Below are 144,179 nucleotides of genomic sequence, written 5' to 3' on the forward strand. Positions count from 1 at the left end.
TGCCCTTTCTTCTATTGTTCCTCTGTGTTCAAGGACCATTCCAATCTATCATTGATATTGACCCCCGATTACTTGTAGCAGTGGACCACCTCCTTGAATAGTGACCGGACATAGAGGCTCTTGGGTGCGGTCAAAGTCAATAAGCAGTTCCTTACTTTTGCTGATGTTAACATACAGACAATTCTCTTTGCACCAAGAAACAAACATCTCCCCCTGACCCCTCTCCTTTGTCTCATCCCCTTTATCAAAACGCCCCCATGAGTGCAGAATCGTCTGAGAATTTCTACAGGTGACCTGACCTGTTGTTATAGTTATACTTGGAGGTGTACAGAGTGAAGTTAAAGGAGACAGGCCTGTGTCTTGTGGTGCTCCAGTGTTGCTCACAAAGTCCTTGAGTCTCACAAACTGTGGTCTGCTGGTCAGATAGTCCATCATCCAGGACCCCACAGGCTCATCCCACCTGCGTATGTCCCTGTTTACCCCTTAACAGGGAGGTCTGGATGGTACTGAAGGCACAGGAGAAATAAAAAAAACAGAATCCTTGCAGTGCTGCCAGCTTTGTCCAGCCTTGTGGAGCAGACAGATCACTGCATCTTTTACTCCAGTCTTTGTCCCATAGGCAAACTGTAGTGGGTCCAGGTGGTCTACCACAAGAGAATTCATATAGTCCAGGAGCAGGAAGAGATGGAAGAAGGTGAGCTGCTGTGGCGACCCCTAACAGGAGCAGCCGAAAGAAGAAGAAGTTCCACTGCAGATACAAAGAGAAACCTCAGAAGAGCGAACTACAGTACTCACCTCAGAGCGGATCAACAACGGCACACATCTCAGCGAGAGTACGAGTGAACTGAAGAGTGTGCATCGCGCCTCAGGGCTAATCGAGAGAGGAATGCTTCTCACGGAGAACGCGAGACAACTGAAGAGCGTGCATTGCGATAGCAAAACTAAAAATATGGCATATCAAAGGAAGGATAGGAAAGGAAGGAATTCCAAAGGATAGGAAAGCTATCAATATAAATTCTTCTCAATACAAATTACATTTTTTTTTAAATTTTTTATTGATTTTTAAAGTTTGTCCTGTTTCACTACTACGCAGGTGGAGCCGCGGGGAACAGCTAGTTAATAATATAAGTCAATACAAAGTAATAACTAAAATAAAAATGAAAAAGTTATTAAAAGTATCATGTAAGCTAGCTGTAAATGAAAAAAGCATTCAAATTAAGGATGTTTCATTCTAAATATTATGATGGTCAGCACACATGTGTGGGAGTCACAGCTGGGATAGGGCAAGGTTCTTTACCTAGATGGGAGGCCAGCCCTTCAGCGGCACAAGAAACAGGGCAAAGATCATCCTGCCTCATCCAGGAGACAGGCAGAAGTTGCCAGTCCAGCAATGGGTAGTGTTTGGACCAAGGAACAGTACCCGACTGGAGGGCAGGGGTAGTAGAAGGTCAGGAGGAGATAACCTGGCAAGATTACATGCTCCCCAGACACACTAGGTGGCAGCCTCCCTCAAGGCATGCTGGGAACTGTAGTCTCTTAGGACAGCCTTGTCTGGTTTTGTGGGTGCCGCCAGAGGGTGCTGAGGGATCCTTCATCCCTACTTTGTTTCTTTTACTTTAATTAGCTGCCAAACGATAATGAGATACAAAATGAACTATAACAGGACCAGCAAACTGTGTTGATCGTACAATATCTGAGAATAAAGAAAGATGAAGGTCTCAGGCATGTGTATGTACTCAGGTCCCCAAACAGAACTCTTAGAAAAGAGAAAATCAACAGTTTCGGAAATGTCTGCTATTGCACAATGAGAGCAGCAACAAGCCATGGAATTAAAGAGCGAGTTTAATTAACAACAAGAATCAGCGCCTCATTAAGCAACTGGTTGGAGTGAAATTGGTTGGAGTTTGAGTGCCCTGACTTAGTTGGTCTTCTTTTGGCTCCCTCACTTCACATTTCATTTCTGTTTAAGGAAAGAAAAGAAGCAATTCAGAGGAACAATGAAAAAATTCAGGGGAACGAGTCTTAAAAACAAAAACAAGTCAATTAAAATGAATTCAAAACAAGTTAATTAGCAGCAAAACAGGTCACTAAATAAGAAAAGGCTTAGAATGAAAACCTGCAGCCAGTGCTGCCCTCCAGGACAGGAGTTGGGGATCCCTGCTTTTGGGTCATGTACCTCAAACCATCACAAAAACACAAGATAATAACGATGTTCTTCCCGCTTTACTCCATCCCTTGGTGATAAATCATTAAGAAAAAAATGTAGAAATTAAACCATCTTCATATTTGACATGATTTCACTTCATTCTCCAGCCTCCTTGCTTATACTTTTTCGGGTGTTGCTTCATGCCACCTAAACATGTTTTTATTTTGTCATTATGGGTTATTGAGTGTAGATTAATGGGTAAAAATGACAAATGTATCTATTTAAAATGAAATCTACAGCACAATAAAGTGTGCAGAAAGTGAAGGAGTCTGAAAACTTTCTGAATCCACTGTGAGATTTTAAAATAATTTTTATAATCGATAGAAAGTAGTTTGAGGTGGCTGTATTTTTATGTGTGAAAGGCGCTATATAAAGTTATTAGTAGTATTATTATTATTCCATCTGTGAGTCTATTAATCCCCGCTTGTTCCCCGAGCTCGGCTCTATTCAATGGCAAAGCTGATCATCTCAGCCAATCCTGATCGTTCTTTTGTATTCGGGAGGTGTGGCGAAAAAAAAAAAACTTGCAGCCCTCTGCGCATGCGTGTTCCGCCACCATCTTGGTTCCCGGCTTTCTCTGTCTCCTGCAGAGAACACGTTGCGCAGGAGTAGAGAAGGGAGAAGAAAAAGCCACGGACGTACAGTTATCACGCCGGGGGAACCAAAAGCAGAAGACAACACCAGGGTGAGTGTGATCTCGAATGCGCGTGTGACGGTGGCGTGTTTCTTTGGTTTAACGTATGAGCCGCGGCCCAAACTCAACCGGCTCGGCCCATGTGAAACGCTGTTCCAGCTGCTAGGCGGCCTCGATGGTGCAGGCCGGACCCTTACGTCAGCAGGCGCTCCGTTATGATCAGTCGGAACGAGAATCGGTGCGGCGTGTTGGGCGGTGACTACGTAAGTTAATGACGGTTTTAATCCAGACGAGTTCGAGCTGGCGTCATTTTTTCACGGAGGCGTTGGACGTCCAGTGCGACGAAACGACGCGGTTTCAGTAGAGTAAACCATCGACAGAGTAGCTGAGGAATTAATGGAGTTTAGATATTTGACTCAATGGGATGCCGACGTCACGTTTTAAGTTAATGCTTGCCCGATTCGCCCATCAGGCTCGTGCGTGGTGCCAATGTGTGACGCGTGTCAGTGTCTCGTCACCAACGAGTGGCAGCAGGAGTCAGCGGCCCAAATCAAAGACGGCAGCGTTTTGGTCGCCATCTGCAAGTCCAGTTATAGTGTGACAAGCGATAATAATCATTTAGCAGTTGTTTGTGACAGCATGACTCCTGTATACAATAAACTCCCGGCTTGTATTGACGGACCCACCCAAATTTCGTACTCGTTTGCAGGGAACGTGGTGGCCGTACCATCTTTACCCTTTTTTTTTTTTTTTGCTGAAATACCCTCAGAAAACAATTATAACATGAACCTTTTTTTTTTTACTTCTCACTTAACAAATGTGTTCCAAGAATTTTGAATGCTGTCTCAGTGTTTGTTTGGGGTTTTCCTTCCAAATTGGCACCATGTGAATGAGTGTGAATGTCTGCATATGTACCTGTGAGGAACTGAGCTGCCATCCTGGGTCGATTGCAGTTTTGTAACTCCTGCTGCCCAGACAGTAGATAGCACTTTATTTGTTACTAAGGGGACATTTGTTTTTGTACAGAAGCGCAATAAATACTGTAAATATCCACAAATCACCTTTAAGTATACTCTGGAATGGCCTATCTTAAACTAAAGAGCAGTCACAATGAGAGTAAAGAATTATATAGGCATATAGTAGTAGTATAGTACAGAGTGAGCCAAAAAGAAGTGCCAAATTTCAAACTTTTATTCTACAAAAATACTACGAGATAAAATACATTTCATTATGACACAAGAAAGGGTATACAAAATAGATTTTTTTTTCTCCACTGTGTTTTAAAAATGATGCCTTCAAGGTGGTGGCCATCATTAGCGATACACTCTTTGAGATGATTTCTGAACGCTTGCATGACTTGTTTGGCCATTTCAAGGGAAATAGCAGTGATTTCGAGGCAAATGGCATCCTTGAGGGCTTTTGAGGTCGTTGTGTGTATACGTTTGACTTGAGATAAGAAATGGCATGGAGCGAGATCAGGCGAATGTGAAGGCCACCCGACATCGCCGCACAGGGAGATCAGCTTCCCCAGAAACATCTCCTGCAAAACTTGCATGGATCTTCACGCCGAATGAGCTGTTGCTCCATCCTGTTGAAACCAGGCATCCACCACATCCATTTCATCCAGTTCTCTAGCATTTCAATGTAATGAAAAAAAGGCTCTATTGTAGGCACGGAGCTGGACAGTTTGACATCTGTGGCAGAGCGACGGGCGCTGAGCAGACTCCTGTCAATCATGGAGAACCCACTGCATCCACTGAACAGGATCATCTCCAGACAGAGGAGCAGCTTCAGCGACAGACTGCTGTCACCGTCCTGCTCCACTGACAGACTGAGGAAATCGTTCCTCCCCCACACTATGCGACTCTTCAATTTCACGGGTCAGGGGGTAAACATTAACATTATACAAAGTTATTGTCTGTTATACCTGCATTTTTATCTATCTATTCTGAAGTGACGGTGACTGTTGCTCCCCCCACCTCAAAAAAGTATGGGCCTACAATGCCAAATTCTGCAATGGCGCACCAAACTGTAACGTGTGCTTACTGTTCAGGGGTCTCTGATGAAGGTCATGAAGGGTTGGTTTCAGCCCAATGGCGAAAGTTTTGCTTATTTATGCAACCATTCAAATGGAAATGTGCCTCGTTGCTGCACATGACGATGGCATCTCAATGGACGGTTTGCGCACAACTCTCTACGGCTCTCCCGGTCTCTCTGTGAGTTCCTGCACTGCCATCATTTTGTATGAACGGAAATTAAGGTCCTCATGCAGAATCCTCCTCAAAGACGTGTTGGAAATGCGTAAGGTAGAAGTGCGCTGAACGTATAGGAGAATGCAAAATTGATGCTCTTACAGCTTGGATGTTTTCAGGCGTTCGTACGGTCTGAGGACGGCCTGGAGATTTTCTGTTTCAATGTTGTACCTGTCTGTCTAAATTTAGCCACCCACTGAAGAATTGTTACTTACCAAGTTCTGTATTTTGGAAACAATTTAGAAATTACAAAACTAAGTTTGGTAAAAAAAAAAATATATATATATAAAAGTCAATGTGTGTGTGTGTGTTCCAGCATCACGTCCGAATGGCTGGAGCGATTTTCCTGAAACTTGGCACACATGTTCCCAGCAGGAAAACCTGTAAACTCCAGGCAGGGAATATCAGCGATGTGACTCCCTTAAGACAGCAGCGCTAACGCTCCACCACTGTGTCACCCCCATGTGTGTAATTATTAACAGTATTCATTATTTAAATGAAATTTCTGAATTATCTGTAAAATGTAACATACATACTTTAATGCATTTCATCATGAAAGTGATATCAAGTATAAATCTAAGGATTCTAAATCCATATTACTAACTGAGGGTTGTAAACCGGATATGGACGCTGGGCGCAGGGCGCATCGAGGCGCACGCGCACTGCAACGACCAGCCACAGACAACACAGAAACGAGAAGGTTGTAGATCGGATGTCACAAAATGACTTTCTAAAAAGATGAGTTTTTAGGTTTCGCTTAAAGGCCTCAGCCGACTGTGGGGCTCTCAGGTAATCAGGGAGGGCATTCCACAGCCTCGGTGCCACAGATGAAAACGCCCTGTCACCCATGCTGCTGAGCTTAGTTCTGGGGACTTGAAGAGTGTTAGTGTGTACAGAGCGGAGGGAACGTAAGGAGTTATGGGGGGTAAGGAGTTCCTGTAGATAAAGAGGGGCATGTCCATAAATGCACTGATGGGTAAGAAGGGAGACCTTGTACTCTATTCTGAATGAAACAGGGAGCCAGTGAAGGGTTTTCAGAATTGGGGTGATGTGATCATGCTTTCGCACCCTCATCAGGATCCTGGCAGCGCTGTTCTGAATATACTGGAGTCTCTGGATACTCTTGCCAGGAATCCCAATGAGGAGTGCATTACAGTAATCCAGCCTGGAAGAGACAAAGGCATGGACGAGCTTCTCTGCATCTGCCAGGGCGAGTAATGGACGGAGTTTGGCGATGTTCTTGAGATGGAAAAAAGATGACTTACAGAGATATTTGATGTGGGTGTCAAAAGTAAGTTGGGAGTCCATTCTAACACCCAAATTAGTAACAGAGGTGGAAAGAGGAATATTTTGGCCAGAGAAAGTAATACTGGTGATGGTAGAAGAGCGAAGATGATGTGATGTACCAACTAAGATGGCTTCTGTTTTGGATCTGTTCAACTGAAGAAAATTGAGCCTCATCCATGCCTCTATCTCCCCCTGGCAGGTAGACAATGTAGATGTTGGCAGAGGAGCAGCAGAGGAGGTGGGAGTAGTCCTGAGGTAAAGCTGAGTGTCATTGGCATAGCAATGGAACGATAAACCATGTCTGCTAATGACAGTTCCAAGGGGGAGCATGTAGATAGTAAAAAGGATAGGGCCCAGCACAGAGCCCTGTGGAACACCACAGGTGACGTTGTGGGTGTGGGATTTTGCGCTGCCAAGGGCGACATGCTCAGTTCTGCCAGTCAGGTATGATGTAAACCAATTTAGAACATTTCCTGAGAGTCCAATAGTGTATTGCAGGTGGTGAAGAAGGATGTTATGGTCTATTGTGTCAAAAGCAGCTGTCAGGTCAAGGAGGATAAGTAGTGAAGGCGAACCAGTATCTGCCGTCATCAGAAGATCATTGGTGACCCTGACCAGGGCTGTTTCGGTGCTATGGCCAGGGCGAAAACCAGACTGAAACTTTTCAAACAGATTGTTCAGTTTGAGATGATCATGAAGTTGTGCTGCAACTATTTTTTCCAGAACTTTGGAGAGAAATGGAAGATTGGAGATGGGCCTATAATTGGAGAGAACTTCAGGATCCAAGGTGGATTTTTTCAGTAGAGGTCTGATGACAGCAGTTTTTAGTGCAGAAGGAATATGGCCAGCCAGGAGGGACTGATTTATTATCCTGGTGATAAGTGGAGAGATGGCAGAAATGTTGGCCCTCAGCAAGGGTGAGGGGAAAGGGTCCAGGGAACTAGTAGATGGTTTCATTTTCCTGATGACATCCTCCACCTCTTCCCGTGTGGCAACAGAGAAAGAGCAAAGAGGATGGACGGTCTCAGACAATGAGTCAACAGTTGGGAAGGGCAAGATATCCTTGGTAGAGAGGTGTAAACGGATATTATCAACTTTTTGTTTAAGAAAGTTGATATACATGTTGCACCTCTCATCAGTGGTCTCAGAATGACATTAAATGACATTTCCCCAGACGCACCCACCCTCCATGATATGTCATCCATCCAGATATCGGACGGAACAGAAACTGATTGCCATTCTTGGATTTCCGATTTGCTAGCGAATCACGGGCTTACTTGTATACAGAGAGTTGGAATATCATAAATTTAACGTGCTCAGTATGGCGATCTATTGCTGTTTGCCGCTCCTGTCAGTACTGGAGGAAAAAGAGAAAAAAAGACGGCACAGAAGACGGTATGTGAGACTTATAAAATGAATCGTGTCATTACAATCGGGAATATGCGACGCTTGAATATAAAACCACCACAAATGCATCTGTATATCGGAATTTTGCTTCACCACATCAAACCATTCATCAAACATCGAAGCGCGCACATCGATCTCATAGGATCTGCAAAGCGACTTTCTGTCACATGTAGATAGTAAACAGAGACTCTGACGTAAAATTCCAACCCTGTTGCTTTTCTAATTAGAGTTGGCTGGTTCCAAGCGTCAACTAGATGATAACATGCATACAAGACAGCAAGACAAGGACATTAGTTAGTCTTTATTGTTTGTTAATTTATTTTTATAGCTTGTTTGAGAAAAACATAATAAAAAAAATCCAAAAAAAAAACAAACACTTTTTTTCTTTTTGGGGCGGCACGGTGGTGCAGTGGTAGCGCTGCTGCCTCGCAGTAAGGAGACCTGGATTCACTTCCCGGGTCTTCCCTGCGTGGAGTTTTCATGTTCACCTGTTTCTGCGTGGGTTTCCTCACCACAGTCCAAAGACATGCAGGTTAGGTGCATTGGCGATCCTAAATTGTCCCGTGGGTATGTGTGTGCGCGCCCTGCCTGGGATTTCCTCCTGCCTTGTGCCCTGTGTTGGCTGGGATTGGCTCCAGCAGACACCCGTGACCCTGTGTTAGTCTTAAGTTTTTCTTCACACAGAGAACCACAGACACTTGGAATAAGCAACCAAGTAGCGTGGTGGACATTAGGGACCTTCAGAACTCGACTTGATGTTGTTTTGGACAAATGAAGTGGAGAGGACTGGTGAGCTTTGTTGGGCTCAATGGCCTGTTCTTGTCCAGATTGTTCTAATTACAATAAAGCTGCTTCACTTGATATAGGCTGCCAGCCCCATATTTCTGTATATGTTACTGTCTTCTTCTTTTGGCTGCTCCCGTCAGGGGTCACCACAGCAGATCACCTTCTTCCATATCTTTCTGTCCTCTTCATCTTGCCCTGTTACACCCATCCATAAACCTTCTCTTAGGCCTTCCTCTTCTCCTCTTGCCTGGCACCTCTATCCTTAGCATCCTTCTCCCAATATACTCTGCATCTCTCCTCTGCACACGTCCAAACCAACACAAACTCGCCTCTCTGACTTTGTCTCCCAACCGTCCAACCTGAGCTGACCCTCTAAGGTCCTCATTTCTAATCCTCGTCACACCCAGTTGCCTAGGAAATTTATAGAATGACAAAAATGGGACGTCAAAGTATGAAAAGATCAAAATTTCAAACATTTATCCTTGGCGTTCAATACATTGCCAAAAGGCAAACTGGCAAGCCATTCTGTATAACTAGACATTAAGCCCATTACAATAACGGGCGCTAGAACAGTAGTGCATAAACATTAGTAGGAACAGTCTATATTAAATGGCAAAGGACCTTGACCTCATTCTGTTTCTTGTCTTAATTTTTTTTTGTCAAAAATATTTTTGCAAGAAGCCTAAAGTAAAATAAAAATAAAATAGAAACGTATATGACAATACAGTAAGTATAATTAATATTACATTTATCCTCTCCTGTGTGGCTGTTGATTGATGTGTTGTGTCTGTTTGAAGATCTCCTATCCTGCCTCTCTTTATTTTAGCTTGCTGTGGCGTCTCTCCAGCAAGTACTGTGCAGTTCCCCAGCAAGTATTTTAACCTGTGCTGGTGTGCAGCTGATTATTGTATGTGTGGTGTCTCCCCGGCAACGGATTTTATGTGCGCGAAAATTAATCTACTTTTAAAAGTCATCCTATTGAAATATCATGAAAATTTCTATATTTAGGAAAACCTCTTCAACGACTGACACTTTACCGGGCCCAGCTTCTTAATCGCAGATCTGACATCCTCAGAGTGAACATTTGCAGAACAACAAACACTAATCCCACCTCTTTGGAGAAGCTGGTCTCTGCGTCTCAGTACCCGATTGGATTTTTCATGCCTTATGTTTTAGGTGTTACCTCATTTACCGAAATCCGATTGGATCGGCCGTGTGATATTTTTTAGGTTTGTGTGACGCATCAGGCGGCCTTTGAAGCATCTGCTAGAGGTCGGTGACTCTGCCACTCATTCTGGCCTTCCCTGTACTTCCGCCTTGTCTGTAATATGCATTTAATTTTCTGTCACAACAGTGGGCTATCAGCAGAGTCTCCCCAGGAACTGATGTAATGTGTGGCGTGTAGCTGATAATCGTGGCTGTAGCGTCTCTCCAGCAAGTACTGTGCAGTTCCCCAGCAAGTATTTTAATCTGTGCTGGTGTGCAGCTGATTATTGTATGTGTGGCATCTCCCGAGCAACGGATTTTATGTGCACGGCCGCGAGTACCCAATCAGCACTCTCCCCAGCAATGATGTCCTTTATTAAAGAGTGCCCCGCGCATGCGCACTTCACCAGAAGACACACACACACGGACACATGGACGCACACAGGGAGTTTATTAAAGAGGATGCCCAGGTGTTGTGTACAATGCCTAGGGAATATCTATAAGTATCAAAGACTTTTCATGCTTTTCCTAAAAACGTCATGCATTCTATAGAATGTCTAGGCATTCTGTACAGTACCTACCTTTCACACATTCCTGGCAGCATATATCTGGTGTGCCAATTGATATTTACTTGAAAGTTTGTGTTCCTACTCCTGATCCTATTGACCCAGCCAAGACAGTTTAGTGAAGGATTTTTGTTAATCAAGGATTAATTCAGAGTGGTGTCATCTTGTATTTTTGCTGTTCTGGTAACTGGCTGCCCAGGGCAGATCAGACTTATTGTCAGTAGTATTGGTCCATCAGTGCATACATGAATCCTATATTTCTACTTCTTAATTGAATAAAGTACAGTGGAACCTCGGTTCACGAACGTCTCGGTACACGTACAACTCGGTTTAAGACCAAAACGTTCGCCAAACTTTTGCCTCGGTTCACGACCACACACTTGGTATACGAACAAGCCAGTTTCCCTTTCGGTTTGTGCGTGCCGATGATTTTCGCACCTGTTGCATTGTTCTCGGACATGTGTGCTTTCGCTATGAAGTCTTTGTGCTCTATTTTATTTCCCTTCCGGTTCGTACGCGCTGATTACTGTATTTAAGCACGTGTTCAGCCTCTGCCTGTTCATTGTTCTCAGTCAGACGTGCGTGCTTTACCTCTTAACTCTTTGTGCTCTGCAGTATTTCGTGTGCTTTTGCAGTTAACCATGGCTTCTAAGCAAGTGAAGAGTGGTGAGAAGAAAGTGTTGCAATGTTACTTTTTTTCAAATGTTTATTTTTTTCCATGTGCTTAAAACTCATTTAAAAAGAGTATTTACAGCGATCGGATTGTAATGCTATTAGTGTGAACTCCTGCAATGTTACTGTCTTGGTTGGCTTTTAAATAAAGTTCGGATTTGTTCAAATGTTCCTTTTTTCCCCCTTTGGTTCACGACCAAATCGGTTTACAACCAGAGGTTTGGAATGAATTATGGTCGTGAACCAAGGTTCCACTGTACCAGTAATTTTTTTTTGTTTGTTTTATAGGTTGTATCTATAAAGAATAGCAGGATTTACCGTCTTTTGATTTGTTAAACTGTGTGGGGTATTTAAATAATAGACACAATTTATACAGTCCTTTTCTGAAATATAAGACGTTCTCTCTCTCTCTCTGGCTTTTTCTCTTTAATTCTTTCCATTACGTGTACAGAGTCTTGCTAAAATGTTCACTTGTATCCCGTTCAGTCAGCATAAATCTGTATTTTGAGACGTGGCATTAGTAGCTTCATTGCATGTTCCTGTTATTGGAAATGATTTAAAATTAGGCCTAATGCATACACCAGTCATGTGCTTCAGTGCCCTCCAAAATGTTTGGGACAAAGACACATTTTCCCTTGATTTCTAAAATCAATCGGTTGCAAATTCAAATGTGATGAACGTGCACATTGTAGACTTTCACTTGAGGGTATTTGAACAAATTATGGTCACAGCATGTAGAAATGACAACACATATAGCTACAGTAACTTCATTTCATGTTCCTTTTAGGGGAAATGTTAGGCATAATGGATACACTTACTCATGTGCGTAATTCTATTAATACAAAAAAAAAATGATGACTGAATCCATCCATCCATCCATCCATTTTCCAACCCGCTGAATCCGAACACAGGGTCACGGGGGTCTGCTGGAGCCAATCCCAGCCAACACTGGGCACAAGGCAGGAACCAATCCTGGGCAGGGTGCCAACCCACCGCAGATGATTGAATCCTTGTATTGAAAAATATTGCTTGAAACCCGAGGGTTTAGACTGTGTACTGTCACACAAATAAAGAAGTGTCCAGCAGTATAAATTGTCAGACTTCCTAGTCATTTTATTTTAAAGCTGTTTTGGTGTTTGAATGGAAGCCACATTCATGAAATTGTAGAGGCTTTTCCAGATTACCTGGAAGGATCCCACAAGTTTTGATGGTAGATTAATGCCCACCTAATTCTAAACATGGAATTTTTATGCTCACATCCTTTATATTGTTTATTTAATCTTTGTATTTATTGTATTTTCCATACAGTGTGGCTGGAGCCCTAGAACCTCTTTGAAACAGCAGTCTGCCTGGCTATATATAAGTACAGAAAATGTCAGAGAAACCAACAAGGATTGCCATTGTGAACCATGACAAATGCAAACCCAAGAAGTGTAGGCAAGAATGCAAGAAGAGCTGCCCCGTGGTCCGAATGGGTAAGGAAGAGGAGTCCTTCTCTCTTGATCTATAGGGATGGCATGATGCTAAATGGCTGGGGAAAACTGCCATTGGTAGAAACCTTTTTATATTCTTGATCATTTGGAATAACACAGGATTACATTTAATAATAATAAATATTTTATTTATATAGCACCTTTCTCAAACATAAGGTTTCTATATATGGATTTAATTAAAGAAATAAAAAGACGGAACCAGCACTGAAGTATCAATAAGAGAAAGCACATAACAAAAAGCAACTACCCAAAATATAGGAAAGAAAAGCAAAATGTACAGAAAGTGAGAGTTAAGACAAGAAAAGTACTGTTAGAAAATAGAGATTTTCAGGTTAGTTTTGGAAGACAATTGGAAATAGAAGTCTGAGGTGCCATTGTGATAAAGACTTCCAGCTTTTGAGTGCTGTGGCATCGAATGATCAACTACCGGTACCTCATATCGATACTGCAGTTTGATCCGTTACCAGCAGACCTAAGCACATGTACAGTGGGGGAAATAAGCATCTGATCCCCTGCTGAATTTGTAAGTTTGCTCACACAAAGAAATGAACAGTCTCTAATTTTTATGGTAGTTTCATTTTAAAAGAGAGAGGCAGAATATCAACCACAAATTCAGAAAAAACACATAAAAGTTATAAATTGATTTGCATGTCATTGAGTGAAATAAGGATTTGATCCCCTACAACCCAGCCATAATTCTGGCTCCCACAGATTACAATCAGTCAATCTGTCAATTCCAGATACTCCTGATCTCAACTTGTGATTGTGTATAAAGCACACCTGTCCACGGAATCAGTTTCTTCCATTCCAACCTCTCCACCACCGTGGTCAACACCAAAGAGCTGCCAGAGGACATCAGGGACAAGACTGGAATGGGCTACAAGACCCTCAGCAAGAAGCTTGGTGACAAGGTGACAACTGTCGGTGCGATTATTTGGAAATGGAAGAAATATAAAATGACCATCAGTCTCCCTCGCTGTGGAGCTCCATGCAAGATCTTGCCTCAAGGGGTGAGGATGACCATGAGAAAGATAAGGGATCAGCCCAAAACTACACGGGAGGAGATTTGTTAATGACTCTGAAGGCAGTTGGGACCACCACAGTCGCCAAGAACCCCATTAGTAACACACTATGTCGTAATGGATTGAAATCTTGCAGCACCCGTAAGGTGCCCTTGTTCAAGAAGGCACATGTACTGTACAGGCCCGTCTGAAATTTGGCAGTGAACATCCGGGGCTGTACTTGTGCCTTCTTGAGCAGGAGGACCTTGCAGGCGCTGCAAGATGGGTTGTAGGGGACAAATCCTTATTTCAGTCAGTGATATTCAAATCAATTTCTAACATTTACGTAATGTGTTTTTTTTTCTTTCTGGATTTTTGGTTGATATTCTGTTTCTCTCCATTAAAGTGAATCTACCATAAAATGAGAGACTGTTCATTTGTAAGTGAGCAAACTTATAAATTCAGCAGGGGATCAAATACTTATTTCCCCCCTACCCACTGGAGAGGCTTGTAAGAGTAAAGAATCACAACCAGATAATCGGGGGTAGACCTTGCAGAACTTTGGAGGTGTTGAGCAGTATTTTATGCTTAAAGAAATTGGGGCTCCCCTCAGTTGGTGCCACTGATCAATAATTTTTTTTTTGGTATTACAGTGATCCCCCGCTGGTCGGATTAGCTCATTAAGCCTTCATAGACAGGTGTGTCCAATCATGAGATATAAAGGTATTTAAGGTGGTCAATTGCAAGTTGTGCTTCCTTCCCTTTGACTCTCCTCTGAAGAGTGACAGCATGGGATCCTCAAAGCAACTCTCCAAAGATCTGAAAACAAAGATTGTTGAGTCTCCTGGTTTAGGAGAAGGCTACAAAAAGCCATCTCAGAGGTTTAAACTGTCAGTTTCAACTGTAAGGAATGGAATCAGGAAATGGAAGGCCACAGGCACAGTTGCTGTTAAACCAGCAGGTCTGGTAGGCCAAGGAAAATACAGGAGCAGCATATGGGCAGGATTGTGAGAATGGTTACAGACAACCCACAGATCACCTCCAAAGACCTGCAAGAACATCTTGCTGCAGATGGTGTATCTTTACATCGTTCTACAATTCAGCGCAATTTGCACAAAGAACATCTGTATGGCAGGGTGATGAGACAGAAGCCCTTTCTGCACTCACGCCACAAACAGAGTCACTTGTTGTATGCCAATGCTCATTTAGACAAGCCAGATTCATTTTGGAACAAAGTGCTTTGGACTGATGAGACAGAAATTGAGTTATTTGGTCAGAACAAAAAGCGCTTTGCATGGTGGAAGAAGAACACCGCATTCCAAGAAAAACACCTGCTACCTACTGTCACATTTGGTGGAGTTTCCATCATGCTGTGTGGCCAGTTCAGGGACTGGGGCCCTTGTTAAAGTCGAGGGTCAGATGAATTCAACCCAATATCAACAAATTCTTCAGGATAATGTTCAAGCATCAGTCACAAAGTTGAAGTTACGCAGGGGTTGGATATTCCAACAAGACAATGACCCAAAACACAGTTGGAAATCTACAAAGGCATTCATGCAGAGGGAGAAGTACAATGTTCTGGAATGGCCGTCACAATCCCCTGACTTGAATATCATCGAAAACCTATGGGATGATTTGAAGCAGGCTGTCCATCAAATTGAACTGAACTGGAGAGATTTTGTATGAAGAATGGTGAACAATACCTCCATCCAGAATCAGACACTCATCAGAGGCTATAGGAGGACAGCGTCTAGAGGCAAAAAAGGAGGTTCAACTAAGTATTGATGTCATATCTCTGTTGGGGTGCCCACATTTATGCACTTGTCTAATTTTGTTATGATGCATATTGCATATTTTCTGTTAATCCAATAAACTTAATGTCACTGCTGAAATCCTGCTGTGTCCATAAGGCATGTCAGATATTAAAAGGAAGTTGCTACTTTGAAAGCTCAGCCAATGATAAATAAAAATCCAAAGAATTACGAGGGGTTCCCAAACTTTTTCATATGACTGTAGGTCCTCTTGTGTGTACTCTCCTCTTCAGTTGACCCCACAGGTTTTCAATGGGGTTTAGCTCTGGGGACTGAGACGGCCATGGCAGAGATTGATTTTGTGTTCCTTTTACTATTTTTGTGTTAATTTGGAAATGGATCATTGATGTGCTGGAAGATTCAGTGATGACCCAGTTTTAGATTCTTGGCAGAGCCAGCCAGATTTAAATTTAAATTCTTCTGGCATTCTAGTAACGTTCACAAGGCCTTTGGAGGAAAAACAGCCCTACAACATCAGAGAATGTCCACTGTAGTTTACAGTGGGGATCAGATTCTTTTTTGGTATAGCCATCCTTTTTATACCAATCCCATCTTGGGTGTTTGTTGCTTAATGGTCAATTACTATTTTGTCTGACCATAGAACATGGTTCCACTTAAAGTTCCGGTAGCATTTGGCAAAATCCAGGCACTCATTTTTGTGGTTAAATGGCTAGAAAGGCTTTTTACTGGAAAGCCTTCAAAATAATTTTTTGTCATGGAGGTGGCATCTGACAGAAGTTTTGAAGACTTGGTGACCCAAGGATGCTACTTTTTTTCCTGTATTTCTCCAACAGTGATCCTTTGGGATTTTTTTTCCCCTCTATGTGTATATATAGCGTATACAGTATGTAAGAGCATCTGTGTGTATGTATAATATGTATAATATAATATATACTCCAGAAAACCAACAGCCAGAACACATGTGCCTGGACTTTGCTTCTTGATGCTGCATATGTAATTTGCTGATGATGTTTTTTTTTTTTTATTTTATTAAACAGGTAAACTTTGTATAGAGGTTACACCCCAGAGTAAAATCGTTTGGATTTCAGAATCACTTTGCATAGGTTGCGGTATCTGCATTAAGGTAAGTGTGTATTTGTGTACTTAATATCACAAAAGAAATAATTTTAGCTAAATTGAACCAGGGACTGTACCTTATTTCAACCTATTGCTTGAACAATCTACAGCAGGGGTCTCCAACACGTCGCTTGCAAGCTACCGGTAGCTCGCCTCCCCTTTCCAAGTAGCTCGCCAAAGGGTTAATAAATCCTACATAAATTTGAAAACTTGATTAGTCAAATTAGGGGTGGGCTATCTTTCCAAAAAATCATATCATGATCCACAATCTAAATTGCAATCTCTTTTCAATGTGGCATACACTTCAGAGAATATCCAGACTCAAACTGAAGACCTAAGTAACACTTTATTTTAAATATCAAACAAAGTTGAATTCAATTGTTCTCTCGTTTGCTAGCTAAGCGGAGTTAAGGAACACGCACCGAAGCTGGCGAGTGAGTAAGGCTCCTCCCCCCCCCTCGGCCCACTGCGTGTTTCTCAGATCCGCGCAAATAAATCGGTACTGCAAGTGAACTATGATACATGGTGAAATGAGAGAAGTCACAAAATCATCCGGAATGTTCAAGCAAATCATAGAAAAAAATCAGATCTAAATCCGTTAAGTAGTTCTCTTGTGAAAAGCAAACAGACAGACATCGGATTTTATATATTACAGTATATATTAGTAAACCTTCAAAATAATGTGCAATTAAAGTCTCAACAGCATTCTGAGTATTTCTGGAGCTTAGTAGAGTCAGATAACTAGAAGAATCTTCACCAAGCAGCTCTGAAAATGTCTGCTTTGTTTAGGTCTCCATACCTCTGTGAGTCTGACGTGAATGTCATGAAATCAAAGTTCAGAACAGGACTGACAGACGAACATTGAAATGACTCCATAAGAGTGATCCTGAGTGGCTCCACTCCACCAGACACCTCAGTGCCAGTCATCTGACTAACTAAACAACACATCACACATGCAACTGGACCTGTGAATTCAGTGACATGTGACAAAATGACAAATGAAGAAGTCATATCTGTGGATTTGGAATTGCATTGTTTTGTTTTGGCAGCAATCATGTTAGAATTTAAAAGTGTGAGATACACTAGAAAATGCATACAGACGTACAAAATGCACTTGCAGGTGAACTCAATATTTTTTTGTTTTGTTTTAATGCCAAATGTGAGTTGTGGACACCAACATTTTGTAAATGATGCCCTACCAGAGAGCCTAAGAACACAGCAGATTGTGGGCCGTTTTAAAAAACGGCTAAAGACTTTTCTATTTTGGAAAGCTTATTAACAAGAATGCTATAATTATTGTTGTTTTATCTCTGTTTTTATCTTGCTTTGCCTTTGTTTCAACTTTTTGTGTAGCACTTTGAGATTTACAGTAATCCCTCGCTATATTGCGCTTCGCCTTTCGCGGCTTCACTCCATCGCAGATTTTATATGTAAGCATATTTAAATATATATCGCGGATTTTTCGCTGCTTCGCGGGTTTCTGAGGACAATGGGTCTTTTAATTTCTGGTACATGCTTCCTCAGTTGGTTTGCCCAGTTGATTTCATACAAGGGATGCTATTGGCAGATGGCTGAGAAGCTACCCAGCTTACTTTTCTCTGTCTCTTGCGCCGACTTTCTCTGATCCTGACGTAGGGGGATTGAACAGGGGGGCTGTTCGCACACCTAGACGATACGGACGCTCGTCTAAAAATGCTGAAAGATTATCTTCACGTTGCTATCTTTTGTGCAGCTGCTTCCTGAAATGACATGCTGAACGGTGCTTCGCATACTTAAAAGCACGAAGGGCACGTATTGATTTTTTTATCTGTCTCTCTCTATCTCTCTCTCTCTCTCTCTGCTCCTGACGGAGGGGGTGTGAGCTGCCGCCTTCAACAGCTTTGTGCCGCGGTGCTTCGCATACTTAAAAGCCAAACAGCCCTATTGATTTGTTTGCTCCTTTGAAGAGGAAGATATGTTTGCATTCTTTTAATTGTGAGACGGAACTGTCATCTGTCTTGTCATGGAGCACAGTTTAAACTTTTGAAAAAGAGACAAATGTTTGTTTGCAGTGTTTGAATAACGTTCCTGTCTCTCTACAACCTCCTGTGTTTCTGCGCAAATCTGTGACCCAAGCATGACAATATAAAAATAACCATATAAACATATGGTTTCTACTTAGCGGATTTTCTTATTTCGCGGGTGGCTCTGGAACGCAACCCCCGCGATGGAGGAGGGATTACTGTACTGCTAATGTAAAGTGCCCTATAAATAAAGTGCACCATTATTATTTGTGGAACATGACCCGGACACAGACAGGCGGACACGTTGAAGTCACCCAACACACATTTATTAAATACTAGACAAAGAGCCCGTTTCGACAATGTAAGATGAAACGGGCACGAGTGGAATAGTAGCAAGTATAAGCACCACAAACCTGATATAGGTGTATTGAATGAATGCGTAATTAGGCCTGGAGCTGTAGTCGAAATCGCCTTTCAGGCCTCTAGAGCTTTAATCGAAGTCGCCTTTCTCTTTGAATTTTTGCGGCTGTAAATCCAACGCCTGCCGCGATGTTGGTCGAAGTCACCTTTCTCTTTGAAATTTTGCGGCCGTAAATCCGCCGCCTGCCGCGATGTCGGTCTCGTAAGGTTTTTCGGGCAGCTGCACAGAAGGCGACTGCGCATTTGGCTTCGGACAGACGTGAGTGAGTGAGTGAGGAGACTGGCGAATTATATGTAAGATTTACAGTGCACCACAACCCCAAAGTCCTGGCCAACACACAATGTCTCACTTTCTTCAGGCCGCCTCCACTCCTATCCACCAAGACCTTGTCTCTCTCGTCCTCCCGACTCCAGCCCTCGAATGGAGGGAGGCGGCCCCTTTTATAGTCACCCGGACTGCAGGTGCCTCCCGACAATCTTCCGCCAGCACTCCCCAATGTGGCGGAAGTGCCGGCTGCGCACCCGGAAACACTCCGGGTGTCCCCGATCCTCTTCCCGCCAGCACTGCCGGGTGTGGCGAAAGTGCTGAGGTCCAGGGCTCCAAAGGCATTGGGGCGCCCCCTGACGGTGACCATGGGCCCCTACAGGATTGAGCTTCATCTGGGGGAGGCTTCATCTGGGAGGTCCGGGACGCCCCCCCCAGCCACCTGTGACATATTATTATTAAATGTTCAGGCAGAACAAGCTTATTCAGTTTGTTTGGGTTGAAATAAGCAATGGGAATAAACATTACAAAACACGAGTAGCTCTCTGCCATTTTCATTTTGTAAAAGTAGCTCTCAAGGGGGAAAAAGGTTGCAGACCTCAGATCTACAAGTTTTGATTATGGCACATAACATCAAAGTTAAAAAAAGGCAAAATGATGCCAAGAAAGTCACGGTCTTTGAGAAAGGACCTCTTAGAGTGTCGCGCCCCACCCAGCAGCTGAGATTACTGGTTGTAAGGCTTTCTTAGTATGCTGGGAATTACAAGCAGAAGCTCAGCTAAACATCCAGCTGCCATTCACCTGCCTATCTGTGAGAGAGTGTGTTGCATGGCTGATGTGTGCTGTCTTTGCACAGAGACCACACCAGTGTCACCTTCCTTTCCCAGCAGCTGTACTCTCTGAGACAGCATGGCTGGGATGTATATTTAGGACACTGGGAATTCTAGACAGTGATTTCTACCACTTTCCTAATCTGCCAGGTGACAACTGTGCACTACTTAAACCATGCCAGAGATTATTGTGGATTTGTGTACGCAAAAACACACATTGATCAAAAAAAGGTCACAAAGTCGGCACTGTACTGTCCCTTACTTGAAGTGATGGCTGCTACATACTCATTTGCTTTAGAACTAGTTCACATTGTCCTTAAGTCACTTGGTGAAAGTTAATTGAAATTCAGTTGAAATGAAAAATGTGGGTGTTTTATGTGCTCGTTCATATCTGTAGAATTGCAATAACCAGAAACCTACCTGTACTGACATTCATTGAAGGCACCTTCAAAAAGTTCCAGGCCAAGAAGTAAGTGACACTATTATCAGTACATAGGATGACATTGTTAAACTGGTGCCATGTATTACTCTGTATGTCTCATAGTTTTCATCATTGTAAAATTGTACACGGAGAGACAAAGAAAATGCAGTCAATCTCTGTGTTGTATTTCTTATAGGAAGGACTGTACGAAAACAGTGTACGTTAACTTAAAACGATTATAGTTAGAAATGAGCAATACTGTACATTGACAATGGCTTTGCATCCTACGAACAATTAGACTCCAAATTTAACTTTCCAGCAACACATTTCTTTCACTATCTTCAAATTAGAAACTTTGTTAAACAGAACCTTCCCAATTTTCCTCACCTCCCACCTACGTCTATGCCGGAAAAAATGTTAATCAGTCTCTCAGACTCAGACAGCATTTCCATAATATATAACACTATTTTACAGTCCCTCCCTTTCAAAGATTCCAGAGAACAGTGGGAAAAGGATCTCTCACTCAACATCTCAGAAAAGGAGTGGAAGGTAGCAGTGTAGAGAATTCACTCGAGCTCCACATGCGCAAAGCATTCGATTATTCAACTTAAAATTATATATCGAGCATATCTGTCTCGCTTAAAATTGTCCAAAATGTTTCCAGGGTGAGATCCAACCTGCGAACATTGCAATCGAGTTCCAGCCACACTGGGTCACATGTTCTGGGCCTGCACTAAATTAACATCATTCTGGACCAAAATCGTTAAATGCCTCTCAGACAGCTTTGCCGTCAGTCTTTTCTAACCCATTATCAGCTGTGTTTAGTGGGCTGACAGAGAGGATTAAGGTGGAGGAGGATAAACAAACTGGAATTGCCTTTACTACACTATTGGCACTGTGGGCGCTGTTCCCCGTGAAACCCAACAGACAGACGTTGAGGACTCTTGTTTAAAAGCACCAAGTATAATTTTTAATTCTTCAATAAAGTGCACAAAGCACCACAATTCTCAATACAAATAATCAATTATAGTATAATAATCCTCCACTCCCAGCAGCTTCGTCACCCAACCTCCCAACTCCGGATCAGCTTTCTGGGTCTCTACCAGTCCTTTATATATTCCTTGACCCAGAAGTGCTCCTCCTCTTTTCCAGGTCAAACGACACATCATCAGTTCTCAAGTAGTCCGGAAGTACTGTGGGCTTCCGTCCTCCTGACTCCGAACTACTTCCAGGTTGTAGGAAAAGTAGGAGTCCCCAAGTCCTCTATGAGCTCCCCCTGACGGCACCCAACAGGGCTGAGAAAACGGACTCCATGTCCCAGGATGCGCTGAAGGAATCCGGGGCACAGTTACCGTCCAGGGAAGCTGCCACCTAGCGTCCTGGGGGAGGCAGTGTCCTGGAAAGGCAGCCTTCCTCCTCTCTTACAGTTTGGGGACGTCCCGGCTGGCAGCTCTCTCACAGCACGTAGACTTCTCTTGCTCAACTGGAAGAATCCTAACTCGCCTATTCTAAGTCAGTGTGTAAGTGATGTTATATACTACCAGTAATGGCGCACTGCACGATAACGTGCAGTGAATACACTTGACTTGAGCATTCCTAGTATTCATCCTCTTTCTCTGTATGTTTAGCATTCATTTGCTCAGAGTTTGATGTGCTTGCTCAATCCTGAGCAGCTCTTCTTTACTCCACCCTAGCGGCTCGCTGCTTCTCTTCTTCTGTCGGCATCTTTTCGCGTTAAAACTGATTAAGTTAGTTTTTGTGTTGCAATTACTTAGTACGTTTTCTTTAATTTTTCACTTAATCTGGCTCTTAAGTCTTCAATCTGCCTCAAGAATGATTAGCGAAGGTGGTAGAGAATGAGAACGGTGCATGCGCCGCACGGCCGCCCTGCTGCGCGCTGCCGAGAGTTGATTCTACAATAAAATAAAATAAAAAGAAAAAGAGTAATAAAATCATCACCACATAAGCGGATAGTAGACGTCACGTAGTAGATGTGTACCAAATTTCAAGTCAATAGGTGAAACGGTTTGCGAGCTACAGGTGATTTAAAATCCTGCACAGACAAACGAACAGCCACGGTAGCGTATTATAGAAGATTTGAAACTGGAAAAAATTAAATTCGCACTTCGATGATTTTCAAAACCTGGCACTTACATTAAGGAAGCAGATTCTCTCCCCTCTTTTACTCCATTTATCTTTATTCATTTATTAATTTATCTGTTCACTTACACTGCTGGCCTTGCTCTCTTTCTCAAGGGTGGGGGTTGATTTGTTTCGAACCTTTTTTTTTTTTTTTTTGTTAAACTTATGTGTATAGAATGTTATTTGATTTAAACAAAATCAATGTGTATGGAATGTTGATTTTTAATAAAAATTAATAAAAAAAAAGAGTAGTACTGTCAAAGTCGTGTCACAGTACAATTAAAATATTGTGATGGTTTCAGTAGATACCACATATTTGTATATACTTTTCAGACTAAGAAATATTTTTAACGAATAAAAAAATAGTACTGATTAATTGTGCAAATAGGTGAGCTACCAATACATCAAAAATATTTAACGCTCTGTGACTCAAGTAGATTTCCAGTCTTGAACCATTAAAAGCACAGCTTCTTTCTCTTTGCTAAAGTTGCCCAGGCGTACCCAATCAACCTGTATACTGCCCACTGAGCAGTATTACAAAACATTTGAGAAATGAGTGGCTCAGCATTAAAGCTTTTGAACACCTACACGTTTAAATTACACAACTCCTCATGTGAGAAAGAAACCAGTACTTGCAAATCTGAAGGTTCGAGACATGACTTGGCTGTTTGGATCTCCACAGCTTTGTGTACTGGAAACTGAGGACTATTTGTTTTAAAGGTTGAAAGTTGACCACAGACCTTTTCTTTGTCTGAGTGATCTCTTTTTCCTCTTTAATAAATGGTTGCTGGTTTGGAAATTTTCTCATCAATCCAAGCGTCTAAGGCACTCAGGGTATTATTTATAAAGTGACCAGAATAGACTATCTTGTCTGGGAAAGTGACTATGGCTGCACAAGTTCATATTAGCAAAACGACTATCTGTATTTCTCCACACAATTAGCATAATAAAACAGAACTTGAATTATGTTTCACTTTTTCATTTTGACTGAAAAATGAACTGGAGTACAAGTTTATTATTTGTTTCTAATTGTAGTGCCTAAATGTGGTATGCCACTTCCCAAAATTATTAGTGTAGCTGTTTTTTTTTTCCAAAATGTACCAAAATTCAGCAGCTCCAGCATAAAAATGGGATTCAACAAAAGCCTGACGCACTGAAATGATTCCACAGACAAAATATCTTCATTTTTTAAAAGTTTTAGTTAAATTTCAAAATAAAACGGTTCACACAAAAAAAAGAAAATTAAAATAGCAAAAAAGAGAAAAGTTTCTTGTTAAGAAAAGTTCTGTTCAAAGCTGAAATCTTGTTACATTTCAAATCACTTCAAAACGTTTCTGAACCATTTCAGAAAACTATGCCTATCCTTTTTACTGGGACCTGTTCTGACACAATTAGCACACTGTATCTCAGTTATAGCAAGAAAGTTCTATCTTTTACTAACTTATAAGTGGAAAATACTATACCATTGTCTATGACTATGAAAGAAAATTATATTGTATTGAAATTAAGCAAACACTAGTATGAGTTTTAAGTCAAAGCTTTAACTTTCTAAGATTGGCTCTTACAATTAGGAATAATTTAAATGTCAAGTGTATATGGTACGTGGAAATTATTTGCATGTCCATCATTCAAGCAATGACAGTAGTAAAATACAATCAATTGTGTTAATCCGGATATGCTAATACCTCGACTAATACACCATCCTCTGTAGTGCTTGGTAAGGGTGGGCTGAGAAGGTTGCCATTCTAGAACGTAATGCAGCCATTGAGGACCGACTCTGCCAGGCAACTACAGATGTTTCAGAGCATAAATGGAAACATCCCAGCTTTCCTTGGACATGTGTGGGAAGTAAAGGCTATAGTGAGCCTATTTAACTCTGACTAATATGTGGTGTTCCCACTTCAGTGATGGTAACTCCAGGCACTTTAAAGCTGCTGACCCTCTACAAATATTTCCCCACAATGTATTCTGCTTCTTAAAGTCTTCATCCTGCTGCTTTGGTTTTGATGGGCTTAAGGGAGAAATTGTTAACCCTGATGTATCAGAAGGAAAATTATATTTTATTAATACTCGTATTCTTTTTATTGTTGTTGCTTTTATTAATATGAAGTATTTTCATATTAAATGAAAACTGGCGTGTGTTGTTTTAATTTAAATTGCCATTTGTGCTTTGTGTTTTAAAGAAATGTCCTTTTGGAGCTTTGTCTATCGTCAACTTGCCAAGCAACCTGGAGAAGGAAACGACTCACAGATACTGCGCCAACTCTTTTAAGCTACACAGGTATGTATCAACACATGAATGCTTCCTTATTTTTATGTTCTTGTGCATCGTATGACTTTAACAAATGTAATAGATTGTATAACATTTCAAGTTTCACATAGAGCATACAGCTAAATTATTATGGGGAAAACAATAGTTATCGGTATTAAAGTGACATTTGTGTACAATTTCTGTGCAGAGAATGTGTTGATTTTTAAGTGTGGTGAAAAGTAGTACAGACTTATCATTCAGTGTGTGCAGATACTACCTTAAAAGTTGTAATAATTATCAATTATTTTGTTTCAGATTACCTATACCTCGGCCAGGAGAAGTTTTAGGATTGGTTGGCACAAATGGTATTGGTAAATCAACAGCCCTTAAAATTTTAGCGGGGAAGCAGAAGCCAAACCTTGGAAAATATGATGTAAGTTGAATGCACTGATGCTAAATTGTTTAAACCTAGCTCATACAATCCAGTCCCGGAATTAGCTTAGCCATTGTTTTCTAAACTTTCTCTGCTATGTCTTTTATTTATTTATTTATTTTTTTCTTGTAATATGGTGACCGAAACAGCACACACAGTACTCCACAAGAACACAAGCAATTTGACAAACAAGTGGAGATTATTCAGTCCATTAAACTTATTTATTTAGCTAATAGCTAAGTTGTGCCATTATCTCTTCCAGACACTTCTTAAAGGTTATCAAGGTTTCTAATTTAACTACATGACTTGATAGTTTGTTCCACATTTCTACAACTCATTTGGCTTCACTCTTAACTTATTTATGTTAAGTGTCTTCATGTATGGGATTCATCATTCAGTCAGAAGGTTTTAGATCTAATGCAGTGATTCTTAACCTTTAAGAATCTGATGAAACCTATGGACCCTCTTCCCCAGAAATATTCACATTAAAAACAGCTTTGCATGCAATGAATATAATGTACTTTATTTATCGAGATTTGATTGTCTCATACATGTATGACATACCAAAGTATTATTAACCTTTTCTGCAAAAAGTAATGACCACCTATTGTAATTATGAAATACTATCCTCTTGTGTAAATTAAAACTGATCTATTACTACTAGTTTTCTACTCCCATTCTGCTACTACTACATGTACTGTCTCATTGTCTACTTTATTTCAATGAGAAGGTTGTTCTTGTTTGCCTTGAATAAGAATATGAAACTTTGGAGTGGTCTTCAACAAGGTGACACGCATATCATCTTGGACATCCAATCTATATCATAATCCATTTCTATTTAGAAAAATAATGGCGAGAGACGTAATGCATGAGAGAAATCAACAGAACCGGGCTGTATAGTGAATATAAATGTTAATTTTTATTTGACCCTCACAAGTTGGGGAGCATTCACAGGTACAGTGCGTTGCCACACCCACTACACGACAAAACAACTTGGGATCCCGGTTGGTAACCTCCCAGGCAGACACGCGGTCCAGTCCCACCCTCCGGAAATGACCCTCTATCTGCCGCAGCCAGGTGTTACGTGGGCGACCCCTTGGCCTGGTCCAGCCACTCGGGTCCCCAACAATGGGGATCTTATGATCAGGATCATCCTCGGGGAAACGCGAAACATGGCCGTCATGCCGTAACTGATGCTCTCTCACAATGGGTGGGTGGGTGTATCATGGCTTGAGCGATTTTCATTGGTTGACTAAAAATACTGTAGGATGAAATCAACCCTAACCCACCCCCTTCTGGGTAGGGTGAAGGGTGATCTTATGGCCTTGTATGCATGTTATCATCCACTTGACACTCTGAATGACCACCAGAGGGCGACCTGGACTTTATGTTTGAGCCCCACTGCGCCCCTGTTGCTTTTGCAATTAAACAGAGTTGGCCGATTCTGAGCGTCAACTGGATGATAACATACATACAAGACCGCAACACAAGCACATTGGTGAGTCTTCATTGTTTGATTTATTTTTATTTTTGAAGTTGTTTTTTTTTTTTTTTTTGTAATTATTTTTTTCTCAAACAATTAAAAACACACTTTATTTTCCTCCCGGGCAACACTGGGTATTTCAGCTAGTGCATTATATAATCAATGCGTAATGTCCCTTGATTTACATTCAGCAGTTTTTATGATAGGTTAAATTTTATTTGCCCTTCTAATTGTTTTGGCACATTGCTTTGATGATGAGCATGTTGTGTTAATGTAAACCCCTAAATACTTTTCACAGGTTGCTTTCTTTTCCTTTTGCCCACTTTTAGCACTTCTCTGTGTTAAACTGCATTATCTAATCTAAAGATTGCTCAAGTCCTCTTGAATTATTTTGCTCTCTCCTAAAAATCTGCTATCTCACCCAATTTTAGTATCATCAAGTTTAATAACTTCACCAGAATCTATGTTAGAAGATTAGAAAAGCATCAGTCTAAGGACAGACCCCTGAGGGACTGTTCTGGTGGCTTCACTCCATGCGATCATTCACATCTTATCTAAACGTTTTGTCTCATGCTGGTGAACCAACTTGATATTCGGTTTTGTAGGTTACCTGTGAGGCCAACAGTTTCTATTTTCAAAACTAATCTTCAGTGTGGGACCGTATCAGACAGTAGCCACACTCTGTAGCTTTTTGTGACCGTAAGGTAAGTAGGTTGCCATTACAGGATGTTGTACCCCCAGGGAGGGTGGAATCCACATGCGCTAATAAAAGTTTCTGAGCATTTATAGTCCAAAAAGTGTTGAAGAGCCATGTTGATGGGTAGCCAAGATGTGCTGAACAAAATTGAGAAAGTAAAATCAGGAAGTTAAAAGCTGCTAATTTACTTACCAGTCCTATTTTTTATATACTACTGGACTGCCTGTTAGAAAGGACTTTTTTTTCTTTCTTTCATTTAATCTAGCTCTGCTCAGTTAATATCCTCCTATTAGAAGATTTTCCTGTTTTTATGCAGAAGGCTTTAACACATATGCTTGAAATTAGATTTAGTAGGAGAAGCTTTGCCAATTCAAACCACCAGGTTTGGAATTTGTGCAGCTTGGTTTCAAACATTTCTGTAACTGTCTTGTTCTAAGTTCTGTACTGATAATTTGCAGTTCTTCTAACTAAAATGGCCAAGAATGAGCTAACATGCCTTAAAATGTGCAGGCCTCAGGGGCTTCTTCTTGCCTTATGTCTGATGCTACTGTGGTAGGCTATGATTTCCTTTGTTGCTGTAATGGACAAAACAGACGCGGGAAAAAAGACCTGATTTCTCTGTAGATTAATTGCTTAATATGATTATTTGGTCATTTTTAGAGCATATTTTTTGCTTTCTATGTGTTCTTTCACACTGGGATGAGAAGATGGAAGTTCATTAGGATTTTCATTTTCAAGTGGAACTTGTAACACGTGCCACAAGATGGTCGATATATTCATACAACGTTACAAGTTGTGTTCTAGCATTTGGGTATTATGCTTGAAACGTGGAAAAGTAAACATACCTTGCAGAGCAGTGTGCTCCAAACCACATAAAGGGAAGACCCCCTTGGTCAGCACATGTTTTAAATGTTAGAATAGTCCTGAGTTGTAGTTATTGTATTTGGCCAGATTCCTCTGACCAGAAAACACAATGCAGACGTAACTGAAAATTCTTTTTGTGTAGTTTTTAAGAAACCTACCTTTATTTCTCTTCTTTCTCATTTTTCTTTTGGAATCCGAACTTTAATGCTCCATTGCTTTTGTGAAGCAGTCCAGTTAAGACCGTTCTCGTGACTGTCCAGTATTAGACGTACATACACAACCGAGGGCACCATCTCGCTTTCTAGTGTCGGTGCCTGCTTATCTTCCAATGACTGTGCTTAATAATAAAGAAAGCAAGAGAGATTTAATGATACTTGGAGATAAAATGTCTAGTAAAAACATTTATTGTACTGGTGTGTGTTCTAACTCAGCCTATATGGAAAATGTTTTGCCAGTTGAAGTAATTGTATACGTTTTTAAGGAACTGGTTACGGTTTTAGGTGCGTTCACATATACAGGAACATCTCAATAAATTAGAATATCATCGAAAAGTTAATTTATTTAAGTAATTCAGTTCAAAAAGTGAAACTCGTATATTATATAGATTCATTACACACAGAGTAATCTATTTCAAGCGTTTATTTCTTTTCATTTTGATGTTATGGTCGACAGGTAATGAAAACTCAATATTCATTATTTCAGAAAATTAGAATATTACATATGACCAATAAAAAAAAAAAAGATTTTTAATACAGAAATGTTGTCCTGCTAAAAAGTCTGTCCAGGTATGTACTCAATACTTGGTCGGGGCTCCTTTTGTATGAATGACTGCCACAATGCGGCGTGTTATGGAGGAGATCAGCCTTTGGACCTGCTGAGGTGTAATGGAAGCCCAGGATGCTTTGGTTGTAGCCTTCAGCTCTTCTGCATTGTTGACTCTGGTGTCTCTCATCATCCTCTTGATAGATTCTCTATGGAGTTTAGGTCAGGCGAGTTTTCTGTCCAATTAAGCACAGTGATACACACCACGGTCATTAAACCAAATATGAGCAGGTGCCTGCTGGAAAATGAGCTCCGCATTTCCATAAAGCTCGTCAGCAGAGGGAGGGAAGCATGAAGTGCTGTAACATTTCCTGGTAGACGGCTGTCTGTGCTGACTTGATAAAACAGAGTGGACCAACACCAGCAGATGACATGGCTCCCCAAATCATCACTGACGGTGGAAACTTCACACTGGACCTCAAGCAACTTGGATTCTGTGCCCATTCACTCTTCCTTCAGACTCCTTGATTTCCAAATGAAATGCAAAATTGACTTTCATCTGAAAAGAGGACTTTGGACCACTGAGCAACAGTCCAGCCCGTTTTCTCCTTAGCCCAGGTAAGACGCTTCTGACGTGGTCTATGGTTCAGGAGTTGCCTGACACAAGGAATGCAGTGACAGTTGTAGCCCACGTCCCGGATACATCTCTGTGTGTGTGGTGGCTCTCGAAGCCTGGACTCCAGCTGCAGTCCACTGCTTGGGAATCTCCCCCAAATTGTTCAGTGGACTGTGCTTCACAATCCTCTCAAGGCTGCGCTTATCCCTGTTGCTTGTGCACTTTTTTCTGCTGTCGCATTTTTTCCTTCCACTCCACTTTACATTAATATGCTTGGATACAATACTCTGGGAACAGCCAGCTTCTATAGCAATGACCTTTTGTGGATTACCCTCCTTGTGGAACGAGACTGAGAAATCATTTAAAGGCTCAGAACACCTTTGCAGGTGTTTTAGGTTAATTATCTGAGTGGAGTGGGACACCACAAGTCAACAATATCGAACATTTTCACAATATTCAGATTTTTGTGAGATACTGAATTTTGGTTTTTCATTAGCTATAAGCCATAATCAGCAAAATGAAAAGAAATAAATGCTTTAAATACAGTGGAACCTCGGGTCACGACCGTAATTCATTCCAAAACTCTTGTCGCAACCCGATTTGGTCGTGACCAAAGTAATTTCCCCCATAGGATTGTATGTAAATACAATTAATCCATTTCAGACCGTATGAACTGTATGTAAATGTATATTTTTTTTAAAGATTTTTAAGCACAAAAATAGTTAATTATACCATAGAACGCACAGTGTAATAGTAAACTAAATGTAAAAACATTGAATAACACTGAGAAAACCTTGAACAGAGAAAACTAACATTGCAAGAGTTCACGCTACAGCCTTACGAACCGCTCGCTGTAAACACTTTTTTTTTTTTTAATGAGTTTTAAGCACACGGGAAAAAATGAACATTAAAATTTACTTAATTTATACAAAAACTCGCCATAAACAACCAAGAAAACTGACCTTGCATGAGTTGAGTTCTGGCATGAAGGAATTGAGGAGGAACTGGGTGGAGAGGAGACTATAGTTTTGAGGTAAAGTCCCTCTGCACAATGCACGTCTGACCGAGAACAATGTACTGTACAGGGAGAGACTGAACACATGCGTAAATCACCAGCGCGTACGAACCAGAAGGGAAACGAAATAGGGCACAGAGAGTTCACAGAGAATGCCCAGGGAGAGACTGAACACATGCGGAAATCATCGGCGCGTACGAACCGGAAGGGAAACTGGCTTGTTAGTCACCCGAGTGTGTGGTCGTGAACAGATGCAAAAGTTTGGCAAACTTTTTAGTCGTAACCCGATTTGTACATGTTCAGAGACGTTTATGACCCGAGGTTCCACTGTATATCACTCGTGTGTGTAACGAATGTATATAATATATGAGTTTCACTTTTTGAATTGAATTAAATCAAAGTCAAAGTGAACTTTGTCATCTCAACCATATACAAGTATACAGATAGACAAAATTGCGAAGCTCAGGGTCCACAGTGTAACAACATGACGTGCAAATAATAAATTTAAAAATAGAATTAAAATTTAAAATTAAAACTCAAACAAGATGAGACATTGCGCAAAAACAAGACAAAGAAGTAGCAGCAATATTGACATGTAGTTAGCAATATGAACATTGATGCAATGTATGGTATTTGCAATCTAGATACATAAATATAGTCAATAGATATGTAATATAATAAATAAACAATATAGATAGTAACAGAAATTATCAGTGTACGATAATAGTTCTTTAAGACATGTGTAAACAATGACAGGTCAGAATGTTTCACAGCAGAAGGATATCAAGAGTGTCAAAATACTTAAAGGTCAGTATGAGATTTTCAGTTCTTCTCTACCTGCACACTCGTCTTTACAGGACAGTGGCTCGCATGTATAAAAGTTCTGTTTTCAGAGGTGGTTGAGGCCGTGTGGAATATCCCAGGAGGCAGCATGGTGTTAAGGAGTCTAACAGCTTAGGGGTAAAAACTCTCCTGCAGCCTGGCAGATCTGGCTTTGATGCTGCAGTATCTTCTCTTGCATGGCAGAAGTGTGAAAAGTCCATGTGAGGAGTGTAAGAGGTCCTGCACAATGCTGCAGGCCTTGCGGACACTGTAAAATATGTTCTGTAGTGAAGGGAGAGGCACCCCAATAATGTTCTCTGCTGTCTTCATTATCCTTTGCAGGCGCTTGCGGTCGGATATGTTGAAGTTGCCACACCAGACAGTGATGCAGCTGGTCAGAACACTCTCAATGGTGCCTCTGTAGAACATGGTGAGGATGGAAGGGGGAAGACTTGCTCGCTTCAGCCGCCTCAGGAAGTGTAGTCTCTGCTGGGCTTTCTTGATTAGTGATGAGGTGTTATGCGTCCACATAAGTTCCTCAGTTATGTGCACACCGAGGAACTTGGTACTCCTAACAGTCTCCACATCTAAACCGTTGATGCTGAGTGGGATGTGGGCAGGATGTGTTATTGAAATAAATTAACTTTTTTGATGATATTCTAATTTATTGAGATGCACCTGTAATCCGCAAAGGACCTTTTGTGTTAGCCATGTCGGTCTGCATAAAATAACTTTTGTTGAAATGTGGCATGCTTCGTCTTCAAAGAAATTTGTTGAGACAACTCAGCTTTTATTAAATATCTTGAACAGATCCCGGTGTTCAAAGTTTTGAAATTTCAAAATCTCCCATTGAAAAGCATTGGTGAATTTGCAAACTCGCTAATAGCAAGGGCAGGGCAGGATTACACTGTGCGCCATGCTGATTGCTTAGTGGTATAAATGTTTAACAGACTGAGCCAGCGTTTATAGTTTATCTGTATGTGATGAGCCGATTTTACTTTCTTGTACCTTTAGACTGAAATTAATACCTTTAAGATAATTGTGACCTTTCATATTCCCGTTTATTCAATAAATTGGTTCCTTTCTAAGTTCTTACAGTCATGGCTGAAATTATTGGCACCCCTGGAATTTTCCCAGAAAATGCACCACTTCTCCCAGAAAATTGTTGCAATTACAAATGTTTTTGTATATACATGTTTATTTCCTTTATGTGCACTGGACCAACACAAAAAAAACAGAGAAAAAAAGCCAAATCTGACATCATGTCACACAGAACTCCAAAAATGGGCCGGACAAAATTATTGGCACCCTTTCAAAATTGTGGGTAAATTTCAAGCATATGATACTCGTTTGAACTCACCTGTGGCAAGAAACAGGTGCTGACAATATAGCAGTCACACCTGAAGCCAGTTAAAATGGAGAAAAGTTGACTCAAGCTTTCTGTTGTGTGTCACACTAAGCGTGGAGAACAGAAAGAAGAGCAGAGAATTGTCTGAGGACTTGAGAACAAAAATTGTGGAAAAATATCAACAATCTCAAGGCTACAAGTCTATCTCCAGAGATCTTCATGCTCCTTTGTCCACTGTGCGCAACATAATCAAGTTCACAACACATGGCACTGTAGCTAATCTCCCTGGACGTGGATGGAAGAGAAAAATTGATAAAAGACTGCAATGAAGGATAGTCCAAATGGTGGATAAACATCCCCAATCAACTTCAAAACATATTCAAGCTGTTCTGCAGACTCGGGGTGCAACAGTGTCGGCTCGAACTATCCGTCGACATCTGAACGAAATGAAACGCTATGGCAGGAGAGCCAGGAGGACCCCACTGCTGACACAGAAACATAATGATTACAGAAACATAACACAGAAACATGATAATTACATCTTGCCTGAAGAAGGGGCCTGAGGTGCCTCGAAAGCTTGCATATTGTAATCTTTTTAGTTAGCCAATAAAAGGTGTCATTTTGCTTGGCTTTTCTCTACAGAAACATTAAAAAAAAGCCAGACTGGAGTTTGCCAAAATGTACTTGAGGAAACCAAAATCCTTCTGGGTCGAGCGTCTTGTGGACAGATGAGACCAAGGTAGAGCTTTTTGGTAAAGCTCATCATTCTACCGTTTACAGAAAACGGAATGAGGCCTATGAAGAAAAGAACACAGTATCTACAGTCAAACATGGTGGAGGTTCTAAGATGTTTTAGGGATGTTTTGCTGCCTCTGGCACTGGATCCCTTGACTGTGTGCAAGGCATCATGAAATCTGAAGACTACCAAAAGATATTGGGGCCCAGTGTCAGAAAGATGGGTCTGCGTCAGAGGTCACGGGTGTTCCAGCAGGACAATGACCCCAAACATACCTCTAAAAGCACCCAGAAATGGTTGAAGACAAAGCACTGGAGAGTTCTGAAGTGGCCAGCAATGAGTCTGAATCTAAATCCGATTGATCACTTATGGAGAGATCTCAAAATTGCTGTTGGGAGAAGGCGCCCTTCAAATCTGACAGACCTTGAGCAGTTTTCAAAAGATGAGTAGTTGGAAATTCCAGTTGAGAGGTGTAACAAGCTTGTTGATGGTTATAGGAAGCGCTTGATTTCAGTTATTTTTTTCCAAAGGGCGTGCAACCAAATATTAAGTAGAGGGTGCCAATAATTTTGTCCAGCCCAGTTTTTGAGTCTTGTGTGAAATGTCAGTTTTGGCTTTTTTCTGTTTTTTTGTGTTGTTCCAATGCACGTAAAGGAAATAAACATGTGTATACCAAAACATTTGTAATTGCAACAATTTTCTGGGAGAAATGGTGCATTTTCTGAGAAAATTCCAGGGGTGCTGATAATTTCGGCCATGGCTGTACTTATTTGTAGTTGAGTTACTGGGTTTTAACTAAGATTAATAACAATCTTTGCTTCCATTTGGGAAATGGGAGTCATCCCAAGTGACTGGAAAAATCCATATCTGGAAAGGGAAGGGTGAGTGCTGGGTAAGGTCCTTGCTAGGGTCGTCCTCAACAGGATCTGTGATCACTTGCTCACTTGCCAGCAACGAGAGCAGTTTGGTTTTATGCCTAAGAAATCTACCACCAACTGCATCCTGGCACTGAGGGTCCTCATGGAGCGCAAACGTGAATATCGGCCAAGTTTCTTCGTAGCCTTTGTCGATTTTTGTAAAGCGTTCAACACACTTGATTGAGCTGACCTGTGGGACATCCTGAGACTTGGCGGGATCCCCCTAATGTTGCTAGATATCATGACTGGCCTGTACACTGGTACTATGAGTGCTATGCAGAGTGGATGCAGAACCTCTGCGTTTTTCCCAGTTGATTCTGAGATTCACCAGGGATATGTTTTTGCTCCTAATTTGTTCAGTGCTTGCATGGACTTGATGTTGGGCAGGGTCTTGGGGTCCATTGTCTGTGGGGCATCTGTTGGTGAAGAAAGATTCACTGATCTTAACTTTGCTGACGATGCTGGGATCTTCATGGAGGCTCTGAGCGAGGAGTTGGAGTGCCTGAGATTGTGATTGTCCTGAATAAAAACCAAGATCCAGGCCTTTAATGACTTCTTGGGCACAACCATCAGCATTGTGTCTTTCGCGGAGAGAGTGTCAACCTCGTGTCTGGTGACTCTTCCTATGAAGTCAGTAGACTGATTGGGAGACTGGTAGACTGATTGGGATTGGGGTCATGAGGTTCCTGGTAAAGGGGTGTGAGGTGCTCCTGATAGCTTTGTGAAAAGACAAAGATCCAATTCTTCCTGTTTTGCTATATGGTTGTGAGACATGGATGCAATCCAGTGACCTCAGATGAGGACTGCACCCCTTTGGTACTGTGTCTCTTTGTAGAATCCTTATGTCAAACGAGCGGTTGCTCAGCGAGTCCCAAATTAGGCACATTTCCCGTTTTGTGAGGGAGTGTCAGTTATGGCACTATGGCCATGTGGCACAATTCCTTGATAGTGATCCAGCTTGTAGGATCCTCATTGTTGAGGACCTGAGTGGCTGGACCAGGGCAAGGGGATGCCCACATAACACCTGGCTGCGGCAGATAGGAGGTCATTTCCAGGGGTTGGGACTGGACTGCTTGTGTGCCTGGCGGGTTGCCAACCGGGATCCCGAGTTGTTTTGTCATGTGGTGGGTTTGGCACTGCGCTGTACCAGTGCATGTTCCCCGACTTGACCTCACCTGACCTGAACAGCATGGATGGAGAGCTGCTTTCAGTTGCTTTTCTCTATTCATACCATAATAGTGTATTTATTGGTATTGATCATTTTGTATTAATGGTTATTTTACATTTTTTGTTGTTTAGGTACTATGTTGGGCATTCTTTCGACATTTTTATATTTAAGAAAATGGGACAACAGTTAGCCACAGACCCTCCACCACTAATGCACATCATTTGATGCCATTTTGAGATCAGTTAGAGTCTGCTGTCTGTAAAATCTTTTGTGCCACCACAAGCCCATTTGTGCTTTGTTTTTAATTCCATTAAAAAGTGCTGTTAAAAAGTATGTATTTAATGTTGTCTCTTAACACCTGTAATTGCATTCGATTAAAAGGGTTATTTTTTCAATATGACTTATTAGAACAAAAATCTTATATACAGTCATATGAAAAAGTTTGGGAACTCCTTAATTCTTTGGATTTTTGTTTCTCATTGGCTGAGCTTTCAAAGTAGCAACTTCCTTGTAATATATGACATGCCTTATGGAGACGGTAGTATTTCAGCAGTAACATTAAGTTTGTTGGATTAATAGAGAATATGCAATATGCATCATAACAAAATTAGACAGGTGCATAAATGTGGGCACCGCAACAGAGATATGACATCAATACTTAGTTGAGCCTCCTTTTGGCCTCTAGACGCTGTCCTCCTGTAGCCTTTGATGAGTGTCTGGATTCTGGATGGAGGTATTGTTGACCATTCTTCCATACAAAATCACTCCACATCAGTTCAATTTGATGGACAGCCTGCTTCAAATCATCCCATAGATTTTTGATGATAATCAAGTCAGGGGACTGTGACGGCCATTCCAGAACATTGTACTTCTCCCTCTGCATGAATGCCTTTGTAGATTTCCAGCTGTGTTTTGAATCATTGTCTTGTTGGAATATCCAACCCCTGCGTACCTTCAACTTTGTGACTGATGCTTGAACATCATCCTGAAGAATTTGATATTGGGTTGAATTCATCTGACCCTCGACTTTAACAAGGGCCCCAGTCCCTGAACTAGCCACACAGCCCCACAGCATGATGGAACCTCCACCAAATTTGACAGTAGGTAGCAGATGTTTTCTTCTTCTGCCATGTAAAGCGCTTTCTGTTCTGACCAAATAACTCCGTTTTTGTCTCATCGGTCCAAAGCACTTTGTTCCAAAATGAATCTGGCTTGTCTAAATGAGCATTGGCATACAACAAGCGACTCTGTTTGTGGCGTGAGTGCAGAAAGGGCTTCTTTCTCATCACCCTGCCATACAGATGTTCTTTGTGCAAATTGCACTGAATTGTAGAACGATGTACAGATACACCAACTGCAGCAAGATTTTCTTGCAGTTCTTTGGAGGTGATCTGTGGGTTGTCTGTCACCATTCTCACAATCCTGTTCATATGCCGCTCTTGTATTTTTCTTGGCCTGCCAGACCTGCTGGGTTTAACAGCAACTGTGCCTGTGGCCTTCCATTTCCCGATTCCATTCCTTACAGTTGAAACTGACAGTTTAAACCTCTGAGATGGCTTTTTGTAGCCTTCCCCTAAACCAGGAGACTGAACAATCTTTGTTTTCAGATCTTTGGAGAGTTGCTTTGAGGATCCCATGCTGTCACTCTTCAGAGGAGAGTCAAAGGGAAGGAAGTACAACTTGCGATTGACCACCTTAAATACCTTTATATCTTATGATTGGACACACCTGTCTATGAAGGCTTAACAAGCTCATCCAACCAATTTGGTGTTACAATGTGAATTTCCCCCTGGGATTAATAAAGTATCCATCCATCCATCCATCCATCCAGTAATCAGCATTGAGCAGTGACAAGCATTAAAATCAGCAAAATTACAAGGGACCCACATTTGTGCACAGCCAGTTTTTCACATTTGATTTAATTTCAACTAAATACTGCTTCACTGAAAATCTTTGTTCAGAAAACACCGCAGTACTCCTAGGAAATGAAAGGCACTGTTATCTTTTTTGTTGAAAGTAGAGTCAATTATTATGCAGGCTGAGAGGGGTCCCTAAAGTTTTTAATATGAAAAAACGTCAACATGTGGAAGTGCGTACGTCTCTGTCCAACCCATAAGTGTGAGGCTACAGCATGAAGCTCAAAGAGCCAGCAAAGAGGCCCCAAATTAATAAGTCGAAAGAAGGACGAGGCTACAGCGTGAAGCTGAAAGAAAGCGACTCTGTCGCCAAAATGAAACCACCAAGGAAAGACAAATGAGAGAGAAACTCGCTTAGACGCTGATAGACAAGGGGGGCGAGCACAAATCCAGAACGAAACCCGCCGACTCTGCATTTCAATTTTTTTTTTTTTTTTCCTGATGATTTCAGTAGTTTCTAGGAGTCCGGGCTTTTTACCACACGGCTTTACACAGCTAGTATTTAATAAAAGTGTAATAACTGACTGGTGGATGAAGTAAATAAAAAAGTGAAATACTCCAACTTTAATATCTCTTAACTTAGCTGCCAAACACACCTGAATGTGGTGCCACTTGTGCATTTTCTAACTTGTTCTATGTTGATAACACTGGAATTTTGTTCCTGGCTGTGCTACTTTGCTTGCAAATTTTAAAATGTTTTATTTTTTTTTCTCACAATAAGGCACCTCCAGATTGGCAGGAAATCCTTACTTATTTTAGAGGTTCTGAACTGCAAAACTACTTTACCAAGATTTTGGAAGATGACCTTAAAGCCATTGTTAAACCCCAGTACGTGGACCAAATCCCCAAAACAGTCAAGGTTTGTGTTTCTTGTTATTAAAGATACGTTGTGAGTATTGTGATTTTCTTGTAAAATCGGGGAAACTAGCAGAGCAGAAAGGTTATGAAGTTCAAGTCATTTGCAATGTGCAGGGCTGTTTCTGTATAAACGTGTTAGGAGAGTTTAAAAGAGATGCAGGCACTGCTCTTTATCTTTAGTGCCAGACAAATTGGCATTAAATTAAATTTATCAGTTGGCCATTCAGTTTTCTTTTTTTCTTTTTTATTTATTTGAAGAAAATAACATTGCATTCAATTAAAGTCAAAATTATACAACATATGACTTCATAGACAAACTAGAAAAAAAATCAAAGTTAAAAAAAGAGACAGTCTAACAAAACAGAGTTCAGTCCCCATTCAGTTATAGACATATTCACCTTGTATATGAAAAATCAGATTGGATTTCCTTAAATGTTTAAAATCATATTGTGAGTGTTAAACTTAGATAGATACTTTATTAATCCCAAGGGGAAATTCACTTACTCCAGCAGCACCTTACTGATACAAAAAAAAACAATATTAAATTAAAGATTGATAATAATGCAGGTAAAAACAGAAAATAACTTTGTATAATGTTAAATGTTAACGTCAACCCCCCCCCCCCCAACCCCCCCCCCCCCCAGGGTGGAATTCAAGTGTCGCATAGTTTGGGGGAGGAACGATCTCCTTAATCTGTCAGTGGAGCAGGACGGTGACAGCAGTCTGTCACTGAAGCTGCTCCTTTGTCTAGAGATGACACTGTTTAGTGGATGCAGTGGATTTTCCATAATTGATAGGAGCCTGCTGAGCGCCCGTCGCTCTGCCACAGATGTCAAACTGTCTAGCTCCATGCCAACAATAGAGCCTGCCTTCCTCACCAGTTTGTCCAGGCGTGAGGCGTCTTTCTTCTTAATGCTGCTTCCCCAGCACACCACTGCGTAGAAGAGGGCGCTCGCCACAACCATCTGATAGAACATCTGCAGCATCTTATTGCAGAAGTTGAAGGACGCCAGCCTTCTAAGGAAGTATAACCGGCTCTGTCCTTTCTTACACAGAGCATCAGTGTTGGCAGTCCAGTCTAATTTATCATCCAGCTGCACTCCCAGGTATTTATAGGTCTGCACCATCTGCACACAGTCACCTCTGATGATCACGGGGTCCATGAGGGGTCTGGGCCTCCTAAAATCCACCACCAGCTCCTTGGTTTTGCTGGTGTTCAGGTGTAAAAAACTTCAGTTTTTTTAAACTTCAATATTACCTGGGTGTTGAGTCAAACATAGAATTCTTAGCAGTAGAAATCTGCAACACAGCAGGTTAGAAAGTTAAGAACCACCTAAGTGGAAAGTTTATTTCCCCTAATAGATATTCACAATTTTAAGTCTCTCTATTGCAGGGGTGCCCAACTCCAGTCCTGGAGGGCTGCAGTGGCTGCAGGTTTTCATTCTAACCCTTTTCTTAAGTAGTGACCTGTTTTTGCTGCTAATTAACTTCTTTTGAATTCATTTTAATTGACTTGCTCTTGAAGACTCTCACCTCTCAATTGTTTCTTTTTCCTTAATTAGCAGCCAAACAATAATGAGATACAAAATGAGCCAAAACAACTGTTGAAGTGTGAAGGTCTCAGCTGAGGTGAAGGTCTCAGCAATGCTGATCTGCTCCTAGAAAAGAGAAAATCCACAATTTCGGACATGTCTGCTATTGCACAATGAGAGTATCAACAAGCGATGAAATTAAAGAACAACTTTAATTAACAACAAGACTCAGCACCTCATTAAGCAACTGGTTAGAGTGAAATTGGTTGGAGTTTGAGGCCCTGACTTAGTTGGTCTTCTGTTGGCTCACTCACTTCACATTTCACTTCTGTTTGGGTGCAATTTAAGGAAAGAAATGAAGCAATTCAGAGGAATGATGAAGAAATTCAGGGAAACATTTCTTAAAAACCAGTCAATTAAAATGAATTCAAAAGAAGTTAATTAACACCAAAAACAGATCACTAATTAAGAAAAGGTTTAGAATGAAAAACCTGTAGCCACTGCAGCCTTCTGGAACTGGAGTTGGGCACCCCTGCTCTATTGTGTAAAAAAAAAAAAAAAAAAAAGACGACGATACGTGATATTTTGAAGAGAGACACTTTCACATCCCGCGAGACGGGCAAGTCACATCATACTTACAACCTTTGGAAGCAAGTCCCCGTGATACACATGCAGAGCAGGTTAGAGATAATGGAAGTAGGAAAATTCAAAACTCTCAACAGAATGAGAGTAAAGATCACATTAACGCAAACAAACGAAAAATATTACTCGGTGAAATAATGGAAGAGCGAAAAGAGACCGAATAGTGTTTGAGGATGTCTAGGGGAGAACAGAGACAAGGCAGTGACTTTAAAACATTTGAAGTGCTCCACAAAATGCAGATCACGCGGTATGGGAGCAGCAGCTGATCGAGCAAAGAGGAGGTAAAAAGAAAAAAACAAACCTGTTATTTGATTCCCATTGTATCACTGTGTAAGGGGGGGTTTCGGAGGAGTGACCGCGTCTCCTTGGGGTGCATTCAGCCCCCCCCCCCCTTCATAACGCCGCATAGCAGTTAAGGGGTAGGTGAGCGAATTGCAGATCACGTTACACGGCAGCAGCAGCAAGCCAGCAGCTTATCAAGCAAAGAGGTAGTAAAAAAAGAATTTGTATCACCGTTTAAGAGGGGTTTCGGAGGAGCTGCCACATCTCCTTGAGGGTGCGTTCATCTCTTCACAACGGCACTTGGCGGGGACGGGAAGGGGTTGGCGAGTGAAGTTATGTGCTGTTTGGCTTTGAGTTTTACATGTGGTTATATTCTGAAACCTGGTCAAATCATCTAAATGTTGAGCAACTCGTGAGGGAAAAATAAAGTTTTGCATTTTATTGTGTGTCATAAATGTTTAAGATGTCCGCGTTTTATTTATCTGGCAGGCAGCAGAATCTTTTTATACTTTCTAACTTGTACTTAACTTAAAAATGGAATTATAGTCTTGTTTATGCAGTGTATAGCCCTATAAGAGATCCCGTTCATGTTCTTAATGTAAGGTTTGCTATAAAGTACTTTATTGTCTTTATCTGCCTCACACATTCTGTAAAGGTTATTTTTCTGCATTATCATCTGCCAAAGGGTCTGTTTGCTATTTTTTTTTCTCAGATTTTGCCAACATAATATAAGATTGCAGATGGACAGTTAGTTAAGATTGCTTTTAAGTTTTCCTTTCAAGAACGTGTACATGTTCATTGATTTTTCTTACTTTTTCACAGGGTACTGTGGGTTCCATCTTGAGCAGAAAAGATGACACCAAGACTGAGGATATTGTCTGTGATCAGCTTGGTAAGCTACACAGTTAGGTTTATAGAGAGAGTAGGGGAGGTGTAGTGAGTTAGTGCTGTCACTTCACAGCATCAGAGTCAATGGGTACAAATCCTGATCCAGTCAGCATCTGACTTGGCAGAGTTTGCATTTTCTGCTGGTGTCTGCATGGGGTTACCTCTTTAGTACTCCAGTTTTCCTTCCACATCTCAAAGATGTGAATGTTAGATTCATTGGTGATTGTATGTAGGTCTGTAAAATTGAGTGTGCTTTGTTATGACCTACCACCCAACCCAGTGTAGTAGGAAAGGCCTTTAACTGGATAAACCAGGTAGATCAGTGTTTCCCAAACTTGGTCCTGTTGGACCTCCTGTGGGCCCCCCTGTGGCTGCAGGTTTTTGTTCAAATGAGATTCCTAATCAGTGACAACACCTGATAGCACTGATATCATTAAATGATGGAGCTTGAGAGGTGCTGCAAAGAGGAATGGGCGAAACTGGCCAAGGATAGATGTGCCAAGCTTGTGGCATCATATTCAAAAAGACTTGAGGCTGTAATTGCTGCCAAAGGTGCATCGACAAAGTATTGAGCAAAGGCTGTGAATACTTATATACATGGGATTTCTCAATTTTTTTATTTTTAATAAATTTGCAAAAATCTCAAGTAAACTTTTTTCACGTTGTCATTATGGGGTGTTGTGTGTAGAATTCTGAGGAAAAAAATGAATTTAATCCATTTTGGAATAAGGCTGTAACATAACAAAATGTGGAAAAAGTGATGCGCTGTATGTTATATATATATATATAATATAATATAATATAATATAATATAATATAATATAATATAATATAAAAAGCTGCTTGGAACAAAAACCTGGGGCCACAGGACCGAGGTTGGGAAACACCGAGTGAGAGAATTCTATGGAAGGATTAAAATGAAAAGTCCACTTTTTGAATTGTGTGTGCACTGAATCTTAGAGGCATGCAGAAGCCCCCAGAAAATGGTTTCAAATGTTTGGATTTCTCTCTTTAAACCTAAACAAGTAAATGACTTTGGGGCAGTTTGTGCAGAAGCTAAATGCAATAGATGTGTTGTAAAAAATAATGCAAGTTTTACTGCCACCTGCTGGTATGGAAATACTGTAGTATTATTATTACTTGGCTGATGCCTTTTATCCAAGGCAACTTCTGACAGATAAAATTCGTTCCATTCCAATTGGAGCATAAGCAGGTGAAGTGACATAAGAATGGTCACACCCTGTCAGTAGTGGGATTTGAACCCCCACCCTCAAGGTTTGAACTTCAGAGCTTTAATCACTGTGCCACATTACCCCCATTTCAGCTATCTTTGTGTTGTTCTATTCTGCACTTGGCTTTTTTTCTAACTAGGGGGCTCTGCCCCCTGCTCGCTTCGCTCGCCAACCCCCGGGTTTGGTTATCTGGATATACAATTTAAAGAGATTTTTATTTTAATTTTATTCATTTTCTATTTCTTGATATTTGCCAGTAATAAAGCTGTAGTGAATAAGTTATTCCCACCCTGGGGGTGCGCTGCAATGTTATATATCCATGTGTCAGACACCACCAAGTAGCGCCACAGACTGTCCAGGAGGTCACTGATGCCCTGATCCAGGTCTGGAGAGGAGATCCCTAGGACACCATCTGCTGTCTCATCAGGAGCAGGCCCAGATGATGTGGGGGCCATACCCATTGCTGACTCGCATAATAAGTTACGAGTGATGAAATTCACACAAGTTATATCAGCCAGTTATTTCAATTTTTGACTTTGGTTTTCAGTGTGATGTTGAATCAGCTCTCAATGGGTTGGTGAATTTGGTCTCCATTGACCGTCGTGACATCACAATGAATTCCACAGTATTTACTCAGTTTAAGATTTTCAACTTGAATATTTCGTTCATTGAGATCAATGTGTGATTTAAGTGTTCCCTTAATTTTTTGAGCAGTACACTTTGGGTCACTTTTACTTAAAATGGTTTATCATTATACAGTAGTAACTGTAGTATACCTTTTATGATTATGTTTTACTTTGCAGCATAACATGAGCTAGCTGTTTATTTTTTAAGTTGGAGAAATGAGCTGAAATGACTATGTGATTTTAAGTTAGTAGTGTAAATAACTTGAAAAGAGAATAATGGCAGAAGTATGAAAAATGCCCTCCATTCTCTCTTGGAGGCTCTCTCTTGGAACACTTTTAGCCACATGCTCATTTCTTCATGGTTTCTGAAGAAACGCCTCTGGGCATCTTTTCTGCCTGCAGCTACCAGACAATTCAGTGCTTCCTCCCAATGTCCCAGAATTAATGCTTATCAAGTTAATTTTGGTATTTCTGCACAATATCTATTGGTCCGTCTATCATATAGTGCTCTGTCTGTCTGTCATATAGTTGTCTGTCTGTCCCTGCCTACTATACTAAAATTAAATTCTAACTATCCATCCTTCCTTCCTGTCTTCAAGACAGTATCATTGTTTTGTTTCTGCTGCTATATGCATCTTAATTTCCCCTTGGGATTAATAAAGTTTGTCTGATTAGATCTAAATTGTGTTAAGACTTTAGCAACATACAATCTCTGTACATTCAGAAGACTTGATTTGCAAAACTCACTTTCTTCCAGACCCCTGCTAATGCTGGAACTAGTCAGAATGTTCTTCAGTGACGTTGCTTTTGTCATGTTTGGTAGTATAATGCTTTGGGGCTGCAATAACTAATTATTGTCATTGAAAATAAAAATAGTTGGCAATTCATTTTATTAATCGGTTGCCTTGTTATGTACTGCCGCTTCATTTTACTGACTTAAGAATAACATCCATCCATCCATCCATTTTCCAACCCGCTGAATCCGAACACAGGGTCACGGGGGTCTGCTGGAGCCAATCCCAGCCAGCACAGGGCACAAGGCAGGGAACCAATCCTGGGCAGGGTGCCAACCCACCGCAGGATTAAGAATAACAGTAATCTCATTTTAAAATTTGTCGGATAGAGAATGTAAGTATTGTGGCAGGACTGAAAATCAAACAACTCGAAATTGTTGAGTCATTTCACCTTCACATTTAGTAAGAAGTATGTATCTTTCAAGGTGTGTAAAATTGAGCTCACTCAATATGGGAGAAGAACCCTAGTGCTTCCCTCTCACTCATAATTGGGGATAATTCAGCAACACTCTCTTGGTGTCACTTTCTTATGTTTCTTCTGACAGCTTAAACAGTGCAGAACACCAAAAAATGAACAATATGTAGAAGGTCTTTTGCAGAGTATCTCTCTTAATAAACACAGTGGCCACTACTTGATGCAGTATTGTATTAAAAAAAAAAAAAAGAAAAGTTTGAAATTCATCTTGTGATTTTTGCTGCCATCAAGTGGATAAAATCTGACAATACACTCTAGAAAACTTTTGTCATTGCTTAACAACAACCTTGGCGTCTGTCACAGCTTTGGAAATGTTAAACTAGGTTTTAAAGTTAGTAGCAAGACTTATTGCTGTACTTTTTTTGGCAAATATAATTTTAGATCATACTTGTACCAGCTGTTACAAAAGAGAACAGTGTGTGAGGAATGAAACATTTATTCACCTTGAGTGATTGTTTGATTGGCTGCATTATCTGTCCTGTGAGTCTGTATCCTTGTTTTTTGTTTCTGCTGCTCTATACATCTGAAGTTTCCCATTGCATAAATCAAATTTATCTAATCTAACATAAGGATTAGTAGTGTGTGTTTGTGTCTGTCAGGCTGCTATATCTCTTTTATTCCAAGCAATGGCATATCGCAAACATTAACACTGCTTTTTAAGTATCCCATACCAAATGCCATATAACAGAGACCTACTCATTGCATGGTGCACTACAAATATTAATGCTGAGGTCTACATTGATTACTTAGATTTTTGACACATCTTAGACAGGTAACGGCTAGTTCTTGAATAAAATGTTTGCACATGCTAAATCAATCAGTTGAAACAATTATTAAACAACTAATCATTTGGAAAAATGGTTGTTAGTTACAGTCCTAATTGTAATGTATAATATAATGGTGGACATGCTCTTTTGGGCTCCTTTATCAGTTTTTCTTTCTACTAAAACTACTTTGTACTATACAGTATTGCAGTCTAGCTTAACATCTAGCATGTGTCATTGATTCTTTAATCTTAGAAACAAATTAAATGTTTTCTGTTCTCTGTTCAAAATGGTTACAGGCCAGGATAATGTGGATATTTTGCCAATGGAAGCAATTCAGGCATAATGGTAAAGTTAATGCATGACAGCTGTCAGTGAATTTCTTTAGTAATTACCGTATATAGTCACGTACAAGTCGGGTCTTGAAACCCGAAAAATTGGTCATAAAATCGAACCTTGACTTGTACGCCCGTTCAAAAATACGACGTCTTCTTGCCTCCTCCAATCTCCCACCAGTTCCTCAGACACATCGAATTTTGTTGCAGCAGCGCAGTTACAAATTTCTTTCACCACTTCAACAACTTTTAATTTAAAACCAGCTTCATATTTTCTTCTGATCGAACGCTCCATCGTAGATAAGGGATGCTCTTACGATGAAGGTGTATGAGGGTGTGAGATACAAAAAACAGTGCAAACGTTGTTTCAGAATAGTGAGGGTATTACCGTGTGGTCACGTTAGGCACAATACATAGAAAACAAAAAGGCCGTGTGCTCCGTGGTTACTCTGTCAGGTGGGCGTTAGCTAATCATAATCTCTTGGACCAATAGCGGGAGTTTTCCGCATTTGACTTATATGATCGACATTATAAAATAACGGAAATTATACAGTAAAATCAAGTCCTGACTTATCTGCTGGAGAACTTATCTGCATGTGTTTACGGTATATTGCATCATTCTTACTGTTATAGTCAAATGTTTGCACAATAAAAAGTGCAGTTTTTGAAGCCTGTTTTTGCGTTTAGCTCTTGATTTAACAGAGTTTAGTGTACTCGGGAAGCAGTACTGTCTAGCATATTCATCTCCTATAGCCATTATGTCATTGTGGGACATCATAGTAGTGCTAGTCCCACTGAAGTCTCTGTATTGTGCTTGTCTCTTACCAATATTAAATTTCTCTTTTGGTTTTATTCTTCCTTTAATAGATTTGACTCATCTAAGAGGCAGAAATGTGGAAGACCTTTCTGGTGGGGAACTGCAGCGTTTTGCTTGTGCGGTGGTATGCATTCAAAAAGCAGACATGTAAGATCCAACAGGTTTCTCTTAAATTCAAAAATTGTTTTTTTTTCTTCAACTTATTTATTTATTTTTTTGCTTATGCTTGTATTTTTTTTCCCCCTGTAGTTTTATGTTTGATGAGCCGTCCAGTTACTTGGATGTCAAGCAGCGTTTGAAAGCTGCCATTACAATTCGGTCTTTGATTACCCCTGACAGGTATGTACTTTACACTGTTTGCTTGTTTTCACAAACTCTAAAATGATTTAAAAAGAATCTGGTGACACAAAAAAAAAATTGGGAAAGCATTAGAAGTAAAAGTGTATGTACAGCGGATTCAGAAAGTATTCTGATCCCTTCATTTTCTGCACACTTCATTCTGTTATAGATTTAGTTGTAAATGTATAAAATTGCCATTTTCACCCATTGGTCAGAACTGAATAGTCCATGATGACAAAGTGAAAACCTGTTTTCAGAAAGGATTGCAAAGTTATTAAAAATCAAAAACTGAAATCTCTCATTCCTAGAAGTATTCAGACCCTATACTGTGACACTCCAAATTGTACTCGGATGCATCTTTTTCACTTTAATTATCCTTGATGTGTCAAGAACTTGATTGGAGTCTTCCTGTGACAAGTTGAATTGATTGGACTTTGCTTAGAAAAGCACACATACACCTGGGTATCTAAGATCCTACAATTCAAAGTGCATGTCGGGACAAAGACCAAGGCCAATGAACTAACTCCTTGTTGATGTCGGTGGTCTAATTGTGGCGAGGCATAGATCAGGACTAGGGAATAAAACCACTTGTAAAGCTTTGAGTGGTCTCAGGGACACACTGGCCTCAGTAACTCGGACATGGAAGACTTTTGGAACCACTAAGACTCTTTCTAGAGTTTGCCATTCGACTGGGCATAAAGGGCTTTGGTCCGGGAGATGACTTAGAGCCTAATGGTCACTCTGACAGAGCTTCAGAAGTTCTCTGTTGAGATGGGAGAACCTATTGGAAGGATGGTCATCATAGTAGCACTCCAACAATCGGGCATTTATGGTAGATAAACGGAATAAACGGAAGACACTCTTGAGTAAAAGGCACTTGACCGTCCACTTGGAGTTTGCCAAGCAGCATTTAAAGGACTCTTAAGAGCCTGAGGGAAAAGGTTGTCTGGTCTGATGAGACAATTTTAACTCATTGGGCAGAACCCCAAATCATATGTCTGGCAAAGAACTGGCGTGGCTCATCACCTTGTAGCAACAATAATTCTATTAGGAATGGAACCAGACAGAACCTTAGCCCCAATTTGATGTCTTCAGCTGGAGAGGTCCTTTATGACTTTATAAAAGGAAATAACCACCCCAACAATTATTTAAACAAACAAAAAGAATATATATTATAAATCAATCAAACAAACAGTAAACACTCTTTAACCAGTCCTTATCAAATCTGCAACAACTAAACAAACACTAATTAATATGCCACCCCATTAAACACTTCTATAAAATACTCCCCAGAAAACGGCGAAACAGAAAAGAAAGAAAAAGAAAGCAAGCAAGGAAAAGAAATGGAAATATACCCTATTTACAGACGGCACAAATATATTCACAGTACCTGTATACAAATATAAATTATACACACACACTCTCCACACATTCCCCAGTCCCTTTTATGTTAACTTTGTTTTAAGTCTATAATCCACATGGCCTAGGAAGTCTGCGATAAATCCAGCGATCAAGTCAATGTTCCGCTGACTTGTATACTGTATCTATATGTAAAAGAAGCAATCTCACCGGCCTGGCGACGATTCTTTTGTTGAAAGTTGAAGTCTGTCTCACCCGGGTGTCTCGGCGTTAGCGTCCGTCCATGGCCAACGCCCGCATCACAAATGCAGAGGAGTAAAGCTGTACGCTCCGAAGATCCTCTCAGATTAGCCAGCACTCTTTTTCCTTATTACAGAGCCTTATGTGCTTTACCAATAGCTTCTTTTCTAATTGCTTTCCCAGCTCCTCCTTTAAACAATCTTTCTTCTCTTCCCTTTTAAAATACGCGCCTCCTTGCCTTGTAAAGTCTGTTCTCCTTACATCACACCAAAGCGCCTTTTGTCAAGGACCCACAGGTGTGGTTTGGCCCCCTGCTCCCCTTAAAGAGATATCACTTAAGACAATATTCCCTCAGACAAACTCTAAAGGGAGCAAGCGGCAGAAACAGTTACAAGCACACAAAAAATATGTGACAACTGTTACAACCTGCCTAATACCATCACTGTGGTGAAGCTTGGTGGTGCAGCATCTTGGTTTGGAGGTGCTTCTCCGCATCCAGTACACAGAGACTGATTAGAACTGAGGGAAGGATAAATGCAGTCAAATACACAGAGGACCTTGAAATAAAACATATACTGTACATGAGTGCACTCGACAGTTTGCCTTTCATCATGGCAATGACCCAAAGTATACAGTGAAGAAAATGCTGGAGAGACTTCAGGACAACTCCCTGACTGTCCTTAAGTGGCTCAGATATAAACCCCATTGAACACGTTTGAAGAGACCTGACGATGGCAGTTTATAGACTCATCCATTCTAACCGTACTCAAGAGTATCTGCCAGGAAGAATAGGATAAACTGCCCAGTTGTGCAAAGCTTGTAGAGACTTGCCCACAAAGGCTCAAAACTAGAATTCCTGCCAAAGGAGTATCTATAAATGTACTGAATTAAGGGTCCGGAATACTTTTATGAATGAGAGATTTTAGTTTTTGATTTTTTTTTTTATAAATTTCTAAACCTTTCTGATAACATGTTTTCACTTTGGGTTGTCGATTGATGGGCAAAAATGGCAAATTTTTCCATTTAAAGTTAAAACTACAACACAATAAAGCATGCAGGAAGTGCAGGGGTCTGAATACTTTCTGAATTAATTATCCAAGGCCTATTCATATTTTCCAAATAGCAAGGTATCTTTATAGTGCTTCTTCCCAGACTCATTTGTAGGCTGTGTTGTCACCCAGTCAAGTATGCATATCTCCCTCTGTGTGTATAAATTTCCTCCAAAGACACCAGGAAGACATGATCAAGGGCATAGTGCTCAGCCCATTTACTTCTAAATTGTATTGATACGACTGTGTGCAATGTAATTTACGGACATTTTTTTTTCTAGAAAGAAAGGATAGGAAAAACTTGCACCCATCCACCTAAACTTGGTTAAAAAAATCAGGATATTTTTTTATGTATACCAATGGTGCATCTCCAGCAAGATTTTCGTAACAGTTGTCTTTATACACCATTAAGCAAGTGATTGGAAAGTGTCACACAATATTGTGTTCAGGTTCTTCTTATAAGTGGCTTATAAGAATATCACATTTTTGATGTAAAACTTTATTGAACATCTCTATCTGGACAAACAACCGGAAACAAAAAAGATGAAATAATTTTTATCCCCTAAACCAAAGCTGAAATGTATCTTCCTTTGGTCTTTAGCTCTAGACTGAGCGTGGCACTCCTGCTAGTAAAGATCCATGAGTTTGTTATCAATTCCCCAGTCCTAAATAGTTTGTTTTATGTGAATACTTTGTAAACATTATAAAACTTTTTTTTTCTTAGGTATATCATAGTTGTAGAACATGACTTGAGTGTGCTGGATTACCTGTCTGACTTCATTTGCTGTCTGTATGGAGTGCCAAGTGCTTATGGAGTAGTTACCATGCCTTTCAGTGTTCGGGAAGGTAATAGCAGTTTTTTTTATTATACATTTTAAAAAGTAGATAGTTTTGATTAGTAAATTAATTGAAATATTAAATCTTGTTTGTGTGTTATAAGAAAATCAAAACACTTGTTACTTTATCACACGATCAGAGACTGTAAATCTGCTTTGGTATTTTCTATAGTTAGGATGAGTTTTCAGGCTTGCATGTAGTGGATGTTAAACTTTAGTTTGTCAAGTTAAGATGATTTCATAAAACTAACGGTTAGGATAAATGGTACATAATACCGTGTAAATAAACAAATACATAAATCATTAGGTGGAAAGCTGTTTATTTATTATTATAAATTATGAAATTGAATTATAGAATTTTTATTTGTTAACTTAATGATTGCCATTGCATCTGCCTACAATATAAAGCTGGATTGTCATCAGTGGAGTATGGATATTGGCATTGGGCATGGATAAAAGTGTTTCAGTTTTTCTGGAATCTTGTTCTTGGTTATCTAATATTTGTTTTAGTGACAAACACATTCTCTGTAAATCGGATATAACAACTGTTTGCCTGTTTTTCCTTATAGGTATTAACATTTTCCTTGATGGCTACGTCCCAACAGAAAATTTGAGGTTTAGGGAAACATCGTTAGTTTTTAAGGTAGCAGAAACTGCAAATGAAGAGGAAGTTAAAAAGATGTGTAGGTACCAATACCCACGGATGAAAAAGCAGCTGGGAGACTTCGTCTTGGAGATTGTGGAAGGAGAGTTCACAGACTCTGAAATAATGGTCATGCTGGGGGAGAATGGTAAGTGTTATTGTAATATTCATAGTTTTTCAGTCTAAATGTGGCAGTGATTTGTTTTAAGATCAGTTCCTAAACCTGTTTAAGAGTAGTTCTAAGTATATGCATTGTTAATAAGGTTTGGAACTTTAGAGAAATTCCTAAATGAGTTATTGGTGTGTCTTGCCAACCATGCAGGTGAGTTGGTCTCTTCTCACCAGTACACATTTTCATATTCATGCACTTCTGCTTCTGCCATATTAAAAGTGGCATCTGCCCCTTATGATTGTATATTGTCCAGAACAAAAGAATATTATCATGTCCTTCATTTGTAATTGAACAGGTTAGTGTTATGGGGAATAAGCAGCAAATGATTTCAGATTTGAATTTGATCTTTATATTGATGTCATATAGTATTTCTAAAAACTGAATGGCATTTAGCAACAAAACAAGGAAACATACGCTTAGTGCGCATTTCATAGGTTCTGTAAGTAAAAAAAAATGCTATATGCCATATATCCTGCAACAGAAAATGTATAGTAATAATAAAACTGTACTCTGTGTGTGTGTGTGTGTGTATTTATATGTGTATGTGTGTGTGTGTGTGTGTGTATGTATGTATGTATATGTATGTATGTATGTATGTATGTATATATATATATATATATATATATATATATATATATATATAATACAGTGGTGTGAAAAACTATTTGCCCCCTTCCTGATTTCTTATTCTTTTGCATGTTTGTCACACAAAATGTTTCTGATCATCAAACACGTTTAACCATTAGTCAAATATAACACAAGTAAACACAAAATGCAGTTTTTAAATGATGGTATTTATTATTTAGGGAGAAAAAAAATCCAAACCTACATGGCCCTGTGTGAAAAAGTAATTGCCCCCTTGTTAAAAAATAACCTAACTGTGGTGTATCACACCTGAGTTCAATTTCCGTAGCCACCCCCAGGCCTGATTACTGCCACACCAGTTTCAATCAAGAAATCACTTAAATAGGAGCTGCCTGACACAGAGAAGTAGACCAAAAGCACCTCAAAAGCTAGACATCATGCCAAGATCCAAAGAAATTCAGGAACAAATGAGAACAGAAGTAATTGAGATCTATCAGTCTGGTAAAGGTTATAAAGCCATTTCTAAAGCTTTGGGACTCCAGCGAACCACAGTGAGAGCCATTATCCACAAATGGCAAAAACATGGAACAGTGGTGAACCTTCCCAGGAGTGGCCGGCCGACCAAAATTACCCCAAGAGCGCAGAGACGACTCATCCGAGAGGTCACAAAAGACCCCAGGACAACGTCTAAAGAACTGCAGGCCTCACTTGCCTCAATTAAGGTCAGTGTTCACGACTCCACCATAAGAAAGAGACTGGGCAAAAACGGCCTGCATGGCAGATTTCCAAGACGCAAACCACTGTTAAGCAAAAAGAACATTAGGGCTCGTCTCAATTTTGCTAAGAAACATCTCAATGATTGCCAAGACTTTTGGGAAAATACCTTGTGGACTGATGAGTCAAAAGTTGAACTTTTTGGAAGGCAAATGTCCCGTTACATCTGGCGTAAAAGGAACACAGCATTTCAGAAAAAGAACATCATACCAACAGTAAAATATGGTGGTGGTAGTGTGATGGTCTGGGGTTGTTTTGCTGCTTCAGGACCTGGAAGGCTTGCTGTGATAGATGGAACCATGAATTCTACTGTCTACCAAAAAATCCTGAAGGAGAATGTCCGGCCATCTGTTCGTCAACTCAAGCTGAAGCGATCTTGGGTGCTGCAACAGGACAATGACCCAAAACACACCAGCAAATCCACCTCTGAATGGCTGAAGAAAAACAAAATGAAGACTTTGGAGTGGCCTAGTCAAAGTCCTGACCTGAATCCAATTGAGATGCTATGGCATGACCTTAAAAAGGCGGTTCATGCTAGAAAACCCTCAAATAAAGCTGAATTACAACAATTTTGCAAAGATGAGTGGGCCAAAATTCCTCCAGAGCGCTGTAAAAGACTCATTGCAAGTTATCGCAAACGCTTGATTGCAGTTATTGCTGCTAAGGGTGGCCCAACCAGTTATTAGGTTCAGGGGGCAATTACTTTTTCACACAGGGCCATGTAGGTTTGGATTTTTTTTTCTCCCTAAATAATAAAAACCACCATTTACAAACTGCATTTTGTGTTTACTTGTGTTATATTTGACTAATGGTTAAATGTGTTTGATGATCAGAAACATTTTGTGTGACAAACATACAAAAGAATAAGAAATCAGGAAGGGGGCAAATAGTTTTTCACACCACTGTATATATATAATATAATTTCAACAGAGAGAACTACTTAATGGATTTAGATCGGGTTTTTTTCTATTCATTCTGGTTGATTTTGCGACCTCTCTCATCATGTCAAGTATCATAGTTTGCTTGTGGTACAGACTTATTTGCGCGAATTGGAGAAAGACGCACCGGAGCCCTCCTGACTAGCGCATCAGCCACGGGGCGTATCTTACATCTGCTTAGCTAGCGAATGACAGGTGTACTTAACGGATTTAGATTGGGCTTTTTTTCTAGAATTGCTTGAACATTCCGGTTGATTTTGCGACTTCTCTCATTGCACTAAGAATCATAGTTCACTTGCAGGAGTGATGTATTTGTGCTAATCCGAGACAGAGGCTGCGGGCCGAGGGGAGGAGGAAGTGTGTTGTCAGGAGTAGGGGGCCAGGCAGGGCCCTCCTCTCTGTCCTGTTTCACTATTACACGGACGGAACCGTGGGGGGCGTCTAGTTAATTATACTTCACAGCTGTTCTGGAAACTGCCGTAAAGCAAAAAAAAAATATATTCAGAGTTTTTAAAAGATGTTGTTTGGGATCAGACATCTAAAAATGCGTCTATTGTATAGTGCACAGTTAGTCTTATGATGTCAGTGCCTCTGATTTGCCAGTACCCTCGTGCTTATTGAATGTTTCTGTGCTGCATTACAACACTCCTTTGCTGTTTATCTCAGTTTGTCACTCGGACAGCTCATTTTCTGAGAGATCAGGAGTACTACATGAAATGCAGTAATCGTCAACTTTCAACAATTTGTATATCGAGGCTGCCATAATTGTTAATTGTGATTTATAAATGATTAATTATGTAGCCCTACTTGGAACATCGGTAAAGTTAATCACAAGGTTATTCAAGTTGCTGTCTCCTCCTTAACATTTGTGTGCAATTTGCAGGAGACTTGTGGATAAGATTTATGTTAATAGAATGAGACCTGTGCAGCTGCTTTTGTAAATCTTGTAGCTGTCAGAAATATTTGCATCCTCCATACCACGAATGACAGTGCTGTACAGTGCCATGCATTAGGTTATTCCTCAGAAGTATTTAGCTTTTTAGATAAGGTTTCATTGTATTGGAATATTTGATTGATCTTTCCCCACTTTGTAATTGTTGTTATTGTTAAATTTGAAAGTCGCTCTTCCAAAAGTTAAGTTGACTGACGTTGGCACACTTATTCCTAATTTATAAAATGTTTTCACTCTTTCAGGAACTGGCAAGACGACATTCATCAGGATGCTCGCAGGAAGACTTAAGCCTGATGAAGGAGGTAAACTTCTGCATGAGTTCCCCCAGCCGGTCATCTTGTCTCCAGTCTGCTGGAGAGCTGGATTGTGGTACACGCTCAAAAAGAAATTATGTTTGTATCAAGATGCGTTTTCCTGTGCAATGCCTACTGTTTCCCTCTCAAATATCTGCCATTTCTTATTGTCTCTTTGAATGAAGCTTTAAGATGGAGCAATCACAATTTATAGGCGCAACACCTAACCAGTGTCATTGATGATAATATTTATCGGCAACTGTTTTCATCATCCATTATCAGCTAGTTTCCTTGTTAGGTATTTCAAGACTACCATTAATCACATTTTGATATATGGTGGGAACGAGGGATGTAAATTCTATGGAGGGTTGAAGAACTCAAAAGTGTGGTGTCATTCAATCTAATAAGAAGTTGGTGTCTTGTAAGATCTGTCAAAAATGAGTTATGTGGGATCACCTGAAATAAAAACACAACAATCTAGTGGTGATCCGTCTTGTCCTTAGATAGATAGATAGATAGATACTTTATTAATTCCGAGCAGAAATTCACACACTCCAGCATCAGCATACTAATAAACAATATTAAATTAAAGAGTGATAACAATACAGGTATACAGACAGACAATAACTTTGAATAATGTTAACGTTTACCCCCCCCAGGTGGTATTGAAGAGTCACATAGTGTGGGGGAGGAACGATCTCCTCAGTCTGTCAGTGGAGCAGGACAGTGACAGCAGTCTGTCGCTGAAGCTGCTCCTCTGTCTGGAGATGATCGTGTTCAGTGGATGCAGACCTATAAATACCTGGGAGTGCAGCTGGATGATAAATTGGACTGGACTGCCAATGCTGATGCTCTATGTAAGAAAGGACAGAGCCGACTATACTTCCTTAGAAGGCTGGCGTCCTTCAACATTTCCAGTAAGATGCTGCAGATGTTCTATCAGACGGTTGTGGCGAGACCAGCACAATACTAAATATCACTACCAGCTCAAAGTCCTCCTTAGACAGGGCAGGATATGAGTCCTCAACAATATGCAGGATTTATCTTTTGATAATATTGACAGCCTGTACTTAATGCCATTTTATTTAAAAAAAAAAAAAAAAAAAAAAGCTTGCAATATGTGACAGTCACAATCAAACTTCTTGATTCTTGACGGTGCTGACAGCCTTCTACCCTTTGATGTCAACAACTGCCCTGAAAATGTTACAATTGACCTTAAAGTTACTAACCATACATGTTTCTATGCATTGTTTTGACTGATGAAATTTTAATAAGGGGAGCCAACTAAGGGATATAATGAGTGCACTTATCCCAGGACTGGGCTTGTAGGGGGCCTAGGACAATCTGTGCAGAAATTCATTGTTTTTGTAACAGCACCATCAATAGCAATATCGGCAAAAGTGGTGGTGACAACTGCATGTGGTTACAGAAGGTGGGAATGCATCATGACTTTAAGAAAGAAAAAACATTATTAACTGAAATGTAAGGTATAATAAGAATGTGCTGTGCATTAACTGACAGTATAACATTAATCCTTTTATAAGCTGAGAAAAGATTCTTAAATTGTAACTGCCACATAGCCGTTGAAGTTTTTGTAACCCTGATGGTGCAGAAGAATAGGGAAGTACATGTTTTGCAAAGTGCTCTCTCTGTAAAACTCTAGCCGTAGCCGAATTGCATAGCCTAATTTTGATGGGGAACCTGGGACTTTGTGCATGCTGACTACCGTGTACTTCTGCACGTACTGATTTAATGGGTCATCTTAAGCTACTTGCAAACTCTGTGTGACCTCAAATTGAACTGATATACTTCCTCTTTTTGTTTAGTAAACAGACTGGTATAAAACTGAGCTAACTTCCTTTTATGAGCGGGTTGTCTGATCTGACCTGTCAGTAGCAACTTGAGCTGGCAGGCGGGCAGCCTCTGTTCGCACCAAGAATAAAGAAATTGCTTTTTGTTTGAAATTGGTGTTTTTGCCTTCTGTTGTTCTCGACTTCAGCGTCCACAGTTTCAACAGAGTGGGCCATTATAGAAATTGGCTCCTGCTTCTAAATGTCTCCGTGCCTGCCACAGGGTAAAAGTGGCCCCCCCAACCTCAGCCAGATTTCAGTTATTCCACTGTGGCTGACTGAAATCCATGAGAAATTTCTTACTTGTGCATATCAATGTACCAAAAAAGACTGAACCGTCCTGCAGTTCTGTCCATTGAATAGGAAATTGCAAAAGTGAGTTTTGTGAAGTCATGAATGACTTAGCTCATAGGTGTATTCTGTAGAAAATAGTACTGTAAGGTGGAACCTGTTTTAGTATGTTGAAAGGATATTTCATTACATTTGGCTTTCAGTGTTACAAAACTTGAGCAGATAATCTTTTCACTTGAAAAAAAATTACATGCTGGTTTTGCATTTGGATTGAAATGTTATAAAATACACGTTCATAATGTTCCGTTAGTTGTGGTGTTCCTGAATGGCCAGTACAATGTGAGGCTGAAAAGAGGAGCACATCAGTACAGTTCTGTATCGTGGCACTCCTGCTTGTACTATTGTTAAGAAGTATTATGTAAGAAAAAAAGCTTTTTCATTTATAATAAAACTAGCAATTTGGCGCAAACTATGGAAAAAAAAATCTTGGAACAACTAGCTATTAATACTTTTGCAACCATAATCTAAATACTGCCACGAATTGTTGCGATTTGAGTTGGTTGATGCCATCCTTATTTAAATAACTTGCCTTTGTGTGTAGCATTTTGAAAGTTTACAGCCTCTGTGTCCTGTGGTTATCTTGACATTTGCACATCAGACATTGTGTGAGCACGTGACTGATATTTTTTTATTCCCCACTTCTGTTTGTAGGAGAGGTTCCAGTCCTCAATGTCAGCTATAAACCACAGAAGATCAGCCCAAAGTTTAAAGTAAGAAAGCCTGCAGCTCCACATTTTCCAAATGTACAGTAAGCATCATGGAGTGTTTGTTTTTCTGATGGTGTTGTGGTTTCTCTTTTTCTTTGCAGGGAAGTGTGCGACAGCTTCTCCACGAGAAGATCAGAGATGCATACACTCACCCACAGTTTGCAACTGATGTTATGAAACCACTGCAGATTGAAAGCATCATTGATCAAGATGTAAGTGTGTTGTACTGTATGTATGAGCCAGCTTGCAGAAGAGAATGTCTACAGTTTACGTTCCTTGTTCTTTACACATAATGGTTTCCTCATTGGTAATTGTTTTTTATGCTGCACTTACAGTAGCGGTGGATCCTGGTGACTGCTGATTTATTTTTATTTCAACTGATGAACCCATGAACATGCAGTACCCTCTCCTGCCATAGACACCTTTAAATTGAAAGTCTTTTTAAAAATATTCTTTATAGGTTCAGAATCTTTCTGGAGGTGAATTGCAGCGTGTTGCTCTGGCTCTCTGTCTGGGTAAACCAGCTGATGTCTATTTAATTGATGAGCCTTCTGCATATTTGGATTCTGAGCAGCGTCTCATGGCTGCCAGAGTCATCAAACGGTAAGCATACTTTTGTTATTGTTATTGACCAGACCTGTATGTTAAATCTGAGGTTAAAGGAAAAAAAAAGAAACACTTCCATGTTACAGGTGACAGCATGTAGTTGTGGTAGTCGCATTCGAGTCAATTTAACTCTTAAACCACCGGAACTGACTGTAGTCGGTTCCCAATGCAATTTGCCAGCACGCCGGAGCCGAGTATATTCGGCAACGAATATTCATTGAACTCCGCAACCAGCTAAAGTTGTTTCCAAGAGCAGTTTTCCAGCCGAGTATATTCAGCAACATATATTCATTGAACACTTTAACCAGCTATAGTTGCTTCCCAGAGCAATTTGCCAGCACGCCGGAGTCGATCAGTCAGTGCCGTATATTCGTTGAGCAGCCAGCTCACGATCACTGCCGGCCCCAGCAGAACTGCAGCATCACTGTCCCTGGGATTCAGCCACTGCACTAGACTAGCCTGCCAGCATCAGCGCTTACCTCTGTGTGCTTGCGTGCAGCCAGTTCAAGCGCAGTTGGCTTGGTGATGTACTGAATTTCATCAATGGCTCAGTTGCACCTTGCACATATAATAATTGATTGTTGCAGTAGTTTTTTTTAATAGTTTTTACAGTTCATTGGCAGTGTGTAAAACGATCAGTGTTGCAGTAATTGTGATGCTGTTTGCATGAAAAAAGTGTTCCATTAAAATTTCACATTTTCTTTGTGAATTGTGATGTTTACTTAAAAAGTGCAAAGTTTACATGTTAAAAGTAAAGATCCGTATAGCTATTGTAAAAGAAGTAGTCTCAACACACAAAAAAGGTTTGGGGCAGCCACTGGTATATTTTCCCTGGCTGCAAAAGGACAAAGAGAATAGCAATGATGTGCATCGGTTGAGTTCCAAAACTGAACTGATCTCATTAGGAAAAGATGGTGGCTTTATAAGCCGAAAGAGGAACTGGCAGTGACGTCAGTCTGGGCGCCGGAACTGGCAGTGACGTTGAATCAGGCAGGTTTTCCCGGATTTGGCCTGCAGAGATAACAAAGGTAGGTTTAGTGCCCCCCACCACCCCCTGGCCTGGCGGGTAATTACCTCCACTTGGTCCACTCGGCTCCCTCCTAGTTGCACGTGTGTGACACTATTTATAGCTTTTATATTTATAGTGATAAACGTTATTTGCCTGTCAATTCAGAAACAGAAATGGCATGACGGTGGGGCAAGTTGCAGTGGTGTTTAGTGTCTCCCCATGAGTCCTTAACTAACTTGGAGGCTTACATGTCAGGGGTCAACTCTGGGCTCTAACCAACTGATGACAAGGCGTGTGATCTAAGCTGGCATATCACCAAGGCACTGTTGCTGGAGGAAAAAGCAGAGCATGAAGTTAAAGCATAAAAAGGTGGAAATGAACAGAACACTTGATTTGAAAGGTTGCCGGCAGAAATGTGTGTAAAGAAATACGTTGGAAAGACAAAGTGAAAGCAGGTCAAAGCTCACCACACAACTTTTTTGTGGCGTGAACAGGATTGCAAACGTCCTCTTGCAGTTTGAAGATAGAAATAGTGAAACTACACTTGAGCCAAAGTTGATGCATGGTGTGCTATTCATCGTCACTTGGTACATGGAAGATGTGCATAGTGATTGACTCGATTGAAGGGCTAACCATATAAGTGTAGTCCAGACCGCTGGGTGCCATCTTTTGACCTGCGTTCGGACTTGTAAACGTCATAGCTGGTAGAGCAGAGTGCTGAATTTTGTATTTTTTAATAGCAGGGGTTCTCAAACTTTTCTTGTTGCAACCTACTTCTTAGAATCTTAGAGGCACAATCTTCGCTAAATTCTCTGACCAGGGTGGGGTTTGTCCCCCTTGAATTATCATGGACGATCATCATAACTTCATCATAAACTCTTAAAGAATTGACACTGATGGTCCAAGCTTTCTCCCTTCGAGAATCGCTGCCTATTGCCAGAGTGCATTCCTCTGGAGAAGTGACGCCAATCATCAGAGTGCATTTGAATTCAACGACGACACACTTTGCAAACCACCCATTCCCATTAAATACAACACTGACTTGTGACCCAGTGGCAGCAACCTATGACCCATAGTTTAAGAAACCTTGGTAATATGAACAGATCTACTTCCAGTTATACATACCCTGTATTTTGGGTGGAGGCAAATTTGTGACTGTTGGTGCTTTTGGTTTTGATTATTTTACTACCTGTTCCTCGTGAACTTGTCTGTGTAAGAAGATGAAGGAAGAAAAATCTTTTTTGTTTTACTCATTTTCACTTTGGAGCTACTGTAATTATTGTATATAGCACCTGCAGTTACTTTGTGTTCTTGCATTGAAATATAAATGTTTGCAAGACATACAATATATACCATATTTCCCCAGCCATAGGCCGCGGCTTATACATTAATTTTACAAACCTGCGTATTGGGTGCGGCTTCCTTAAATGGGGCGGCCTATAAACATTTCAGTCGCCATTCCTCATGCCTTCATTTTGATGGCTATTGTAGAAACTATCCGATTGTTCTCACACTGCATGAAAACCCATTCTTTAATTCGCTTCTCTAAGTTTGGACAATTTGCTTTTCTTGTACGCCTTCCACTCCTACGTGGCGGAAGCGCGTGCAAAGCTTCCTCATCTTTCCGCCAATTTCTCAGTTGTTTGTCATCTACTTCAAAGTGGCGTCCAGCTGCACGATTGCCGTTTTCTTTTGCGAAAGCAATGACCTGGAGCTTAAATTCTGCAGTGTAGGACTTGCGTTGCGACATGATATCTCTGAGTGCAAAATTTTATCAATTTAATTGTTCATGCTCAACTATAATGTCACTATAGAGTTGCAAAGGCCTACAGGGGCATGCCAAATTAGATGCTTTTACTTCAGATTGGTAAATTCAGTAACGTCGCGGTAATAGCATGGGACAGTTTATCTTAGTTTTAAAACATTAATGAGCATTTTCTGCGGCCTATAATGTGGAGCGGCTTATCGTTGGGGAAATACGGTACTCATGTATAAGTCGGGTCTTGAAACCTGAAAAATTGATCATAAAATCAGACCCCGACTTATACGCCCGTTCAGAAATGCAACACTTAAATTTTAACATCTTCTTGCCTCCTCTAATCTCGCACCAGTTTCTCAGACACATTGAATTTTCTTGCAGCAGCGCAGTTACCAATTTCTTTTGCTACTTGAACGACCAGCTTCATATTTTCTTCTGATATAACACTCCATCGTTATTAAGGGATAAATAATAAAGTTCACTTTGACTTTTTGACTTTGGGATGCTCTCATGATAAAGGTGTATGAGGGTGTGAGATACAAAAAACCACAAATCAGTTCAAACGTTGCTTCAGAATAGTTCAGGTATTATCTTGTGGTCACATAGGCACAATACATAGAAAAAAAATAAAGGCAGTGTATTCTGTGGTTACTCTCTCAGATGGGCGTTAGCATGTCGTAATCTCTTGGACCAATAGAGGGAGTTTTCTGCATTCGACTTATACGACCAACATTATAAAATACCGGAAATTACACGGTAAAATCAAGTCCTGACTTATATGTGGGAGAACTTTATTTGTGAGTATATAGGTAGTTCTGGGACATATGTAATAAACTACAAATGTCATATTTGAGCAGTTATCATTGTCAGTCAGTCATTTTCTGACCCACTTAATCTTCAAGAGGGTTGTGGGGGGTGCTGGAGTATATCCTAGCTAGCATAGGGTGCAAGGTGGGAACAGACCTTCTCCATCACAGGGAGAACACACAAACAAACAGACACACACCCGCACACTGCAACCAATTTAGTATTGCCTATCCATCTTACCTGCATGGTTTTGGACTGTGGGAGGAAACCAGAGCACCCAAAGCAAACCCACAAAGACTCTGGGAGGATGAAAGATGCAAACCCTGGTCTCCTTACTGTGAGGCAGCAGCTCTACCACTGTGTCCGTGTCTTAATTCTTCCCATCCCCTGGTCCCTTGGTTGTGGCTTCATATACTCACATTCTGAATCTGTGCAATGGTGTCATTGCGTGGGGCACCACATTAGTATTCTGCCAAGTTTAGATTGAAACTGTTGGAATATCAAGACAGAATTAGAAGCCATTTGGTAACAAGTTGTTCACTAACTAATTCTTTCGCATACTTAGTTTTATGCTTAGAAGTCTGTAGTGTTCTAGGTGGGTATGAGAGGCACATAATAATCTCATCATCTCTTGTGCTTTGTACATCCTTTTATGTAATACGTACATTACCCAGCTGTTGTGTAGCACCTTTCATATATTTCTGCCTGTCTTTTGTTAAACAAGCCTTGGTGGTGTTAGTAGCGAGTTAAAATGGATAACCTAGTGCAGGAGTGGCAAACTGCAGTCCTGGGGCCTCATGTATAAACGGTGCGTACGCACAGAAATGTTGCGTACGAACCTTTCCACGCTCAAATCGCGATGTATAAAACCTAAACTTGGCGTAAAGCCACGCACATTTCCACGGTAACTCATACCTTGGCGTACGCAATTTATCCGCCCGGTTTTGCAGACTGGCGGCACCCAGTGTCAAAGCAGTGCTACTGTTCCTGTGTGGTCACCCTTTCTTAGATCCACATCCACGGCGGCGGCTTTATCAAATACACTGAAATTAACCGCATATCGTTCATAAATTTAATGCATCTGATTGTAATTAACCTGTAACAATATAATGGTCCACAGAATGGTCAAACTACTGTTCCTGTGTGCTCATCCTTTCTTTCTTAGCTCCACATTCCTGACGCGGCTTTATAAATACACTGAAATTAACTGCATATTGTTTATTAGTGTAATGCATCTGATTGTAATTAACCTGCTGCAGTATAATGGGCCAGGGAATAGCCATAGTATTCCAAATACCATAACTGCTTTAGCGTTGTTACGCTCACTGCATCTTGTTCTTCTTTTTGCTGCTCCCGTTAAGGGTTGCCACTGCGGATCATCTTTTTCCATATTACTCTCACTGCACCACTCGGAGTATTTATATCACTGTATCTGAGTGTGAATCACAGCAGCAGATGATCGGAAAGAGAATTATCGGTATACAGTTTCAAGTACACACTACCTCAACCACGTCAAAAAGCGTCAAAGCCTTTCCTGTACGGACCTCGCGTTTCAGAAACAGTTTCATCCCAAGAACTATAAACGCACTCAATCACCTCACTGTAAACTTGCACTACAGTTATAATATTGCACAACCTGCGCTACTGTATAAAGCGCGTATGATGGCAATATCATTTTTAAGATGAAATGCAGCAAAATGTGTTGCTTATAGTATACAGATAAAACTTTAACTTCATTTAAATAATCTGTATTGCTAATAATTAAACGTGTGAGGACACGGTGCCGCAGCGTATAGCCAGTTCAAGGATAGCTCCTGCCTTGCGCTGTATTCTTGCTGGTGCTGACGCGACACTGGAAGGATAGATGAATAGAATAATTAAACATGTACTACGAAGATATTTCAATGTTCCTTAAAAGTTTTGAAGAATCGGCGTTCTAAGCTTACAAATGGCTTAACGTCTATTACAGAGCTGATTGTGTGGCGATTGGAGAAAGAAAAGTATGGACAGGAATTGGAGGTTAGTACGTTTGAAAGAGACAGTACTTCTGTAATAAATAATTTCATCGAAGATCACACATGGTGCAGCAAGCCTCTTGCGTGAGCTATGAACAATCACTGCGCCACCGTGTTCCCATGTTTAATAACATGCTTTCATTCCGATCATCATGAAAATGATATCACGTATACATCTCAGTATTTTAATTATTCAGAGAGCTGTAATATCTCGAATGTAATGCATTCTGTGTCCTGTCGGAGAAAGAGAAAGAACGGAAGCACGTAGTGATTCACACACACAGAGCACATAGAAGATCAAACACAGAAAAAAGCATTTAACGTGCTACTTGAGAAACTAGTAAAATAAACGATTTTAAGATGAAGTTTATAATGTTCTACTTTAATGGCAAAATAAACTACATGATTAAAGTGGAAATTTCGAGATTAAAGTTGACATTTCGTGCTTTTTTCCCACTGTGTGCCTATGTTTTTTGTTTGTACCCTAATACGCTTTCATATGACACTCAGACGGTGGGCTACAACTCGCCTTTTCACAGCGACTTTGATATGTGATTTCTTTTTTATTTCGGGCACTGTGCGACTTTGTGAATTTGATCTTTCGAGTTTTTCCGACACTCTGTCACTCGATCAACTTTCTTTTGTTGATTATACCACTGTTTAAACCAACAAATAGTAGGTTTTTCCTTTGCCTCCACTTGGTATTCGCTGAAATTCTTATATTTTCCCCTGTGCTTTTCCCATTGTCTTTTCACATAAGGCTATTTATATTGATTTGCATATTCAAAGAGGCGTAATTCTGGGAGGAGTTGGGGCGGGACAGAAGGCGTGTGCACGTGCGTTACTTTTCACGCAAATCGGGATTTATGTAGTGGAAGAACGTGAAAGTATGCGTGCGCACAGATTCCTGCATCTGGATTTTTCTGTGCGTACGCACAATCCCGCTTTTGTGCTTACGCCATGTTATAGTGTGAGTTCTACGCACGGCGTTATACATGAGGCCCCTGGAGTGCTGCAGTGGCTGCAGGTTTTCATTCTAACCATCTTCATTAGTTTTTGCCGCTAATTAGCTTCTTTTGCCTTAATTTTAATTAACTTGACTCAGGCCCCTTAGTTGTTTCTTTTTCTTTAATTAGCTGCCAAACAATAACGAGACACAAAACAAGGTGCCACATGACCAGCTCAACCGTGCCCATCACACAATATCTGAAAATAAAGAAAGGTGAAGGTCTCAGTAAAGTTGATCTCTCAGGTCCCCAAAACATTTTGACAATGTTCTTAGAAAAAAATAGAAAATCAACAGCTATGGAAATGTCTGCTGTGTCAGAATGAGAACAGCAACAAGCCATAGAATTAAATAACGAGTTTAATTAACAGCAAGAATTGGCTTCTCATTAAGAAACTGGTTGGAGTTTGAAGCCCCACTTTAGCTGGTCAACTGTTGACTTGTTTCACATTTGATTTCTGTTTGGCTGTCATTTAATGAAGAAAATAATTAATTCAGAGCACGGAATCCTTAAAAACAGGGCTATTAAAATGAAGGGAAAAAAGAAGTTAATTAGCACTGAAGACTGGTCACTGATTAGGAAAAGGGTCAGAATGAAAACCTGCAGCCACTGCGGCCATCCAGGACTGGAGTTTGCCACCCCTGGCCTAGTGCATGAAGATAATTACAACATTTTAGTTGTTGGGGGATAGACTTTTAATCTTTTTTGCAAACTTCTAAATAATGCTTTATAAGCACTTCAGACAAACTGCCATTCTCAGCAGTGGCAGGGCACCAGGCTCAACTCTGCTCCTTGTGATATTTCAAGTTTCAAGAAGTTCCGAATGTAAATGTATTCTTGTTTCACTTACAAATGTATTACAATAATAGCAGAACATTGAACCCTTAAAGACATACTCCATCCAAAAATATTTTTTTTTATGTTACTTACTCCATGTTGTGTTCTGTAGTGATGACTAAGGGCTCATTTATACTTCACGCTCAGAACAAGTGCGCGTATGCATCATGGCTGCCGTGCGTTCCCAGCGTTCACTTGACGCGTCCTATGAGCAGGTCCTCAGAAATTAACGCAACGCGTGTGCGCGAGTTGCAGTACCAGCAAAACGTTGGGGGGCGCAGTGTGATCAAAGTTGGAATGTGACGTCAGAGTCTCTGTTTACTATCTACATGTGACTGAAAGCCGCTATGCGGATCCTAGTAGGATCGATGTGTGCGCTTCGATGTTTGATGAAGGTTCGATGTGGTGAAGCAAAATGCCGACATACAGATGCATTCGTGGTGCTTTTACATTCAAGCGTCGTATATTTCCGATCGTAATGACACGATTCATTTTAAAAGTCTCACATACCACCTTTTGTGCCGTCTTTTTTTTCCTGGGGCTTCCTCCTGACCTGACAGCAGCAATAGATCACCACACAGAACACGTTAAATGTACGATATTCCAACTCTCCGCAAATTTAGAATCCTCAGATTTATACTTGATATCACTTTCATGATGAAATGCGTTAAAGTATGTATGTTACATTTTACAGATAAATCGTTAATTTCCTTTAAATAATGAATACTGTTAATAATTACACACATGGGGTGACACAGTGGCAGAGCGGTAGCACTGCTGTCTCGCAGGGAGTCACGACCCTGGTATTCCCTGTCTAGAGATTGCATGTTTTCCTGCTGAGTTTCTACAGTGAGCTCCGCTTTCCTTCCAAAGATATGTAGATTTGGTGACACTAAAATGACGCCAGTGTGTATGTGAGTGCTTGTTTTCATCTTGGGATGAGCTGATGCCCCGTCTAGGGATTGTTTCTGCCTCGTGCCCAATGCTTGCTGGAATGGACACATCCCTGAATTGATGGATTTAATCATTAAACATCCTTTTCAGAGATATTGCAACAAGGTGTCATCGGAATTTAACGGGTGTTCCAGGCAGTTCACAACACAGCGAAGCCGAACCTGTGCTCACCGTGATAATATCTTACACTGTCACCTGGTGGATTCTTCCAGATTTACGTAAAGTACGTGCACAAGTATAAGCATTACAACGCTTGCATAGCAGGAGCGTCCGCTGGAGCATGCGTCGCGTTGTGTGAAATATAAACCTGGCCTAAAAAATATTTTGAATCTCATGTTTTCACAGAGATTTTAAAAAAGGGTTTATTCTATAATACAAGCCAGTGTTGAACAATACTGTACAATGGCAAACTATATGAAAAATGTCCAAATTGTCAAGCTGCTAAATAAATTTAACCTGAAAATACTGTTGTATGTTTTAAAGTTCCTAACTGTCACATTATGACCATGTGTTCACATTTTCATTTACTTGGTGGGCATTTCATTTTCGTTTCTTTTTCAAATATTGGCTGGCATGTGTTCATTATCTACTTGTAGGCTAAAATTTATTTTCTTAAGATTTTTATTTGTATGTTTTCCAGTTTTATCCTTCATGCTAAGAAGACTGCCTTTGTTGTGGAGCATGATTTTATCATGGCCACTTACCTAGCAGACAGAGTTATTGTATTTGATGGGATTCCCTCTCAGAGTACAATAGCCAACACGTGAGTACATTTGCCAGTCTTTGTGTGTACCATGAGCTCTTTAAGGCATTACTACCATAGTGACGGCCACTCTGAAGTAAAATGGTTTTCTTCCTGCTACAAGGCATAACAGTCCACAGTAAAGTGCTTGAAAATTCATTCAGAGTGGATTTTGCCATTTGTCTTCACACACATCAGATCAAATGCTTGTCTTCTGAGTGGGAAGTGTCCCTGGAAGATACCGTTTGGCCAACTTTCTTAATTGGCCAAGGGTTTCATTTTTTTGTAACAAAGTGGATCCCTGGAGTTTTGTTTTATCTTTGCATAATTTGTAATTTGTGATTTATTGTTAACTACTTTGCATAATCTGTGTCTTTTTGATTTATTAGTACTTGAAGAATTAGTTGAATGATTTTTAAATTATGATTTCATCATCTGTGCATGCATATAGTGAATGATTGCGCTACAGAAATATATCGAAGTTGTGGATCTGATCCTAAAAAGCATTTGTGACCTTTGTGTTCTTCAGTCCCCAGACGCTACTTGCTGGAATGAACAAGTTCTTAGCGCAGCTCGAGATCACTTTCAGAAGAGATCCAAACAACTTCAGGCCAAGGATTAACAAGATGAACTCTATCAAGGTACAGACATGGCATTCAAAGCTGTGGTTTAGTGCTTCAAATAAAGTTAGGTTACTGGTCATGAAGCATCTTTAGCATGTTTGTTAGAGGTATCTGTTTAAAAAAGAGTTTGACTGTATAATGAGTGCATGACAACATTTATTTAAAAAGCACTTTTCATACATCCAATGAGCCCAAAGTGCTTTACAAGATGTGAAAGATTTAAAATGACTCACCACCTGCAACTATTTCAGTAGAGCTGACTACCACAACCATCCGTCTGACAGTTGAGTGTAAGCAACAGATTATGTGCATCTCCTTGTCCAACAAGATTCGTGCATACATGCTTGAGATTTTCTTTTTGTTTTTAATATAAACTAATAGTAAAATATTGGTGAACATCCAATGTACGAAGTTAGGTGAACCCTTGTAAGCTCAGCTAACCAAATGAAGCATGAACTCCCTTAAAAGGATCATTTGGGAAACCTCAGAGGGATTCTCTTTAATTATTTAAGCAGTTACATTTCCAAAATTCAATTTTAAAACAAAAGTGTCATACTAACTGTTTTTGCCACAAATGCTCATTGTAGGTGCCATTTTAATTTCAGTCCAAGTCACACACTGGAATGCAATCTTGTTTTTGTATGTTTTTGTACCTGTGACATTTTATTATTGTCTATTTTTCTTGACATTGACATTACTCGAAAAACAAGATTGTTTTGCTTTGAAAACAGCTTAAACTGACTTACTTGCATGGCATGGTTAACGTTACACCACTAACATATACTGTTAGATCATATTTTAGGAGCAGGTGACCTGTCAACAGATTTTGTCAGCTAAACGGCATTTGATCCGCATAGGAACAGGCTGATGTTCTTTTAATGGTGATCTAGCCCTACATCATAGTCTGTCTGTCTGTCTGTTATAAAGTGCCTTTCATATCTATCTATCTATCTATCTATCTATCTATCTATCTATCTATCTATCTATCTATCTATCTATCTATCTATCTATCTATCTATCTATCTATCTATCTATCTATCTATCTATCTATCTATCTATCTCTCTATCTCTCTCTCTCTCTCTCTCTCTATCTATCTCTCTATCTCTCTATCTCTCTATCTCTCTATCTATCTATCTATCTCTCTATCTATCTATCTATCTATCTATCTATCTATCTATCTATCTATCTATCTCTATCTATCTATCTATCTATCTATCTATCTCTCTATGGATGTACTGTAGAGATATCTCTCTATGGATGTACTGTAGAGATATAGATAGACATATCTATCAGTTTTTCATGAGAGAACTACTTAATGGATTTAGATCAGGATTTTTTTCTACAATTTGCTTGAACATTCCGGTTGATTTTATGACTTCTCTTATCATGCCAAGTATCATAGTTCGCTTGTGGTACCAATTTATTTGCGCAAATCCGAGAGAGAGGCAGCAGGCCGGGGGAAGGGGGTGCTGGGCTCTCCTTACTCACACACCAGCCTCCATTCGAGTGGGCCCACCTCTGCTCACATGTTGTAGCATACCCTGCCTAGCCGCTTAGCTAGCAATACCTGTTTGTTCAGCAGACATTATCATCTCCAGATTGTTAAGGAGTATCGTTTGACGTTCTTGAGAGAGAGATCAGAGCTACGTGTGTTTTAGAGGGTTGCTGCTGGTTGACAGATATCACGGCCATGTGTTCTTCTCCCCACGTGGGGGACGCTCTCCCATCAGAGCTGAACACGATCACGCGTTTGACATTGGAGCGTACCGACCTTCCACTTGGCCAGAATTCGATTTTTTTTTCTTTTTCTTAATTGATTTTTAAAGTTTGTCCTGTTTCGCTACTACATGGGCAGAGCTGCAGGAGGACAGTTAGTCATTAATATCAGCAAGTTTCAAATTATCAGATATTTGTTCACCACACAAGTAATCATTAATAAGAGTGGCCTTAATGTTTTGGGTCAAGATGCATCATGTATGGAGTTTGTTGCATTTGTTTTTTCACACAGGCTTTCCCCCAAGACATTCAACTTATTCTGATATCCCAGAAATGTCCAGATTTGGTGAATTGGTGCCTCTGAATTAGCCCAGTGTGAGTGAGTTTGGGTGTGTTTGTCGGTGACAGAACAACAGTGCAATGTGTTAATATCTTTTTCAGATTTACTTTTAACACTGCTTGGATAGTCTGCATGTTTTCATAACCTTGTATTGAACTCGGTCTGCTTACTAAGGACACCCTGTTCTCCACAGAAGATTTGTTAGAGTATAATATGTGCTTAAAATTAACATGAGACAAATATCTGCATGTGATCTGTCTTAAAAGACACACTATGCTGGTTTAACAACCAAATTCTGGGTTCACCCAGGTTAGCTGGTTGACCCCATAAAGATAAGAGAACAGCCAGAATGGTTTGATTACAAACCATAAATTAATGTAGTAACTATATTTAGTACATGTAATAGAGCAAAATAGTATGGCAATGATTATAAAAAGACACTATAACTATACTTTGTGGCATTAGCACAACCATAGTCACTAAACTTCAGTTTACAGTTTCTAGTGGTGGTTAAACCCACACTTCTTAAATGTATAACACAATTTTAAAACCACACATCAGTTTGAGCCTGTGCCTTTTGTTTAAGCTCTGAGAGATGCTGAGTATATCGGGATTATGATGCATATTGCATATTTTCTATTAATCCAATAAACTTAATGTCACTGCTGAAATACTACCGTTTCCATAAGGCATGTCAGATATTAAAAGGAAGTTCAGCCAATGAGAAACACAAATCCAAAGAATTAAGAGGGGGTCCCAAAGTTTTTCATATGACTGTGTGTGTATGTGTATGTATATAATATATATATATAAAATGTGTGTGTGTATAATGTATATGTATTTATTTTATAATGTAACAAAGTCTTTTAAAATGTTTAAATGAATTGTGTCTTATTCTGTCTTTCAGGATGTGGAACAAAAGAAGAGCGGCAACTATTTTTTCCTGGATGATTAAAATAAAAAGAAAAGTAACACCAGCAATTCTACAAGCTTTTTCTTTCTATATTAATATTCAAATGTAAGCCTTTTTTCGTAGGCCACATACCCAATTAATGTTGGCTCTTTCATCCAGCAGGGAGGCCGCTCCTCTGTGAGAAGTGTGGGTGGGGTGTGGAGAAGTAGAGACCCCTAGGGTCCACGACATGCTTTGACCAAGAAGATCCAAAAGTATTTTTTAAAAAAAAACTATCAAGCTGGTTTCAAAGTGCATTTCATTTTTGATTATTTTTTTTTATTTCTGAATTTGGAAAGACTAAATATAAACCTGCTGACAGTTTTCTTAAATCACAGTGTATATTGTCCCCTATGAAAAAGTCATCAAGTAATGTGTTTGTGAAATGCCAGGTTTCTTAATGTGGACTTGATTAAAGCCAAACATAACCAGACCTTATTTTAAAGTTATATGACGAATTAAAAAAAAAATGAAAACCACTTTTTAAGAGGTTTGTGTTCTTTGCGAGTGGATGGATTTTGTTCATTTTGACAAATGATTGCTTTGATGGCTCAGCCTGTCACAAAATGTAGACACAATGCTCGATATTAGTCTACTGGTTCATTTTCAACTTGATTATCCCATTCAGGGTTGCAGTGGTCTGGTGTTCCGCTCTGTAGCGTTTTGTACAAAGTGTGAACCAGGGTTTGGATTTCACTCCCTATATTCATGTGTTATAAGAAATGAGAAGTTTCAAGTAAACATCTTTCCAGGTGGCGGCTCCCAGTGGGAGAATATCGAGATAAAGTGGTTCTCCAATCTTAAGTTGTGATGTAACTCTGACCCCTATACCTCATTCAATTAAACTAAATAAAAGAACAGTCCGTTCCTGAAGAATAGGGAAGTTTGTGTTCACGGTGTATTTAGAACAAAGCAATACAATGAAAATGCATTTCCTTTAGCTTTTTACGTTTGCACTGAAATTAGAGCTAATCTTTCATTGCTTTTTGTGTAGATCAAGCAGCAGATTGACCTTGCATGGTTCAAAAATGGATCTGCATGTGAATAGAATGAAGTGGGAAGTTATAATATCACAAAGTAGCAGATATAAAGATGCTACAGAGCAGTGCTAAAGATGAGTGCATCACCTTTCAGCTTTATGGTGCAGATTATTTCCTTGCTTAAGAAAAAATAGGTTATAAAAAAAAAAGTCCCAACATCGATAGCAAGAGGTAAGCCTTCATTTTAAATTTGTTCTTGTGTTTGACAAAATATAAAGCTTACTGTTTCATTTGTAGTGAATAGTTACTATAAAGTCCTTATTTTACCACGTTTAGTCTTAGAGCCTTTAAAAATGGATTTGTTAATGTACAGTAATGGCGTAAAGTTCTGGTAGTGACACATGTGTTTTGCAAACTTTGCTGCTTCAGCATTTTCAGATTATTTTTTTACATGTTTCTATGGTATACTGAAAAACAATTATAAACCTTTCATAAGTTTCAAAGTCTTTTATTGGCAAATCCATCAAATTTATGTAAAGATTTGAATATTTACAGTGTTGACCTCCCTTCTTCATAACTTCCACAATTTGCTCTGGCATGCTTGCAATACCTATGACATAGATTAGGTAATGCCCACAATGTCCGTCACAAAACGCCCTTTGAGTCAGATAACCCTCCTACAACTCTAATCTTAAACCATAGTGTAATGAGGCCCTAATGCTAATAATAGTCTAATGTGATGGGTGTTATGTGATTTTGGGGCATTACGTGACTGACCACATACATTCTGCGGTCTGCAATTACACTCTGTTGAAATGAACGCTGGGAGCGCCTGGCAGCCGTGATACTCCCCTTGTAAGTTTTCACATTTTATTGTGTTAAAACATTGAATAACAGAAAAAGACTTTTTATTGTTGAAGTTAAAACAGATCTCTAAAATGTAATCTAAATATATTACCAATATAAAAAAAACAAAATAATCGATATCTAAGTATTCACTCATTCAGTTCAGTATTTACTGAATACAACTTTGCCAACAATTAATGGTGTGTGTGTGACAATAATTTGACAAGCGCTCCACAATGGTGGCTTATTCGGGAGGGTTGCACTTCTCAAGAAAGGCCACATTGAGGCTCGTTTGAGCTTTGCCAGAATGCACCTTGAAGATTCTGATGCCAAGTGGAAAAGGGTCTTATGGTCAGATGAGACCAAAATCAAACTATTTGGCCTCAATACCAAACGGTACACCAATGCAGCTCACCATCAACAACACACCATACTGACAGTGAAGCATGGAGGGGGCAGCATCCTGTTGTGGGGGGCCTGGGGCTCTCATTAGGGTATTAGGAAAAATAGATGGGGCAAAATCCCGTCAAATTCTTGAAGAAAACCTGCTGCCCTCTGCCAGAAAGTTGAAGATGGACAGAATGTTCACCTTTCAACATGACAAATGACCCAAAGCACACAGCAAAATTGACCACCCAGTGGCTGAAGGAGAAAAAAGTGAATTTGTGGCCAGTCAGAGCCCAGACCTAAATCACAGTGAAAATCTGTGGAAAGATCTGAAGATAGCAGACCACCAACGCTCACCATCCCATTTGACCAAACTTGAGCAGTTAAACTGTAAAGAAGAGTGGGGGGGCAAATATTACACAATCTAGGTCTGCAAAGCTGATAGAGAAGAATCCTAACAGACTCAAGGCTGTCATTAAAGCAAAAGGGGATCACCAAAATGACATTGACATTGGGTGGGTGATCCACTATTAATTTCAGTAGGTCTTGTTTTTGATTTTTTTATTATTTTTCTTAACTGTAGCTGTGATGTCTTTCTCTTGGATATTTAGGTTGCATGGAGTAAGTAAAGCTGGGAAGAAATATTGGTTTGTGTGTTTACATTTAAGATTGTAAAGCAAAATAAAATGGGAATATTTCAAAGAGGGGGATTCTTTTTTATACCCACTGTGTATGTATGTTTTAAAATAAGCCCAATTTAAAGCATGACAAAAAACGTGACATAAAATCGTTGCACTTTTAGGCGTAGGATTTTATATATATGTAGAGTAGACTAAAAAGATTCCATCCATCCATCCATTTTCCAACCCGCTGAATCCGAACACAGGGTCACGGGGGTCTGCTGGAGCCAATCCCAGCCAACACAGGGCACAAGGCAGGGAACCAATCCTGGGCAGGGTGCCAACCCACCGCAGGACACACACACACACCAAGCACACACTATGGACAATTTAGAATCATTGCCAATCCACCTAACCTGCATGTCTTTGGACTGTGGGAGGAAACCCACGCAGACACGGGGAGAACATGCAAACTCCACGCAGGGAGGACCCGGGAATCGAACCCAGGTCCCCAGGTGTCCCAACTGCGAGGCAGCAGCGCTACCCACTGCGCCACCGTGCCGCCCATACTAAAAAGATTACAATATGCAAAGCTTTCGAGGCAACTCTGGCCCCTTCTTCAGGTAAGATATAATCATCAAGATCATTACAGCAGTCGTTTTAGTTTGCCAATAAACTGTGTCATTTTATTTGACTTCTCACTACAAAGAGAGGAATAGAAAGTTATTTTCAAATACACAGTATTTTCTGCAGAATGCCATCAAGACCAGGGGCCTCATGTGTAAACGGTGTGTATGCACAAAGATGTTGCGTACTCTCGTTTCCCCCGCTCACATAGTGATGTATAAAAACTAAACTCGCCCTAAAGCCACACACATTCTCACGTCAGCTCAATCCCTGGCGTATGCAATTTCTCTGCTCAGTTTTGCAAACTGGTGGCACCCAGCGTCAAAGTAGTGCTTTTGTTCCTGTGTGGTTTCCCTTAGTTTTTAGATTCACATCCCTGACGTGGCTTTGTCATATGCACTGAAATTAACCACATATCGCTTATTAGTTTAAGGCATCTCATTGTAATCAGCCTGTAGCCATATAATGGTGCACCGAATGGCCAAACTATTCTAAATACCATCACTGCTTTAGTGTTGTTATTCCCAGTGCACCACTGAGTATTTAACCCACTGTATCTGAGTGATGAATCACAGCTGTACAGCAGCTGATCGGATTATTGGGATACAGCATCAAGCACACACTGTCTCAGCCATGTGCACAGTCTATTTGAACTGTTGCCATACGGCAATGCTTCAGAGCCTTTGCTGTAAGGACCTCACAGTTCACAAACAGTTTCATCCCAAGAACTCTAAACACACTCAATCAGTCCATCAAGTGCTCCTGGTAAAACTGTTTGTACCTATAAGTACAATCACCTCACTGTAAACTGATACTACAGTTATAATATTGCACAACTGGAGTCACTTTATAAAGCGCGTATTTACAGCGCATCACTGTTTCCACATTTTGTTATGTTACAGCCTTATTCCAAAATGAATTAAATTCATTTTTTTCCTCAGAATTCTACACACAACACCCCATAATGACAACATGAAAAAAGTTTACTTGAGGTTTTTGCAAATTTATTAAAAATCAAAAAATTGAGAAAGCACATGTACATAAGTATTCACAGCCTTTGCCATGAAGCTCAGAATTAAGCTCCGGTGCATCCTGTTTCCCTGATCATCCTTGAGATGTTTCTGCAGCTTCATTGGAGTCCACCTGTGGTAAATTCAGTTGACTGGACCTGATTTGGAAAGGCACACACCTGTCTATATAAGGTCCCACAGTTGACAGTTCATGTCAGAGCACAAACCAAGCATGAAGTCAAAGGAATTGTCTGTAGACCTCTGAGACAGGATTGTCTCGAGGCACAAATCTGGGGAAGGTTACAGAAAAATTTCTGCTGCTTTGAAGGTCCCAATGAACACAGTGGCCTCCATCATCCGTAAGTGGAAGAAGTTCGAAACCAACAGGACTCTTCCTAGAGCTGGCCAGCCATCTAAACTGAGCGATCGGGGGAGAAGGGTCTTAGTCAGGAAGGTGACCAAGAACCCGATCGCTCAGTTTAGATGGCCGGCCAGCTCTAGGAAGAGTCCTGGTGGTTTTGAACTTCTTCCACTTACGGATGATGGAGGCCACTGTGCTCATTGGGACCTTCAAAGCAGCAGAAATTTTTCTGTAACCTTCCCCAGATTTGTGCCTCATGACAATCCTGTCTCGGAGGTCTACAGACAATTCCTTTGACTTCATGCTTGGTTTGTGCTCTGACATGAACTGTCAACTGTGGGACCTTCTATAGACAGGTGTGTGCCTTTCCAAATCAGGTCCAGTCAACTGAATTTACCACAGGTGGACTCCAATGAAGCTGCAGAAACATCTCAAGGATGATCAGGGGAAACAGGAGGCACCTGAGCTCAATTTTGAGCTTCATGGCTAAGGCTGTGAATACTTATGGACATGGGATTTCTCAATTTTTTTATTTTTAATAAATTTGGAAAAATCTCAAGTAAACTTTTTTCACGTTGTCATTATGGGGCGTTGTGTGTAGAATTCTGAGGGAAAAAAAAGAATTTAATCCATTTTGGAATAAGGCTGTAACATAACAAAATGTGGAGAAAGTGATGAAGCGCTGGGAATACTTTCCGGATGCACTGTATATACCTCCACCAAAAATGATCACTAGGAGATCTATAACTCTGTATACAAAAGGATATTTACAAAGCCACCAAAATCCCAATGGCTCCTCCAATTGCTCAGCTGTGCTTACTCCTACCTCACCTTTAGGTCCACTGATGACCCCTGTTGGCCAGCAACTCCTTAAATAGAACCGGCAAGATCATCCAGCCAATCCGCCATCCCATCTACCCAACGCACCTATCCAGGTAGACGCTGGCACATTCATGCCATGTGCCGTGACACACCCCCAGCAACTTTGTATTTAAACTCGAATTCCTGCCGGGGTTTAATAACAAATTGTCCCATATTTATATTGTTGCTCGTTAACTGTGATGATTTAGGCCACCCTGATTTGCAGGGATGCTCGACGTGAGCAGGGCAGCGTAAGGCTGAAAGAGCTGATGGGTGGCAATGGCAGATCTGATGCCATTGTAGCCCTTGAGCCCTCGACATTTGCCCTTCACATTTAAGTTTGAAGTCCTTCTCAATTTTTCTCAAGGGGACAAAATTTTTCAGGAGTCTGAAATGGATCACAATGGTTTGTGCAGCCCCATAATGATGTTAACTAATGGAGATGAAATCCTCGAATGTGTTTATAAAGATTGAGTTTAGTAAGAGAGAAGAAAGCTTATAAGGCAGGGGTCTCCAACTCCGGTCCTGGTGGGCCGCAGTGGCTGCAGGTTTTCATTCTAACCACCTTCTTAATCAGTGAGCCGTTTTTACTGCTGATTAACTTGTTCTGCCTAAGTTGTAATTGACGTGACTCAGACCCCCTTAGTTGTTTCTTTTTCCTTAATGAGCAGACAAATAATAACGAGACACAAAACAAGACCTGCTCACCTGAAAATTAAGAAAGGTGAAGGTCTCGGTCAATCGGGAGTGGCCTCCCCTCAACTTTCTCGTATACTCAGATATGAGGATGGATATTCGAGGATTAAGCCACAAGCCAATGATTATATTTTTATATTATGTACTGTAAAGAACCAACAACAAATCAAATTATTAATATATTGAACAATTATTATCAAAGTAAAGTTGAATAGACTTTGCAGCTGCATGAATAAAAAGTAAAGTACCGCTTCTGGTTAACGGAAATAGCCCAAGAGTCGATAGAAATCGATGTTTTTTTCCCGAATACTCGTACAGAAAATTTGGTTGACCTCAGTGAAAGCGTACTCAAGTTATTGTGTTTACACGCACAGACAGAATATAATTCCAAAAATGGTATTTTCAGACTTGGGGAGGTCTAAAACGTTGAGATTCACCAAAATCTCGAAATCGAATCTTTGGACGATTACAATACTTACCCCGTACTTAATATACAAGAAAGAAATAAGAGCAGCAATAAGTCCTGATATTCTAGAACAGGTTTAATTAACAGCAAGGATTGGCTTCTCATTAAGAAACTGGTTGGAACCCAGTCAGAGGGGATGCACAAACCAGTGTGTTTCCTCACGTCAGTCACAAGCCCGGATAAATGGGAAGGGTTACGTCAGGAAGGGCATCCGGTGTAAAATTTTGCATTTACATTTACATCATTTAGCAGACGCTCTTATCCAGAGTGACTTACAACAGTGTTTGTTAGTTTTCGCATACCCCTTGGGGTCAGAGCGCAGGGTCAGCCATTGTACAGCGCCCCCTGGAGCAATTACAGGTTAAGGGCCTTGCTCAAGGGCCCAGCAGAGTAGGATCTCTTTTTGGCAGTGACGGGGATTCGAACCGGCAACCTTCGGGATACCAGCGCAGATCCTTAGCCTCAGAGCCACCACTCCAAATCAAATATGCGGACAACAATACAAATTTCGGTCGAGCCCCGGATTAACAACGACCGCCACCAGTACTGTTAGCCCACAGGGTGCTGGTGGAAATTGGGCTACTGTTGGCCGAAGGAGAAGAAGAAGAGGGGGAAGAGGAGAGGAGGAAAGTATAGAGAGTGGAACTGAGGGTAGGAACTTTGAATGTTGGCAGTATGACTGGTAAGGGGAGAGAGTTAGCAGATGTGATGGAGAGAAGGACGGCTGATATATTGTGTGTGAAGAGACTAAATGGAAGGGGAGTAAGGTCAGGTGGATCAGAGGGGGATTCAAATTGTTCTATCATGGTGTCGATAGGAGGAGAAATGGAGTAGGAGTTATTCTGAAGGAACAGTCAAGAGTGTTTGGGAGGTAAAGTTGGAAATTGGAGGTGTGATGATGAATGTTCTTAGTGCATATGCACCACAAGTTGGGTGTGCAATGGGTGAGAAAGAAGATTTTTGGAGTGAGTTGGATGAAGTGATGAACAGTGTACCCAAGGGACAGAAAGTGGTGATTGGAGCGGATTTCAATGGACATGTTGGTGAAGGGAACAGAGGAGACAAGGAGGTGATGGGTAGGTATGGTGTCAAGGAGAGGAATGAAGAATGTCAGAGGATAGTGGATTTTGCCAAAAGGATGGACATGGACGTGGTGAATACGTATTTTAAGAAGAGGGAGGAACATAGGGTGACGTACAAGAGTGGCGGAAGATGCACACAGGTAGAAGACATCCTATGCAGAAGAGTCAATCTGAAGGAGACTGAAGACTGCAAAGTGGTGGCAGGAGAAAGTGTAGTTAAGCAGCATAGGATGTAGGGATGGGAATCGAAAACCGGTTCTTGTTGAGATCCGGTTCCCACTGTTTCAATTCCTTGGAATTGTTTGCCATTTTTGCAACGATTCCCCTATCGATTCCAGTCGCCTCGAATGACGTCACCACGTTGCGTAGCGTCATTTACCCAGCAGGAAACATGGCGCCTGAGCGGCACAAATGCTCAAAAGTTTGGTTATACTTTACGAGAAAGGATGACAACAGGGCAACTTGCAATACTTGCAAAGTAGATATTTCATCAATGGGAGGAAACACTACGAATATGCAAAAGCATTTGCTCACAAAACACACGATAACCTTAAATGAATGTCGTGTTTTTGATCCGCTCCGGACTAGTGAATCTCAACCCAGCAGCAGCGGTAACGTTTGCACGTCCTCTCCCGTTAATACGGCAGGTAACTAATCAACTAATATTGCATATTATGTTAGCGTGATTTTCCTTATTGCAAAACCTGCTATTACTGTGCATTGCATTTAGATGACCGTGACGAGAGAGACAGACAGAGTGTGGCTGTCTCAGATGCTGGCAGTTCTCGCTGCAGTCTACCGGTAGCTTCTCCTTTCACAGAGGCGGGGAAAAGTCAAATTTCCTTCCTGAAAAAGCAGATATGCTTATATTTCTGCAAAAGAATTGTTAATTCTCCATAGTTGATGGTTGCAGAATTGCACAGTGCACAGTTCCATTGGACTTGAGTTGATTGTATTTGTTGCTGGCTGATGTCGTTTTATTTTTGAGTGCTCAGCTCATATATACTTTTACAAAGGAGAGTGTAAATGTTACTGGACATTCTTGTGTAATTGCCACAGAATAATTTATGTTATACTTTGTTATCGCTACAGAAGAATATTTACAGTATTTTATTATTTTACATTTACAAATTTTTTTCTGGGGACCCCGTGGCACCCCATCAAGGAGCCTTAGGCTGTGGATCTCTTAAGATCTCACTGTTGGGTTTGTAAGGTCATGCTACTCCTAAATTTCTATCTTGTTCAAAGATAAGATATAAAACAAAGTTCTAAGCTAATCAACCTGTGTGTTCTCCTTTTTTTAAAAATAAGAATCGATAGGAGAATCGAATTGTTAAACAGAATCGAAAATGGAATTGGAATCGTGAAAATCTCATGGTGGTCTGTAGGATGACGTTGGAGATCAAGAAGAAGAAGAGAGTGAGGGCAGAGCCAAGGATCAAATGGTGGAAGTTTAATAAAAGGAAGACTGCAAGGTTGAGTTCAGGGAGGAGGTGAGACTGGCACTGGGTGGCAGTGAAGAGTCACCAGACAGCTGGGAAACTACAGCAGATGTAGTAAGGAGGACAACAGCAAGAAGGGCGCTTGGCGTGACATCTGGAAGGAGGAAGAAGGAAAAGGAAACCTGGTGGTGGAATGAGGAAATACAGGAGAGTATACAGAGGAAGAAGATGGTGAAGAAGAAGTGGGATAGTCAGAGAGATGCAGAAAGTAGACAAGGGTACAAGGAGATAAGGCACAAGGTGAAGAGAGAGGTGGCAAAGGCTAAAGAAAAGGCGTATGATGAGATGTATGAGAGGTTGGACACTAAGGAGGAAGAAAAGGACCGGTGGGCTACAGAGAGGGGCAGAGCTGGGAAAGAGGAGCAGCAGGTTAGGGTGATGAAGGATAAAGATGGAAACGTACTCACAAGGGAGGAGTGTGTGTTGAGCAGATGGAAAGAGGACTTTGAGAGGCTTATGACTGAAGAGAACGAGAGAGAAGAGGTTGGATGATGTGGAGATAGTGAATCACGAAGTGCGATGGATTACCAAGGAGGAAGTAAGGACAGCAATGAAGAGGATGAAAAATGGAAAAACCGTTGGTGCAGATGACATACCTGTGGCAGCATGGAGGCGTTTAGCATTAGGGTTATCTGCTGCTTTGGGCAACGAGGAACAGGATGAGCACTGGCAGGGCCTACAAAATGACCTCCAGCAGGCAGGCAGGCCACTGGTGTGAATGTCTCTGACCAAACAATCAGAAACAGACTTCATGATGGTGGCCTGAAGGGCCCGACATTCTCTAGTGGGCACCGTGGAACATGATTGGCATTTGCCATAGAATGCCAGAATTGGCAGGTCCATCACTGATGATGAGAGCACATGTGACAGATGTGAAAGGGTCTGGAGAAGCCGTGGAGAACATTATACTGCCTGTAACATCGTTCAGCATGACCGGTTTGGTGGTGGGTCAGTGATGGTCAGTCTGGGGAGGCACATCCATGGAGGAACACACGGACCTCTACAGGCTAGACAACGGCACCTTGACTGCCATTAGGTATCGGGATGAAATCCTTGGACTCATTGTCAGACCCTATGCTGGTTCCTCCTGGTGCACGACCTCATGTGGCGAGAGGATGAAGGAAGTGATACCATTGATTGCCCCCCCCCCTACGCCCACACCCACTCACCTGACCTCAATACAATAGAACACCTCTGGGTGGTCAATCCGACGCCTCACCCTGTCCAGGAGCCCAGTGATTCCCTGGTCCAGATCTGGGAGGAGATCCCCCAGGGCACCATCTGTCGTCTCATTAGGACGTTTTCAGGCATTTGGGATATAAACTACTGAGTACCATTTGGAGTTGCTGCAATGAAATTTAGGCACAATGGACTTGCCTGCCTGCCACATCATTGTTTCCCTTTGATTTTCAGGGTGTCCATCTGTTGATCCTTTTCATTTCCATCCTTTCGTTCCTCACACATCACCATATCAGTCCATAGCAGTAGAAAGAGCCAGCAGGATTTGGGTTTCCCATTCAGATCTGATGGGTTTTCAAAGTGGTCCTTTCATTTTTCTTTAGCAGTTTATGTAGGGGTTTACGTTGACGCACTGTCTTCATCTAGTCAGTCCATCCATTACCCAACCCGCTATACCCTAACACAGGGGTCCTCAATCACAGTCCTGGAGGGCTGCAGTGGCTGCAGGTTTTTGTTCTAACCCGGTGGCTTAATTAGAAAGCAATTCTTGCCAATAATTTCATTTCATAGCTTGTTCGTGCTTTAACTCTGCTATGTCAGGTCATTCTCATATCCTGGATTTTCATCATCCTAATGATTTGAAGGCTAAAATGGAGGAGTAATTCTCAGTCCTTCACATTTTTCTCTTCAATTTCCTTTCAAGTATTTAATTAAACCCAACAGTGCATGATAAATAGACACAGTGGTGTAAATGGTAACAAGCTAAATGGGAATGCTGGTCTCTTTTGTCATTTGCATGTTACTGCTAATTAGGAGCCATTAAAAACCAAGACTGCAGCTGTTTAAGACTAAAATAAGCAATAAGGGTTCAAAATCTTAATGAGCGAGACAACTAAAGTGAAGCAGAAGTGTTACTTGAGCAGTAAGGGCTTCTTATTAAGCAACTGGGTTGGAGCAAAAACCGGCAGCCACTGCGGCCCTCCAGGACCGTGACTGAGGACCCCTGCCCTAACACATGGTCACGGGGGGTCTACTGGAGCCAATCCCAGCCAACACAGGGCGCAAGGCAGGAAACCAACCCACCACAGGGCACATACACCCACACACACTAGGGCAGCGTTTCTCAACTTTTAAGTATTTGCGACCCGAGTTTTCATAACAGTTTTAATCGCGCCCCCCCCCCCCTAATGTTTTTTTGAAACCCTAATAAAATTTATTCCTATATTTTTTGCTGCCATTACACTGCTACAAGTTTAAAATTTTCCTACAAATAGCAAAATTGCGGCACATATGGCAACACTCACACCCCCTTTTTTGTAGGGGGGGCGCGCCCCACAGTTTGAGAACTGCTGCACTAGGGTCAATTTAGGATCGCCAATGCACCTCACCTGCATGTCTTTGGACTGTGGGAAGAAACCCACGCAGACACGGGGAGAACATGCAAACTCCATGCAGGGAGGGAGGACCCGGGAAGTGAACCACAGGTCTCCTTACTGCGCCACCGTGCCACCCTCTAATCCATATGCAGTAGCAATTACGAAGGCAAATAAAACGTTTGGTTACATCATAAAAACGGTTTAATATAACTGCTCGGACCATTTAATGCATTAGTGAGACCACATGTGGAGTCCTGTGTGCAGTTGTGGTCACCACAGTACAAGACAGAGCCCGCGGCATCCCAGGACTTAAGGACACGTCCTACTGTGATGGACTCTGAGAATTAAACTGTTTCAAGTCTCGAGCAGAGGAGACTCCGTGAAGGCCTCCCAGACTGTCAAAGGCATCGATAAAGGAGACCCAGCAGAGTTCCCTCAACTCAAGGACGCCAGTGGAGACTGAGGAGAAGTGCACTTAGGACTGAAGTCAGGAAGTCCTTCTTTAGTTGTGGGACCACTGGAACAAACTACCAAGACGTGGAGTTGAAGGAGAAACCTTGAGGACCTTTAAGGACGGATGAGGAGGAGACACTGGGACAGCTTGGCTCTTCACTTACCAAATGAGCTTTGATGGACTGAATGGTCTCCTCTACGTCGGTAAACAAGTAAGGGGGAAACACAAAAGTACAACATGATGCCAAGTGCCCCTCGTGCACATCTTTGGGAATGCGGGATACCTGGATGGAAATAAAAAAAACGGGGAACGAGCAGGCGGGGAGTTTCAGATGAACGACGATAAGATCAGCTGGACAACAGGGCCCAAAATGTCGGTACACGTGGAGGTTCGCTGGCGTATCCAAGTGGCGGCCGCACTCTGTGCCATCCTCCTCCTCCTCTTCTTCTTCTTCTTCTTCTTTGAGCAAAGTGAGAAAAAGTTGAGCGAGTCCTTCAGCAATCACAAAAAGAAAACCCTCCGTGGATTCCTCGACTGACGTATTTGATTGATTATTCATTTATTTTCTTGCTTTGTAAATACAAAAGTCCTAAAAGTGTAAACTTTTAAGTGTATCAGTAAGGCGTCCATGCAGTTTGACTTACCAGCGCACCGTCCGCACGCACACACACACAAAATAAAATCCGCTGGTCGCCTGGTCCAGCGCGGTCTAAAACGAAAAATCATTTAAAGCGTTGAAAACGAATGAGTTTTTAGTTTAATCCACAACCCCCCCCCCCCCCCCAAATCAAAATCTAAAACATACGATGATTCTTTCCACAGCCGCCCCCCCCTCCCCCCTTAACGCAAGTTTTTTAAAATCGGAGACGGTCGAGCCTTCACGGGCCGGCTCGGTGTCCCCTGTGTCGCCTTCTCGGTCTTCATCACGTCTGCCTTCTCTGCGGAGGAATCCTTGCATGGCTGGTCACGTAACATCCATCGTTCACCTGAGCGTCGCCTGCTCCAAATTGGTCCGCGGAAATCCACTCCCTCGCCTGCCCCGGCGAGTCTCTCAACTTTTTTTTCGACGGCGGCCGTCACTTGGCTCCTTTGGACGGCGTCTCTGTGTCTGTCGACTGCCTGCCGTCGTTCCAGGCCTTCCGGGTGTTTCTCAGGGCCTCCGTTTTGTGTTGGTCCACCACAACGTAATCCACTCGCTCGTCTGACGCGGTGCTGCCCGTGCCGCTGCTCTTCTTCTGCAAAGAGAGACAAAACACTCGTCACGTCCTCACCGGACTTGTCATTACGGGTCAACTTCAGTCTGATCGGGAGACTCAGAATGCTGAAGATCTTTACCCGCAATAAAATATACGCGCTAATATAACGGCTGGCACCAGTGGTCCCCAAACGTTTTCGATTCTCGATGCCCGTGCTGAATCCTGGTTTTCCCAGTCAAATTCCAATTTGCGAAATAGCCAATAATTTATTTTTTTTAATTAAAGGGTTAAGTCCAAATAAATAAAACAATTTTTTAAGATCACAAAAAAATGTAATTGAACAAATTCAACTAATTAGAATTAGTGGGATTGTGGTGTAGCGGGTCCGCGGCTTTTAAGTAATCCGTTGGCCGTGTGCCAGTCTCCGTTAACAAATAACGTACTGACATTTTAAGCTGAAATGTTACCCACAAACGATCCGCACGATTCTTGAACCGAATCGTCGTCCACTATCAAGCCACATGATTATTTGTTCACTGGCACCGAATTATTATCCACAAAACGAGCCGCACAACTCCCTTTCGCTGGTTTCTCGAACTGAATCCTTATCTGTCAACACGCCGCACGATTCTCGTTCATTCGATTCTCTAACTGACGCAAACCTGCAGATGAATCGCTCAGTTTTCATTCGGTTGATATTTGTACCCAATCAAACCCAAGACTCTTGGGTAGTTTAACCCTTAAACCAATGCAATTTGCCAGCACGCCGGAGCTGATCAGTCCGTGCCGCACAGCCAGCTCACGACCACTGGCGCCCCCTAGTGAGTCAGCATCGCTGTCTCTGGGATTGAGCCGCTGCACTAGACTGGCCTGCAGGTGTCAGCGTTGGCCTCTGTGTGTTTGCCAGTTCACGCGCAGTTGGCACAGTCGGTGATTTACTGAATGTCATTGATGGCGTCAGTTGCCCCTTGTCCATATAATAATAGATTGTTGCGATAGTTTTTACAGTTCATTGGTAGTGTGTGCAATGATCAGCGTCACAGTAATTGTGATGCTCTTTGCATGAATAACATACGTGTGTTCCCTTACAATTTCACTTTTTCTTGGTGAATTGTGAGGTTTACTTAAAAAGTGCAGCAAAAAGGTATTTGGCGTCCATGGGGTGCATTAACCCCCCAAGTATGTGGCGGTTTAAGGGTTAACAAAAATGCCAGGGCAAAGCGGAGACCGAGGTCTGTATTTTTTAAACAAAAACGCCGTAGTGCCGACACAGAATGGCACTGCATTACGCCTCCCGTAGACTTGTGATAGCGGAGTAATGTAAGCAACAGGCACTTAAACATCAGGTCCGGTCACACAGCGGTCAGTACGAGTGGCACATCAGTAGCTTTATGGTCCGAGAATAAAAACTGAGCCGAAATCTACTGGTGAGTGAGTGTCTGTGGTCTTCAGCGGGACACCGGAGGTCTTTAATAATCCACCAGGCCTTTCTAAGACAGAGTGCGTTATACATGAGCTGGACAGAAGGGGGCAGTGTGCCAGTAACACTCTGACCAGCTTCAGTAGTGCCCTGTGGTCCTGGTCCGAGTTAAGTGTTGTACCAGGATGTGTACTGAAGTTAGGGAGGGCAGAGTCCACCCACGGCGGGCACGGAGCCACTAGACAGTAAACCCGCACAGATAACTGATAACTTTACCTTTCTAGGTGGAGTCGACTTCCCTTGGTCCAGGTCCAGGTCCAAATATTCCACCTGCTTATCACCTTTGGGTTTTACCATTGGACTGCTGCCACCGTCAGCATTCAGCTGCGGGGCAAGTTTTATGTTCTGTGAATTGAAACAAGCCACAGTTAGTGCATTTTAGGGAGAACCTGCCGGTTTAGGACAGTTGGAAAAATGCGTTTGGTCGACGACAGCAAAAGGTGTACTGGAAGGAACATGCAGCCGAAAAACACTCAAGAGCTGAGATCACACACTCGGGTACGTAACGTACGTGTGCCAGTAAGACTACACCAAAGCACACCACTAACAACCATCAGTCTGAATGGCGCCATTAACGACTGTTAACCCAAACTAGCACTACTATATTATTAATCCAATTAATGGATTATGATCAGTGAACCAAATTATGTCATCAACGATTGTTAATCAAAATGGTGTCATTAACGATTATTAATCCAGTTAATGGATAAATTATCAGTAATCCAAATGGTGCTATTAAAATAGTCCAAATGGTGCCATTAATGACTGTTAACCCAAATTAACATTATTGATTATTAATCCAGTTAATGAATTGGTGATCCAAATGGGACTATTAACAATCGTTAATGTTAATCCAAATTAGCATTCTTAATTAGTTAATAGATCAGTGATTCAGATGGCACCATTAATGATTGTTAACCCAAATGAGCAATTATTAATAATCCAATTAGTGTATTATGACCAGTGAATCAAATTATTAACGATTGTTAATCAAAATTGTGATGCTATTAAAATAGTTAATCCAAATGGCACCATTAATGACTGTTAATCCAAGCTAACATTATTGATTATTAATCCAGTTAATAGATCAGTAATACAAATGGGACTATTAACAATCGTTAATGTTAATCCAAATTAGCATTCTTAATTAGTTAATAGATCAGTGATTCAGATGGCACCATTAATGATTGTTAACCCAAACTAACATTACTGTATTATTAACCCAATTAATGGATTATGATCAGTGAACCAAATTATGTCATCGATTGTTAATCAAAATGGTGTCATTAACGATTATTAATCCAGTTAGATAAATTATCAGTAATCCAAATGATGCTATTAAAATGGTCCAAATGGTGCCTGTAATGACTGTTAATCCAAACTAACATTATTGATTATTAATCCAGTTAATGGATCAGTGACCTAAATTGTCATCAATGATCATTAATCAAAATTATGTCATTAATGATTATTAATCCAGTTGATGGATGTATGATCAGTGATCCGAATGATGTCATTAACAATCGTTAGTCCAATCGACAATGTTAATTATCAATACATTTATTTATCTTTTATCTAACATTTGAGATACAATTGCTTATATTTCTTTTTGCTTTTCCAATTGGAGCTCAGGTGGGTGAAGCGACTTGCTCAGGGTCACACAGTGTCAGTGGTGGGATTTGAACCTACAACCTCAGGGTTTGAAGTCCAAAGCCTTAACCACTGCACCCCACTGCCTGCCTAACTTCATCCCAATGATGCCATTAATTATCATTAATCTAACTAGATAGATAGAGATAGATAGATAGATAGATAGATGAAAGGTGCTATATAATAGATAGATAGATAGATAGATAGATAGATAGATAGATAGATGAAAGGCACTATATAATAGATAGATAGAGATAGATAGATAGATAGATAGATAGATAGATAGATAGATAGATAGATAGATAGATAGATAGATGAAAGGTGCTATATAATAGATAGATAGATAGATAGATAGATAGATAGATAGATAGATAGATAGATAGATAGATAGATAGATAGATAGATAGATAGATAGATGAAAGGCACTATATAATAGATAGATAGATAGATAGATAGATAGATAGATAGATAGATAGATAGATAGATAGATAGATGAAAGGTGCTATATAATAGATAGATAGATAGATGAAAGGCGCTATATAATAGATAGATAGATAGATAGATGAAAGGCACTATATAATAGATAGATAGATAGATAGATAGATGAAAGGTGCTATATAATAGATAGATAGATAGATAGATAGATAGATAGATAGATAGATAGATAGATAGATAGATAGATAGATGAAAGGCACTATATAATAGATAGATAGATAGATAGATAGATAGATAGATAGATGAAAGGTGCTATATAATAGATAGATAGATAGATAGATAGATAGATAGATAGATAGATAGATAGATAGATGAAAGGCACTATATAATAGATAGATAGATAGATAGATAGATAGATAGATAGATAGATAGATAGATAGATAGATAGATAGATAGATAGATAGATAGATACTTTATTAATCTCATGGAGTATGTGAATTTCCTGTTGGGATTAATAAAGTATCGATCTATCTATCTATCTAGTAACTGATGCCATTTTGACTGTTGCTCCCAATGGTGCCATTCATTATCGCCATTCCAAATTAAGACAGTAATTACCATTAACCCTGATGCCACCTTTATGACTGTTACCCCCCAGTGACACACTCCATTGATTTAAGATTAACACTCGCAGGATTTCATTCAGATATTTGCACATCTCAGCATAAAGAACCACCAAGCATATTTTTTCCTTTTTTTTTTTCCCCCTGAGTGCCCAAACCCACCTGGCACCATCCCACCCCAATTCTCGTTGTTCACAGCTTCTGAACACCCAAATCCAATAGGGTAAAGACAATTGGGGCCCAATATCATATTAAGAGGAGACAAACTTTTACTTGCACTTTTAGGTTAAGCCGTTTTGTTTTTTTTTTTATTTTTTTTTTTTATAAAATTTAACAAACAGAAACATTTGCCGCTGCTGTTATACTGGATTTCTGGTGGTGTGCCGTGTCGTGTTAAGCCATTTTAGAGTCAAGCTGTTACATAAAAAAAAAAAATGTGGAAAAAGCTTTTTGGGTGTGAATGAGGCCTGAAGACAGCGACTCACGTCTGTACATGTGACAGCAATGACTTGATAAACGCGGCAAACACGTTCTTGTCTATTTCTGTTATTTAGTCGTATTAATACCATGACTGATAAATACGACTTAAGTCACAGTGGGCACTCTGTAGACAAAGCCACCTACATGACATAAACTGCCTGTGGGACTGCAGGACAAACTACGAGAACACTCGTGTGTAACGCATGGAAACAGAGAATAAAAATGAAAAATCAGTGTGGTGCCACTGAATATATTTCTTATTGGCTTTGCGCCCTGCTCGGTTCGTTCGCCCACCCCTCATACCCCGCCAGCACTACACGCTGTTGTGAAGAGGGAGGCTGAACGCACCCCAAGGAGATGCGGCCGCTCCTCCGAGACCCCCACTTATACGGTGAGACAACGGGACACAAATAACAGTTGGTTTGTTTTTACCTCCTCTTTGCCCGATCAGCTGCTGCTGCCGTGCGGCGCTTCGAACGTTTAAAAGTCTGTACAGCACCCGTCCTTTTGTCTCACTGCCTTGTCTCTCTTCTCCCCCAGACATCCTCTTACACTGTTTCGCTGTTCTGTAATTTCACCGAGTAATATTTTCCGTTTGTTTGCGCTCATACAATCTTTACTCTCATTTTATTTTTTTTGAGACTTTTGAATTTTCTGACTTCCATTATCTCTAACCTGCTCTGCATGTGTACAACGGTGACTTGCTTCCAAAGGTTGTAAGTATGACGTGACTTGACCGTCTCGCGGTCTCTCTCTTCAAAAGATCACGTCTCATCGCACCATTTATTTAATAAATACATACATATATTTACATATATAAACATTTGAAATACGTCAGTCTGTGTGTAATGAATGAATCTAATATGCAAGTTTCACTTTTTGAATGGAATTACTGAAATAAATCAACTTTGTCATGATATTCTAATTTTATGACCAGCACCTGTATGCATTATTTTCATTTTTACTTCAAAACTTTTGTAAAAACAATATTTGTCCTTTTTTTCCTGCCCCAGGTGTGGTTAAATCTCTTTCTCGCGAGACTTCTAACGCTGCTCGTGTTGTTAATTGGGGGTCTGAACGCACACTAAACAGATGCCATCGGTTCGGCTGCTGCTGGCCAGCTGTGTGTTCTGCTCATCTCGCTTTGTGCCAATCACTTAAAAGCCTGTACAGCAGCCTTCCTTTTGCCATTTTGCGTCTCTGCCGCTAGCATTCAGGAGGAGGAGGAGGAGGAGGAGGAGGAGGGGGTGAGGGCTGAACGCACACTAAGGAGAAGTGCTCGGATCATCTGCTGGCAAGCTGCGTGTTCTGCTTGTCGTTTTTCTCTTTCTTCATCATGTAAAGCACTTTGAGCTATGTTATTTGTATGAAGATGTGCTCTAGAAATAAATGTTGTTGTTGTTGTTTTAAGAGCTGGGAGCGCCTGACGTGCGTCTGCCATTCCAACAACTGCGAGGTTAGACGTCGGTGAACTTGTTTTAAATTAAAAATAAAAATAAGCGGCCCGCTGCGGTGCACTTGACTTTCTGATGTCGCTAACTTATCGGTGCCTCTGTGTAGAAGAACAGCAACGAGTTGGGCTCACATGCGCCCCCTTCAGGGCACCACGGTACTGTCTGCCTCACCCTGTTCCTTTTCACTGCGGTTTTATGTCCAATCAGCAAGACTAAATACGTCAGTCATTAACGATAATAGCCAGACTGTGGACAGTCGGGGTGTATAATAAACGTGTCTGCACACATTATATTGGTGACATGCAGAGTGACGGCAGCAGGCACGCACCAATTATGGGCATCAACCCCATGAAGTGAGGAGAGCGCAGTCTGAGGAGTAGGTGAGACTCGTTGCTGCCGCATCTCACGTTTCTCCACTGTACTTGAACAGGAAATGCGCCAATTCAGTGACTTTGACTCTAAAGATGATCAAAATGATTGGAATCATACAGAAAACAAATTTATAGCACAGAGACAGCGGACATATTTATTTTATCTTATCATTATTAGTTTTTTTTTTTTATTTTTTACTTTTCATGAGGACAGGTGAGGCCTCCCCTGACTGCAAGTCCCTGTCTGGTACTCTCAGAAGCAGCTCACCAACTTCAGCCATCATACTTGACAAGCTCCCAGACTGAAAATTGTGTCGTGTTGTGTAGCGCAGCGGTGGCTCTAAAAGGCCCTATAATATGTACATGTGGCTCGCATGTCTCCCCCTGGTGGTGACATTAAAGATGGCATCCATCACTCACAAAGCCCAATGTGCTGTATGGCTTTCCTGTATTCAGTGACTACATGTTGGCCCAGCTTAGCTCGATGGGCTGAATGGCCTCCTCTCGTTTGTCAACTTTGTGTTCCTCTAATGGTCACAACAAAGACTGGAGAGGCTACACTTGACGCAAAGTCTTACAAGTACTAAAACATTTTGTGCCATCTGCTGGCATTAATTACAACACAATCACACACTGGCCTGTTCATTTATGGACCCCTTTATCCCCAGGCCCCCCCTTGTTCCCCATATAGCTGTAATCCAAGTCTCGAGTCACCTCACCTCCTCTGTCATCGCCCAACTTGACACCTCCCTCAAAACAGGGGTGATGGGGACAGTACAGTAGAAGGACTCTTCTCTACAGAGCAAAAAAAAGAAAAGAAAAAGAGAGAAAGAGAGGGACAAGAGGGAAGAGTCAGGGGTCAGATGATGACAAACACAAAAGGGGGGCAAGCTGGAAGGAAAACAAAGGTTAAATCCGAAAAAGAGAAAACAGGTGGACGGGCATCCGGGTGCCACATGGAAACCGCAACAGGGGAAGAGTGAGGATGGATACCTGTGGAAAATGAGAGGAAGAGGAGAAAGGAAATGTACAGACAGTAATGGAGTGGAGGGGTGGAAAGGAAATGGGGGGGGTGGGACAACCCTGACTGCCACCTGTATGCTTTGTCATCGTAAACCTCGTAGGAGAGGGGAACAAAACGACACTGAAGATCGTGAACCACACCAGTCCATCCCACCCGCCTGGTGAAAAGGCTCCAGTCATACAGCGGTGTGCAAAAGTCGTCCTAATGTTCTGCAAGACACAGGATCTGTCCCCATATTTATCGATCCATTTAGTATTTTTAACGTGACGTCTTATGCTAATGTTATGTAACATTTCCATTATCTGTAGATACAGGTGCATCTCAATGAATTCCAATTTCATCGAAAAGTTCATTTATTTTAGTAATTCAATTCAAAGAGTGAAACTCCCATGTTATAAAGATTCATGACACACAGAGCATTTATTTCTTTTCATTTTGCTGATTATGGCCTACAGAACAGCAGCAACGAGTTGGGCTCACATGCGCCCCCTTAAAGGCGCCATGGTACTGTCTGCCTCACCTTGTGTGTTTTCACTGCGGTTTTATGTCCGATCAGCAAGACTAAATACGTCAGACACATTCATTAACGATAGTAGCCAGACTGTGGACAGTCAGGGTGTATAATAAACGTGTGCACACTTTATATTATATTATATACATTAATTAAATCCCAAACTTCAGGACAGTCATCCCTCACCTATCGCGGGGGTTACGTTTCAGAAATCAAAAGTAAAAATCCGTGAAATAAAAACCATCTGTTCATATGGTTATTTTTATATATTGTAAGCCCTTATAAACATTTCCCACACTCTTATAAACATTTCCCACAGAGTTATACAGCATAAACCACTGTGAAGTGTGAATTTCCCCTTGGGATTAATAAAGTATCTATCTATCTATCTATCTATCTATCTATCTATCTATATGTTATATAGTGCCTTTCTATCTATCTATCTATCTATCTATATGTTATATAGTGCCTTTCTATCTATCTATCTATCTATACCCTTTGTATTCTCTTAGATATTAGGTAAGATTCGTTAAAATTATGTATGTAAACACACTGTTTATATACAGTAAAACCTAAATATTATAAGATATCACATATGTTACAGCCATTATGATAGACAGGCCACCAGCAATAAATACGTACAATGCAAGAAAAATTGTATACAGTAAAATGTGTGTACAGTGACACTAAACGTACGTACATGTAATAAGTACTGTACGTAGAAAATGAATTACAGTTAATGACACGACGACTTGTCCGATAACGATGAGTTTCATTTTACTGCACAACAAAGGAGAGCGTTACAGCTCTTCTAAAGGAGTCTCTTCAGGCGACTGTGTAGCATTGCCGTTGTTCTTCAATCCAAATCCCTAAAGCAGATTCCGTCCGGACCACCGCCTTATCACGTCCACTTGCAACTTGTTTTGCGCCCTGATTAAAGGACACTGCGGCCGTAGATCTTATATTCTTTTCCTCCTTTCTAAATAAAAAGAATCGTGGACTCTTTGATGCCGTAATGGCGTCCTACAGCGGCGTAGCTGTTCCCTTCCTTCGAAACATCCAAAACGTTTACCTTTTCGGCAATCGTTAGCATCTTCTGTTGGCGCTTGGGCACGGCCCCTGAAGCAGGAGCAGGAGCAGATCGTTTTGGAGCCATAATGAAGGGCTTGACTACGCACAAAGATGACCACAAAAGTTAACTCTTTACACAGCGAAACACGTTGATGCTGAATGAGAGAGACGAGACTTCCTGGTTAACGCAGCGGAATCAAATTCGGCGCACCGCCGCCGAGCCAATCAGCACACAGGAACTTAACCGCGTGCTCTGATTGGGTAGCTTCTCAGCCATCTGCCAGTAGCATCCCTTGAATGAAATCAACTGGGCAAACCAACTGAGGAAGCGTGTACCAGAAATAAAAAGACCCGTAGTCCGCAGAAACCCGCGTTATAGATTTAGATATGCTTACATATAAAATCCGCGATATAGTGAAGTCGCAAAAGTCAAAGTGCGATAAAGCGAGGGATTACTGTATAATGAAAAGAAATAAACGCTTGAAATAGATCGCTCTGTGTAGTGAATCTGTATAACACAGGAGTTTCACTCTTTGAATTGAATCACTAAAATAAATGAACTTTTCGATGATATATAAGGAGGACCCTCTTTGCCAGGAGGACTGTTAAGACTCGCCGACCTGACGTCGGATCCCCGCGTGTGCGTAAGGAGCGTAAAATGAGAATGCCATCGACGTTGGGCGAGAGAGCAAAGGGAACGCACAAAGCAAAATACCCTGTGCGTATTTATTTTTTTTAGTTTTATCGCTGAATCGGACTCTTAACTTATCAAACTCCACTTTTGATGCAAGTCATCTGGAGATCAAAAAACGAAAAATGGGTACCTGCACCAGCTGACTGGCCCCCCTAGCGGACACGCCTGGGAGGACAACACAAACATCAATCCGTGGGTGACTGCTGGACGTCATCGACTGACGTGGTGTGCCAGTGGACATTATGGATTACCAGACCCTTGACGACTTCAAGACGTTTTTTCCAGAAAGTGATGTAATAAGAACCGTATATACTCGCATTTAAATTCTCCCGCGGAGAAGTCGCATCTTGACGTTACTGTATAATTTCCGGTATTTTATAATGTCGGTCGTATTAATTGAATGTGGTAAACTCCCGCTGTTGGTCCAAGAGATTACAACATGCTAACACTCACCTGAGAGAGTAACCACGGAGCACACGGCCTTTATTTTCTGTGTATTGTCCCTGTGTGACCACACGGTGATACCCGCACTATTCCGAAGCGACGTTTACACTGTTTTGTGTTTTTTGTATCTCACACCTTCATCGTAAGAGCATCCCTTATCTACGATGGAGCGTCCATCAGAAGGAAATATGAAGTTGCTTTTAAATTAAAAGTCGTTGAAGTCACGAAAGAAATTGGTAATGGTGTTGCTGTGACAAAATTCGATGTGTCTGAGAAACTGGTGGGAGATTAGAGGAGGCAAAAAGATGGAAAAAAATAATTAAGTGTCGTATTTTTGAACGGGCGTATAAGTCGGGCTCTGATTTTTTTGATCGATTTTTTGGGTTATGTGAATTGACGTCCTGTAGAGGCTCATGGGACATTTGTCATAAATAAATATTTTATGTTGATCTGTGTGTGAAACCTTTGCTTTGTGTGCTCTTCATAAAACTGAGTTTTTTGGGAAAAATATTCATCCATGGGACAAAAGGGAAAGAAATAAAAGGACTAGCAGGCTGTAAGCTGGCATTAGCGTAAAACCGCTGGTTGCTTGTCTTTCCTTCCACTGTGCTTTTAATCTTTGGGATTTGTGAAATCAGACCATTTTTTATTTTTTGTTTGATTTTTGGTTTATGGGCTTAAGACTTTTATTTTTATACTAGCTGTGTAAGGCCATGCTTTAAATAGAAATTATTGAAATCATCTGGGGAAAAATAAAATTGAAATGTAGAGATGTTAGGTAATTGAAAGGAACTCCTCTGGGCGTCTCTCTCCTAGGAGGATTCGTTTTGCCGATGTTAGCGGCTAAGCGACTTTGACTTTCTTCAGAGGATTCATTTTGCCGACATACTGGCCCCGCTTGTGTTATTAGCAACTTTGTCTAACTTCCGAGGTTTCGTTTTGCCGACGTGCTCGCATCGTTTGTGCAAAAGTAAAAGGGATACCCGTTTGGGTGATGTCATCAGCTAAATGAATTTGTCTTTCTTCTGAGGATTCATTTTGCCCACATACTCGCCTCGCTTGTGTTATTAGCGGCTAACTGAGTTCCCGTTTCCTCGGAGGCGGAGCCCTTACCCCGAGACTCCACCTCTCACTTCCACGCGGAGACGTTTATATATATATATATGAATTTTTTTTGACAGTTCAATTTCTGAATCACAGACGGGCGTTTTCTCCTTGCAGATTTGTCTTCTTGGCATATCTCGTTGAACGTCATCCGACTTTTAAGATTAATAAATGTTTAATATATCCAGGACCAGGGGTTTCATGTTTTCCCCTCTCCCTTTTGTGCACACCACAAGCCCCGTTTAGGAGTTTCAGGGTAGCCCTGCACTTGAGTTACGCCTGCATTATGATTTTCACAGACTGTCAATCCTAGCGGTCGTCTGGAATGAACACGGGTCAGTTAAACGCTTTTGTAATGTCCTACCAGCCTAATGTAGCAGCAGTGCCAAGGAAAAAATATGCTTGGTTTGGAAAAAGAATAGAATCGACTTGGGAGAGAAATAAAACCAAAGTTACAGAAGTTGGGTTACATACTGGCTCGTCCGCCGACTGACTACTGATCATGGCCACGTAATTCTCCTCACTGTCCTGGGAGTCGGTGCTGGATGCCGTGCTGTGCACTGAAGCTGGCCTCGGAGCGATGGGTAACCTGGAGGGTCTGATCAGTAGGACAGAGATGACAGACAAGTCAGACATTAACAGGACCACATGACCAACATGGTGGGTTTGTTATAAGGGTCGTACCAACAGTAACAGGCGCACTGGATATGCCAACAAACGCTCGACGGTATTGGATCTCACCGGCCCATTTATCCATCTGTGGGACACGAGGCCACTTACCTCGGACTCTTGTTCAATGTTCAGTGCGAGGAAATGGCAGGTGAGGGCATGAAATATTGAAAACGTGCAGGGGTGGAATTTTTATGTACAGGAGGAACACAACTTTAAGCAACATGTGGAGAAGCCCTGCGCGTGTGTTCATGTGTATTGATCTGCAGGGTCAGCCCCGGCGTGGTCACCTGCATCAACTGAAGGTGCAAACCCAACGAGAACATCCAGGACACCAATAAGTGACGATCAGAGGCTGAAATGGGGCCCTGGGAGTTGAGGAGTCGGTCATTTCATCAGCCACAATTTACTCTTCTCTTCATCTTTTTCTGTATACATACAGTTAGGTCCATAAATATTTGGACAGAGACCACTTTTTTCTAATTTTGGTTCTGTACATTACCACAATGAATTTGAAATGAAACAACTCAGAGGCAGTTGAAGTGCAGACTTTCAGCTTTAATTCAGTGGGGTGAACAAAACGATTGCAGAAACATGTGAGGCAACTAAAGCATTTGTTGAACACAATCCCTTCATATCAGGGGCTCAAAAGTAATTGGACAAATTAAATAACTGGAAATCAAATGTTCATTTCTAATACTTGGTTGAAAACCCTTTGCTGGACAGCAATGACAGCCTGAAGTCTTGAACTCCTGGACATCACCAGATGTTGGGTTTCCTCCTTTTTAATGCTCTGCCAGGCCTTTACTTTCAGTTGCTGTTTGTTTGTGGGCCTTTCTGTCAGAAGTTTAGTCTTCAACAAGTGAAATGCCTGCTCAGTTGGGTTAAGATCAGGTGACTGACTTGGCCATTCAAGAATTTTCCACTTCTTTGCTTTAATAAACTCCTGTGTTGCTTTGGCTGTATGTTTTGGGTCATTGTCCATCTGTATCATGAATCAATTTGACTGCTGTATTTAGCTGGATTTGAGCAGACAGTATGTCTCTGAACACCTCAGAATTCATTCGGCTGCTTCTGTCCTGTGTCACATCATCAATAAACACGAGTGTCCCAGTGCCACTGGCAGCCATCACACTGCCTCCCTCCACCGTGTTTTACAGATGATGTGCTCTGCTTTGGATAATGAGCTGTTCCACGCCTTCTCCATACTTTGTTCTTGCCATCATTCTGGTAGAAGTTGATCTTGGTTTCATCTGTCCAAAGAATGTTTTTCCAGAACGGTGCTGGCTTTTTTAGATGTTCTTTAGCAAAGTCCAATCTAGCCTTTCTATTCTTGAGGCTTATGAGTGGCTTGCACCTTGCAGTGCACCCTCTGGATTTACTTTCATGCAGTCTTCTCTTTATGGTAGACTTGGATATCGATACGCCCGCCTACCCCCTGGAGAGTGTTGTTCACTTGGTTGGCTGTTGTGAAGGGGTTTCTCTTCACCATGGAAATGATTCTGCGATCATCCACCACTGTTGTCTTCCGTGGACGTCCAGGTCTTTTTGTGTTGCTCAGTTCACCAGTGCTTGCTTTCTTTCTCAGGATGGACCAAACTGTAGATTTTGCCACTCGTAATATTGGAGCAATTTCTCAGATGGGTTTTTTCTGATGGCTTCTTTCACCTGCATGGAGAGCTCCTTTGACCGCATGTTGTCTGTTCACAGCAAAATCTTCCACATGCAAGCACCACACCTCAAATCAACTCCAGGCCTTTTATCTGCTTAATTGATAAGGACATAACGACGGACTTGACCACACCTGCCCATGAAATAGCCTTTGAGTCAATTGTCCAATTACTTTTGAGCCCCTGAAATGAAGGGATTGTGTTCACAAAATGCTTTAGTTGCCTCACATTTTTATGCAATCGTTTTGTTCACCCCACTGAATTAAAGCTGAAAGTCTGCACTTCAACTGCATCGGAGTTGTTTCATTTACAATTCATTGTGGTGATGTACAGAACCAAAATGAGAAAAGAGTTGTCTCTGTCCAAATATTTATGGACCTAATTGTATATCCTGCAACAAAAAATGTAGTAATAATAAAATTATACTGTGTATGTATGTGTGTATATATATATATATATATATAATCTGTAATATAGTTGTCTCTGTCCAAATATTTATGGACCCAACTATATAGGAGGAGGACAAAATCAATATTAATTATTAATTTAATATTTAAATATATTTAAATTAATATTTAATATAAAAGATATTAATATCAAGGACCCCCTTTGCTTTCAGTTCTTCTTGAATGCCGTCGTCCAAGTCCTGAACCTGCACAGTGTTAAAAAAAAAAAAAAAAACAGAAGAGACTCCACAGAATCAGCTCTGCACACCGCACTCCAGGACCCCCATAAAGGAGAAACAGGGGAGTCCATGGAAGGCATCCGATTTCATCCTGGTGTTCAGTGAAGCCACACCGAGTATGGAGGCACAGGGGCAAGAGGTTGCACCTTAAGGGAACACCTGCTCCTTCCTAATCCTTGGCCATTTTATGACCATGCAGAACAATCATTGGACCCGGTGGTCCCACCAGGAGGCTGCCCACACCATGAAGGGTCCCCCTAACCACGTTTAAGTCAGTAACAGCCATTGTGGGGTGATGGCGTCCTTTGGATTTCTCCAGATGTAAACCTGCCCAGGTGAAGAAAGCAGAGTGACAGATGACCCATTGCTCAGGGTCCAAGTTCTGCCCTTTTGATACAAACGCATCCTGAATGGCAGTGCAGCTTTGGGAAGCTCATGCCGTACTGGTTTTTTTTTGTCGAGACCAGGACAAGGAGAAGCTGCTTCAGTATTGCGGTCGTTATTTTGGGGTATTTCTCAGCAATCCCATGAAGTGACCGTCTAGCCCTGTTGATGAGCTTCGACTTGCAGCCACTGGTCCAGTTTGCCCGTGTCTGACGTATTATTTTCAAGTCCATTCTCCTCAACATACTTTTTGAGAGCAATGCCCCGAGACCCTTTGGACCTCTGATAGTTGCCAACGGTTGCTCTGAACTCTGCCATCTCAAACTGCAGACCTTCTTGATAGCTGACACGTCCTGATCAGAGGCGTAGCTTGGGTTTTCAGCGCCCGGGGACAACTGAAGATTTCGCGCCCCCTCCTGTTTGCCAAAATGCAATGGGGACGGGAAACTTGGCACCCCCTGGATGCTGTGTAAGTTTGGGATAGCAGAACGTTTCTAATTTTACCCAACCATTTCCATGCAATGGGGTTGACTTCCCTCCGACTGAACCTCTGCAATGTGTTGTCATCATTAAGTGAGTAAACACACTAAATTCCATCGACATTAATTAGATGTTTCTCCAAATTTCTACATGATACTGACGAACTGAAATGTGACTTGTTTTCAGATTCATTTGGGCTATCAAAATCACCAGCACTTTTCAGGATGCAAAACTTTTGGGAAAATCTGTTGTCCATTGTAATGTTAAGTTTGGGATAGCAGAACATTTGTACATTTTCTGACCAAATTTTACCCAACCATTTCCATGCAATGGGGTTGACTTCCCTCCGATTGAACCTGTGCAATGTGTTGGCATCATTAAGCGAGTAAACACACCAAATTCCATCGACGTTAATTAGATGTTTCTCCAACTTTCTACGTGATGCTGACGACCTGAAACGTGACTTGTTTTCAGATTGATTCAGGCTATCGAAATCACCCAGCACTTTTCAAGGAAGCAAAACTTTTGGGAAAATCTGTCGTTCAGTGTAATGTTAAGTTTAGGATAGCAGAACGTTTGTAATTTTACCCAACCATTTCCATGCAATTGTGGCCACTCAAAGGGGTTGACTTCCCTCCGGATTGAACCTCTGCAATGTGTTGTCATCATTAAGTGAGTAAACACACTAAATACCATCCAAGATAATGAGATGTTTCTCCAAATTCCTACATGATGCTGGCGATCCAAACCTAGATTTGTGACTGGAGGTGGGCTCACCACGTTCATATTGGAAAGGGAATCCAGAAATCTCTTGAATGGTGGCAAAAGGGCATCGCCCTGGAATTAGGGAGGTAAACAAAGACTTGTAGATTTGGTGGACGTGAACTTATTTTCTACTGAATCGAACAGTACGCTTGTTATATTTGGCACGACCCTTACACACACACACACACACACACACACACACACACAAGCAGTATCCCCCAGGGGGACATTAACACAAATGCACAGCTGTCATTTAAATGCTTGCCGGGGGTCCAGAACAGTGTCTAGAAGGCATCGACACGTTTACACCTGAAGAAACTCTCCATCTTCATATAGTACAGTATGGTACATTGAAGACCGGCCCCCCTTTTGTTTCTGCAGACAATCCCCCAAATGGCTGTAATGCACAGGTGACCCCTAGCTGTTGATAAGATGTCCACATCCACACTTCACAATGTCATTCTCCTGGTTTTACTTTTCAATTTCATCGTCAGGGACACATTATAATAAATATCACATCAAAATGTCACTTTTATCATTCTTTTGCAACAAATAATAAATAATAATAGACACATAACAGGTACTGTAAAAACAGACCTCACCAAATCAGTATTTAACTCTTGATATTTCCACTCCTGTCACTCCAGGACAAAGAAGATCACGTCAAGGATGAATTCCGCTTCAATTCCGGGATCAAACAAGCGGATACTTACTCTCTAGCAAACGTCCTCGTCACCGGAGACCGCACTGGGGCTTGGAAGTCCTCTGGTTCAGTGTAGGGCTTGATTTCTAACGGGGCCGGTTTGACTGGGAAATCAGAAAAGGAAACGTCACTGCAGAGTAGTGGCAAACGAAACCTGACGTCACACGACATGACCAGACTCCACTCACGGGGACAACATCACCAGCCTCAAATAGATTAGAAATGCTGGTGTCACACACCCTCTCAAGGTCCATCTCTCTGAGTGTCTGCCCAGTGTCAGGGGCCCTTTTGAGCTCAGTGACCACTTTGTCCGGTGACCCCCAAGTCACACAGAAAAGAGGGGGGTGAGCGTCCCCAATATAAGCCTACTGCTTAGGCCAGAAGTTACCCTGTTCGAGTTTGGAGGTGAGGTGCGACTGGGCAAAACAGCCACCGACAACCAGGGTGGTCCGCAAACATTATTTATTGGATTTTTGGGGTCACATTTTAAAATTACAGACTTTGTAGGTTTTCATTTTTTGGGGACCTTCTTAATTAAATGCTAACAGAGCAGGCGTTTATTTTATTAACCTTAAATCGTCTCTTCTGTTGGCCGTTAAATAACAAAAATTTCCGGAATGAACAGCTGGTGCCATGTCGGCTCTCCAGGATCGGAGTTTGACTCCTGTGACCCGTTGTGTAAATTCCAACAGAGAGTTCATTTCATTCTGGGCAGAAATAAAAATTAAAGAAAGGATTAAAAAGTCTGTGTGCGTGAAGAGCTGGGACCCCCTCCCACCATAACCGGACCACTTACCATCACCATTTAGGCAGCCTAATTCTTATCACTTCCAAAGCTCCTGGAGTCTGGGCAAGCCGTGCTTATGAGCCCCCCCCCCCCCCCCCCACCCCCAGGATTACCATGGAGCCGAGTAGAAGTGCCAGTCGGTGGAGTACGTACCCTTAAATCTCCTTGAGAATTCCCCCACGGTTTGAGAATCGCTGCGCTCTAAGCCATACTGTTTAGCTCGGATTATTTTAGGGCTCTGACCTGATTGGCAAAAGAAGACCTTCTCATTATAAGATTTGAACAGTCAAGCAGCACGGCGCTCATTTGGCAGAAAGCAACCAGCACGTGCAAATAAAAGCCAAAAAACAAAAAAGAAAAACACCCCCATCGGAATGGGGAGCCCGAGTTGGAATTTTGCTCCTGAGGAGCACCACTGAAGGCATTCGCTCGCCACTGCACATGCTGGAGATTACTGCAACGTCCACACCACCTGGGCCTACCACGTTTTTAAGAGTTCGTCCCATGCGGAGCGCCGATTCCATGCAAAAGGGGTCTCTGCGACAATTAGCGGGAAAGCCAAATTACAAGAGGAAGACAGAGAGAGAGAGAGAGAGAGAGACCCTCGAAAACGGAGCCGTCCCACCACAGCACCACCAGGGATTATGAGTACAGACTTGCTGTCTAGCGGGATGCACACGTACTTCAGCCCACCTAAAAGCACTTCTCGCCTATCCGAGAGCCCACTTTGCTCAGATGTTAGTGCAACTCGGCAAATCTTTCCGTGCCATTTACTAGGTAAGGTGACAAAGCTCTCTCACCAGGTCACACAGAGCACCAGCAGGCCTGGCATAGGATGGCATGGCATTAAGGCAGCAAAACTCGAGTTGGGGGGCAACAAGGTGAGCACATAGGAGACCGCACGCCAAACAAAAAGAAACTGCGTTAAAAGACAATCTGATAGGAATAAAGAAGGGAAGAAGCGTTGGGAGAAGAAACAGAAGTTTGAAGGCATGTGGAAGGCTGGCCGGAATCACAAAATGTGGATATGGAGATGGCATCTGTCACATGGGCACCAGCCAATCCAAACCCCCCAAACTAGTCCGGGGTGGGATTCTGTGAGGTCTGCTTTGCAGTACTGTACTCTACAGTTTAACACCTCAGCTGCCAGGGTGTTGCTGGTTTGGGGTGTCCGAGTGTAATTGGGGTTATTCTTTGATTGGGTATAAGCCCACCTTTGCCAGGTTTGTGTATTTTTGATCGTGAATTCTGTAACATTAACCCCTGCCAGGCGGACTGGTGGCTCATGAAGGTAAGGATCTGTGCCAGAATCTGGAAGGCTGCTGGTTCAAATGCTGTTACTGCCAGAAGGGATCCTACTCTGTTGGGCCCTGGACCATGGTGCTTAACCTGAAGATTGCTACAGGTGTGCACAACAATGGCTGACCCTGTGCTCAGCCCCCCCAAAAGGTCAGGTGAAGGGACAATTTCCCCTCAGGAATTTATACCAACAAAATAAATCACCATCTTACCATGGTGGAGGGGATTGTGTGTCCCAATGATCCCAGGAGCTACGTGGTTAAGATTTGTTCTTAAAAAACATGGCGGCACCGTGACTTAGCTGGTTAAAGCGCCCGCCTTCTAAACAGGAGACCCTGGGTTCAAATCCCAGCGGTGCCTGCTGCGCCCTTCACTCCACATACCTCTGTTTCTTTGTGGTGTACTGGATAAGGCTTTGGACTTCAACCCCGAAGGCTGTGGGTTCAAATCCCACTACTGACACCACGAGCAAGTCACTTGACCTGCCTGTGCATCAGTTGGAAAACTAAAAGAAATGGAATCAATTGTATCGTATGTTTGTGTGTATTATAAATCAGACAAATAAGTAAATGACTGCAGTCCCTTCCAGGACCACCCTCCACCCCATCAAGACAAAATGGTCCCAGTTGAGGGACCAGACTAAGAGAAATTCAATCCACCCTTATGAAAATCTTCACCAAAGACTCAGTGACCTCACTCAGGGCAGGGCAAGTTTCTGATTGGTCAGACTGTGGCACTGGAGGTCATGTGACTACCGCCGACTTGCTAGGATTACGTAAGCGAAGTCTACGACTGAAAACACCATCGGAACGTCTAATGTGACCCGGGCCTTAAGTGAACCTCAGCACTAACAATGGGAACACAGATTGACTGGCAAATCGAATATTTTGTCCGAGCGTGGCCAATTCGAGGGGTCACCTCTCCCATCAGCCACAACTAAGACTCCGAGGTCCTTGAACTCCTCCATTAGGGGCAACTGGTCACTACCCCTTACTTGAAGAGGACGGACCACTCATCTCATCTCATTCTTATTAACCACTTCACTGAGCACTGATGAGACCAGGAGAACATCATCATCTGCTGCACCGACTCTATGGACATCATCAGGATCACCTCCTCCACCACTCATAAACAAGACCCTGATGTACCTGAACTCGTCTGCCTGGACCACCTGCTTACTACGCCTAACCCTAAAGGGAATAAGCCGTGCTTTTTGGCGGTAGACCATAACCCAAGATGTAGAGGTGCGGATTCTCATCCCAACCGTGGCATAAACCACTTCAGTCTGCTCCACTGAGGCCGAGGGTACAACATCACTTAGAAACAGGTCAGGTCAGGGAGCATTAGGACCACCTAGATGAGGACAGGCCATTGAGCCCAAAAAAGCTTGCCAGTCCTATCCACATACTTCTTCTAAATAAACATCAAGTCGAGTTTTGAAAGTCCCCAAAGTCCTACTGTCTACCACACTACGTGGTCGCTTATTCCAAATGTCTGTGGTTCTCTCTGTGGTTCCTAATGTTTGTGTGAAATGTCCCCTTCACCAGTTTCCAACTGTGTCCCCGTGTTCTTGATGATCTCATTTTAAAGTCACCATCTCGCTCCACTGGACTAATTCCCTTCATAATTTTAAACACTTCACTCAGGTCTTCTCTTAATCTTCTTCTGCTTAGACTCTAAAGGCTCAGCTCTTTAAATCGTTCCTCATAACTCATCCCCTGTAGCCCTGAATCAGCCAGGTTGCTCTTCTCTGGACTTTCTCCAGTGCTGTTATGTCCTTTTCGTAGCCTGGAGAACAAAACGGCACCCAGGACTCCAGATGAGGCCTCACCAGTGTGTTATAAAGCTTGAGCAGAACCTCCTGTGACTTGTACTCCACACATCAAGGTGCTATATAACCTGACATTCTGTTAGCCTTCTTAATGGCTTGTCTGGCAGTTAATTGTGTCAAGTCCACTACAACTCCTAAGTCCTTCTCATAAGGTGGACTCTCGATTTTACAGACCGCCCATTGTGTATTCAAACCTCAGATTTTTATTTCCTATGCGTAATACTTTACATTTACTGACATTACATTTTCTTCTGCATAGACTCTAAAGGCTCAGCTCTTTAAATCTTTCCTCATAACTCATCCCCTGTAGCCCTGAATCACCCTAGTTGCTCTTCTCTGGACTTTCTCTAGTGCTGTTATGTCCTTTTGCCTGGATGAGGCCTCACCAGTGTGTTATAAAGCTTGAGCAGAACCCCCTGTGACTTGTACTCCACACGTCAAGGCGCTATATAACCTGACATTCTGTTAGCCTTCTTAATGGCTTGTCTGGCAGTTTATAGTGACAAGTCCACTACGACTCCTAAGTCCTTCTCATAATGCGGACTCTTGATTTCCAGACCTCCCATTGTAATTCTTTACATTTATGGACATTAAACTTCATCATCCACAAATCTGCTCAAGCCTGTCTGCTGTCCAAGTCCCCTGTGATGATTCAACAGATTCTCGATTATCTGCTAATCCACCTATCTTGGTATCATCTGCAAACTTCACCAGCTTGTTCCTTATCTTTCTATCCAAATCATTTATATTTATTAAAAACTAGGGGGCTCCGCCCCCTGCTCGCTTCGCTTGCCAACCCCTGGTGTTGTGAATTTACAAAGAGCGTGATGTATGAATGAGATATAGCATAGTGTGAAGGTGTAGATGACGCATATAGGAAGCAAATAAAGTTATCCATGTCCAAAAACGGGCTCAGAGAGGTAGATGCCAACTTTGTCTATGGTTTGTCCTTGTGATTTGTTGATGGTCATGGTCAAGGCAGGTCTAATGGGGAACTGTCGCCGTTTAAGTGTAAAAGGTAATTCCAGGTCAGAAGTTGTAAGGTAATTGTAGGAATTAGAACAGTATTGTTAGCATGTGATTCTATAAGAAGTTTTGCTTTAATAACATCGTGTGTCATGGTGTTGACGACTAAACGTGTAGCATTGCATAAACCCTGTTTAGTGTTAAGGTTTCTTAATAGCATGATTATTGTTCCATTTTTAAGGCTAAGATTGTGTTGTGGTAATCCGGCTGGGTTAATAGTGTTCAAATATTCTAAGGGGAAATTAATATGTTCATTGTCGTCATCAGAGTCAAGTTTGTCAGAGCTTAGAAAGAGCCGTGCCACTGCAGGAAGTAATGAAATGACCTGGTTATTAACGTGCTCAACATTAATATTTTTTGGACATAATATAGTGCGTTGTGTTAAAAGGGGTATTTGGTGTAATGAGATTGTTGTTCCAAATATCTCCGTAACTCTTTTGAAAGCAATGCCAATTGTCTGCGTATTTTAAGGTGGACTGAAGAATAGCCGAGTGCATGGCATGTGGAACAATAGCTAAGCACTGTGTCAAATCTCCTCCTAATAAAAGTACCTTTCTTCCAAAGGGAATATTATTAATCATCAACGTTTGTAGAAGTTTATCAATGGTGTTGAGTAAGTGAGTGGATGCCATTAGATGCAAAAGCAAATGAACTATTGTAGGATGTAATGCAGTTCATAAAGTTTTTACTTTCAGGTACTGCGTTAGTTAGAAGCTTCTGTAGATATGCAGGATATGAATGTAAAGGAGGCAGTCTAATGTGACCCTTTTGACAATAACGTGTAAATTCATTACTCGTATTGCCATTTGTTTCTTTAGGGAAGTTAAGTGAATGACAATGATTGCAAATGACATTCATTAATCCCAATGAATTTTAATGAATAGTGGACTCATTATTGAAGGCGTTGTCAGCCAACTGGCGTAAGCGTTTAGCAGGCGTCTGTCGTTGATGTCCTTGACGTGTATGTTTTGCTTGTGCCGTTTGAGAGGCGCGTCGTTGTATGTGCAGGATTTGGGACGTGCTATTCTGGAGCCGTAATCGATTTGCCTGTGCTGTGTGAGAAGCCCGTTGCAGTTTACGGCGTTAATTGTTTGTATTGAGCCTTGCCCGTTTTTGTATGTCGTTTAGTCGTCCGACATGTATTTTTTTTTTTCATGCGGGTTCGTGTGTTTGGTCCCGTCACTCGAGCCGTATCGTTTTGTACCCGTGAGCGTGAATTCATGACTTGTTTGTTCTTCAGCGTTAGAAATATGGATAAGTAATAAGGAGGATCGTACTCTCTGTTAATATGGAGCCTTTTCTGTGGTTGAACGGTTAATAGTGCATCAGTGTAATGAGATCGACCTATGCTGCATAATTTGAATGTGTTCAGATGATGTATATTTAATACGGACGGTTCGTTCAGTAATGGGGCTTTGTGTCTCATTTCTTATTTATGTTAGTGTGGTCGTGGGTCCGAGCTGTGCCACTCCAGGAAGTAATGAAATGACCTGGTTATTAATGTGATCAACAGTAATATTTTTTGGACATAATATAGTTCGTTGTGTTAAAAGGGGTATTTGGTGTAATGAGATTGTTGTTCCAAATATCTCCGTAATTCTTTTGAAAGCAATGCCAATTGTCTGCGTATTTTAAGGTGGACTGAAGAATAGCCGAGCGCATGGCATGTGGAACAATAGCTAAGCAGTGTGTCAAATCTCCTCCTAATAAAAGTACCTTTCCTCCAAAGGGAATATTATTAATCATCAACGTTTGTAGAAGTTTATCAATGGTGTTGAGTAAGTGAGTGGATGCCATTAGATACAAAAGCAAAAGAAGTATTGGATGTAATGCAGTTCATAAAGTTTTTACTTTCAGGTACTTCGTCAGTTAGAGGTTAATTGTGCATCAGTGTAATGAGATCGACCTTTGCTGCATAATTTGAATGTGTTCAGATGACGTATATTTAATACGGACGGTTCGTTCAGTAATGGGGCTTTGTGTCTCATTTCTTATTTATGTTAGCGTGGTCGTGGGTCCGAATCCTGCTTTTTGTGTATGTTTCGTGTGCTATGTCCGTAGTCTGTCCCGTTTTGTGTCCAATGGGTTTGTGTGGCGCTCGCGTCTGACTTGTTTTTTTTTTTTTTTTTTTTGTGCTGGGGGGCGTTGCCTCATTTGTGTGTCGTGGGTCTCAATTCTCTTCTTTGTGTGTGTTCCGTTTCGCGTCTGACTCCTTTTTTCTGTGTTTTATGGGCGCCTCATTTCTTATTTTACGTTGCTTTGCATCCAGTTTCCGTTGCTTGGAAGGGGGGTTTTGTGGGGGCGCTTGCGCAGTACGTCTTTTGCGGCTACGGCCCATGGCCGGATGTCCCAGCGTCCATCCGGTTCACCATTCTCGGTTAGTAATATGGATAGCAGCAGCCCAACACTGTCCCCTACTGGTCACCAATCTTAATATCACTCAGTTCTGATGAGGTTCCTCATATCATCAGCCTCCGCTTCCTGTGTCTGAGCCAATTCTGCACTCATCTATAAAAACATCACCCTGAACTCCCACTTCTTTTAGTTTCATGCCCACCCTCTCATGTGGCTTTCTGAAAGTCCACATCAATCATCTCATCTGCTCCACTCTGGTTGTATCCTTCTGTTGCCTCCTCAAAGAATTCCAGCCTGTTAGTAAAACACGACCTCCCTCTTCTGACCCCATGCTGACTGTTCACTGACACTCCTGTCCTTGCCAGGTGTTGCTCAGTCTTATCCTTAATAATTCCTTCCATTAATTTTTCCGTGATGTCTCTAGTTGCTCTGATCTGCCCAGTCACCCTTTTTATAACAGGATGATATTTACCAGTTTTCCAGTCCTTTGGTATCTCAAAAGTGTGCAGTGACTTCCTAAAAATGTGTGTCTTTTATATTTGAACTCGCTAGCCTCCTTAAGAACTCATTGATAAATATTATCTGGTCCTGGTGATTTGTTTGATTTCAGCTTATTTAATCTCAGCAGCTCTTCTCTCTCTTCAATTCCCAAATCCCTCAGTACCTCCTTAGTAGTCCCTGTTACTGCTCTGAGGTTATCCACTTGCTCACATCTCAGAAAAATGTAAGTTTAGAGCGTCCGCTATTTCATTTACTATTTACTATTACTGCTCTGTCACTTTCCTGCTCCACTGACACACTGAGGAGATCGTACCGCCCCAACACTATGCGACTCTTCAATTCCACCCGGGGGGGTAAAAGTTAACATTATACAAAGTTACTGTCGGTCTGTATACCTGCATTGTTATCACTCTTTAATTTAATATTGTTATTATCAGTATGCTGCTGCTGGAGTATGGGAATTTCCCCTTGGGATTAATAAAATATCTATCTATCTATTATATAGTGCCTTTCACATCTATCTATCATATAGTGCCTTCCACATCTATCTATCTATCTATCTATCTATCTATCATTGTCTGTATCTTTTAATTCCCTTTTACTATTCCTGATGCACTTCACCTCCTCCTTGACTGTTCTTCCATCCATCCATTATCCATCCATCCATCCATTTTCCAACCCGCTGAATCCGAACACAGGGTCACGGGGGTCTGCTGGAGCCAATCCCAGCCAACACAGGGCACAAGGCAGGGAACCAATCCTGGGCAGGGTGCCAACCCACCGCAGGACACACACAAACACACCCACACACCAAGCACACACTAGGGCCAATTTAGAATCGCCAATCCACCTAACCTGCATGTCTTTGGACTGTGGGAGGAAACCCACGCAGACACGGGGAGAACATGCAAACTCCACGCAGAGAGGACCCGGGAAGCGAACCCGGGTCCCCAGGTCTCCCAACTGCGAGGCAGCAGCGCTACCCACTGCGCCACCGTGCCGCCCCATCCATTATCCAACCTGCAATATCCTAACTACAGGGTCACGGGGGTCTGCTGGAGCCAATCCCAGCCAACACAGGGTGCAAGGCAGGAAATAAATCCCGGTCAGGGCACCAGCCCACCGCAGGGCGCACACACACACACACCTAACACACACTAGGGACAATCACCAATCCACCTAACCTGCATGTCTTTGGACTGTGGGAGGAAACCCACGCAGACACGGGGAGAACATGCAAACTCCAAGCAGGGAGGACCTGGGAAGCAAACCACAGGTCTCCTTACTGTATGGCAGCAGTGCTACCCACTGCGCCACCCTTGACTGTTCTTTTAATACTAAAATACTGAGAGGATCTCTTAGGGTCGTCTTTCGCCTTATCTGCCCTATTCCTCTCCAACGGTCTTTTAGCCCCCCGTCCCGCTATCCTTCTTAACGGTTGCCCTCATGTTCTCATACGCCCTACGATTCTCTTTACAGTTATACGTCTTGTATGTCTTATTCGTCTGTTTTTTCCTTTGCAGCTTCTTTTTTAACTCTTACTGTGGAGATTTTTAAAAATTCCGATTAATTCCAAATTGAGGTGTGTACCTGTCCTATCCTTTCCAGCACAAATGAAACCCCCTTAGATCATCAGACTCGGCTGCTCCTCGACATCAGGGCCATGAAATCTGCGGACTGGAGAAGAGACGACACATGCAATGCTTACACTGACTGAGCCCCCAGACTTGACGCAGACTCTTGGTGCACCAATACAGGAACTGAGAGACCACTGAACGGACCCCCATACTCTAAAGCCACGTTCCACAGAATGCCACGATATTATCCTGACCTTAAGGATCCATCCATCCATCCATCCATTTTCCAACCCGCTGAATCCGAGCACAGGGTCACGGGGGTCTGCTGGAGCCAATCCCAGCCAACACAGGGCACAAGGCAGGAACCAATCCTGGGCAGGGTGCCATAATCTTCTTCATTAATCCGATGAACATGTTGGTGCTAAACGTGTTATCTGTCAGCTGTCCTTACAGTGTGTGTCTGACCCTGTTGTGACAATGACGTAAAGTGTGGACAATTACACTAGCCCCGTAGGTCCACGGTCTGACTGTTGACGAGAGTCGTTTAGTGACCAGTGACGCTCGTAATCCCTCTATCAGATGATTTGTGGGGTTTATCACCTATTAAAATCGAGTGTTCCACCGTTAAGCAGTGCCAAGCTATTAGACGGATGCAAAGTGAATTTAAAATTTCCTTCCACATGAAAAGGATGAGTTAGAGTCGGAGAAGAAAGAAAGAAAGAAAGAAAGAAAGAAAGAAAGAAAGAAAGAAAGAAGGCAGCAGATGGGACAAGCAGCTGCCACCGAGAGCAGACGTAGCCATTCTTACCTTTCCGGTCAGGCTTGAGGTTCCGGTCCACAGGCGGCGGTTGGCACTCACTGATGAGTAAATGCTTTCGTGGTGGAGTCTTGGGACTGGAACGGAAGCCCATATGAGCCGGCGGGGGCACTTGCTTCCCCAGCGAGGGGAATTCCATATTGCTGGGGGTCATGGGTACGTAGTTAGGTTCCTGGATGAGCTCCGAGAGGCTGCTGGAGTGGTGCTGGGATGGGGAGTTGGCGCTCATGCGGACGTAATTCTCGTCGCTCTCTTCACCCGAGACGCTGCTCAGGGGCATCATCCCTTTGTTCTTCTGTGGAGAAAATCCAAAAAGTGTCACCAATACGGTGGGTATACATGGTCCAGATCGAATTATGCAATTTTCTTTACGCTATAACTTAAGTTTATTACATAGAGAATTCACAAAAAATGATTTTTGCTGCCAATAGATGGCAGCACCGGCCCTGCATTCGTTTACTACGAGATATTTCAAACAATTCTTTTGTCTTGCATTGTTTTCCTGCATTGCATTAAAAGCTGCATAATTAGATCTGGACCACCCTATAGAAAAGAATCCCCCCCATTCGAAATATTCCCATTTTTTTTTGCTTTACAGCTTTAAATGTAAACACACAAACTAATATTTCTTCCCAGCTTTACTTCCTCAATGCCACCTCAAACATCCAAGTGAAAGAAATCACAGCTACAGTTCAGAAGAATGATAAAAAAAAATCAAAAACAAGAAATACTGACATTAATAAAAGGTCACCCCCCCAATGTTCGTGTCATTTTGTTGACCCCCCCTTTTGCTTTAATGACAGCCTTGACTCTGTTGATTTTTCTCTATCAGCTTTGCACACCTAGACTGAGCCCACTCAATATTTAACCCCCCTCTCTTCTTTACAGTTGAACTGCTCAAGTTCGGTCACATTGGATGGTGAGCGTTGGTGGTCTGCTATCTTCAGATCTTTCCACAGATTTCCACTCTGATTTAGCTCTGGGCTCTGACTGGCCACACCAGGACATTCACTTTTTTCTCCTTCAGCCACTGGGTGGTCAATTTTGCTGAGTGCTTCAGGTCGTTGTCGTGTTGAAAGTGTGAAAAGCGCTATATAAATGTAAAGAATTATTATTATTATTATTGAAAGGTGAACATTCTGCCCATCTTCAACTTTCCGGCAGAGGGCAGCAGGTTTTCCTCAAGAATTTGACGGGATTTTGCCCCCTCCGTTTTTTCCTTCTACCCTAATGAGAGCCCCAGGCCCCCCCACCACAGGATGCTGCCCCTCCATGCTGTACTGTAGGTATGGTGTGTTGTGGATGGTGAGCTGCATTGGTGGACCATTCGGTGTTGAGGCCAAATAGTTTGATTGGTCTCATCTTTTTCCACTTGGCATCAGAATCTTAAAGGTGCATTCTGGGAAAGCTCAAATGAGCCTTAATGTGGCCTTTCTTGAGAAGTGCGACCCTCATGAACAAGCCACCATTGTGGAGCACTTGTGAAATTGTTGTCACGCACACCATTAACGACCACTCTTTGCCATCAAATCCTGTAACTCCTTCAGAGTGGCCATTAGTCTCTTGGTAGCCTCACTTACCAGTTTCCTCCTTGCTCTTCCATCCAGTTCGGAGGGTCCTAGTCGTACCAAACACTTCTTTATGATGGACTTTACTGAGCTCCTTGGGATTGATGTAGCCTTTGAGACGTTTTGGTCTCCATCTCCTGCCTTATGTCTGTCCACAACTCTATCCCTGAGATCTTCTGAAAGTGTCCTGCCACCCCATAGTCAGTTGTTTGCTGTCAGTTGCTCTACCAAGCAAGGGAATGAATGAGCCAGGAAGAGCTTCACTAATCACACTCATTACAACTGATCACAGCCAAGTAATCAGGGTCTGCAATGGAAATGGTGGGCACTGACACCTCATTGAGTTTAGGAGGTGGGGGGGGTGATCCTTTATTCATCTCAGTAGGTCTTGTTTGTTATTTTTCAAAATTCTTCTGAACTGTAGCTGTGATTTCTTTCACTTGGATGTTAAAGATTACATTGAGGAAGTAAAGCTGGAAAAAATATTAGTTTCATTTAAGGCTGTAAAGTAAAAAAAAAAAAAAAGGGAATATTTCAAAGGGGGGGTTCTTTTCTATAGGGTGGTCCAGATCTAATTATGCAACTTTTAATGCAATGGAGTAAAACAATGCAAGACAAAAGAATTGTTTGAAATATCTTGTAATAAATGAATACAGGGCAGGTGCTGCCATCTATTGGCAACAAAAAGAATTTTTTGTGAATTCTCTATGTAATAAACTTAAGTTATAGCGTAAAGAAAATTGCATAATTAGATCTGCACCATGTATACCTACTGTATATGGCGCCGTTATAAGAATTTGAATACAATGCGCGTGTCGAATGCTCGGAAACAGATGTGCCATCTGATGGAATAACCCATGCAATGCATATGTCTTTGTTATATGCCATTTGGTTTGGGGTTTCATAAAAAACAGTGTTTGTGATGCGCCATCTGTTGGAATGCAATTCATTATTTTTTTCAGATCTAAAAAGTTCAGCAAATAAGTACTTCCTGTTGATTAATGTTTAAGTCTGTTCACTTTTTCTCCATTAAGCAGGTGTCCAGCTGCACGAATCATTCAACGACATAATCTTAGTGAGTTGTGGACGGGGATGTCATGGGCCTGTGATTAATCAGTCCACGTGACACCACAACGATATGCTAGGATCAAATGAAGTCGGTGGGATGTTCTCTTAAGAACCGTTTCTAATTTGTGCATCGGTGAAGCTGCAAGGGTCCGCACGACATCAGCCCACATGTGGCTCTGTGTCTCCAGATTTTGCGTGTGTGTGTGTGTGGAGCAATTCTACTGGTGTGCGGTAACTCGCACACTTGATCATAATATCCCTCTGCTCATAATATATTATTAATATTACATATTATTAAATATATTATCTGATCATAAAAACCATAATGTCATAATCTTGATCATAATATTCCTCTGTCTGTGACTGCGGAAAAGTCACACAGGGAATGGCACCCTGTTCGGAGCTGAGCCGAGATCCTTACCTGGCTGGGATGCCCAGGGCATGGAAGGACAGGGGAATCAGTCTGCACAGGGCATTGTCTCCCCCAAAACGCTAGATGGCAGGCCCCCTGGGTTACGGTACCACCACGGATTCCCACAGGGCATGTTGGAATCTGGAGTTCATTGGCTTAGCCCTGTTGGGTTCTGCCAGGGAGCACCAAGGTGATTAGTGAGCCCCGCTTTGTTGGACTCTAACCTCACCCGGATGTGTTCCTAAGCTGCAGTCTCAGGACACCAGAAGGACTTTGGGGTTTTGTATAAGAGGAGCAGCCTGCCCTCAACTCAATGAGCCAGAGTCAGGAGGAGGAGGAGGACGACGACGAAGCTTGCTGAGAGGAGTGAAGGATGAAATGACACGTCTGCACTGCCCAGGTCACCCACCGATCATAAATAAATGTATATGGGTGCATGAGCCTTACAATCCACATGACATAAAATAAAACTAAACAGACCATCTTATCCCTGAAGGTGATCACTTACCAGGTAGGAATTGAAACTCTCATTAAGATCCAAGGAACTGTTGCTGTCGGCAAACGGCCGTGGAAAATCATACGAATCCTGGGAAGTATAATCTGCAACACAGAAAGAAACCTTTATGGACACCAACACACTCTCCTCATCTTTAGAAACCTGCTCAGAAATAAATACACGTGCTGTCTTGTGATTTCCAAAAAAAAAAAAGTGACTTCAGCTTGCCAGACTTTGCCAGCCTCACTCAATAGAGCTGCTGGCTGCCTCCTCAACTCAGGATGAGCGCACTTGAGTGCCAGTCTGGCCACAGTTTGTGTGCAGTTGGCATGTCCTCCACCTGTCTGTGTGACACCAAACTTCAATCCACACCTCAGAAATGTGGGCGGGTTTGACTGGAAACTCCAAATTGGCCTCGAATGAGTAAATGTGGATACAGTCATGGCAGTGCGGGCATCAGGGCAGTGAAGGGCAACCAACACGTCACCCCATCATAAAGAAGAACAGATTAAAATATATGGGATGACCAGGATGGAGAGAGGCACTATATAATAGATAGATAGATAGATAGATAGATAGATAGATAGATAGATAGATAGATGGATAGATGGATAGATGGATAGATGGATAGATAGAGACAGACAGAAGTGAAATATAATAGGTAGGTAGGTTGACAGATAGATGTGAAAGGCGCTATATGATAGATAGATAGATAGAGATAGATGACAGGCACTATATTATGGATAGACATACAGTGTCCTCCTTTATTCCTCCATTGTGCTCTGCTCTTAGCCCTTCCTTTGGCTCAGCTGTGTCTTGTCCTGTTCCATGTCCTCCTTTTGCTCCTCCCATTGCCCTTCCCTTTGCCTCTGTTTGCTCCGCCCTCAGCTCCACCTTAGGTGTGAATTCTTACCCCCATCCTCTTTTTTTTCTTTTGCTCCACTTTTAGCCCCTCCCACATTGTCCCAACATGAATTAGGCAGCAGTCACATGATGGAACTGTACTGGAAATAAGAGGGAGGTTAACTTAGAGGGCTGCATTCTTGTGTTCTTTGTTAGTTGTGGTGATTATACTTCAAAGACCACTGATATTCTACAGTATATGGTGGTCCACAAGGCTCTATCCTGGACCCGCTGCTCTTTTTGATTTACATGCTTCTGTTAGGTCAGATTATCTCGGGGCATAACGTGAGCTACCACAGCTCTGCTGATGACACACAGCTGTATTTATCAATAGCACCTGATGACCCCAATTCTCTTGATTCACTAACACAATGTCTAACTTGTATCTCAGAATGGATGAATAGTAACTTTCTCAAGTTAAATAAAGAGAAAATTGAAATCTTAGTGATTGTCAATAATGGATACAATGAGGCTATTAGAAACAAACTGGATATATTAGGATTAAAAGTCAAGAATGAGGTAAAGAATTTAGGGGTAACTGTTGACTGTGACCTGAATTTTAAATCACATATTCATCAGATCACTAGGACAGCGTTTTTTCACTTAAGAAATATAAAAAAAGTTAGACCTCTTATAACTTTGCAAGATGCTGAGAAATGAGTCCATGCGTTTGTTTTCAGTCGACTAGATTACTGTAACGCACTCCTCTTGGGACCACCAGAAAAAAAGACATCAATCGATTACGAGTGCAGAATGGAGCTGCTAGAATCCTAACTAGGAAACGAAAATCTGAGCAAATCACGCCAGTCTTAGCGTCACTACACTGGTTACCTGTGTCATTTAGAATTGATTTTAAAATACTGCTTATGGTTTACAAAGCCTTAAATAATCTCGCTCCATCTTACATATGGGAATGTCTGTCACCTTACACTCCAAATCGTAACCTTAGATCTTCAAATGAGGGTCTGCTTAGAATTCCAAGAGCAAAACTTGTAAGAAGTGGTGAGGCGGGCGGCCTTCTGTTGTTATGCACCTCAAATCTGGAATAGCCTGCCAATAGGAATTCACCCGGCTAATACAGTGGAGCACTTTAAAAAAAACTGCTAAAAACACATTACTGTAATATGGCTTTCTCATAACTTCATTTTAATTTAATCCTGATGCTCTGTATATTCAATTAATTATCATTACTATTCATGGTGGCCTTGTAATCTGTACTGACCCCTACTTTCTCTTCTGTTCTTTTTCTGGTTTTCTGTGATCTGCGCCCCCACCACCTGATCAAAGCACCGTGATGTCCCTCCATTGATGAATTGAAGGCCAGAAGTCCACATGACCGTCATCATCAAGTCCTTCCACATGAACCCTGGACACCATGAGGACTGATTGAGGTCATTGATGTCAGGTAGAATGCCTAGAGGGGGCTGGGTGGTCTCGTGGCCCCCTGCAGATTTTATTTTTTTCTTCAGCCGTCTGGAGTTTTTGTTTTGTTTTTTCTGTCCTCCCTGACCATCGGACTTTACTTTTATTCATTAGAAATAAATGTTGTTGTTGTGCTCATTTGGTTTTATGATCACCTTGGGTACAGGCAGCCACGTTGTTTACAATTTCTGTACGTTTTGGGTGATTATAACTGTTTATTTATATTCATTTATATGTACAGTATAACACAGTAGTTCACATTACATATAAAATGAGATTAACTGTATTAATCTCAAGGGGAAATTTAGAATGTATGTAATGTATATGTATTAGTGTAAATATATATACAGTATATATTCAAAATGTATATACGTTTTACACACACACATGACCTAGAGATTGAGGCTCATTACCTGCAAATCATAGGTTTGCTGAAGTGAACACAGAATCGGATTCTATTTAGTAACGGCCAGGGCACACATTTACTGCACTGACAAAGCAAAGTAAACAAATTACACTTTTAAGGTCATTTACAAAAATATTCAGTGATGTGGAAGAAAATCCCCCATTAAAGCACAGCATTTGAGTGCCAGGGGCCATCTGCACAGAACTCTGGGATGTCTATCCCCGTATCGACTGTTGGCGGCCCTCCGCTGGCATCTCGGCTTTCTTGCAGATTTTCCAAGCCTGACTGAATGAAGTAACCTGGTAAGCTCTAAACGTGTACTTCAGTGAGGTGAGCTGGGAAAGGCACTATATATTATAGGACAAAGCCTGCCTGACTGACTGGAGCAACTTGATGAGCTCCACATGCTAAAATGTGTCACTTTGGTAAATTACGTCACATCATGTCTGCTGCTGAAGGTGCTGAGTAAGATAGCTGGAGTAATGGGAACAAACACACGCACTTCTAAAGTACTTGGATTGGGGGGCCATCTAGGAAAAGCATGGGTGGCTGCTTGAAGATATGATGGTGAGACCAGCAGGGGGCGCTCACCCTGTGGTCTGTCTGTGGCTCCCAATGCCCCAGTGCAGTGACGAGGACACTTTGGATGTGACGTAAAACCAACACCCTAACACTCTGTGGTCATGAAAGATCCTTTGAAGATTACAGATTGTTTCCCAATGTCCAGGCTAAATAGCCCACCACGGCTTCATCCATTATGGCCCCCTAATTATCCCCTGTCTCTCTCACCCCTAACACCACCTAATAGCTCATGTTTGGTGACTGCACTGGCACAAGAAGGGCTGTTGTTGTAACACTGAGGTGGATGCTGCACATTGGTGGTGGTTGAAGTGGAAACCTCTCCATTTCTGTAAAGTGTGTTGAGTAGATAAAGAAAGTTTATTGTTATTGCATCACTGAAGGGTGGCAGACAACAACATTGCAATGGCATTCCATGAGTTTTCTGTAAAACAACATGCACCTTAATAAAAGGATAGGCGTCTGTGTATCTGTGTGTCTGTGTGGTTGCTATGTCTATCATTCCAATAGATAGTGCATCATAAACATTAAATTGCTTTTATGAATCCCATACCAGATAGCATATAACTGAGACACATGCATTGCATTTGTCACTCCAACAGATGGCATATCACAAACACTCGAAGTAAAGCACTTTACCACTACAAATGTCTGTGATGTGCCATTGGTGGGAATGAAAAATTCAATGCATTTTATTACTACATGGACAAGAAAACACATTCCAGTAGATGGTGCACTGCAAACATTAACTTGGAGGTCTAAGTTGATTACTTACATTTCAACTTATCTAATGCAATGCATTTTATTACTAAAAATGTTTGTGAAGGCCATCTTTTGGAGTGATACAGACATAGCAACAGGACGGCCACAGAAAACCTTATCCTTTCATTAAGGTGGGTGCATTGAATTTGTCACTCCAGCAGATGGCACATCACAAATATCTGTAGTGATAAAATGCATTACTACTACTGTTTGCAATGTGCCATCTGATGGAATGACCCATGCAATGCATATGTCTTTGTTATATGCCATTTGGTATGGGGTTTCATAAAACCAGTGTTACTGTTTGTGATGCGCCAGCTGTTGGAATGACAAATGCAATGCATATGTCTTTAATAGCAACCAGACTGACACACAGACACTTCTCCTTTTATTAAGGAGGATGTAGTGCGCTTGTCATTCTAACAGATGACACATCACAAACATCTGTAATAATAAAATGCATTAGTACCAATGTTTGTGATGTGCCATCTGTTAGAATGATAAATGCAATGCATATGTCTTTGTTATATGCCATTTGGTATGGGGTTTCATAAAACCAGTGTTACTGTTTGTGATGCGCCATCTGTTGGAATGACAAATGCAATGCATATGTCTTTAATAGCAACCAGACTGACACACAAACACTTCTCCTTTTATTAAGGAGGATGTAGTGCGCTTGTCATTCTAAGAGATGAACAATCACAAACATCGGTAGTAATAAAATGCATTAGTGTCAATGTTTGTGATGCGCCATCTATTGGAATGACAGAGACATAGCAACCAGAAGAAAACACAATTTCCCCTTCAGGGATTAAAGCATTTTACCAAATCTCCCCCCCCCCCCCCCCCCCCAAAAAAAGCTAATTTGGAATCATAGAGGGACAGGCCTATCATGGCAGCAGGGACAGCCCCTGGATGGGGGCACCAGTCCATGACAGGGCCCTCACTCTTATAATGTAAAATTACCAAACCCCCCCCCCCCTTACTTATTATTTCAGAATGATGGGGGTCAAGGGCCTATCCCAGCAGTATTTGCACAAGGCAGGTACCAGCTGTGGGTGGGGTGTCAGTTCATAGCAGGTGACACAGTGCCTTGTAAGTGTGTGACACCGACATCAGGGCACAGTGAGATGAGAACAGCTCATTCCTCCAAAGTAAGAGGGTCTTGAGAGTGAGGGTTGAGGTACTGGCCATTCTGTAATGTTTACCATTTCCAGGCGATCGACTGGTTTTTATTCTTTGAGTACAAACAAGGAGGCCCAAGCTTGGAGAGATTCGACCTACTTGGAGATAGCGAGCACTGAGGCCTCTTGTTCCCTGAATGATTACAATTTCAATTTGAAAAGGCGCTATACATAACCCAAATATACCCCACCCACACTGACCTCTCCGCAGGCGCGAGGAGTCCACGATGGGGATTGTGTTGCTGCGCAGGGACTTGCCGGCCGCCGTGGGCACACAGTAGGTGTTGTCAGCCTCCGAGAACGAGCGAAGATTCGTGTTGTTTTCAGTTGGAGACCTCTCGGGGGCCGCAAGCAAAGGTTTCGGGGGCCGCGGAGGAGGAACGTCCGCTCCCGAAGCGGCCTGTCCCATGGCCCCATCCGGGCAAGTCTTGGGCACCTGGTAAATGGAGTTGGAGCCCGGCGTGGAGGGGACTTCGTAATTGATGGAGACATTCCGCATCTGTGTCTCCATCGAGGTCTTCCGTCGGGGGGAGTTGAAGAAGTAGACGTCGTCGGCGTCATTTTCGGTGACGAGGGGCGAAGAGGCCTTAAGGAGGAGGACCGTGTCCTGAGAGTAACTGCGAGGCAAGACGTACTGGCCGGAGTCACTGGAGACCGAGGCCACGCGCGATGGGGGAGAATCGTAGATACTGGGGAGCTGCTGGAAGAAGCCATTGTTGGAGACCTGCTTGGAGAGCCCTGGCTGAGTCTTATGGGAAGGAACATTGTCATTGCAGTCCGTCTCGGAAGAGGTCGATTTGGAAGGTTCTGCGTGGACCCTGCAAAAAAAAAAAAAAATTATAAATACCTGACATCACATAGGACACTTGTCATCTGTGAAAATATAGAGACCACCGGGACTAAAGGGGGGCAGCTCTGCCATGCTGGGCAAAGCTAAGCTCTCTAATCAGGCAGCTAAGAGGTTAAAACACCACGGGCACACACCACACACGGGCAAACACATGAAGTGAGAGAGTGGCGTGTGAGTGGGGCAAAGTGGGCAAACAATACCAATACCCAATATCAACTCCTTCTTCAATAATGCAGCAGAACACTTAAAGGGGTTGTACACCTGAGTGGGTTAGTAAAGGTGGGACCCAGGAAGGCTCAAGAGCGCCCCCTACTGCTCACTCCACATGTCTGCCATGTGAATAAATAAATGCCCCCTCCCCGTACATCAATGGACGATAAAGACAATACAGTCTATCACGATGGCTCAAGAGCGCCCCTTACTGCCCACTCTGTATACGCGCCATATTAAATGAACCACTCCCTGCCGCATCATTACGTGACGACTGCTCCTTTTGGAATAAAACAGTCCATCATTTAAAGGAGTTTTACTCAGGATTGGGCTATAAATGGTGCTTAACCTGAAAACTGCTCCAGGGGTCCTGGCTGTACGATAGCTGACCCTGTGCTCTGACACCCCAAAGGTCATGCGAAAAGACAATTTCCCCCTCAAGGATTAGCCATGTATATCAAATAAAAAAAAAAATAAAATATGATCTAATACTGGGGGAGTGAGGATGGCTTAAGAGCGCCCCCTACTGTTCAATCTATAAAACTGTCACGTTAAATAAACATGCACATCTTCTTTTAGGGCGGCTCAAGAGCACCCCCTTGTGTTCATCCTGCAGTAAGTGACATACTAAATGAACCGCAGAGCACCCTTTCTTTAAAATAACAGTCTGTTATCTCATGGAGTTGCACTTTGGTGTGTGTTATAAACAGTGCAATAAGAACGCCCCCTACTGTTCGTTCAATGAAAGTGCCATATTAAGTAACCGTCGCCTGCACATCATTGTACTTACTCTTTTTTTTTTTTTTTTTTTTTACAATACTGCCTATCATGCAAAGGAGTTTTACTAGGGGAGGCATACAAATGGTGCCATATGTATTTTGGAGCTTCTGTAAAATTTTACTTTCTGCTTGGTGACCAAAAAAGTATGACCTATCCATATAACACTGTGGGACTAAGGATGCTTAAACAGCGCCTCCTACTGTTCAATCTATAAAAGTGTCATATTAAATAAATTGCCCCCTGCACTTCGATGTATGGTGATAGCTCAGGATGGCACAAGAGCGCCCCCTTATGGCTCACCTATAGAAGTACCAGATTAAATTAACTACCACCCTGCATATTGTTATACTCTCAGTATTATTATTTTTTTCCAATAATGCAGTCTATCAGAGAATGGAGTTTTACTCTGGACCGTGTTATAAAAAGGCACTATACTAAATAAACATCCACATGCCCCTCAGTGTACACTGATATTATCTTTGTGAATAATACCATCTGTCACTTAAAGGGATTTTACTCAGGAGTTTACTCAGAACAGCACCAAATAAAACTGTCAGATTGAGGGTGGCTCAAGAGCGCCCCCTACTGCTCATTCTAAAAGAGACATTTGAAATAAACTACTTGCTGCTCTTTTTGAATAATACAGTCAATCAGCATGGCTCAAGAGCGCCCCCTTGTGTTCACTCTGTACTAACTGCCATACTAAATGAACTACAAAGCACATTGTTGTATGCTGACAACTCCTTTATTTTAATGTTAACAGTCTGTCCTTTCATGGAGTTGTATTTTATAAACGGTGCCATAAGAGCACCTCTCCTCCTCTTCATGCTATGAAAGTGCCATATTTATTAACCTTTGCTTGCACACTGATGTATGACAATTACTCATTTTTTGAACAAATCTATCTATAATGTAAAGGAGTTTTACCAGGGGAGGTGTTATAAAAGGTGCCATGTAAACTTGAGGGATGGCTCAAGAGCACCCCCTACTGTTCATTTTATAAAATATTAAAGTTAATATTTTGGTATCTGGTACACTGAATTAATCCCCGAGGGGAAATTGTCTTTTTGCATGACCTTTGGAGATGTAGTCTATTACTTAATGAAGTTGTACTCTGGACTTTGTTATATAAAAGGTGTTATATAAAATTGTGGAACTGACGATGGCTCAGGAACAGCCCTCTATAAATGTGATATATTAAATACATTCCCACATGCATATCACTGATGCCATCTTTTTGAACAGTCTATCATTTAAAGTGTGTTATAAACAGTGCCATGTAAAACTGTCAGATTGAGGGTGGCACAAGAGTGCCACCTTACCGTTCACTCCATAGAAGTGCCATATTAAATTAACAAGCGCCATACACATCGTTGTACACCAAGAGCTCCTTTTCTACTAATGTAGTCTATCATATAATGGGACTTTTACACTACCATGTAAAACTGTGGGATGGAGGGCGGTTTATGAGTGCCTCCTATTGTTCATTCTACAAAATATTAAAGGCTATATATAGTCTGTTACTCTGGACTGGGTATGGGATTGATGATGGCTGAGGAGCACCCCTAAAAAGCTCATTCTATAAATGTATGTACACAAATATATTTTATATATTTTAATAATACAGTCTACCATTTAAAAGGGTTTTACTCTGAAGTGGGTTATAAATGGCTCATAATATATATATATATATATATATATATATCCATATATAATATTGGGATTGACGATGGCTGAGGAGCGCCACTAAAAAGCTCATTCTATAAATGTATGTACTAAATAAAGGCCCACAATGTCATAGATATACACACACACACACATATATACACACACATAAATACATACTATATATATATATATTATATATATATATATATATATATATATATATACACACACAGTATATTTTCTTTTAATTTAATAATACAGTCTACCAGTTAAAGGAGTTTTACTCTGAAGTGTTATAAATGGCTCCCTATACAATTGTGGGATTGACGATGGCTCAACAGCGCCCCCTACTGCTCATTCAATAAAAGTGTCATATAAAATGAACCTCCACCCTGCACTTTGACGTTTGTTGACATCTCCTTTGTGAATAACGCAGTCTGGCACAAGAGCGCCCCCTTGCTGACCACTCTATATAGGCACCATATTTAAATACATTGCCCTCTTTACATTGATGAGTAAATACCCCATTTTTGAATACCAATTGGAGTGTTGCTGTTGAGGTCAGGTTCTAATAAGATAAATTTGATGGCTTGAAACCCCCCCCACGGAAGCCCACCAATAACTGACATGGTTGCCTGCATTTCCACACACATTAAAAAAAGCTCTTCAAAGTGTCACAAGTTGTCAAAGTCATTCCATGCTGCCTTCCCACCCCAAACACACACAGCCTCGAGCTGATGTGGCAGAGTTAGTCGCGTCACACACAGATGCACAGGTGGACTCACTGGCCCGCTGGGTGGACTTTTCTGCTCTCGCAGTCTTCTAGAAGCAGATACTCTTCTTCATGTTCATCAGCAGCAAGAGAGGATGAAATGCTAGACGGTGAAGAAGCAACAGAGATGAACGCTGATGAGGGTCCAAAGCAGGAGCCATCGGGGCTGGTTTGGGGATTGGGAAGCCCATTGGTGGGGCACAGAGAGTATTCATGCAGCCTAAAGGGGCTACTTGGAGTTATGTGACAGCAGGGTGGTGTTCCCTTGGCATGTTTGTTAATCGTCATTTTTTTTTGTGTTTGTTATTATGTAAATTGTGTTATTATTGACACTGTGTGACCCTGAGCAAGTCACTTCACCCACCCGTGCTTCAACTGGAAAAACAAGAAATGTAAGCAGTTGTGCCTCAAATGTTGTAAATGTGGTTACTACAAATTAGTTGGAATGGAAAATGCAAAGCATTTTATTCCTATAGGTATTTATGATGCACCATCTGTTGGAAATGAAAATGCAAAGCATTTTATTGCTACAAGTATTTGTGATGCACCATCTGTTGGAATGGAAAAAGCAAAGCATTTTATTACTATAGCTGTTTGTGATGTGCCATCTGTTGGAATGGAAAAAGAAAACCATTTTATTACGAAAACTGATGTGCCATCTGTTGGAATGACAAATGCAATGCATTTTATTATTACATGCAAAAATCAATGTTGGGGTCTACGTTGATCACTTTGGTTTAAACCCTTCTTAGATGGGTGGCACAATTAGTACATGAACAAACAATGCTAAGGGTTATGTGCGTCTGTCACACGAGTATTCACGAACTATTGGGGCCAGAACCTTAATCTTGGTATTAGTTGAAAACATAATAGTTTGATATGTGCTGGTGAAGCAAAAACATGTGGCAGGAAGCAGCCTCTGCAAAGTTAGTGGGGTTGGGGTCTTTCATATGGCAAACTGATCAAGTCAGTGACACAGCAGAAAGAAAGAGTGGCGACATCTGCCAAACGTGAGGCAAATGGCACCAGCCAATTAATTATGCAATAAGGAAAAGACGAAGAAGAAGGACAATTCTGGAGTGCACTGCGTGTCACACGGCCCCCAAACCTCCAACTCAAGAAGTCTGTGTGTTTCTGTCTTTTTAATACATTTGTAAAGCTTTCTGGGGCATTAAGTGTGGTTTGTTGAGGGGAAAATAAAATGAATGGGAGCAAAGAGAAGGAGTTCGAGTTTCTCCAGCAAAGTTACAAGGTTTCTTCTAAAAAGGAAGAAAGTGGTGAACGACCAGTAACATACTGGAACCCTCCAGTTTGCTATTGGGCAGCATGGATCCCCCTTTATAAGATACTGGGGATGACCTCCTACCTCTCTAGAATGGTTGAGGGCATCAAAAAACAGAACATATCTGGCCACTAGAGGGAGCCCCAGGGCATCGCTCCGGTATCCAGGCAGCGAGACGAAGTTAAGTGGCCCGAAGCTAAAAGCCAAATTAGGCCTCCAAACGGTACCAACCGTGAGCTGGATGCCAGTCTATCACTCGGCCAGTTACGAATGAGAACACAGGTTTGATCGGCCAGAGACCAAATTTCCCTCTGGGGACAAATAAGTTCTATGTTTTGATCCAGTTGCTCCATGTTGTCACTCGCTTGGTTGTCTCAAGGTTTCCAATATCAGCTCCACCACCCTGAAGTTTGCCCCAATTGTCACAGCCCTTTATGTGAAGAAGTGCTTCCCGGCTTCACTCTAAAATACACTTCCCTTAGTCGCCACTAGGTGACCTCAACTAAGCGGCTCAGCTGAATCAGCGGTCAGGACTGCTGTCTTGTCAATTGTGTGTTTTGGATTCCCACAGTGACTGGAAACGCAACACCCACCCCTCACACACCCAAGTCTCCAACGGAATGGGCAGCAGGAAGACGGAGAGCGAAAACGAAGGGAAAGAGAAAAAAGGAAACTCCATTTGGTACAGGAGATGGCATTCAGATTTCATAACACACCGTCATGCAGACACCAGCACCTCTGCCACCCTTTGCTGACCCCACCCCAGGAAACTCACCTTTCTATCTCAGGTTTCTTCGTTTCACAGTTGGAAAGCCACAGGTAGTCATCCGGTTCCCCCTGGCTGGACGAGGACTCCAAGGGTCGAACACTGACCGGCTGGTAGGGAGGTGGAAAAGCTCCCATAGAGGAGGCTGCGATCACCCCTGGGTTGGCAAAGGGAATGTCGGCCGCTCCGCCAATAGGGTTGGAAGGTTTCACCGAGTCTGTGGACAGGAAGGAAGGACATCGGTTAGTGACATTGGTGACGTCTCACTTAAAAAGGTAAGATGTGCTTCTCATGAAGACAACCAAGTGTGTGACCTAAAAGTGATCAACGGCCGACAGTCAGCTTAATGAGCGGGCACAATAAATCAGTGCCAAAGGCTTATCACATACATAGGACTTCATATTTATTAATCACTGCTATAGGGGCAGTGCCCCTTCATGGCATACTGTCATGTAATACGCATGTGTGTGACGGTATGAACATGTCACACACACATACAGATATTATACAGCATATGCACCCACACACACACACACACACACACACACACACACACACACACACACAGAAATCTCGTATTGTGCCTTGGATATCTGAGTAACTATATAGCACCTTTCACATCTCTCTGTTATTAGTGCTTTTTATATCTGTCTATTAATTCACATACTTAAATATAGCACCTTTCATATGCCATCTTGAACACCTAGTGCTATACAGCATCTTTCACACCATTTGTAGTGCCTTTCCCATCTATATGTTGTATGTCGAGTACTACATGCAAGTAACTGGACTCTGTGACAGTAAGGACCCCATAAACCCATCTGTCGATCATATAGCGCCTTTCACAGTATGGAGCTGTCCACATCTGTCAGTCTACACTGTCAGTCTTGTATAGTGCCTTTCATAGCTATCAGGAAGTCTACTCAGCACAATTAACATCTACTTGTAGCAGTGCTGTTAAATAAGAACTGCATCTCCCAGCAGTCCTTGTTGGGGCTGCTGGGGTCAAAGGAGGTCAAAAGGAGGGCAGAGAGGAAAAGGAAAAAAAAAAGTTTGTTTTGTTTGGTGTGTTGTGTTTATCTGTCGTGCTGCCTGCCGTTATTGGAACTCTAATTAATCATCGTGTCCTGGACTGTATTTGTTTGTTGGGGTCTGGATCGTCTGTCTACCTGTGCGCTGAGGACTGTGTTGGAGTCATTGGTTTTCCGGAAGAGTGGAGCGCTCCTGAACCATCCATCCGATTTCATCCTTTCAGTAACTACCGGTAGGACTGTGTTTTCCTTCACCCTTTCAACCTACAGATCGCTGGACTTAACTTCATCACCTCTCATTTTCATCCGGTTTGGTTTTCATGGACTTTGCGGTGTGATGTTCGTGTATATATGTTAAACGTAATATCGCCGAAAGGGTCAGGGGTGGTTTTATTGTTTTTCATTCAGTTCATTTTGATTCATTATATTCTTAATTGTTTGTCTTTCCCAGTGTGCTTTATTGGTCTCTGTTGTGAGTGTGTGTGGGTCGATCCAAGGCTGGGGACGTTCCTGGGATCTCTTATATTAAAATAAATAAATCACCGTCACCTTTGAAGGTGTGAATTTTAGCGGCCCCTGACCGCTACATGTTATTGCTCTCTCTTTGTTCTTTATAGTGCCTTTCACATCGATCTCACATATGGATAGTTGACATCGATATTTTATTTGGCTCCTTTCACATTCCCTCCTAGTTTCGTATGATTCATATACATATCTTTATCGGTTTGTCTAATATAGTGCCTTATAGCTAAAAGCTCCTATGTAGCACATTTCACACATCTGTCTCTCTCTTATCCTTTATAGCGCCTTTCACCTGTCTGTCTGTCTGTTTGCCCTTTCACATCTTACTCTTGTAAGCCTGCACAGCACATTTTACATCTCTCTTTCATATAGTGCCTTTCACATTTCTCTGTCCTATATAACGTCATTTATATTTAACTTGTTTATCTGCATTTCTTATATAGCTCCATTGTTATGCATCAATTATATAGCGCCTTTAACAGCCATCTGGCAAATGTCACACCTGTCTCTCCCTTATAGTGCCTTTCACGTTTGTGTCATATAGCATCTTTCACTTGAATACTCGCACAGCACATGTTACATCAGTCTCCTACATAGCACCTTTGGCGTCTCGATGTCCGGTATGACACTTTTATACTTACCTGTTTGTAATTTATATAGTGCCTTTTCTATTACCTAATATATGGTGCTTCATGGCTGTCATTTAGTACACTCCTCATCTCTCTCTCTGTCTCTCTCCTTTATAGTGCCTTTCATATCTGTGCTTTCGTGGTATGTCACATCTACAGTGCAGCGTCTATGTTTGATATATAGCGCCTTTCACAAGTGCCTGTTCTATATTGCGCTGTTCTGATTTCTCTCATCTGTCCTGCTGTTTATCTATTAAATCCCTGTAGTGCCTTTCACAGCCATCTGCCCAGCTGCTATTCAGGCCTTTTCACATCTCTGTGCTTTACAACACCTTTCAAATCTCTTATATAGTGCCTTTCAACTCTGTATATCATAAAGCATCTCTCGGTCCTAAATAGAGCTGTTCACATCTGTCTGTCAATCTGTCTCATTTAGAGCCTTTGTGATTACCGTATGGTGCCTTTCGTACCCATCAAGGTGCCATTTAGCTACAGTTTACATCTGTCTGTCCTTTATAGTGGCTTTCATATTTAGCCATTTATTGTGACAAATATAAAAAAAGAAAAAAAAAAAAAAAAAAGAGGACAGCTTGCTTTAAGGGGGCAAATACTTTTTCATGTCATTGTGGCACTTTTTACACCTCTGTGTATTCTTTATAGTGCCTTTCACATCTCTCAAATCACACACCACCATTCACATCTCCCCATCTATCCTTTTACACGATTCTATCATACAGAACCTCTCATGCCAGTTTATACTTTTATAGTGCCTTTCACATGACTATCATACAGAACCTCTCACGCCTCTGCTTATCCTTTTATAGTGCCTTTTACATCTCTCAATCCACCACCATTCACATCACCCATCTACTTCTCCTTTATAGTGCCTTTCATGTATCTGTATCATACAGAACCTTTCACGTTTATTCTTTATAGTGCCTTGCACAACTCTATCAGACAACACCATTCACATCTCCCATCTCCCATGGTGCCTTTCACATGTCTGCATCACACAGAACCTCTCACGTCAGTTTATCCTGTATAGTTCCTTTCACAATCCTCCATCTATCCTTTATAGAGCCATCTATATCTCTCAATCACACACCACCACTCACATCTCCCATCCATCCTTATAGTGCCTTTCACATGATTCTGTCATACAAGACCTTTCACACCTCTGTTTATCATTTTATTCACATCTCCCATCTATCCATCCTTTATAGTGCCTTTCACATCTGTCAATCATACACCACCATTCACATCACCCATTTGTCCTTCCTTTATAGTGCCTTTCACATGATTCTATCACACAGAACCTCTCACATCAGTTTATCCTTTATAGTGCCTTTCACGTGTCTTTATCATACAGAACCTCTCACATCATTGTATCGTTTTAAAGTGCCTTTCACATCTCTCAATCACACACACCACCATTCACATCGCCCATCTATCCCCCCTTATAGTGCCTTTCACGTGTCTTTATCATACAGAACCTTTCACATGCTTATCCTTTATAGTGCCTTTCACATCTCTCTGTACCACACAGACAGTCACTTTCCCCGAAAAGCATTTTAACCTCCATGACTAGGGGGCGGGGAGTTGTGTAGTACAGGAAGGTGCTATATAAAATAAAAGTCCACTGTCTGGCGATGAAGGAGCCCAATGGATATCTGATCGGTATGCCACGCTGGTGAGAGAAATGCCCCTGAAAAAAAAAAAAAAAAAACCAAAGGAAGAGGACATGGGAGGACACCGCCGTTCAGCCAGGGGGCAGGCACCGAGCCGAGCCAACGTGGCGGGCGAGGCCACAAAGCAGAAGTGTGCCAGGGCTGGGGAAGTTGGAATGACAAATACAATGCATATGTCTCTGCTAAATGCCATTAGGTATGGGATTCATAAAAGCAGAGTTAATGTTCATTTTAGTGTAACCCTGAAATTCTGGATATGCACTGAATTATCATTTTCTCTTCATGGCTCCACAATCCCCACTAACCCCTACTTTCTCTGCTGTTCTTTTTCCGGTTTTCTGTGGTGGCGATTTGTGCCACCGCCACCTGATCAGGGCACCGTGTAGTCCTTACATTGATGGATTGAAGGCCAGAGGTCCACATGACCATCATCATCATCAATTGCATGAAGCCTAAAAACCATGAGGACTGATGAAGATCATAAATGTTAGGGGGGGCTGGGTGGTCTTGTGGCCTCGGAACCCCTGCAGGTTTGATTTTTTTTTTTTTTTTTTCTCCAGCCCATCTGGAATTTTCTTTTTTCGGCCTTGCTTTGTTCTTTGTTACTTAGTATTGCCTGAACTTATTTTTTATATTTTTCTTCCTTCATCTTGTAAAAGCACTTTGAGCCACACCATTTGTATGAAATGTTGTTGTTGTAATGTTTGTGATGCGCCACCTGTTGGAGTGACAGATGCAGTGGACTTTCTTTCAACAAATGTTTGTGACGTGCCATCTAATGAAATGACAAATGCAATTCATAGATCTCTGTTACAAGCAATTAGGCATGGGATTCATAAAAGCAGAGTTAATGTTTGTGATGCGCCATCTGTTGGAGTGACAAGTGCAGTGGATTTTATTCCAGCAAATGCTTGTGATGTGCAATCTAATGAAATGACAAATGCTTCAGTCCTCAGTTAATGACTGGGTTGTCAGCCTCCAAGTGTCTTAGGGTGACACCACAAACTGTGCCCTCCAGACTGTTTTCATCCCTTGCTGGTGCCCCTGCTCTACTGCTCTTGCGGGGTACGCAGTATGTGCCTCAGTTGTGGCCCCTTAGACTACCTGCAGGACTGGACCTCTCTCTGGTCACAAAGAAAGAATAAATGAGGTGGGTTCATTCTGCCCGAGACAGAAGTGACCATAACAAGCTGAATAAATGATCAGGTACCCCCATTTTTCTACCACTCTGTAACCTCCCCAAAAGAAAATCCCCAAGATGTCCACTCATCCCCAGGCCTCTTCCTCCTCCTTCTTCTCCTGGCATGAGGATGGATGACTCAGTCACTGGGTGACTTTGGCCTTCAAAGCTCATGCGTTTGTCTCGTCAGCCTCTCTGATTCACTCCCGCGGCGGGGAAGCCCCTTCATTCGCGGAGCGTGGCCGCCCACTCGGCCTCCTGAATGTCCCCTTTGACGTTCATGAGGACTTTTCGCTTCTAATTTTACTCTCTGCTGCTTTTCTAACAGCCATTAGCGTCCTTGCGGATAATTCAAATGACTCAAGGACACTCTGGAGGCTTCCCAGTGCCGAAGAGAAAAGGCTAATGTTGTCGGCCGCGCTCTTGTTCGGGAGGCAGTGCGTGACTCCTTGTGCTTCCTGCCCACTGCTGCTTTAGAGGGCACGGCAGGCCATACTCTGATAAAATGTCACTCATTCAACAGGAGCACGACGGGGACACTGAGAAGGGATGAGCTAAGGGAGCGTGTCTGCGCAAGCACAGGGAAAACTGAACGTACGTTCGTCTGTCCATTGTAAACCCACCTTGTCTAGATGGAGCCATGCATTCTCAGTGGTGCTGGGTACTGAACCCATCTGTCACTAGCGAGACATTAGTGGAAGGGCGAGAGGCAGCGAGAACTTTAGAAGACCACTGGAGGGAGACGGCAGGCTGTATGGATTAGAATCGGTCAAACGGACAAATAAGTGACACAAAAAACAGCCTGGTGAAGTTCTGAACTTGGATGTCCGGCAAACATGCAACGTGATGTCACTCGCTGGCACAGACTGGTTACAGATTCTAAAGTGGACCTGGGTGTGAGAGGGCCCTGCAATGGACTGCAGCCCAATATGAAATGCGGGGATGGATCAAGAATTGCATTACATGTAGGGTTAGGACTTGCTGCTCTGCCCACCCAAGAAATCTAAGCAATCCACACAGACCTCAGCATTAACATGTGCAGTGCACCCTCTGTTGGAATGCACTTGTAATACAATGTAGGAATAAAATGCATTAGACTTTCCATTCCAACATATGGCGCATCACAAACAGCTGTAGTAATAACACTTTGCATTTGCCATTCCAACAGAGGCGCATCGCAAACAGTTGTAGCAATAAAATGCATTACTACAAATGTCTGTGAAGGCCAAAGCATTTGTAACTGCAACAGATGTCCGGGAGGAGTGCAGGGTTGGCAAAATTTTGGAGCGCAACTTGAAATGCTGCTTATTGCATTAATCCAGATTTGCATAGACTGTGATGACGGCAAGCTGTGTGGATTAGAAACAGGCAAATGAACGTGTAAGCAGCACCAAAAACATCCCGGTGTAGATCTCACTTGTATGTCCGGCAAACATGCAACAGGATATCACTTGCTGGCACCGTCACACACAAGAAGTTTACATTTAGTAACCCGATTCTAAAATGTGTCCGTCTATGAGTGGACTCCGCAAAGATCCACGGCCCAATAATGGAATACTGGGCTAGATCAAAAATTGGACTATGTGGGGCTGAGAGCAGCACGTTACTATAGTTAGGACTAACATGGGAAAGGCGCTATATAAATAAAATGTATTATTATTACTACAGCTGAGCTACCCCATCTAAGAGGGGTTAAAAATCCAAGTAATCATTCCAACAGTGTACCCTCTGTTGGAATGTACTCTGTAATACAAGTAGGAATAAAATGCTTTGCATTTTCCATTCCAGCAAATGGTGCATCACAAATAGTTGTAGCAATAAAATGCTTTGCATTTTCTATTCCAACAGATGGTGCATCACAAACAATTGTAGCAATAAAATGCTTTGAATTTTACATTCCAACAGATGGTGTATCACAAATACTTGTAGCAAAAAAATGCTTTGCATTTTCCTTTTCAACAGATGGGGCATCACAGATACAGTACTTGTAGCAATAAAATGCTTTGCATTTTCCCTTCCAACAGATGGCGCATCACAAACAATTGTAGCAATAAAATGCTTTGAATTTTACATTCCAACAGATGGCACATCACAAATAGATGTAGCGAAAATAATGCTTTTCATTTTCCTTTCCAACAGATGGGGCATCACAGAAACAGTACTTGTAGCAATAAAATGCTTTGCGCTTTCCTTTCCAACAGATGGGGCATCGTAGATACAGTACTTGTAGCAATAAAATGCTTTGCGCTTTCCTTTCCAACAGATGGGGCATCGTAGATACAGTACTTGTAGCAATAAAATTCTTTGCATTTTCCATTCCAACAGATGGCGCATCACAAACAATTGTAGCAATAAAATGCTTTGAATTTTCCATTCCAACAGATGGCACATCACAAATAGATGTAGCGAAAATAATGCTTTGCATTTTCCATTCCAACAGATGGTGTATCACAAATACTTGTAGCAAAAAAATGCTTTGCATTTTCATTTTCAACAGATGGGGCACCACAAATAGTTGAAGCAATAAAATGCAGTACTACAAATATTGCATTTATGAAGACCAAAGCATTTGTAACTGCAACAGTTGCCTGGGAGATGTGCAGGGTTTCCAATATTTTTTGCCCATAACATAAAGCGCTGCTTATTACATTTATCCAACAGCAGGCCCACCATGACCCACAGAGACACCCGAAGCACAAAAGCTGCCCTTACCGTCATCAGTAGAGTTGAACCCGCAGATGTCACATATGCACCTCACCCACTTGTTCATCTCCTCCTCTGTGTCCGCCACCAAGTAGAAGATGCGGTCGATGGTCTTGATGTCAAATATAAAGCTGTTCTCGAGGTCCTTCTTGTTGAAGGTCAGGCCGGCGTCGACTTGATCGCACAGGTTCAGATCGATGACGCGGATGGGCTTTTTGGTGTGGTCATTTTTGTAGTACTCCAGAACGTCTGGGTCGCCCGTCATCCGCCCGCTGCGAAGAACAAACCATCGCTTCTTCCATGCCTGGGAAAAAAATAAATAGGAACAGAAGATGGTGAGGTTGTCTGCCGATTCCCTTGTGCTGCAAACTCTCGAAAACATTACCATGAACTTCAATAGTTGAAAAAGCGAAGGTGTTCATGAGTCCCAAAAGTGACCCCTGACCCCAATGCCCAGTCATGTCAGTAGGTAATGGAATCTTTGAAGAGGCACATCCCTTCACTCATGACACGGCCATTTACCGGCTCCTATGAACTGGGGGGCTAATTTTTAGATGCTTGTCCATCATTGTTGGCTTGAAATAATGCAATTGGCTTAGTTCTCTCTCTCAATCTCTCGTACCCCTACAAAACCTTACTTTGTTTTAGTAAATCCCGTATCACCGTTAACTTAAAACGATGTCACACGTGTACATCGAAGGACCTTATCGCAGGCTCCGTTGAGGTAGGTAATAACCCACCTAGATGACAGGGGGCGCTGTTGCTAACGCTGTGTTCATCTTTCATCACAGCGCAGAGGAGCCGCCCACCCAGTGAAGTCCTGTAGCCCCGCCCCTTCTGGTCCTGCAGACATGAAAGCCCACCAGAGCAGCCCTTGAGACGGAGCTCCTCTAAGAGGCGACAAAGCCTCAACTTTGCTTAAATTACTAAACCCCGCTGAAGGAAATTCTTTTTTTTTTTTTTTGCATATTCTTGTCTTCGCACAAATAAAGGGGGCGACCCGGTTGGTGCCCCAAAAATCTTTCCGCTGATCTGAACTGTCATTCCTACACCCGGCCACAATGGAAAGAAAACTCAAAATGATTACCCCATCTTTTCACAAAGCAGACCCCCCATCAATGACCCCATTTTTCCACAAAGCAGACTCCCAAACAATGACCCCCATGTTTTCACAAAGAAGACACCCTCCAAACAATGACCCCATTTTTTCCACAAAGACCCCCCAAATAATGACCCCATTTTTTCACAAAGCAGACCCTCCAAACAATGACACTATTTTTTCCACAAATACCCCTGAAAAAATGTCCACATTTTTTCACAAAGACCCCCCAAACAATTACCCCATTTTTTTTTACAAAGCAGACCCCCAACAATGACCCCATTTTTCACAAAGACTTTCCAAACAATGACCTCATTTTTCCACAAAGACCCCCCAAACAATGACCCCATTTTTTCACAAAGCAGACCTCCCAACAATGACCCCCGAAAAAATGTCCCCATTTTTTTCACAAAACAGACCCCCAACAATAACCCCATTTTTCACAAAGACCCTCCAAACAATGACCCTATTATTTCCCACAAAGACCCCCAACAATGACCTCATCTTTTCACAAAGCAGACCCCCCCAAGGACTGTTAAAAGGCAATGTGTTTCCATAGCAGAACTGCAGAATGGAAGCGGGCTGAGCACCATCTGTTAGAATTCGGATGTCACACGCTGTGACTTCATGTTGTAGGGTATGTCAGACTCGTCGACTGGGGTAGCTGATCTCGTCAGTTTCCACGACTGAAAAGTTAGCAACTGCTAATGATGACTTTCCAGAACAGTCCTGCCCGCCCCCTTTTTGTGTCAGCCAATAGCATTTCTGCCGGACAGATCCGGTGCCATACAAGGGCATGTCGAGTTCAGCCGTAGTTTCTGCTTTTTCTCTTGTATGTGTTTCACGTGCGCTTACTGTCTATTCTGACTGTATTTCATTATTTAATATTTAATAATATTCCAAACCAGTTAACGCACCAGCAGACCTTTTCCAAATGGCCCCTCGCACTTCAGTTCCTAAGCTTGATGACTGCCCGTCCCGGAGAAGGCATCAGCTCAGTGTGGGGGTCTCCCTGGCCTGACAAAGCACTTTGTGTCACATTTAGACCTCGGGGGTGGGGGAGGGGAGCAGTCAATAAGCTAAAAACTGCAAAATTCTGCCGTCCCCTGCATCAGCCCACCCCGCCCCCTCCCCCCCCAGGCACTTATCGAAATTCAGTGGCGTTTAATGGATGTGTGACAAAGACGAGAGGTCAGGGGTTTTCAGGTCAAAGCCAACCAACTGCAGCTGATGAGGCCTGGGAGAAGGTCTACCCTAGGATAAGGGAGCCGATACCCGCTTATAGTGCCAGCTCAGGCAACCTCTGCACTCATGTCACCTGTCACATAAATGTCACTAAATAAAAACAACAGCTGATTTGCATCATGAGTCACACTCCTGCTCACAACTGCCAGTCGTGTTCCTGGTGTGCGTCACGGTGGGTGCCGGTCTAACCAGAGTTTCCAGGGCCAGATGCCTTCCTGCGTGCCTTGGGGTCTTCTTTCACTTGGCCACGTGCAGCACATCTCTGCATGGAGGCGACCAGGCCAACTGACTGGTGGTACAGTTAGTACTACCTGGCCAGTTTGTCTAATCTGGTGGTCTTTGGGATCCGGGTGGGAAACTGGAGTATTCAGTGACGCCTACTAAAAGTGATGATGATGATGACCAGAGAACCACTCCTGCACAATACAAGTACAGATAAGTCTTCTTAGCAGCTGCCTATTAGATGGTAAGGCCAGACAACCCACCCTGCCAAGGTACGACATTAATAAAGCCACAGGGCAGTGGGTGACGATACAAAGTGGTGCTGAGCAATAATCGTGCATATACGGGGGGCTTGGGGGCTATGGCATGGTTGAAAATAAAACTGGGGGCTGAACAGGTCTGCCTTACAGACAGATGGATCAAAGACCCCTTTGGTTTTGAGTAGGGCCTGGGCACCCACCCTGGTAAGGCACATTATTGACATGGCCACAGGGCATTTGGTGATCATACAAAGTGGTGCTGAGCATTAACTGCTCATATCAGGGGGCTTGGGGGCTACGGCACAGCTGAAAACAACACTGGGGGCTGAACAGATGAATCAAAGTCCCCTTTGGTGTCCAGTAGGGCCTGGGGACCCACCCTGGCACAACACACTATTATAATGGTCAAAGGGCATTAGGTGATGGTACAAAGTGGTGCTGAGCAATAACTACATATATCAGGGGGCTTGGGGGGCCATGGCATGGCTGAAAATGATGTTCTGGGGCTGAACAGGCCTACCTTAGAAATAAATGGATCAAAGTCCCCTTTGGTGTCTGGTAAGGCCTTGGGACCCACCCTGGTAAGGCACACTAGTAACATGGCCACAGGAGATTCGGTGATCATACAAAGTGGTGTTGAGAAATAACTGCCCATATCGGGGGGCTTGGGGTCTATGGCATGGCTGAAAATAACTCTGGAGGCTGGATGGATGGATGGATCAAAGTTCCCTCTGGTGTCCAGTAGGGCCTGGGAACCCACATTGGCAAGAAACATTATTATCATGGCAATAGGGCATTAGGTGATGATACAAAGTGGTGTTGAGCAATAACTGCTCATAATCGGGGGGCTTGGGGTCTATGGCATTGCTGAAAATAACATTAGAACATCAGAACAAAGGAGAACAGGCCATTCCGCCCAACAATGCTGGTGGCTGAATAAGCCTGCCTGACAAATAAATGGATCACAGCCCCCCTTTGGTGTCCGGTCAGGCTTGGGAACCCACCCTGGTAGGGCATTAGGTGATGATACAAAATGGTGCTGAGCAATAACTGCATATATCAGAGAGCGTGGGGGGCTTTGGTATGGCTGAAAATAACTCTGGAGGCTGAATGAATGGATCAAAGTTCCCTTTGGCAGCCGGTAGGGCCTGGGGACCCACCCTGGTAAGGCACAATGAATATATAAAGTGGTGCTGAGCAATAACCAAGCATATATGGGGGGCCTGGGGGCTATGGCATAGCTGAAAATAACACTGGGGCGGAACAGGCCTGCCTTACAAATTGATGGATGGATCAAAGACCCCTTTGGCGTGTGGTAGTGCCTGGGGTGACTCACCCTGCGCCAAGGCACATTACAGACATGGCCACAGGGCATTCAGCGATCATACAAAATGGTGTTGAGCAATAACTTCCCAAATCGGGGGGCTTGGGGTCTACGGCAATGCTGAAAATAACATTAGCACAAACAAAGGAAATTCAACATGGCTGAACACAAGCCACAATGAGACCACATGACACACTCTTAGAGAAGAGCTGTAATCCAGAAAGGTATAAAATAAAAGTATTACTCAGAGCAGGCGAGAAGAAAACGCTGAGCCGGCAGTGTTAGATCACCGATAGTGGTGTCCTCCCATCATCCCCAGGGCACTCCTGCTGCATGATGGGAATTGTATTCCCCACGTCGGTGCAGCTTTACAGGTTGCTCTCATCCGCCACTGCCTCTCTCTCCCCGATTCGCTGTATGTATGCCGTATATTTAAAGATGGACCAATGGCAACACACGTGAAAAAAGTTTTGTAAGACCGTTAGATGGATGGGTGGATAGACAGACAGGCAAGCAAGCAAACACACAGTCGGAAAGACAGACAAACACACATACAGACAGCCAGACAGACGGACAAATGGAGAGACAGACAAAGAGACGGATGGACAGGCAGCTTATGATATTATTACAGATAATAACTAAGATCAACCGTACCACAAATAAACTTGAGCCTGGCTATGCCATAACAATGTTAAACGGTGACCGACGAGCTCCTGTGCCATCTCTGAAGAGGCCAATGACATGGCAGTGCCCCAAGAGGGCTGCAAAGCAGCATCAGGTTGTGTGCCAGCACATGCCACACAAAAAAAACTTGGCCGAGATACGCCACGTGCATTCTTGCCTTCATGCTGTCATCGCCACTCGTGGGGCTTGTGCAAGTGCTACGGAATGTGATGGTCTCACCTCTGTGGAATGTGATGACGTCTCTTGATGGCACACGTGGTCAGGCCTGTCCAGAGGCCTCCTGCCTACGGGCTACCTGCACCACTAAGAAAATACAGAAACGTGACGAGAGGCGATTGTTATGTGACACGCCAGGCTATTCAGTGCCTACCTGCTTGCATCCAGAAAACGGCCCACTGGGGATGCCTTCAGAGGTAATAATGCTGCCTTGCTGGCACGGGCGCAGTTTTTGAAACATTGCTCAGCCAGGCATTTCCTGAGCCCACCTACACCCCCCCCAATAGTGTAGCATAAATATCTTTAACCAGTTTGGGAGCTTGGCAGACCAGCACCTTCAGATTCAAGGATACCACTAAGGGTGGGCTGTCAGTTATAATGAAACATAACATTCTCAGAGTCACCTAATCCAGGCCGTGCTGTGAGGACTTCCCAGGCAGCACTGGGTGAAAAGCAGGGACAAACCATAGATGGGGGGCATCTGGTTATTAGATAGATAGATAGACAGACGTGAAAGGCACTATATGATAGATACTTTTTAATAGATAGATAGACAGACAGATATGAAAGGCACTATATGATAGATAGATTGATAGATAGATATAGTGCCTTTCACATCTGTCTATCTATCTATCTATCAATCAATCTATCTATCATATATTGCCTTTCTAGATAGATATAGTGCCTTTCACATCTGTCTATCTATCAATCTATCTATCTATCATATATTGCCTTTCTAGATAGATATAGTGCCTTTCACATCTATCTATCTATCTATCTTATAGTGCCTTTCACATCTATCTATCTATCTATCTATCATATAGTGCCTTTCACATCTGTCTATCTATCTATCAATCTATCTATCATATATTGCCTTTCTAGATAGATATAGTGCCTTTCACATCTATCTATCTATCTATCTATCTTATAGTGCCTTTCACATCTATCTATCTATCTATCATATAGTGCCTTTCACATCTGTCTATCTATCTATCAATCTATCTATCATATATTGCCTTTCTAGATAGATATAGTGCCTTTCACATCTGTCTATCTATCTATCAATCAATCTATTTATCTATCATATATTGCCTTTCACATCTGTCTATGATAGATAGATAGATAGATAGATAGATAGATAGATAGATAGATAGATAGATAGATAGATAGATAGATAGATGTGAAAGGCACTATATGATAGATAGATAGATAGATAGATAGATAGATAGATAGATAGATGTGAAAGGCACTATATGATTGACAGACAGACAGACAGACAGATAGATGTGAATGGCACTATATGATAGATAGATAGATACTTTATAATAGATAGATAGACAGACAGACAGACAGACAGACAGACAGACAGATGTGAAAGACGCTATATAACACACAGACGGACAGCAGGAGGGATACCTGTATATCTAGGAAGCGTATCTCATTAACTGGACAGACAGATTCAAAAGGTACAGGAAATTAAAGACAGACAGGCAGATGTGAAAGGCACTATATAAAAATGGACAGATGAGTAGACAGGAAAACCAGTACATTAAAGACACAATTCCACAGGCCGGCAGGCAGGCATGGCATCATAAGACAGCTAGACATGAAAGGCTCTATATAGTAAACTGGACCATGGATGGATGGATGGATGAAGAGATGGACTGGCAGGGCGGCTCGCTTTCAAAGTTATCAGGCAGTACAGACAGAGACCCCAAAGCACGTAGCTGCTGTCGTCTGGCCACTTCAAGGTCCAACACGGTGTCTGCTCTGGTCCTTTCTCCTGAAGAGCACGTGTGCCAACGGCCGAGGACCCTACAAACCCCACCTATGTAAACCCACAGGACTGCCAAGTTTGGACCCAACTGTTGTTCAAAAAGTAGAAAAACGGATGAAAACAAAAATGATGAGGATCAGCAGAAAAGTAGCAGTCGAGAGACCAGCAGGGACAGTAAACCAGGAAGACAAAGGTGCGTCCGTCTAAACTACTGAACAAAAACCAAAAGGAAAAAATCAAAGTCAAAAGGACCTGCCAAAAAATAACGTGTTCACAAGACGAGCAGAACGTGATCAGAGAAGTGAGTGGCGTGATCCGTAGTCTCGGATGAAGACAAGACCACAGTGGGCACCTTTTATCGTGCTGCTCTGAAGGTGCCGGGCACTGCAGACATCCGGGCCTGTTACTATGGAAACATGTAAACAAATGCTGGCATCAGTCAGGAAACTAAAATGGCCCGATGGCCTCAAAATGAAAAACCCTACAAGGAGGAGAAAAACATACATAAGTATATATAAGGAATCAAACACCGAACACCACCATAACACCAACAGTCACAAGTTCAACTGCCCATTGTGTCCACTCTGCTGTCTGGTCAGATGCCAGCTCCACCTGATTGGGTCACCATGCTAAGTGGAGTGAGCTAGAGCCCTGTGACTGGCTGTTTGGAGGAGCAGGTGGCTCTCATAAAGTGGACACAGAGACGCAGCCTCAGTGATGCCAAGCGATGCCACTTGGCACAGAGACTGAACGGTTCAGTGGTTCAGAAAGAAGCCCACACTGGTTAAGGTCCTCTACTAAAGCAGGTCCCATGACTTCTGCTCCCAAAGCAGCCAGTCGGCTGCCAACAAAGCCACTCGGTGACCTCGCCTGAGTGGCCTGCCATACAGTCACATTTTCCGTTTGGGATGACACGACTCACAGGGACACATGTTTTGTTTTTTTTATTTTTTTCCTCTTTCATTAAGCAGGGCAGGACAAGCGAGGCGCAGACAAAAATCCGTCTTTGCTGCCAGCGCCTGTTTTGCAATTCACTTTTTATTCATTTCAGAAGGACGGTGTCTGCTTCAGAATCTCCTCTGCTACCCGCCGTACACTGCAAACAAGGACACCCGGGTCTATCCGGGCAGCACTGCATGCAAGGCATGAGGCAGCCAACCCTGAACTGGGCACAAGGCCTATGACGGCTCCATTGGCAAGAAATGTCCTACTCAATTTGAAATGTCACAACACCTTTGGTTGGATGTTATTTAAAAATGAGCCTTCGGCAGCTCTTGTTGGGACTTTAAACAGAAGGAGTCAGCAGGCGCAAGCGCTTTAAATTGGAGTGGCGGATTAATAAAGTATCTATCTATCTATCTATCACACCCGTCATAATAATAAAAAAATACACCGCAGTTCTGGGTTGTAATCAAGTGTGGCGCTATGGAGTGGTGACATGTAGCATGATCCACAGAGGTGACAACACTACCACCAGCAGTGACACTACCACAGCTATCAGCAGTACAAATGCCATCCTCACCACCAGCACTACTGTCATCATTACAGCTACCAGTGCCCGCTACCACCATTATTATTACCACCACTACAACTACCAGTGCCACCACCACAGCTACTCTCACTACTGTTACCACTACAGCTAACAACACTACAACTACCAGTGCCTACTACCACAACTATCAGCAGTACAAATGCCATCCTCACCACCAGCACTACTGTCACCACTATAACTACCAGTGCCCACTACCACAACTATCAGCAGTACAAATGCCATCCTCACCACCAGCACTACTGTCACCACTATAACTACCAGTGCCCACTACCACAACTATCAGCAGTATAAATGCCATCCTCACCACCAGCACTACTGTCACCACTACAACTACTGGTGCCCACTACCACAACTATCAGCAGTACAAATGCCATCCTCATCACCAGCACTACTGTCACCACTACAAATACCAGTGCCCACTACCACCATTATTATTATTACCACCACTACAACTACCAGTGCCACCACCACAGCTACTGTCACTACTGTTACCACTACAGCTAACAACACTACAACTACCAGTGCCCACTACCACAACTATCAGCATTACAAATGCCATCCTCACCACCAGCACTACTGTCACCATTACAGCTACCAGTGCCCACTACCACAACTATCAGCAGTACAAATGCCATCCTCACCACCAGCACTACTGTCACCACTACAAATACCAGTGCCCACTACCACCATTATTATTATTACCACCACTACAACTACCACCAGTGCCACCATTAGAGCTACCAGCACTACAACTACCAGTGCCCTCTAACACAGCTACCAGCAGTATAAATGCCATCCTCACCACCACCACCACTACGATGACTACCAGCGCTACAAATACCACCAGCAACATTACGTCTATCAGCACTAGGACTAGCAGTGCCACTATCACAACTTTCAGTAGTACCAATGCCATCCTCACCACCATTATTATTATCAGTGGTAGTCCTAGCACTAACTACCATTCTCACCAGCATCATTACTATTACAACTACCAGCACTCTAACTACCACCACCAACACTACCACTACTACCAGTGCCATTACTCCAACCCCTAATACTACTACCACTAGTACCAGGGCTACAACCACCACTGTCGTCATCATCATCATCATCATGGACCTTTGGTGTGACCCTGAGTGCCTTATGTCACCTGCATGTACTTCAATAGTATAACA

General features: G+C 42.0%; 2 protein-coding genes and 1 non-coding gene across 9 annotated transcripts in view; 2 read left to right on the forward strand and 1 right to left on the reverse strand.

Annotated features, from left to right (window-relative positions):
- Positions 1-2,735: 2,735 nt before the first annotated feature.
- On the forward strand, positions 2,736-72,079 carry abce1 (ATP-binding cassette, sub-family E (OABP), member 1). Of its 2 annotated transcripts, none has more exons than XM_028802731.2 (18): positions 2,736-2,891; positions 12,325-12,491; positions 16,320-16,405; positions 24,663-24,760; positions 25,046-25,163; positions 38,229-38,366; positions 41,644-41,713; positions 46,803-46,899; positions 47,002-47,091; positions 50,464-50,585; positions 51,145-51,366; positions 54,882-54,941; positions 57,785-57,843; positions 57,942-58,052; positions 58,301-58,443; positions 67,475-67,597; positions 68,106-68,217; positions 71,164-72,079. In XM_028802731.2, exons 2-18 carry the CDS (start codon positions 12,389-12,391, stop codon positions 71,209-71,211), a joined length of 1,800 nt encoding a protein of 599 aa, XP_028658564.1. In that variant the 5' UTR covers positions 2,736-2,891; positions 12,325-12,388; the 3' UTR covers positions 71,212-72,079. The 2 variants fall into 2 exon arrangements, with proteins under 2 accessions (XP_028658564.1, XP_051784124.1); XM_051928164.1 differs by having other exon boundaries at positions 2,741-2,921; positions 12,361-12,491.
- A 12,482-nt stretch (positions 72,080-84,561) lies between these two features.
- Positions 84,562-144,179, reverse strand: part of gab1 (GRB2-associated binding protein 1) — a 166,469-nt gene continuing 106,851 nt past the window's right edge. For 2 of the 6 annotated variants that reach the window (XM_051928157.1, XM_051928158.1), the window contains exons 2-12: positions 134,632-134,926; positions 126,879-127,086; positions 124,835-124,924; positions 120,743-121,359; positions 115,298-115,389; positions 111,733-112,036; positions 102,489-102,578; positions 101,559-101,652; positions 96,667-96,790; positions 86,548-86,676; positions 84,562-84,890 (exon numbers count right to left, since the gene is read on the reverse strand). In XM_051928157.1, the coding sequence (XP_051784117.1) occupies positions 84,732-84,890; positions 86,548-86,676; positions 96,667-96,790; positions 101,559-101,652; positions 102,489-102,578; positions 111,733-112,036; positions 115,298-115,389; positions 120,743-121,359; positions 124,835-124,924; positions 126,879-127,086; positions 134,632-134,887 (2,163 nt within the window). In that variant the 5' untranslated portion in view covers positions 134,888-134,926 and the 3' untranslated portion in view covers positions 84,562-84,731. The remainder of the gene's footprint in view (positions 84,891-86,547; positions 86,677-96,666; positions 96,791-101,558; positions 101,653-102,488; positions 102,579-111,732; positions 112,037-115,297; positions 115,390-120,742; positions 121,360-124,834; positions 124,925-126,878; positions 127,087-134,631; positions 134,927-144,179) is intronic. The other 4 variants (XM_051928154.1, XM_028802733.2, XM_051928156.1 and 1 more) reach the window with 4 other exon arrangements.
- Positions 103,921-103,994, forward strand: trnar-ucu (transfer RNA arginine (anticodon UCU)). The gene has a single exon. It is a non-coding gene; the product is annotated as a tRNA-Arg (tRNA).

This window comes from Erpetoichthys calabaricus, chromosome 5, assembly GCF_900747795.2.
Source record: "Erpetoichthys calabaricus chromosome 5, fErpCal1.3, whole genome shotgun sequence".
Taxonomy (NCBI): domain Eukaryota; kingdom Metazoa; phylum Chordata; class Cladistia; order Polypteriformes; family Polypteridae; genus Erpetoichthys; species Erpetoichthys calabaricus.

Bases quoted from the DNA above. Each gene is read 5' to 3' on its own strand.
- abce1 (XM_028802731.2), top strand. From the start codon at position 12,389: ATGTCAGAGAAACCAACAAGGATTGCCATTGTGAACCATGACAAATGC. The intron at 16,406-24,662 runs GTAAGTGTGTAT...TGTGTTTTAAAG, and splicing joins GTTGCGGTATCTGCATTAAG to AAATGTCCTTTTGGAGCTTT. The intron at 67,598-68,105 runs GTGAGTACATTT...TGTGTTCTTCAG, and splicing joins CAGAGTACAATAGCCAACAC to TCCCCAGACGCTACTTGCTG.